Here is a 138,333-nt window from a genome sequence, read left to right on the forward strand (position 1 = left end):
ACCTGTATTAAGAAAGGGCTTTCCCTAATTACTTTCCCTAATATAAGCATATCTGTGCACACTTTCCCCTAATAAATATGCCATGTTTTGGTTAGAGAACTGCATCTCAGAATCTGGAGAAGTTCAATTTTTAAAAATATAAAATATAAATGAATTAAAAATACTTTTTATTTGTGAGAAAAGGGTGTCCGTTCCACTACTGAACACCTTGAACTGTCAGAAATTTCTTCCTGAGGTTTAGTCGGAATCTCCTTGAAGCCATTGGTTTGTGCCCTATCCTTTGGAGCAGGAGATAACAACCTTGCTCCAGCTTTCATGTGACAGCGCTTGAGATATTTGAAGATGGCTATCGTATCTCCTCTCTCTTCCAGGCTAAACAAACCCAACTCCCTCAACTATTCCTCATAAGGCTTGGTTTACAGACCCTTGATCATCTTGGTCACCTTCTTCTGCACGCCTTGAACTCTTGCAACAGCCCCCAACTCACTGCAGCAGTGGCAGCGATTGCTTTGTGGTCGGGAGGGGGAGAAATTTGTTTTGGTTCACATTTCAATGCGAAGCTACCAAAATTTCGCTTCCTGAATCAAAGACAGCTATCCTTTTAAATCTGCACTTCTCTTGAGTTTTGTGGTGCACTGCTCCAACCAACCAACATGTATAAGAATACCGATATCAGAAGAAAGTGTGCATTTAAAAAAAATGCATCAATTAAAATAAGGTACAAAATGCATTCTTATTGGGGGCAAATGCTTGGAGAAATGCGTATATGAGGCAAAATTGCGTACAAGAATGTGTATATCAGGAAAAAGACGGCCGATTTCTGTGTGGCCTTTTTTATATATAAAAAAAGTCACAAACTGATGTGGAATTGTGGAGAACTGAGCTTAGGAATGCGGGGGGAGATGTGAAAGAAAGCGAAATTGACAGATTTGGCCACATCCCTAGTTGTAAGGCATCTCAGCTGCTGCTATTGTGGGGTTTACTGGAGTTCAGCTCCAAGCACTAACACTGGGAAAGGGCGGTGGGGTTATGCCAGAGCTGTGGGGCATTTTGGGGGATGGCCTCCCCACTGCAGAATGATTCCCCAAAATTGTGGCATGCGCTTAAACTAAAAGAGGGAAGACAACAGGATGGAGCCACCTTGCGCCGACCTCGAGGTGTCAGTGCATTTGTTTGGGAGCGCAAATGGCCCCTGTTGACTTTGTGTCATTTCCGGCTCAGGTATGTGTGCGTTTTTCTTTGAAAAGAAAGGAAGAAAGGGAAAATGGCACCAAGGAAAGATGGGTGCTTGCTCACCCCCCTCCATCTATAAGCTGAGGAATTTATAAGCTTGAAGACCTACTGATATCCGACGTGGTAGAAATGGGAGCGTCTTAAGAATCAGAGTCTCTTTAAGACCAAGAGAGAGAGAGAGAGAGAGAGAGAGGGGAACATCAAATGTTTTGAGTCTGCATGGCTTCCTGCGGCCACTGGTAATTATCTATAATGAAGGAGTCGTAGTCAGGGCTGTAGATGAGGGATTTGACAAAGGCTTCTTTGTCTTCCGGTTCCGGGTACCAGGAGGCCAAGTTGTTTTTGTAGGCATAGTCGACAACCTAAAAGCAAGAGAAAGACAAGAAGGAATAGAGTGGCTTCCTCCAATCTGGTGCCTTCAAGATACTTTGGTGCAAAAAGTCTGGGGGCCCCAGGATCGGGAAGGTTGGCATCGGAAGTTGGGTTTGGACCCAGGCGACTGAGCCTCAAATTCCTACTCAATTATCAAGCTCACTCAGCAGCTGAGTAGGGCACCCCAATGGCTGAAGCAGGGATTAAGCAATGTGGGTTAAACCACAGAGCCTAGGGCTTGCCGATCAGAAGGTCAGCGGTTCGAATTCCTACGACGGGGTGAGCTCCCGTTGTTCAGTCCCTGCTCCTGCCAACCTAGCAGTTTGAAAGCACGTCAAGTGCAAATAGATAAATAGGTACCACTCTGGCAGGAAGGTAAACAGCGTTTCCATGTGCTGCCCTAGAAGCTGTACACTGGCTCCCTTGGCCAGTAAAGCAAGATGAGCACTGCAACCCCAGAGTCGTCCACGACTGGACCTAATGGTCAGGGGTCCCTTTACCTTTTAACAGGATCTTACTACTCTGGTTGGACTTGCAGTAGGAATATAAAGTGTTGCTAGCTGCTCAGGTATGAACAGGTTGAGCTTCATCTGGGTAACTTACAAAGGCCACCAAATCAAGCTCTGCATGATGCAGCATTTTTTATATTTTATATCATTCATTTATTTTTTCATATTTTATACCACTCATTCATACATGTGTGTATTTGTGTGTGTGTGTTTGTGTGTGTGTACGTGTGTAAATTTTATTGTTTACTTGTTCATGTCTTAAGTGGTATATAAATTTTGTTAAATAAATATGTGTGCACACAGCACATATATTTATTGTTATAGGTTTCACACAAACACTCAAAGTTACTGTCACAGACTGAGCCAATCTTCTATCCACTAGGCCACACGCTCTGGCCATGGGGATTGTACTGTGCTGGGCATTTATTCATTTTTGAATGGGAGACCCATGCATGCCTATTTTAACCATACCCATTCCATGGACTGGAGAGACATTGAGAGGCAGTGTGGTGCAGTGCTTAGAGTGCCAGACTAGGACCTGGGAGACCAGGATCCGAATCCCCACTCGGACATGAAGCTCGCTGGATGACCTTGAGGGACAGCCACTGCCTCTCAGCCTAGCCTACCTCGCAGGTTTGTTGTGGGGATTAAATGAGGAGGGGGAGAACCATCAGTTTCAAGGAGAAAAAGGTGGAGTATAAATGCAATAAATAAACAAGCAAATAGACCAGAGAACTATCTTTATGCACCCTCTCTCCTAAAACACTGCGAAGCCTTTACTCTGGCATGTTTAAATGTTCTTCCATCAGCAGTTCTGGAGGGGAGATCCCCCAAAATCTCCTCTTGTGAACCGCCCTGAGATCTATCGGTATAGGGCAGTATACAAAGTTAATAATAATAATAATAATAATAATAATAATAATAATAATAATACTACAGTGGTACCTCGACTTACGAATTACTCGACATACAAATTTTTCAACTTACGAATGAAAAAAGTGCCCACATGCCTACGAATTTTTCGACATCCGAAGGACATCTGTTGGCGGTTTTAGATGGGGTTTACTTGACTTACGAATTTTAGATGCGGTTTACTCGACTTGCAAATTTTCTGAATTTTTCGTTTCTAATGCATTCCTATGGGAAAATCGCTTTTTTCGACTTACGAATTTTTCAACCTACGAATGTGCATTCGGAACGGATTAAATTCGTAAGTCGAGGTACCACTGTAATAATATAGTAATAAATGCAGAGACAGAATCAATAACCAGTGCCCTTGCATACTGCTCTTTTTATTGTGCTAGATCTAAGATTTTTATTGAACCCTTTTAATGAAAACTCCCAGGATAATCGGATGGCATTCTATGCTTCTCTAACTCCTTTCAGATCAGAAGGCATCCAACTCTCCCAGGGTGGCTAAACATTCTTCTGCAGCATGTAAAACTCAACAGGGACTGGTTTTAGTAAACTTGTAGTTGTGTTCTTTGTGCCTGGTGTTTTATAGCACAACAGTTTTTGTTTTTTTTAGCAATTTTACTGTTATGGTTTTCTCTTTTGGTGTTATTCTATATATTTTTGTGTGCTGGTCATTGACGAGTTTGATTGATTTTAACCCATATCCCCATTTATGCAACCAGACTGCTGTTCCCAAGGGGCTACGCCCACAAATGCTCAGCAGGGAAACGAGAGGATCTCGTCGAGCCCTAAGCTGATCCCCTCTTACGTGTGTGTAGCGAGTTGGTGGTGCTTAAACTGTGCTGTATATGCTTGTCAGGTAAGCCTGCTGCACCCTAGTATTTAAGCACCATTTTGCAAGGCAGAGGGGCCAGTTTTGTTTTCAAGAGGAAGGCCTCTGACGTACCATTTCAGCCTCGCCAAAACGGAAAAGGCCACGGAACTTACTTTGACAGCGATTTTTAAGGAGACATCTCGAATGGAGCTCAGAGGCGGATACAACCTTCCTTCTGCAAGATTCTCTTCAGTGACCTCTTCTGCGATCGACTAGCAAGGGGAGGGAAGGAGAGAGAGTCGTGCGATTTTCAGCAAGATAAACGCGAAGGCCTTCTGATTGCGAGCTCTTCAGTGGTAGCTGCCTGAGACTATTATCCCACCTAGGTAGCCTTCCCCAGCTGCCTAGGTAGGATAATAGGAAGCTCCCTGCCTACTGATACCAGGCAGGAGGTACCTGATAAAAACATTTTTGTTTAGGCAAGCCTATGCAGACATGTAGAAGGTTGCTGTACACATTTCAATCTGGTTTTTCAGCTTCTTGCTGATGTTATCTCTTGAATGTTTTGCAAAACCACTTCGAGGTTTGTTTGTTTGTTCGTTTGCAATCTTGTTGGCATCCATCTGTCTCAAGGGACAATGGAGTGTGTCTCCGGGGGTGAAGCCAAACTGCTGTGTTAGGAGCACTTAAGTGGCCTCTCCGAGGCACAAGCCTGGGCAGTGTGGATGGAGGTCCTGGGCTGCCCAGACGACAATAATACAGTGGTGTCCCGCTAGACGAAAATAATTCGTTCTACGAATTTTTTCGTCTAGCGGTTTTTTTGTCTAGTGAAGCAGCAATGACAGCCACGCTCCACTAAACGGAAAAAAGACGAAAATTTTTCGTCTTGCGAAGCAGCCCCATTGACTTTTTCATCTTGCGGGGCAGCTTCCGCTAGACGAATGCCTTTCGTCTAGCGAGTTTTTCGTCTAGCGAGGCATTCGTCTAGCGGGGCACCACTGTACCCGCCTCTCAGCCTCACTGATGTGGTCCAAAGGAAAGCATTTGGCACCAGCTTGGCTGCAGGAGTTGCCGGAAAGAGGCGTACAAGGCGCCACCCAACCATCTTAGGGACTCCTCTCCAGATTTGTGAGGGGTGATTTCCAGTCATCGTGGGAAAGGGAGGTTATAAAAGAGGTTCAGTCCTGTGGACTGTCACACCTCTACCTGGAGTCTATGACGTACAATCAAGCTAGAACTGCAATCTCCCGGAGATTGAGCGATATTTCCAGACAAGAGGACACAGCCCAAGTGAAACCAGGGATGTTCCTAGGGGACCAGATACAATGGTGCCCCGCTAGACGAATGCCTCGCTAGACGAATGCCTCGCTAGACGAAGGCATTCGTCTAGCGGAAGGCTGCCCCGCTAGACGAAAAAGTCTATGGGGCTGCCTCGCAAGATGAAAAATTTTCGTCTTTTTTTCCCCGTTTTGTGGAGCGCGGCTGTCATTGCCGCTCCGCAAGACGAAAAACCCGCTAGACGAAAATTTTCGCAGAACGAATTATTTTCGTCTAGCGGGGCACCACTGTATATCAAATGACACCAGCCCCTTATCTCGCGGAAATCCACTACGTGGAATACCAGAGACTCCTTACAGCGGCTAGACTAAACACCCTTGATTCCACGGTATTGTGGGGAAGGTACAAGGGAGTTCCATAAACCCAGAGAACCTGTCATTGTACTATGGGTGTGGTTGAGTCTACCGAACATATTCTTCTGACTTGTCCTCTCTATGTAGAACTCAGGCAAAACCTTATAGCTCCACTTTTACGTCAATTTAGCTTTCTGTCCAGAGAAAGACAGGTTTTATACTTACTGAACAATGCCACTAGAAATACAGCCTTCCAGGTGGCTAAATTTCTTTTTTTAGCTTTTAAGCGTCGTAAGATTTTAATTGATTTTATCGATATGGGGCTATCTGTTTAGCTCCATTCCATTGTGGGTTATGTTTTTTCTTCAAAGTTCCTTCAGAGGTTTTTTAATTCTGTACAAATGTATTTTTTCTGACTGACGGTCGAATAAAAGAATATATGTATGTATGTATGTATGTATGTATGTTTGAAAGAAAAATAAACTAAACAGCTTCCCTCACGGATTAACCTGGGTCTGCTCCTGTGCCTTGTGAGAAAGGGGATTCGGGGGTGGGGGTGGGGTAGGCCTGAGAATAGAGGGTGTATGTGCCCTGGGAAGGAGTTCTGAAAGGACGAGGCAGAAAGGGGTAGTGGGCGCAGTCCTGAGAAATTTGCTGCCGCAATGTTGGCAGAACGAAAGGAAATTCCCAAACCTCTGCCGTCGTGAGAAAGATATCGTCGGAGATATGCCGGACTCCACAGGCGATCACTCCCAGAGCGACTCCCGGGAAAACATAGGCGTTGTTCCCCTGGCCTGGGAAGAAGGTCTGTCCATTTGGCAGGGTCACTTTGGAGAACGGGCTCCCGCTCGCAAATATGCCTCGGCCCTGCAAACAGAGCGAGAAAGATTTGGGCACCTTGAGAGACTTGCGAGAACGCCAGGCAGAACTGGAAACCGAAAGGAAGCTTGCAGCCTTTGTAGCAGCGGCCTTGATTCCTTCAATCACTGGCAGAGGGAGGGGGGCGGGCAGGTGCCCTTTCCGTCGGTGGTAGAGCGTGTGCCCCGCCGCCCCTTGAGCCCACTCAGGCTCAGGCAGTGCCCCCACAGCTGGCATTGCAGGGGATTGGACTACGTGACCCTTGTGGTCCCTTCCAAATCTACAATTCTATGGTTCTGATTCCATGAACTGCTGGGCAGGACAGAACTCTAGGCGGGGGCTGGAGGTAAGAACATCTTGACTGCCAACTGGAGCAAACGGCACCGAGAGACCAAGAGCCACGACTGACTGCTGCTTTTGCTGAAGCGATGAGAGGGGCAACCTGACACACTCTTGGGCTGTAATATTCTGCACCCCCTCCGCTGCAGACTTCCAAGTGTGTACATGTTCTAATAAACCACATATCTTAAAGACACTAGCTAGTAGCTTCCACTGTGTCTCAGTTTTCCCAACGGAAACACAACCTTGGGGAAGCGCCTGGAATTCTGTAATTTCATTCAGCGGCTCAGCGGAGAATGGGGTGGCAAGGTAGCGATATTTTTAAGGCAGCTGTCTTTAACGGTTTGCTTGTTTTTAAAACCAGTAACCTTAATGTGCAGTTATATATATATATATATTTTGTTAAGCCGCTTAGCGGTTTCCTTGCAGTCAAGTGGCATGCAGTTATTAAATTTGATTAATTAATCAAAAATAAAACGAAAGCAGGAGGAAGGGGAATTTTATACCTCGGTCAAGCGGTAACACTGTTCCGCAGTGCATTCTGCTTTGCTTGTAGGGTTGCTAAGGGCGAACACAATCGGCCTCTTGTTGAAAGACCCCATGTCCTTCAGAATCTGATCAGAGAAAGCACCAGCAATGGCAGCCACACCTTCAACAGGTAAAGAAGGAACAACAACAGCATCAGCAAATGGTTTATCTCAGGGGCCGGCAATTTTTTTTAGCTGTGGGCCAGACCATTGTCCCTCAGACCTTGTGGCGGGCTGGAGAAGCAGCATTGGGGGGGGGGGAGCTGGAAGAAGAGGTGAGGGGGGGCAAGTAGTCCTCCCTACCCCCACCCCCACCCGCTGCGCTTACCTTCCCTGGGGCTGCTGCCGCCACCACCACTGCTGCCGCAGCCGCTTCTCATTGGTAGGCAGAGCAAGTTCGTCCGCTCCGCTCTCTGGCCCACAGGAGCACCAGGGTGGCGGAGGGAAGATGAGCGGTGCGAAAGAGCTGGCTCTGGAGACGGGTTGCTTAAAATGGCGCTCAGCCAGCTCAGCCCAGCCCCCTTCCTCCTCTAGGCAGGGCGGGGAGAAGCCAAGAGGGAGGGAGGGAGGGAGGGAGGGAGGAGGCGCCATCACGGTGTGTATGAAGGAGAGGGAGGGAAATGGAATGGCGCGGGGGCGGGAAATGGCGCAGCCCGAATGAGCAGAATCCCCACGCTGAACCACGGACAGTCTGCAGGACGGATCCTGAAGGCAATTGGGCCTGATCTGGCCCATGGCCCTTAGTTTGCCGACCCCTGGTTTATCTCTTAAGGCTGCAGTCTAAAAACTGCTGCCTAAAAGCAGCAATATACAAAACAAAAGCAACGGTTCCAAAGCAGTTGGGAGCCTAACAGTTACCAATGAGGGCTGTTGGTTTTACTGCCTTCACCACTTCCTCCAGCGTCTTCATGTTGGGGTGGTCATGAGCAAACATCTCCTTCTCATGGTTCAAGTGACTTCTGCCCTGGGAGTCAAACGAAGCAAAGGGAAAAGGTGATAGACTTGAAGCAGCCGCCTTTTCCCTAGCGCCAGAGATCTGCTAAGATTATGCCACCTGGGCACCAAGAATTTACGACTTGTTCTTGGTGGGTGCCCCACAAATGCCGGAGAAGCTCCTTTCCTCCGGAGACCCCCCAAAGTCCAACTTTGAGCGCTATCTGAAGCTGGTGCAAGACGGTAATTTCAGACCCTCCAAGTGTCCCTATTTTCCAGGGACGTCCCTGATTTAGAGAAGCCGTCCCGGTTTCTGATTTGATCCCGGAATGTCCCACTTTTCCTTAGGATGTCCCTATTTTCATTGGGGAAATGTTGGAGGGTATGGAGTTATCTGACCTCCCCCCCAAGTTGTCTGAAGGCAATCCTGTATAGAGAAGCTTTTTTAAAAAAATGTTTAGTGTTTTATTATGTTTTAATATATGCTGGAAGCTGCCCAGAGTGGCTGAGGCAACCCAGTAAGATGTATAAATAGTAAAATTATCATTATGGAATGGGATGTCCCTATTTTCATCAGAGAAATGTTGGAGGGTATGTCATTTGCTGCGTTGACTTTTGACTGTCAAAGAAGGGAGATGATGGCATCACTTAAAATTTGACACGCCACTTTTCTATTTAATGGATATCTCATTCTATTTGGTTTTGTCAGTAGGTGTGTGTTAAAACAATTTTTTTTAGCTATCTATCCCAAATGCTTGGAGGGGGGAAGAGGAGTTGAGAAATCCAATTAACTAATATAGTCCTATGTTCAGAGGCCTTGGGGAACTGGACTTGGTTTTCAAAAGGAACAGAGGATGAAAATGGGACCGGATTCCGTGAGTCCTGTGAACTCACCATTGCAAACTGCATTACAGACAAGTATTATACAGCAGTATGCTGGACTGTCAAGTTATATTGGCATACATGTGTTTGTGGCCATGGGTGCTAGCCAATAGGTGCTCTTCACAATAGGCTTCTTTCATTTCTGCACTGAAACATCCCAAACATTTGCAAAGCTGTTCTGCCACCCCGCCTGCCCCCAGACTTGCCCCAGGATGGGGAGCATAGACCTGTTGTTAATACCTTTACAATGAGTCCCTTGGAGTCCACCATCCAGATTTTTTTGATAGCTTCTCCCCTTGAAATTCCTTCCTTCTCCAGGGCCATCACAATCAGGTGAGCTATGCCCATCGCCGCCTGAAAACACAGGCAGACAAGACAACCAATTACGGGCCCAATTCAAAGTGCTGGTGTTGACCTCTAAAGCCTCAGGACCGCAATACCTCAAGGATGACCTCTCCCCATATAAACCGACCCGGACCCTGTGATCATCTTCTGAAGCCCTTCTTTGTGTGCCTCCTCCACAAGAGGGTGGCGATACAAAAACGGGGCCTTTTCTGCAGTGGCTCCCCTTTTGTGGAATGCTCTCCCCAGGGAGGCTCGCCTGGTGCCTTCATTACATACCATTAGACGCCAGGCAAAAACGTTCCTCTTTAACCAGGCCTTGGGTTGATTAATATTCTACAGCCTTTTAATTGTGGGTTTTTTGTGTGTGTGTGTGTGGGGGGGTATTGTTTCTGTTTTAACTATATATTTTTTGCTTTTATCTTGTGAACCGCTCTGAGATCTTTTGATGAAAGGCGATATATAAATCTAATCAACCACCACCACCAATCATTTCCTCTGTGGGGAGGTTTTGGCTGGCTATTGCGAGAAATTGCCTATCAAGTTAGAGTTGTTTGATAGTGACCACAGGAAAACTTGGGAGGTGGTGGACTCTCTTTTGCTGGAGACTCCTAAGCAGATGATGGGTGGCCATCCATTTCTGCACTGTAGAACCTGCATTTACCAAGGGGTTGAATTAGAGGACCTTTGTGGTCTCTTCCAACTGTGCAATTCAGTAATTCTAATTCATTCCCTCAAGGGGGGAAAAAACCAGAAAGAAAAGTCACCTGGGAAGGGAGTTGATTCTGGTTTCTGGCTGGTTTTGGTGTGTGTGTGTGTGTGTGTGTGTGTGTGTGTTATTAAAAAAATCTGAAGCAGGGTTTACTTCATTCACTAGACACAAAGCAGAACCCTGTGAAATATGGGTAGCCGTGGGTCATGTCTCATTCTCTACGAAACACTGCAAGTTCTTTAGGGATTTGGCACAAATGTAGGCTCACATCCCAAGCCATAAACACAAGGGTCGTTCTGGGCCGTCGCCGTCACAGCTGTGTAATCTCTTTCTGCAAAGCTACCATGTGAGGAGAGCTGCAAAGCTCAAAACTAGCCCCGCCTCCCGAGGCTTACGATGACTTCGCTGCTTTCAAATCTCTGTTCAGCTATTTAAAAAGAGCAAAAGGAAAGAGCAAAAGGAAAACAAGGTGACTTGTTTGGCCTTTCCTCAAAGTAACAGAAATCCTACCTCTCCAGCTCCCTGGAAGACGAATTTGTGGTCAGAAAGCTTGTTCTTTGTGATCCTCAAGGCTGCAAGGATGCCGGCTACTGCAACAGAGGCAGTTCCTGGGGGGTGGGGGGTGGGAAGAGAAACAACAACCCCATAGAGTCACATGCAGTTGCTGGAAATGTCCCTGGGAACATAGAGATAACAAGACAGACAAACATTCCTGGGGCTTCAAAATCAGCAGCAGAGGCAACTGTTTTCTGTCCCGTTTACTCATGACATCCGTTGGGCAGTTGAAAAAACAGGGCTTTTTCAGTGGTGGCATCAAAATTATGGAACTCCCTGCTGATTTGAAATGGTTAACAAATATGTTTCTGTCCCTAGCAGCTTCTGAAACATGGTGCAAGCGTATTTTGCCGCCTGTCTTAAACGTGTTCATTGTTATAATGCCTGATTTCGTATTTTGGTAGTATTTTGTGCTGCTGTCGGACTACGACTCCCATCATCCCTGACCGCTGGTTCTGCTAACTAGGGATGATGGGAGTTGTAGTCCAACAACATCTGGGGACCCACGTTTGAGAGACACGAGGTGGCTTGGGCATTGCTCAGGTTCGTTCTGAAATGGAAGATGTGCAGTGCTGAAAATGGATGAAAAAACAAAGGAATGCAAGAAGAGGCCTGCTGGATCAGCCCAAACGCTTCTCGTCTTGCGTTGCATTTCCAAGAGGCGCAACCATATGTCTCCAGGATGCCCATGAGCAGAACTCTGAGCACATTAGCGGTCCTTCAGATCACAGTCTTAGGAAACATTTAACCAGCTAGGTTTAAAAATTAACACAGATTTCCCTTTAATTTCCTTCACCCGCCCCCCTTCCATGCCTGTCTCAATCAGGCACAGAGAAAACTATAATGAATAGTTCAGGAGGGGAGAGATTTCAACATTATCTTGGGCAAGCATGCAATCTAAGCAACATTTAAAACCCAGCAGGTGCTGCTGCTCTGCTTTTAAGTGTTAGGAAACTCCACATCAAAGGGTAAATACAGACAGTTATTTGAAGAGTAACCACAGCAGGTTCCTTGCCCGCAGTGTGAACACAGCTTTACAATTTGCTATGGCATTCATGAAATCCAGTGAGCTGTATGTTGGCTCAGTTGTCAAGCCGCCTCCTTCCGCACACTTCAGGTGAGCTATTCTTTTTTGTTTCCTTTTGAAGAAGTTGCACAGGTAGGATTCTATGCTTAGTCCTTTATTGGTTCCCCCCCCCATCATCTTTTTACCCTTGCTGTGTGTATTTTTAGGACCCACTTTATATTTATTTAGTAAAATATATGTTCACCGCCATGTCTTAAAAATATAGATATCAAAATGGTTTACATCCAACTGTACTGGCTGCCAATTAGTTTCCAGACCCAATTCAAGCATAGCTGTCAACCTTCCCCCCCCTTTTTTTGCAGGAAATTCCCTTATTATAGCATTGGGAAACAGCAGGGAGGGTTGACAGCTATGAATTCAAGGTGCTGGTGTTGACCTATAAAACCTTAAAACGGCTCTGGACCGCAACACCTTAAGAACTGTCTCTCCCCATATGAACAGACCCAGACCCTGAGATCACCATCTGAGGCCCTTCTTCATGTGCCTCCTTCTGGAAGGCAGCAACACAAGAACGGGCCTTTTCTGAAGTGGCTCCCCATTTGTGGAATGCTCTCCTCAGGGAGGCCTTCCTGGCACCTTCATTACATATCTTTAGGCGTTGGGCAAAAAAAATCCTCTTCACCCAGGTCTTTGGCCGATCAACATCCTATATTCTTTTAAATGTGTTTGCGTATTATTGTTTTCTTTTCTTTTTCCTATGTATGTTGTGTTTTTATGCTGTGAACCGCCCTGAGACCTTCGGATGAAGGGAGGTATGCAAATTTAATAAATAAAATAAAACCAATGAATAAAACTGTAAAATTAAAAACCACATACAAAAGTTAAAAACAGACACCTGCGGACCGTTGTGGAAGGATGCATTCTTCGTTGCCTGCGTAGGCCCGGTGGAATCGAAAGGTTTTCAGAAGTCGTTTCAAAGTTGGCCCAGAAGGTTCCTGCTGAATCTCTATTGGCAGGGAGTTCCACAGGACTGATGATACTCAAGGCTCAGTTTTTCACTGTTGCCAAACGAGCCTCACCAACTCAGAGAACTCACCTGCTCATCTGCTCCTGCAGATGATCTCAGTGACCAAGCTGGGCTATAAGGTGACTGTGAATGGTTTTGAACTGTTTTTAATATTGCGTTTCAATGCTGTATCCAGCCCTGGGATCTTGGGGTGAAGGATGGATTTTCATCATCACTATTAATAACTTTATTTAAAAAGCTGCAAACATTTCCAAGAACAGACATCACTTGGGGGGTGGGGGTGGAGGCCTAACTCAGCCTGCAAAAAGGTCCCATATTTAATCCCTGGCATCTCCAGCTGAGAGAGTCTCTTGCAGAACAGCCACTGCCAATCACTTCCAGCAATACTGAGCTAGAAGGACCAAATGCCTGATTTACTTATCATTTATTTATTTTGTCGCATTTCCATGCCATCTTTTCCTCCAAGGAGCTCAAGGTGGCATACATGGCTCCCCGCACTCCTCATTTAATCCCCACAATAACCCTGTGAGGTAGGCTAGGGGGAAAGGCAGTGACTGGCCCAAGGTCACCCAGTGGGGATTTTAAAGGCCGTTTCCTGCGTTCTGGGTATCGACCAACCAGCTCACTGCCCGAAACACACACAGTTGTTTTCCTTCCGGGTTCAAACGAAACCATCCTACAGATGTAATCAAACCACCGTTTCTTAGAAGGCTGCTTGCAAGACCTCTGCTGATGTCTTTGCTGCTTCCTATAATCACTTGAAAAGGCCTTTATGCAAGAATCCATTCTTGCACTATTAAAAAAATTAAAGGGTATCTATCTATCTATCTATCTATCTATCTATCTATCTATCTATCTATCTATCTATCTATCTGAATTACAGGTCTGCCATAGTCAAAACAAAATAAAAAAATTCCTTCCAGTAGCACCTTAGAGACCAACTAAGTTTGTTCTATCTGAATGTTCATCATCTCAAAACTGCTCTGCACTCCTCTATCCACTAGATGGAGCTACGGTTTAATAGTTCTTCTGTACAGCTAACTAGGTGGACACTTTGCCAAATAAGCTCAGGGTGTTTATTTTTTAAAAAATGCTCTCATAAAGATAGAAGAAGTGGGGTGGGTGGGTTGAGGAATCAATGTTGCTGTATGACTCAGCCTGTTCTGTGATGTGGTTTTAAGAAGCCCAATATCCCTGCGAGACAGGGCGTGTCGTTACTCATAATCCTATCCTCCAATTCCAGATAGGATGGAAAGTTTGCAAGGATTTGGTGCAACGACAAGAACCAGTAATAGGGTCCCCCCCTCCTCAAAATGTGTTTCTAATCCTCCATCGTCTCCACATGTTTGTTCTCTTGCTCTCCAATTATTCAAAAGACACAAAAATTAATGCACCCTGGGCACAGAAGAATAATTTATCTTTGGGATTGATTACAGTTTACTGGACTTGAAAAGGGGGGGGGTAAATAAAAAAGAAAAAGCGTTCACAGCTGCTTTGCACAAACCATTGGCTAATCAATGTTTGTTTAATCCCAAAGGGTCACTCTTAAAAAAATAAATCTTGCCACAGATTGCTGAAGGAATTCTTTTGTAAGCTGGTCTCTTTGCTTTCCTCAAACTTGCAAGTTTCTACTTCAAACAGAGTTCCCTAATTAACAAAGGGAAGCTAGACTGGCTAAGGGCCCAGTCCCTCACCATGTTTACTTGCAAGTAAGTGGCTTTCATTTCAATGGGGCTTATTTGAAAGAATGTATGTTTAGGATTCCAGCTTTGGAAAGGGAGAGGAAGGCTGGAATCAAAGCTTTAATTGTCTCTTGGGAGCCTCCCCCCATTTCAGCTAATGCACCATTGTTCACAAGTTATGCTTATTCTGCTTTAAATGTCACCGCAACCCCCCTCTAGCTAGTGTGGGACAAGCCATTCCCCCATCTTCCCAGCCTGGATTCTGGCCATACTGCTCCGAGACTAGGCTGATATTTGGTCCTTCCAGAATGGTGTTTTGTTGTTTTGCAGGAGTATTCTATAAAACGCCATTAATGAGACAATAGTGCATTAGCTGTGGGTTTATAGTGAACCATCCACACACTTCATTTTCCTTTATTAGTTGCTCCATGAGGCTATCCCAAAGGTAGCACATTACTGCCACTGGAGGGGCACCACTGCGCTACAGTGTAACAAAAGCAGGACCCGACCCCGCAATAATAATAATAATAAAAATGAAAATCCTGGAGAATTTGTGGTATAAAAAAATATAGCATTTCAACAGGAAGTTATGTTTGGAAAAGCAGCATGCCCACCCCCGAAACTTTTGAGGGTGCCGTGTTGAAAGTGGAATTGCATGTGCCCACCTTGATACCAGCATGAGCACAAATAATTGTGGATGCAAAACGAGAAGGACATCTGTGTGGGCCCCTAATCCTTCCAGTGGAGTCTACTGATGCAAGAAATGTAACAGCACCGGTATTTTCCAATTATCTTTCTAGTTTCACAGGGGAGCAGAAAGTGGGGTTTGTGGAAGAAAACTGCATCAGTGAAAGGAATAAGACGTGTGTGTGTGTGTGTGTGTGTGTGTGTGTGTGTGTAAGTGTAATACAGAATTCAGTTGACCCCAAAAGGCTGCAATGTGACTGTGAATTTGCAAAACAAAATAAAATAAAAAAATCCTTCCAGTAGCACCTTAGAGACCAACTAAGTTTGTTCTTGGTATGAGCTTTCGTGTGCATGCACACTTCTTCAGATACCAGATGAATTTGCATTCATCAGTAGCCTAATACAAGCATATTTAAAGCCCCCAGCCCCCCCAACAGCAGGAAAGAGGATCAAAAACACTTATCTGTCCATAGAGGCCCTTTTCAGTACTTAAAAAGGAAAAGATCGAGGCGTCGCCAAATGCTAAACAAGCCCCAGAAAACCCAGTTGATGGTAGTTCCATGTCACCCAAAACCTTACCATCTGTTACTGACATCACAGTAGCAGCCAAGAAGAAATGAGTCTTCCTTCTGCCAGATAGTTGCATTAATGGGTGTCATCCGCTGCCAGCAACATTTCTGAAATGCCCCTGCGGACTTTTTCCTCAAGTCTGGGATGAGCTAGTTCAGCACATCCACGTCTAAGACGCCACGCAGCTTCTGTGCTCCTCCTTTGACCAGTTTCCTCAACAGCAGAGAAGGAGCTGCATGCAAAACCCCACAGAACAGGGTACCAAGTCCTGTGTCTCGCCAGCGAACGCTCTGCATCTCTTACCTTGAATGTCATCATTGAACGTGCAATATCTGTCGCGGTATTTGTTGAGAAGCCGGAACGCATTGGCGTTGGCAAAGTCTTCAAACTGAATGAGGCAATTCATCCCATACCTGCAGGTTTCAAAAGGAAGACCAAGATTAACTGAGCTGGAGTCTGGTGTCAGCGCAAGTCTTACCAGGAAGAAATGGAAGATCCGTCTTCGCAAAGCATTATAGAATATTCTAATTTTGCACACATCTGGTCGACCATTAAAAACATTTAAAAAAAACCATTAAAAGATCCTGACAATAGCTTGTATTCAGAGAATCAGAGAATCATAGAGTTGGAAGAGACCACAAGGGCCATCCAGTCCAACGCCCTGACAAGCAGGAAACACCATCAAAGCATTCCTGACAGATGGCTGTCAAGCCTCCGCTTAAAGACCTCCAAAGAAGGAGACTCCACCACACTCCTTGGCAGCAAATTCCACTGCCGAACAGCTCTCACTGTCAGGAAGTTCTTCCTAATGTTTAGGTGGAATCTTCTTTCTTGTAGTTTGAATCCATTGCTCCATGTCCACTTCTCTGGAGCAGCAGAAAACAACCTTTCTCCTTCCTCTATATGACATCCTTTTATATATTTGAACATGGCTATCATATGATCCCTTAACCTTCTCTTCTCCAGGCTAAACATACCCAGCTCCCTAAGCCGTTCCTCATAAGGCATCGTTTCCAGGCCTTTGACCATTTTGGTTGCCCTCCTCTGGACACGTTCCAGCTTGTCAGTATCCTTCTTGAACTGTGGTGCCCAGAACTGGACAGAGTCCTAATCAGAGTAGAACCACTGAAATGAACCTACTCAGAGTAGAACCACTGAAATGAACCTACTCATTCAAAACAAATTCCTTTGCCATCTATATTTTGGAAGCGCAAAACAGATGACTGGAGAGGCAAATTTCTGATTTTGGCATTTCTGTGCTTGTGGGCTACAAGGAGGGCAGGAATCAATAATGTCTTCTCAAATGTACCTGAATAAACAAGAGATAGACATAGAGCTGGCCAGCAAGTCATTAGTATGTTGAATGAATACATACTCCTCCAAATGACATATTTATTGAGCATTCATCCTGAATTTTCTTGCACGCTTACATGTAAGTTAGGAATGTACCTGGTCTTTATTAAGCATTAGTTGTGATTTATTTGCATTGAGGTTATGGGACCTCAAGGCAAATAAATCACAACTAATGCTTAATCCTTGCTTGAGGGGTGCTTATATGTCACCCTGTTAGTGATTTGTTCATTTTACACTTTCCAAAGAACTTCCCTGTCAGCTTCCAAACTCTAGAAAGCCAAGTTTCTCCTTTAAAGGGGATTTGTGTTTTGCACTGGTGTATCAGGGCCCTGTAACCTGCTTTAGCTGTGCAAACCTACACCTCTGGTGTGCACTTGAGTCCCTCGCAAAGAACGGTGACAGTCGGGAGGCATCCCAAGTGACAAAAAAAAAAAAAAGGAAAAGAGACGAGAACTAAATCCTGCAGTGTATGAATAATCATAATCACAATGCTGCTGCCTTTGGGACCTCAAGCATTGCAAGGAAACCCGTTGGCACAGCTCTCCCTGAGAAATCCGGCGTGAACAAGTGGGGCACAACGAGGGCTTGAAACCAGAAACTGAAACCAGACAAATCATGTTTCGCTTCTAGCCAGGCCACTGAGAGCCCCATTCATTGCAGCTTTTAAAAAAGACTCCAGCCTTTGTCAGCCTCTCTCAGACGGGGCCTTTTTGTTGTTGTCGATATTTGTGAACAATTTCCCCTGCTACGGTGCTAAAAAGTGCCTGTCAGCAGGAGGGTCCAATGATGGCCTCTCATTATGGATCCAGACAAATAACTCCCTCCTTTGAAGGTGTGTGTGTGTGTGGGGGGGGAAGCACTCAACTCCTCCAAAGGCACCTCATCCTATTCATTCTACAGGCAGGTGCCTGTTTTTCAGGGACCACTTGTAAAACATGCCATAAAACCTCCTTTATTTTATTTTTTTAAAATAGAAACATATCTCCACTTAGATGCTACTGTCTCATACACCCCCCAACCATTTTGGGAGGAAAATTTGGGGCTCCCCCTCATCCCGTCACTTGCCCCCTCCTTGCTGCCAAACCCTTTCTTGTCTGCCCACTCACTGCCGCAACTCATTCCCTGGCCCCTCTTCTATTTCCGTTTTCTGTCTTCCGCCTCCTGCTCCGCAGCCTCGGGAGAGGCCGCATGGAATGGAGTGTCCTGGGGAAGGTTGCCCCGGCCTGCATAACATTGGGAGACACTGTGCTGTCCAGAGAGGCCCAGGGAAGGTTGCCCCGGCCTCTGCAGCATCACGACCAATTTCCTCCTCCTCCAAACAAAGCAGACGTACTTCCTGAGAGAGCCAGTGTGGTTGAGAGCGGTAGACTTGTAATCTGGTGAACCGGGTTCGCGTCTCCGCTCCTCCACATGCAGCTGCTGGGTGACCTTGGGCTAGTCACACTTCTCTGAAGTCTCTCAGCCTCACTCACCTCACAGAGTGTTTGTTGGGGGGGGGGGAAGGGAAAAGAGAATGTTAGCCGCCTTGAGACTCCTTTGGGTAGTGATAAAGAGTGGGATATCAAATCCAAACTCTTCTTCTCCTTCTTCCAGATGTTCCGTGGCAGAAGGAGGAAGAGGAGAGAGGTGACGCACAGGGTCAAGGTAAGTTTTCCCTCTTTTTTTTGGTGCTGTGCTCTGGAGTCGGCCAAGGGACGCGTGCCACAGTGCAGAACCAAAAAACACCAATGTTTTGGTCACATGCTCTGGCATGGCCATAGCACAGGAGCCAGAACGGGACATCCGGGATTGGGATCAGAACCCATGGCGGCTTCTGTCAATCCGGGATGTGCCAGTTAAATCAGGACACTTGTGGGGTATGCTATTTTATATATATATATATATATATATATATATAGGTTTTTATCTATAATTTTCAAATTTATACATTTTCATTAGTTTTACAATCCATTTAACCTTTCAAAATTTGACTTCCTTCCCCCTCTTTCTGCAGTTCCTTAAATTTATTTTTTAATATCTTCTGCATATCCAAATTCATTTAACTTGCTCATTTAATTTTCTACTGTAAATATATACTCTTATAAAACTACAGGTTATTACAATAATCCTGCTAATGTTTTTATCTGTTTACAATTTATCTGTAAATATTCAATAACCATCTCCATTCTTTTATAAAAAGTTTGTTATCTTGATTTCTTATTCTTCCGGTAAGTTTCACTATTCCCTAAGTTTTTGTATCCATTCTTCCTTTGCTGGGTCTTCTGCTTCTTTCCATTTTGGGGCAAGTAGCATTCTTGCTGCTATAGTAGCATACATAAATAAATAATTTTCTATACAATTTAGGTAGTTCTGTCCCTATAATTCCCAAAAGAAAAGCTTCTGTTGTTTTTTTTTAAATAAAAGTTATTTTGAACATCCTTTTCAATTCATTATATATCATTTCCCAGTAAGCTTTAAACTTACTACAAGACTTTACTAGTAAGGGAGGTATGCCATCTTTGACCCGGTGTTCCACAGAACCTTGCTGACATGATTGGTTCGCAGCTGGAAGTATGTGACCCGCAAGAGGCTGTTGTGATATCAGAACATGCCGAGCTGCGAACGCTGCAGCAGCAAGGTCACAAGACTTAAGAGTCATGTTTCACACTGTGGGAAATCCAACAGCCATTCCACACATGTGATGTCATTGTCATTTACTGCTGTACTTTACTTTCAGTTCTGCATCAGGAGATGCAGATGCTTTACAGACAGCTCTGAAATAATGAGCTGCTACGCAGAGATATAATCTACAATAAAGTAGGTTTTTAGCCTTACTGGCTTGTGCGTGTTGTTTTTCATGATCAAGGTGTCTCCCCTGCTAGGTTCTCAGGCAGGGTGGAGGGTGAGAGGACTTGTCCATGCGATGACCATCAGGTGGAAAGCCTTGTTCATATGGTTTTTCACTGCAAACTTTACGTCGATCTCTGCCAGCAATTCCTGGACCAGCTCTGTATCCCTAGAAGGAGACCAGAGCGGGAAGTCTTGCATTTCCTACTAAAGGGGACTGACCAGGAGCTCACCAAATTGGTAGCTCAATACCTGCATTTGCTCTTTTCTCGTCGTAATATTCTGCAGTCGTCTGAGTTATCCGGAGTCCCAGAGATGTGATCGTGGACAGCGGAGTCCTGTCTCTTTTCTCTTCTAATATAGTTTGCCCCACTGCGAAAGTATTATTTCGCTACTGTTTTGTATGTATGTATGTATGTTTGTTTGATGCCAATAAAAGGTTGATGATGATGATGGTGTTGTTTTTCAAGCTGGGAAACAATCGCATATTACCCTTGTGCCCCTGGACTCCAGAAGCCAGAGGGCACGGAAGCTTCGTCCGCCTTGGGGGTCAGTCTCTCAACTTGCCCCCGCGGGAAGTTTTCATAACAGAGGCCACACCCTTATCCCAAAGTGGATCACAAAAAGGGCTCCAGCGTCTTCTCTTTTTAAGGAAAAGGTGGAGAGGAGGAGGAGAGAGAAGAAGAGTAGAAGAAGAGTTTGGATTTGATATCCCGCTTTATCACTACCAGAAGGAGTCTCAAAGCGGCTAACATTCTCCTTTCCCTTCCTCCCCCACAACAAACACTCTGTGAGGTGAGTGGGGCTGAGAAAAGAAGTGTGACTAGCCCAAGGTCACCCAGCAGCTGCATGTGGAGGAGCGGAGACGCGAACCCGGTTCACCAGATTACGAGTCTACCGCTCTTAACCACTACACCACACTGGCTATACCACAGGAATGCAGAAGAGCTCTTCTGGATCAGCTCAAAGGCCCATTTAATGCAACACAGCGGCCAACAAAGATGCCCAAGGAAAACCTGCAAGTAGAACCTGAACACAAAGGAAGGTGCAAAACAGGGACTGCATATGGCATGGGGAGCATGTGGCATGGGGAGACCCACCCCATAACCACTTCAAAAGACCCAGGGCACCCGTGAACAGTGCCCTGGCCTGAGTCCTGTGGGTCAAACTCTGAAACTGCTGGCTCATCCAGAAGAAAACAACGCTGTGCTCTGCGGGAGCTTCCAATGCAGAACCAAAAACCACGAATGCTTAAAAATATATTGGCCTACTGGCAGCTTATTGCAAGTTTCACACGGATGACCCACTTACAGGCTCTGCCCTCGCAAACTCTTCACAACGCATACCCTGGCATTTACGAGAGCGAGTGTTCGGCATCAAAATTCCTGCCGAAATACTCACTTGGAGAAAGGGAGAGAAGCCTTCCCCAAGTTTAGGCTCTCTTCCCTCGAGCTAGTAAAAGAAGATAGCCAGCCCAGGGTTTGCCCTGATGGGTTTGGCAGATAGAATGAGTAACACGATAAGCATGGAGTGCTTACAAGGGAGAAATAGTATGCATTCTTGGTTAGCGGATGATTCAAAAATCAGAAAGGGCGAAAACTGCATGATTAGGAAAACGAAAGGTCACCTCAGACTCATTGGGCTGAAGAAACCGGTCTATGAAAACGTGCGCAAACATCACATGAAGTCCAGTTACTGCTGGACTGCAAATTGCAAGGGACAGTTCACATGACTCAATGTTTTCTCACAGCCGGGAAAGGATGGCATGATTGGAGGCATAAGCGCAGAAGCAGGGTCTTGGAATAACTGGTCCCAATTAACTACTGGAACCCTCCCAGGTTGCAGAGTAAGGCAGCATTAAGAGGCTGAATCTTGGTTAGAGAGCAGACTTCTCCCTGGAGATGTTTGCACTGGGAGATGTTTGTAGGTAAGAAAAACAACAAAGTAGCTCATTGCAGGAAATAGGTATGTGGATAGAAAATATTATAACCCCCACGCAAGCCTTGTGACATGCAAATCAAGATGAATACTCAGTAAACAGGTCAACTGGAGAGTCCCCCCCCCAACCTCCCAACTTAAAGTGGCTGGATCTGACAGTGGGCACCCAAGACTGAAAAAGTGTAACGATTTTCGGTATTTCTTAAAACCCGTTTTTATATCCCTTCATTCTATTCCAGGTCGCCCAAGGCTACCCATATGAGAGGTAGTGCAACTGGCAGAACAAACAGAAAGGAATAAGAAAATCAATGCAATATAAAAATATTAAGAAATCTCGGGGGGGGGGGGAATTGGAGGTTGCATAAGCTTTATTAAATGCAAACCCCGAAATTTGAAATCCTCTCCAAACTGATAGCAAATCCTAGTTTGATGTAAATTGCTCATTTTTTTGGGGGGGGGGCGGTACAGAACACAGGGCTTGTGGTACAAAACGAGTACAGTGGAACCCCGGATTACGCACGCGATCCGTTCCGGGTCACCGTGTGTAACGCAGGTGTGCGTATCCCGAATGCACAAAAAACCCCGAAAACCCAGAAGTAGCGCGATTTGAGCGCTTCTGCGCATGCGTGAAGTGCACAGAAGTGTCTTGCGCATCCGGGGGTTGCGCATGCTCTGGAAACGCGTCCGGGTTGCGGCCATTCTTAACCTGAACGTACGCAACACGGAGCGTGCGCAACCCGGGGTATGACTGTACAAAACTTTGGCATCAGTTTGGAGAGGGCTCTAAATTCCAGGGTTCGCGTTTAATAAAGCTGGTTGCCTTTGGCCTCACAATCCTGTTAGCAAGAACAGGTACTCTGCCCACCCTTGAGATTTACCACGTCACCACGTATCAGGAATTGGCACTCAGCTGGAGCAAAGGGCACAGCCTCTCAGCGGGGCTCTGCAAACAAATGAATACTTGGCGGAAAATTCCCAGGCGTACTGCCCCAACCCACTTCTCATGAGTGCTTTCAGATGACCCGTGCATTGAGAATCCATTGTGATTTGCCTGCTGGCTATTTAGCGAGCATCTGTCCCGATTTTTTTGTGCGGAGGTTAGACAATGTTGGGTGTCAAGTACGCGTTATCCCACACTTCTTGATGAGGAATTTCGCCTGTCACTTTCCTGGCTGCAGAAAGGACTCGGGGAGGAAGCGGGTTCGTTGTGCAGGAGGCTCAAAAATCTACTTTAATTGTGCAAGTTGAATTTGTCAGCTAAAGGCGATTGAAGCCTACTACCGCCCTTGAGATGCTGTTGGATTCCAACTCAACGACTCAGGTCCCAAATACTTGAAAGACCACTTCCTTCTCTACGGACCCACCTTGGGTTCTAAGATCAGCAAAGGGGGCCTTCTTGGTAGTCCCTTCTCCCTTAGAAGCTTAGGAGTGTTGGTGGTGGACCAGAAGAGGGCGCTCTCTCTGCAGCAGCCCTTAAATTTGTGAAATTCTCTCTCCATACAATTGCACCTGGGACCTTCTGGCCAATGGTGAAGACGTACCTCTTTGCTCTGTCTTTCGTCACTCGAGGTGGATATTTTTCGGACCCACCTTGGTGGCTGCAAGTTGCTGTAAACGATTTTTAATATTGCGTTATAATGGTGAAACCTGCCCTGGGGCGAAGGGCAAAAATAATAACAGCTCCCTACCAGTATGGCCAATGGTCAGAGATGATGGGGAACGCCAACAACATCTGGGGATGGGGAAAGGTGCGGGTCCCCCAACCCTAGGAGCTTTGGGTCAGGGATACTGGCTGAGAAAAGCATCTCTCAACAGTGTTTCCTGCTGTTCCCTCCTCCTCCTCCAGCAAAGTTGCGCCGGTTGTCCCGAGTGTCTGCCTTCTCGGGATTTGCGGCCTGCTGTCAAAACAGGGAAGGAGGGCTGATGAAAGGGAGCAAGCTTCTCCTTTTCACAATCAGCCTGGCAAAATGGGTGTGCGACGTGAAAGGAAATAGGAGAAGGCTGTTGACAGTTTAATGGGACTTCAGCGACAGCGCTCCTGAGAGTGTGGGAGCACATCTGAGCCGCTCGCTCAAACACCCATCATGCCAACACAAAGCAGGCGCTTTGAGGCTGGACCAGAAACCGGCATTTTCCCGATACCTGGAGACCAATGACTGACACGGCTGCGGCACAGTATTGCGGAGAGGGAAGAGGGAAAGGGGAGAAGCTCCATCCTACATGTTCTTCACTTGAAAACAAACGCCACTGAGTTCAGTGGAACCTGCAATTCGGAACAGGGTTTTTCAGCTTAGCCGGTGCAATTGTTTGCATGCCTACTCAGACGTTAGTCCCATTCTGTTCAGTGGGATTTATTTCCAGGTTAGTGTGAATAGGTCTCAAATGAGGTCAAGAGAAATCAGCACAAAGTCAAATTTGTTTTAAGCATTTCACTGGCGAATTTTGGTGTCAGGTTCAATTTCTCTAGAGGCAGCTTGGTGAATCTGTCAATTTCATTTCCTCTCTAGTTTCTTGTCCCCCCCCCTTATGTTTATTTCTCCACATTTCTACACCGAGTTGCGATCGCCCCCTTGAACCCCTCATGAAAACTCGTTGGCATCTTAGTGTGAATTTTTCCTGACATATTTTGTGTGCAATGTCCTGTAATATAATTCATTTGAATGCTTTTTTCATCGATATATGCATTTTTATTCACAGTGTGTGTGTGTGTGTGTGTATTTTGCTACATGTGACTTAACTCAAGAAGGGCATTGCAAAATTCAGAGAAGTGTGAATTTCGAAGGATGGCTGTTTACACACATCATTTCTGAAAGTGCAAAATTAGATAGGTTCACCTGCAAATGTGAACTGAATTGGATTAATCCCCAGGAGTGCCAGCTTGGCCCTTCCCCCCACCAATTTCCCCCTGGAATTTCTGCCTCTGGCCCTTTCTGCTGGAATGGTGAGAATGAGAACCTCACAGAGATGATAAGCTTGCCGTTTAATTGGCAGGTGCATCAAACAAAACTTTAATTTCTTAATTGGAAACCAATTTAATTGCGGAGGGAGAAAAATAAAACCGGTGATGCTGTAAGATAAGGAAACACTTTTAATTTTTATTAACACAGTTTGGATCTAGGTTAGCATTGAAGGAGAAGAAAATATTAAAGATGTTCCTTCTTTGAAACAGAGTGGTAGTTTTGGTTTATTAAACTGAAGCGTGAGATAATTTTGCAATATGCAAATGTATGTATACTTAACTGATTATTTAAAGGCAAGTGATTTAACTAAAAATCATTTTAACCCTTGCTTAATTATCTTCCCAGTCTTTTCACAGGGCATTGGAACTTTTTTAGCACCACCCAAAAATAATGGTTATGTCTCCTGTGCTCACATGCTGTACTGCAGATGGTTAAGGGAACATGAAAGAGGATCTCAATGGATGATCACAAGGGTCAGGCAGATTCATAGACTCTTAGAACTGGAAGGGACCAAAGGGTCATCTAGCCCAACCCCCCGCAATTCATTATGGAGGAAGGTAACTCTTAAGATATTTGGGTCCCATGTTGTTTATGGGAAACCGCTAGCTCATGGGCCTATTCAGGAGGGCCAAGCCTCCCAAATTGAGGACGCACGGGCCATGTCAAGCCACACCCACCTGCCTTACGATGTCAGGTGGGCAGGTAAATCCACAGCTGCCCATAAGTGGATTTGCAAGCACCACCGACCAGCTGATCTGCTTTAGGGGAACGGCTTGCAGATCAACCTAACAACTTTGGTTTGCATTGCTATTCCAAAACCTATTAATTGCTCACGTTTGAAAAATAGCTACATGCCTGAGGCACCATTATCAAGCAGCTAATTACAGGCGCCTCCAGGAATCCTGGAAAATCAGAACAGCTGCTGGATGTTACTAATGAATTGCAACATTCACATTAGAGAAGTGACTCTTCACTTAAGTTTCCTCTCCTGCGTTCCATTAAACTCCCTGTTTCTCTGAGCTGGTAGGAGAGATTCCCAATGGAAGCAGCTCCCTGGTTCTCATGGGAATCTAAATGCTTACGATAGTGCTCCACTTTAAAGGTCCATGTTCAAAGGGCCTGCTAAACCGCTGGTGGAGCCAGTATGGAGAAAGGGCAGAGAGCCTGGGAGACCCCAATTGCCATTACTCTCCACCAATATATGCTTAGGTTTATTTATCAAATTTCTGCTGATATGTTTACAGGGAAGGGCCACAGCTCAGTGGTAGAGAACATGCTCTGTTCCCCAAAAATCCCAAGGGTGATTCCCCAATGGCATCTCTAAACAGAGCTGTCTGAGGTCCTGGTGAATTGCTGCCAGTCAGTATGGACAACGTTGAGCTAAGTGGACCAGTCGCCTGAAGTGGTATAAGGCAGCTTCCAATGTCCCTCTTTATCTGAATTTGCATAGCTATGCAAAGTGCAATATTCTAATCTGCTAAAATAAGCACGGGGGTTATAGAATTTCCCCTGCCGCTCAAGCCCCATCTGCATACTGTCCCAATTCGTTTTTCGGTTTCAGCTGGCTCACGCCAGAGCGCCAGACCAAAAGATGCTCTTATTTTCGGTCTCATGCACTACCTCCTGCAATAGCTTGGGACCAAAAAACCAACATCCCAATTTTGATCAGAGGGGTGTTGGAGGGTATGCATCGGAACTAGACATTTAAAATTATACCACCATTCTAAAAAAGGGACATTAAGCTTTTCCAATACGCAGTGACTGCAGCTAGGATTTTGCTAGCACAAAGGTGGAAACAAGAAGAATTACCGACGAAAGAAGAATGGACAGTGAAACTGATGGAATATGCAGAACTGGATAAAATGACGGGAAGAATCCGGGAACAGCGGGACCAGAAATTCATCAAAGACTGGTTAAAGTTCACGAATTATTTAAAAGACAATTTACAATTGAATACGCTAATAGGACTTCAAGAAGTTTTGTAGTTAATGTGTAGAAATATTATTGTAAGTATGGTAGTTAGAGTAAGTAGGAATTTTATGACAATGCAAGCAATGGTTGCTTAAAGAAGTATAATATTAAGATATAACTTTGAAAGCCATGTGGAAGGTCTGAGGGAAGTCATGGCTATGTCAGCCAAAATTGAAAAATGTATGAGAATGTATGTTGGATTTGTTTTGTTGTAGTATAGCACAAAATAATAAAATTATTGTAAAAAGGAAAAAAAAAAGTATACCACCATTCTTTGAACCTCAAAGAATCCTTGGTGCCTTTAAAAATAAATAAATACAAACATACAAAAATACATTTAACCACCCCCGGTGATAACTGGGCCTCGTTTAACATGTCCGTATGTGAGTCACATCTCTGTCTCTTCTTGAGGGGCCTACGATGACAGCAGGAAATTGTTCCAGATAAACGAGTCTCTCTCCCATCAGATTTCTGTGGACATAAATAACCCTGACTCGAGCACAAAGGGTCATTCTCAGACCACCCGTAGGGGCACATATGCGAGGGTTCCCCTCTGCCTGAGTCTTGCCTTGAAACGGACTGTTTGCGTGGCTAGTTTTAACCTCTCTTAAAGCCAAGCAGCTAATGGGAGAAAACACGTGCACTCGAAATTCCACTCACTTGTTAGCAACTGCTTGCATAAACTCATCAATCAGGCTGTCGTACTGTTTCCCACGAACTCTCTTGTGCTTCAGGCCAATGTAGAGCGGATCGTTCAGGAGGGCCTGAAACGGAGTGTGAGAGAGAGGAAAAAACAACAACGTCTGCCTGCCTGCTGCTTTTTGGCCCAGCAAGGTAGAAACTCAAATTCAATCCATTCAGCAGGATGCCTGATAGTTACCTCCATTTCAGGCAGTTAACCCTAAATAGGACCCAACTCTGCAGGCTGTATGGTTTCTGTGCAATTAAATCAGCCCCCCCCCCCCGAGGGGATAAAGCAAATGCAGATATATTGTGCATTGCGAGGTCTATCATTGTCTTGGCGTTCTAGCACAGGAATGGGATGGGGCTGTTTGGAACTTAAAACCGCCGCTATCATTAATGCAGTTCTGAAGGTCGAAACAGGAAGACTTCTCACTCGGAGACACAATGCCCCTGTGACTCTGGACAAATAGACACAATCGAGCATAGAGACATTTGTATTAGCCTCAGCTCCCCACTACTCCATAAGTACCCAGGGCGCACAGGACAATTTTATACCTCCCTGCTGCGGTCAGATACCAATCCTGCTCCAACATACAACGTTGCCAGATTCTGCACAGCTGCGTTCAAAATTTGTCAGATGGTGACCTGTGCCACAAACTAGATTTAATGAACACTCACATCAGAGTGTTCTCTAAACTGATATTTGTAGTCTTTTACATACTAACCTTTTATGCTCTTCCATATCTGTTTAATGTTCCTAACCCTTCTTTTAGATTCTTATAGTCTTTTACAGATACCTTCTGTTTTAATACTTTTTAAATTTCCAAAACGGTTCTAAATTACTGTACCCCACCTTACTTATGTTGGTCTATGACCGTAATAAAAATCTGATTGATTGATTGATAATGCCGTTCTAAAAAAATATATGGTGCAGTCGCATTTAGAATATCGTGCACCGTTCTGGTCACTTCCTTTCAAAAGGAATATTGTATAGAGATGGAAAAGGTTCGGGAAAGCTCAACCAAAACCGATAAAGGGGATGGAGCAACTTCCCTTTGGAGAAAGGTTATAGAGGAAGCTCAGAATGTTTTCTCAGTTGCTGGGAATCTCAAGCGGGAAGATTCACACTCAGGTCCTAGCTTTGGGGCTTCCCTTAGGTGTCTGGGCTAGATGGGCCTTTGAAATGATCCAGCGAGGGGTTGTTCTTGTAATCTTGTGTCTTACTTTATACAAGATTCCCAACAGGCCAGTGGCAAGGTCAAGGCCTGCATAGCTGCAGGACCACATTGTTGTTTTCCCAAATGATTTTCCATCCCGGCCACCATGCTTGCTCCAGACTGGAACGTCCAACGCAGCCGATGACTCACAGGAAGGCCTGCCTCGGCTTTTAGCCTGGTGGGAAACAGGATCCTGGCTCAAAGCGAAGGAAACAGAAGCAGGTGTGATGACTAACTGGCCTCGGTGACTAAGTGGAACGGGATGCCGTTTGTACCCTGTAAAGAGTTGGTAGCCGTATCAAAGGCAAGGGATGCAGGGGGCATCCCATCAACAGACCCATTGTCCCGTGACTTCCCCGTTGCTCCACGGACGACTGGCCTGCAGGCGCTCCCACCTCATTGTTGCCCTTGTTTTCCAAAGCTGCAGACACACAGCTGTGCTCTATCGGCAGGAAGCGTAAAAGGGGATTCCCTGAGTCGTGACTCAAGTTCCTCTGTGCCATAATGTACTCCGCAGAGGAAAAAGGCAACGTTTTATAGCAGTGTTTTCTTCTGCACAGACAAAGGGTCCTAGGTTAAAGGAACAGCCAGCTGTCTCCTGCTGCTAGAAAAATAGGGAATATATATATAAATAAGAGAAAAGGTACTGCTATCAAGGGCAAGCCCAGGTTTTTCTGGATAGAATCAGGGGCTTTTTTTCCAGCCTGAGCTCAGCTCTGGCACCTCTCAGGTGGGTGCCATTGCCATTCTAAGAGAACACGGAAGAAGTTCATGGTGACCATGCCCTTCCCAGCTGTAATTCCACCTGAAATTAGCCTTGAAAACAGCCTTCTATTGGCTGTTAGAGATGGCTTCCTTCTCCCCTAATTCAGAGGGTGGGGTAAGACCTCAGCCCCCAGCAAAGGCTACTTCTGGGCATATCCAAACCCACGGGGACCACATTATCAACCTGTGTGGTAAGCTGTCAAATGAAAAAGAGAGCGAAAGCAAGCTTTATTTTTAAAAAGAGCATTTTGTTGACAAAACTTGGACACATCAAATAGCCACAAGGTATTTACTGGCTAAAAGAAGAAGAGGGGGGGCAGCATCCCCCCCAAAAAACCCCCTCTTTGCAGATGTCATTTCTGGCACAAGCTAAAACTGCTGGAGTCGCAAAGCAGAAAACTGCTAACAGATGCAACCCTCTCATATTATTATTGCAAGAATTAAGAGTGTGTGATCTGACAAACCGCTGAAATTAATTAGCCTCTAGCCACCCGTGGGGGGATTCTCCGTTTGCTGAAATATAATCTCTTCCAAGCAGCCGTAGGGATGTGTTGGTTTCAGGAAGAGTAAAGGCTGTATCAGGCCTGGGCAGCCAAGGATCTTTTCAACTCCCCATTATCGCGCTGAAAGATGGAGCAGACCTCTTCAACCCCTGCTGGCTGGAAAGCTGTTTTGAGTTTTCGGCCAGCTGGACGGGAGAGCATCCAGCATTTATCTTGGGCTTGCAATACCTGCTGCAATGTTTTAGATTCCAAGAGGTTCCGCAAGAGCTGAAAACTGTGCTACAATAGTCGCTTTGTTCCTGTGTGCCGGTTCAGACAACCATCCAAACCCAAAGTATCTCAGGGACCGTCTTGGATTTCTGCATCCAAAATCTAATATTCTAAAGTGCTCACATGTGTTGCAATGCACATTATTACCAACAAAATTTGGAAGAGGTAAGATGGATCAGGCCAATGGCCCATCTAGTTCAGCATCCTGATCTCACAGCGGCCAACCAGAGACCCATGGGAAGTCCAAAACTAGGATATGAAGGCAACAGACTCACGCCTCCTGCAATCCACAGCAACTGATATTCAGAGGTATACTGTGCAAGGCTAACTGAGGGCAGACTGAATTTCCTGGGGCAGTACCCCATACACTCTAATGGACCAGCCTCCACTGACACACCCATTACCTTGAGATTCCAGGATAGCAGCAAATGAAAACGAGCAAGTCAATCTCACCTCGTTGTCCGTGCCGACATCCAAAAGGACAGGTAGGCAATGTTGGGGATGGACGCCCCCACAAGCCGTGTAGAGAGCGAGTTTCCCGACAGGGATTCCCATGCCGTAGCTTCCCAGATCCCCCAGACCCAGAATCCTCTCTCCGTCTGTCACCACGATGGCCTGTGAGCGAAGAGAGAAGCCCGCTGTTATAAAAAGCGGCATTTGATACGACTTCGCAAGCGATTGTATTCCACAGGGTGAATGAAGGCGGACATCACATTTGCACAGCAGTGAGGCTGTTCTAGAAGCGCCTTTGCCGCCTTCAGAGCAATTTTGTCCTCTCCGGGTCGAGCTCCGAAAGACTGACACTGCAAGTTTGTAAAGGGGTGGGGGGACACTGAGTATTGGTATGGCACTGGTGGGCTAGTGCCTATGCCGTCACCGAGAGAACTTGCCACTGCCACACACACACACACCCCTTGGAGGCTTTGCAACTGCCTTAACGTTTCTTTTCATTTAATAAGATGGCGAGTGAGTATATTGATGAGTAGCAGCATGCCTGGCCCTTAAAAATAAAGAATGAGCGAGTTCTACCTGACTCACAAGCGAAGCAGTGAAACGAATGGTAAAGCTGGAAAATGTGCAGAAAAAGTCAACCAAAATCACTAAGCGGCTTGAGCTACTACCCCCATGAGAAAACTTAGCACATGTGCTGAGTGGTTAGCCCAAGGCAGAGGTTTTCAACATTTCTGAGTCCATGGCTCCCTTGACCAACTACATTCTTTCTGCAGCACCCCTGATGGGCTTTGGAGCTCAGTTATGTCACCCCTTGTCTGCAGAGATGGCAGCCCCTCACCCCTTTTCAAACACCCTCCTTTGTGGCGTGTTCCCTCAGCCCCCTCTCTTCTCCCCTCTCCTTGGGAGTCCTCTAGGCAGCCACAGCTGACGCCTCTGATCTCTGAGCTGCCCCCCACCTGCCCCAAAGAGAAGTGCCTCCTCACACTGCCCCACAGGGGCCTGGGAAGCACCCCCTGGCCAGCCCCAGAGGCACCATTCACCTGTGGAGATTGTAGGCAGGGCTGCTGCTGCAACAACCAGCCAAGCAAGTCTTTGGGAGGCAGAGACGCATGAGGGCATCGGAGGAAGGGAGGGAAAGAAAGAGGGACAGAGGCTAGTCTGCCATCATTCAAGGCACCCTGGTTGGAAATCACTGGCCTAAGGAGATGCAGAATAGTGTGGAGGGCAAGGGATGCTTTGCATCTGGTTTGTGTTGCTGGTCAAACACCTTGTGCTGGTTTTCGAAATGACAAAAACCCGCCATACATGTTCACTAGAGGTCAAAGTGGGATGAGGGAACACAACATCTGTCACCTAGAGAAGAACATAAGAACCTGCTGCTGGATCAGGACAAAGGCCCATCTAGTCCAGCATCCCGTTCTCATGGTGGCCAAGCAGATGCCTGTGGGAAATAAATAAAACCCAGGACCCAAGCACAAGAGCACTATTCCCTCTCCCCAGCATCTCAGCAGAACCTGAAAATGAACATCCTAGTTGGCATTAGACTGGAGGACCTCTGTCTGCAGCCCATTCTTGTTTTTCTAGCTGCATTTTTTTAAAAATCCATCTATCGTATCTGTAGCTTTGTACCAATTTTTGTACACTTAGCTTAAGCATATCCCTCTTGGTTCTTGCAAGAACCTGTTTGAATGTGTATCTGTAACTGCACTACCAGGGAGAGCTCAGTTGGTAGAGCAAGAGGCTCTTAATCTCAGGGTCGTGGGTTCGAGCCCCATGTTAGGCAAAAGATTCCTGCATTACAAGGGGGCTGGACTAGATGACTCTCATGGTCCCTTCCAACTCTACAATTCTATGATAGCTAAGAGTAGAAGAAGAGTTTGGATTTGATATCCCGCTTTATCACTACCCGAAGGAGCCTCAAAGCGGCTAACATTCTCCTTTCCCTTCCTCCCCCACAGCAAACACTCTGTGAGGTGAGTGGGGCTGAGAGACTTCAGAGAAGGGTGACTAGCCCAAGGTCACCCAGCAGCTGCATGTGGAGGAGCGGAGACGCGAACCCGGTTCACCAGATTACGAGACTACCGCTCTTAACCACTACACCACAATGACATCCATTGTCCCGCTCTTCTTTTGCCTCTGATCCTACCCACCATGGACTCCTAGAATATTGTCCACCAGGAAAGGTGGTCTCAGATTGGGCAGGATGCAGAAATAGCCTCTATGTCATCCAAGAAGATCAAGGCTAGAAATAATAAGGCCAGAAGGGAAAGTCTGATTGGGCAGCAGAGCCTGAAAATGAAGATGTAAAAGATGGGAGACATGGCAACTGGATTTTTCCATGAAGCTGTTGGAAAGAGGGAATCGCCATCCTTGGTGTGCTCACTCATTCCGACATTGCCTCTGACCAAACAGGTTTGGCAGGTTTTTTGCAATGTTTCAAAAACCTGCAAGCGCTATTTGACCACCAGAAGGAATGAGACAAAGGAAATAATGTGGGTATGTCATGGGAAGTGATGCCTGTCCCTTGAGTCCGCTTTTAAACACCCTTAAAAACTAAACAAAAACTGACTCCAGTTGCAGACCAGATTAAAAAAAAACCCCTCATAAATAAGGAAATAGGTGGATAGGAAATCTTCAAAGGGCATGAAAAGCACGGGTGCAAATGGGCTGAAAGCCCAGGACCGCCCTGCTTTTGCCCTTTTGCCTTTGAAGGGCAAAAAGGGACAAGAAGCAACTGCGACTTCAGGAAGTAATTTAATTTGCTTATTTTTCATACGTCTAGTTGGCAGGCTTTGAAATGATTTACTGTAGCCTTTATCACCCCCACAGGAAGTACAAAACACAATTTAAAAGAGCTTTAATTCTGTTTTCCTTTTAAGTGGTGTAATTTAGCTCTTCTTATCCTCCAGCCTCTGGGCCAAGTTCCAGTTTACAATTCGGTGCCCGGTGGTGCAGCCCATAGCAGAAAAACAATAAAAGCAAAAACTGAAATCAGAATCCAGGACATAGTTAACAAAAGGAGAATTGTGTGTGTGGGTTTTTTGTGTTTTTTGTTTTTTGTCGAGTCCACTTTCCTTGCTCTGGAACGCCATCAGCTTGTAGTCCTTGCTGCAATTAACCTAGAGCGATTTCCCAGTATTAACCCACACCCCCTGATAGCTGGGTCTAGTTTGGAGCTGGTTCTGCAGATCATGTTCCCCGGGCAAACCACAAGAGCTATCTGAGAACATTTGACTTAAAGCATCTTTTATACTGCTCTTCACCCTGTTTAGAATTTCAGGGCTGGGTACCGCCATGTGCACCACAACAAAAATGCAACGAAAGAAGAAGACCCTTCAAAATTTAAAAATGCACAGGTTAAAATGCCTGGAAGAATACAGGAGTTAGGAGTCCTGCCCAACTTGCTCTGCCGTGGCTTAAGTTCCAGAAGAATAAGATAAACCCCTGTGTTGCAAACTTCAAGCCTGGTCTCTTTTACACATGGCTTGTGGCTTAGCACTGCACCCAAACATGGCAGTGGAGTCCTTCCGAGCTCAGTGCTGTTAAGGTCACAGGTTTGATCCCCATACGGGACAGATACATACTCCTACATTGCAAGGGGTTGGACTAGATCAGGCACAGGCAAACTCAGCCCTCCAGATGTTTTGGGGCTACACCTCCCACCACCCCTAGCTAACAGGACCAGTGGTCAGGGATGATGGGAGTTGTAGTCCCAAAACATCTGGAGGGCCAAGTTTGATGATGGGAGTTGTAGTCCCAAAACATCTGGAGGGCCTGGACTAGATGATGCTTCTATCTGCACAATTCTATGATTCTAATAGGGATCGTGCACACAGGGCGAGAAGGCAGCGAATGCAAGACTAAGAGACTGTCGGATATTTCCTCAGATTTACCTGCTTTAGGGAGTGGGTGGAAGAGGAATGAGAAAAAGCTGTGTTTACTTAGGAACAGAACAACAGACTCCACGAGGACTCCCCCCCCCCTAGTTCAGAAGGAATTCGCTCTAAAATATTCTTAACATATTTCCAATGATTAAAGGGAGAATTCACTGGGGGATTAAAAAACTTCTGCCATATGGCCTGAGGTGTTGTTGTTTTTTTGTTGCTGCCGAGGTCGGAAGATAAATAGGCGTTGCTATCCAGTCGAAAGCAACGAGCGTCACCCAAGGGGACTGACGGCTTCCTTCTTTTCCAGGTCGGCCAGTCGCTTTCAGTTGCAAAAGTTATGCGAAAAGTTATCTACACGGGTAATCACTTCTGACATGGGCGTGGGTGGAGGAAAGCTATTGTCTTTGTACACACACGGAAAATAAAAGCATGTGTGTGTATATTTGTGGGTTACATTTGCTGGCTGAACTCTGCCGCGCATCTGTGTCCCATTGGACTCATTATAAAACACACTGCAGAGCCAACCCTCGTTCATCGGAAGTTTCCTCGTTGCACCTAATCAGGAGTTAGGTCAGGGGACATTCTCGGTGCAGAAACCAATTCAAAGCTAGAAAGCCAGACACAGAATGAGGTTAAGCAGACAGCAGGCCCCACATTCTCCAAGTCCTTTGTAACAGCGAAACCCTGATTAAAAGGGAATGATATACATTGGCTCTGCAATAGATGCATGCATTCAAATGGCTCTGGGGTCTCCCAGCCCCATTGTCACTGTAAACTTGAAACGAATATTACTTTGAGAAAAGTAAGGTCGATGTGGCTATCTGCTGATTAAAGGCATTTGAGCTGATTAACCATATGCTGCTTAGCCAACTCAAGAGCTGAACATAATTAAGTGTGCAGATTAGATTAAAAGAAATTCAAACCGCTATCAAATTAAGTAAATGTGCATATAACCAAAAACACAAATGCAGGTGCCTTTTTGACGTAGTGCAGAGATGACTTATAACTGAATATACCAAATGAGCTGCATGGGAAATCCACTTACTGTTACAGCATTACAGCAACACAAAAGAATCAGGACAGGATAAAACTCTAAAAGTAACTCGGCCTCGCATCACCCCCCCCCCCCAATTGAAGCTGAGCCCTGGCAGCTTGTGAACTCACAGCTTTGGCCGAGTAATCCACGGTTTAAAACTTGAAATCCTAATTTAGTGAGTTGTTGCTTTCCATCTCACCCCATCTTGCTTTTAGCATTTATCCACTGCCAGGATGTGGGAACGCGATGGTTTGCGGGAGTCTCCCAACACCATTCTGGCACTAGAACCAAAGTTTCAAAGCGTTGCTCAAACCTGGATGGCTTTAAAAGCCTCTGGGCTTGGCTGGGGCCCAGATCCATTAGGAGCTCCTGAATTGTGCCAACTGGTCATTATAGGAACAACTGTTCAGAAACTTGGTGCCTGATTTTCCTCTTCTCTCCCTGTCCCATTCCCCTTGCATGCTGTGTTTCTTTTAAGATTGTAAGTCTGGGGGGGGGGGCTGTCTTGCTTTGATTTCATGTAAGCCCTTTTGGGAGTCTTGCTAGAGAAACCCATGGACATTAACTCGTCACGGTGGCTACGTACCACACCTGCACTGTCTCAGGCAGTATGACCTCCTTGAAAATATTCCTGCATTGCAGTGGGTTGTCCCTTCCAACTCTACAGTTCTATGATTCTATTAATATCGCAAGTGGAAATTGCAAGTGAGGAGAGCGCTGTTGCGCTCAGCTGCTGCTTGTGGGCTTCCCATAGGAATCTAGCTGGCCACGATGAAGACACAATGTTGAAGCTAGATGGGCTTGGCTGATCCATAGAAATCATAGAGTTGGAAGGGACCCCAAGGGTCATGTGGTCCAACCCCCTTGCAATGCAGGAGTCTCAGCTAAAGCATCCATGACACATGGCCACCCAACCTCTGCTTTAAAACCTCCAAGAGTCCACAACCTCTTGAGGGAGACCGTTCCACAGTCAAACAGCTCTTACTGTCAGAAAGTTGTTCCTGATGTTTACTTGGAATCTTCTTTCTTGTAACTTGAAGCCATTGGTTTGGGTCCTCCAGAACTGAAAACAACAAGCTTGCTCCATCTTCCATGTGACAGCCCTTGAGATATTTGAAGATGGCTATCATATCTCTTCTCAGTCTCCTCTTTTCCAGGCTAAACATACCCCACTCCCTCAAGCGTTGCTCATAAGGCTTGGTTCCCAGAATATCTTGGTTGCCCTCCAGCAGGGCTCTTGTTTATTTTCTTGGAAGGATACTGGAGAAATCCAACAGAAACCCACAGTGGCCAACCAGATGCTTGCGAGAAACCCACAAGCAGGACCCAAGCGCAACAGCACTCTCTCCACTCTTGATTCCCAGCATTCAGGCACACAGTGCCTGTAACACAGGGTTTCTCAACCTTGGGTCCCCAGATGTTTTTGGCCTACAACTCCCATCATCCCTGACCACTGGTCCTGCTACCTAAGGATGATGGGAGTTGTAGGCCAAAAAAACAGAATGGCAACCACAGAGTTCTCCAGGTAAGATTGGGAATATCCCCTGCTTGAAATGCTGAGGAGCTGCTGTCAGTCAGTGCAGACAATACTGAAGCTTGATGGGACTCTATGGTCTGACTTGGGAAAATGCCGTTTCTTGAATCCTGGATATACTCTGGTTTCCTGATTTCTAACCCGGTTTGCCTCCGTGCACTTTTGAACCAGGCTTCAGTCCCTGACAACAATCCCATGCCAGACGGTAACTGTAAATGATGTGGGAATTTAGCAAGCGTGGGACTGCAGTAAACAAAGGACCTCGCACTTTGGTGGTAAATTTTGACGAAACCAGAGCAAATGCAATTGGGCATGCGCAACTCTACCACCCATGAGACTCAGTGTTTTAACAAAAACCAAACCGCAAATTAGCCACATGACTGCTCCGAGCTTGATCTGCTTACACTCCTGAAAGTTCTCGTTCAGCTGTGCAAACTTGTAACTTGTAAATGTTAAATGGGGTCGTTTCTTGCAAAGCAGCCCCACAAGTGATCCTGGGGAATATTGCTGGTGACTTGGCAAGGCTTCCCTAGAAAGCTATGGACAGGTAGCATTTGCAAAAATGCTTTGTTTTTAATGGGGGAAAGGGTCTGGGAGTAATTTTGTCTGCAAGGCACCCTCCCATAATAGTAGATGCAAGTGAGTTGCAATTATTCAGTGATAAAGGAACGACGCGTGCTCAGAAGCAGTCACTTCATTATCAGTTCATGTTCATTGCTGCAATAGGTGGGAGGAGCAGAAAGCACCATTGTACCTACTTGAAGAGTCAATTTGCTTGCCCGGTGTAGTCTCTGAATATTGCAAGGTTCACCAGATGGGAGTGTAGCATCTCAGAACATCCAGGGCCATCTGGAATGCTTGAGAAACTCAGCCTATCTGCCTATGCCCACCCTGGATTTCCATTCTTGGTCACACTTCTGTGTGACAAAGAGACAGAAACCAGGAGCTGGCTTTTCAGTGTTATATATGGGTCACCTAGAGCTCTTGGGAACCTTTTTCCATGTGCCTGCTCTGAATTGCCCTTCTTTTGTCACACTGCTGTGTGACAAAGAGATAGAACCCAGGAACTTGCTTTTAGATATGTAATGGCTGAGCCTTGACACTGAAGCTAATTTCTGGGACAAAGCCCTCATAGGCACAACCCCAAATTCCTGTAGCTTTCTGCAGCTGGAATACATCACACACAAACATGAAATCTGCTCCAGCAGCTCAAGATTTTCATAATCAGTTTCTATTCAGCTAAAAATGAGTCAAGATACCCATTACATTACATACCCCACAAGTGTCTAAAAAAAGGGACACACACTTTTGGGGTGCAGCCATTTGAGTCACTGTGATCTCACAGTGCCAAGATCTCGCCCTGAAAAAAAAGCACATATTTGGGGCTTTGTGATCTCGAGCGGATCACATGACTCCCATGGGAACACAGACGGGAAGACGTGCATCTTGGTTTTGGGAGACCACATGTGGGAGGATATTCCATTACCTTTATGTTTTCTTCAGGCCATGAGTCCAGCATCGTTGCAATATGTCCTTTATCGTGAATGGTAATGAAAAGCCCCCTAGAGGAGAGGAAAAAAGAACAGAGCGATCACAGTCTAAGAAAAGTTGCGATGCTTAGAAGTTGCAGTACTGTTTAGCGGGGAGAAAGGATACATTGGTGTGCAAAAACAAGAAACTGGAGCCTCTTTTATGCAATTGTTGAAACAGGAGTGGGGAATCCCATTCTCTTTCCCCTCCGGCAGCTGATATTTGCATCAACATGGAAGTCTCCACTGGTGCCAATGAAGGATGCCCTACCAATGCAGCAAATAGTAGATTTGGGGGTGGGGGTGGGGGGCGTTGCAGAGACCACAGGAGGGATGGAGGAACAGCTAAACTCTCTCCCTCTTCTCACACCCAATGGTTCCACTACTGCTCAGGTTCTTCCTGCTTCAGCTGCTTGTTTTGTTTTGGGTTTTTTGTAAAACAACAACAACAATGCTGTCAGGGAACCGCCCTCGGCAGGGCGGGAGGTCTTGTCGATGTACCGAGAGCTCCGACACCTCCTCAGTAGTGAAACCTCTTCCAGCGGGAAACGGGGCACCTCCTCCAGCAGGGAGGGGCAGGCTGGAAACAGCCAGGTGAGGCAAGAGCTTGGAGATGCTGCTGAGAGCCCCAGCACGCCTCATGAGTTTCGCTCTGAGGGGAGCACGCCACTTCCATCGCCCCAGGTGTGCAGGGGTCAAAAGGAGACCGGGGAGGCGGCGCTTTGGGGTGCCGAAATTCTTATGTTGGGGTCACAGCCGGAAACTGGCACTCCCGGATTCTGCGAGTGACTAGGACGGTCATGTTTGTTTCCACGTTCTCTGCACTGTAAATAGTCTGCACCAATAAACTGTTAAAAGACAGTTGAGGCTCATGTCTGATTACTCGTGAGCAACCCTAACGCAGACCTGACAAATGCACTTTACATGCATCCACGCAATTAACATCTTACCTGTTTTGGCTCTAACTCCTAGAAAAGTTTTGCTGGCTCTGGCATTTTGCAATTATCTATTTCTATATCTATATCTACAGGTGAAACTCGAAAAATTAGAATATTGTGGAAAAGTCCATTTATGTAAGCCATTGCTTTCATTAGCTACTGGAGTTTAATAGATGAGATAGACTCATGACATGCAAAGCGAGAGATGTCAAGCCTTTATTTGTTATAATTGTGATGATTATGGCGTACAGCTGATGAGAACCCCAAATTAACAATCTCAACTTTGGGGTTTTCATCAGCTGGATGCCATAATCATCACAATTATAACAAATAAAGGCTTGACATCTCTGGCTTTGCATGTCATGAGTCTATCTCATATATTAGTTTCACCTTTTAAGTTGAATTACTGAAAGATATGAACCTTTCCACAATATTCTAATTTTTCGAGTTTCACCTGTATATCTGTATCTAGTTACCATTCTTCACTCCTGCTTCCCTTGTTTTCGTTAAATCTGCAAATTCCTGTCTGCTCTGTGTAATGCAACGCACGATTTAATGATGCATCCACTCAGCAATACATTTTTAAAAGCACAACTTTGGATAAGGGATTCATGGTTTAGTTTCCAGTAATGAAAACTCCCCAAAAATGTATGCAATGAAGCACGGGTCTCCAGGGAGCCTTTCCAAGGAGCCACTCCCATCATTCTCTATGTTTGCAGATATTCTTTCTGAGATCGCCAAGGCCCTGAAATTTGAAAACCAAACATTCGTAATTGTTTAGCTCTTTTGGGGAAGGCTTAAGCTAACAAGCACTCCTCCTGACAAAGGGCCAGCAATGGCAGAGGACTCTTGCCTGAGCCTGCACTTCATTTCTCCAAGCACAGATCATAATTAACCATCCGAGGGGTTGAAGTAATGGCAGTGACTAATTGCCGCTTTTTATGGGTTGCCTCTCGCATGTACGTGCAAAGGCTCGGCTAATTGTTACAGGGTTTTGCTTCTGTTCTTTAAATAAACCAAATAGCCAATAATTTCTTTCCTCCTGGAAGTACCCTTAATGTGAAGTGGAGGAAGAAGAGGAGAATGGGGAACTAGACGAGAGTCAGGATGGATTTGTCTTGAAATAATTTGAAAGCAGAAGATAATAAGCCGCCTCCCTTTGCTGAGTAACCACCTTAAGCTGCCATCGCATGTTTTAAGCCAGACCTTCATATGAGAGCCAAAAGGTGCCGTTTCCAAGGCATCTTTATGAATCCACTGCAAAAACACACACCCTTAAACCATGAGGATCTCGAGGGATCGGAAGAAGGCGATCCAAGTGCCTCCAAGTGCCCCTATTTCTCAGGGACAATCCTGGGTTTACAGAAGCCTTCCTGGTTTCTGATGTGACCCCAGAATGTCCCGCTTTTCCTTTGGACATCCCTATTTTCATTGGAGAATTGTCGGAGGGTATGGAGTCATCCGGTCCCCGAACCATCTGTTTAATGTTTTGTTAAGTTTTTATATATGTTGGAAGCTGTCCAGAGTGTCAGATGGGCAGGGTATAAATATTATTGTTGTTGTTGTTGTTGAATTGGACGTCCCTATTGGAGGGTATGGTTGTAAAGAATTAATAATAATAATAATAATAATAATAATAATAATAATAATACAGTGGTACCTCTGGTTATGAACTTAATTCGTTCCAGAGGTCTGTTCTTAACCTGAAACCATTTTTAATCTGAGGTACCACTTTAGCTAATGGGGCCTCCCGCTGCCGTCGCGCCACTGGCACGCGATTTCTATTCTCATCCTGACGTAAAGTTCTTAACCCAAGGTACTACTTCCGGGTTAGCAGAGTCTGTAACCTGAAGTGTTTGTAACCCGAGGTGTTTGTAACCCGAAGTACCACTGTAATAGTAATAATACTAATAATGATAATAATTTTTATTTATTTATACCCTGCCCACTCTGGGTGGCTTCCAACGAAATATTAAAAATACATTAAAATCAGTCATTAAAACCTTCCCTAAACAGGGCTGCCTTCAGATGTCTTCGAGAGGTTATATTGTTACTCTCACCTCCTTAACATCTGATGGGAGGGCGTTCCACAGGGCAGGCGCCACTACCGAGAAGGCCCTGTGCCTGGTTCCCTGTAAACTCACTTCTCGCAGTGAGGGAACTGCCAGAAGGCCCTCGGAGCTGGACCTCATAAACTAGCATTTATGGAATATGCAGTGCTACTTCTATGCAGTCTTTCTCCCTTTTCACCATATAAAACATTAAAAGGAGCCTGTTGGATCAGGCCAGCGGTCCATCTACAGGCAGTCCAGCATCTTGTTCTCACAGTGGCCAGCCAGATATCTGGGAGAAACCCACAAACTGGTCCTGAACTCTCCCCATTTGTGATTCCTAGTAACTGGCATCTAGGGGCATGTTGTGTTTGACAGTGGAGGGACAGCATAGCGACTTGGGCTAGTAGATGTTGGTTGGGAATGATGGGAACTGGAGTTCAAGCATCCAGAAGACATCAGGTTGGAGAAGGCAGCTGTAGCCATGGTTTAAGGTTGGCTAGAGATCCTGGTTTGTTAGGGAGCAACAAACCACGATCCTGGGTTCAAACATTAATGGGAAACTAGGCTTTAATTGTGGCTTCCTGGCTTATTTCTTTTCTTCACATTGTGTAAGAGCAAAGCAGGAGCGACCGGGGAGCGTGCATCAGAAACCGCGATAAGCGAGAAAGCCAGATTTATTGTGCCATGCGAATGCGGCCAATGAAGACAAAAGTTTTTTTTTGCAAGTTGGCTAGAGGTGACGGGTCATATGGGGTGTAGTCTTTGGCAGAAATCATTCAGCTTCTTGAGAGAAATAACTGCTTCAGTGGCTGGAAGCGTACAGAAAGCAGATGTATCTGAAGAAAGGAAGCCTTTTTTATGAAAGGAAACTAAAGAAGCGGGGAAAGGAATTTTGGCTCCCTTTTCCATAAACATGAAACCCACATATCTCAGGAATGGCTCCCTCCTGTTGCAACAACCCTTTTCTCATAGCAGTAAAAAAAAAGGGGGAAAAAGATGATATTTGAATCCAGCTAGAATTTTATTGCCAATGAAGAAAATTGCTAGTCGTAGCATTGTGCTCTCTGTCTGTTCTTGAAATCAGCTTAATGAATGTATTGGGATAACTAGCTAAGTGTCTCCAGTATATAAACAATGCTGTCTTTGTAAAGGTCCAGCGTGGATCTAACTTGCCTGATTATACTTAGGAGACTATGATCAGGAGGAGACAGGGGGTTTATGAGTTCCCTCCCTGCTTCATGGATCTTTCAAAATCAGATTATATGGCAGGACGGGAGGAACACAGACAGGGTTTTTTGTGTGTGTGGGTATATTCTGCAACATGTCACTGATGCAGTAATAGGGCGCTAGAAATGGATTTATACTGGACCGTCCACATATCATGCTGCTTTATTTGTTGTTCTACAACGTTCCTCCGGGAACATCTGCATGCAGAAACAGATGCTCTGTCACTGAGCTCCAGCCCATTACCATGGAGAATGGGGTTAACAAACTCTTTCCCTGTGCCTCAATTCAAACTGGAGTGGGTCGGTGCCGCTGTTCCTTCAGGCTTTGCAGAACTGGGGGGGAAAGACACAGAACGTCCCTGGTTCAGTCCCAGGCATCTCGTGGTAGAGCTGGGAGAGGCTTCTTTCTGAAACTAATCGGTTCTGATTTTCTTTGTGGTTTTTCCCTAACCCGCTCTGATTTTGTGAACTGCAGCGATCAGAGAGCCAGTATTATATCCTCACCCAGCCAAAATCTGACTGGACAAGAACTTTTCTAAGGAAGGAAGAAAAATGCTTAACATAAACAAGAAGAGCATTATTTCTCAAGTGAAAACCACCCCTTTTAATCGTGATAAAAGAGGAAGTTTCTAGGGGGTCGAGAAACAGATAATTGGAAAAAGATGTCTCGAGAAGGCAGCTTCCAAAAGAGCAGGAACTGAATCATTGACAGAACCTTTGCAGAGGAAGTATTGCCTTCTTTGTGAATTAGGAAAACAACTGCACTTTGAGGAGCTAGTAGCAGGTGAGGGGAACCTGTGCCTCCCTCCCAGACCTCGTGGGACTCCCACCCACCATGGCCAACAACCAGGGAACCCCCCAAGTAAGAAGGCTCAGAGCCCAGGAAGCGGTGGTGGGACAATGATGAGTGGTCAGAGGAAGGAAACTGGGAAGAAGAGGAGTCAGAACCTGAAGAGGTAACAGGGCTTAGTGAGCTGGGAGAGTCTGTGGCAGAGAGAAGTCCAGAATCAGAGGCAGAAGCTGAAGCAGTGGAGAGGGATGAAGGGGGACAAAAGGCAACGATGAGTCAGGCTGGTGCAGAGTCACAGATGTCTCCCCCTCCTGCAGCAACAATCTTCCCTCCCCCTCCCCCTGGTCTCCCAGAACCAGAAGAGGCATGAAGAAGGAAGAGCAGAGACAGACACAGGCGCAAGTCTCAGACTGCTTCGGAAGGACCCAGGAGAGAAGGAGACTTAGGCAGCTGTGGGGAGGTGGGGACCTTCAGTCTCCACAACTGCCTCACAGGGGCAAAACCTACTCAGAAGAGTTGCTGTGCTCATTAGGCCTGGCACTCCTGAGCAGACCTTGTTTCTTCTAATAAAGAGCTAACTTTACTTACTCAGTGTGATTTATTGCTGGCTCACTCCTGAGAAGCGAGGACGTATTCAATGACGTAGCAAAAGCCACAGTTACATTTGTGTACTGAAAGCAACAGCAGTGAATACCAAGTGTATTCACTGAATTGACTTCTGTTCCGGGTATGGGACAAAATAGGCGAACACCAGCAATTTCTGCTCTTGTTTCTTTGAATTCTCTGACACTCCTACTTCTGAGATTACAAAATGGCTCATAATCTATTGATAGAGCAAACTGGGAATATATATTTAAGGATCTGGTGACTTCTGTTTCAGTGTATCTGAAGAAGTGTGCATGCACACGAAAGCTCATACCAGGAACAAACTCAGTTGGTCTCTAAGGTGCTACTAGAAAGAATTTTCGATTTTGTTTTGACTATGGCAGACCAACACGGCTACCCACCTGTAACTGGGAATATAATGGCAGGCCACCCCCCCCCCCCAAGCCTGGTCCCATCCAGATTTTTTCCATTACAGTTCCCATCAGCCCCAGCTGGCCTGATGGGAGTTGTAGTCCAAAACATCTGGAGGGCACCAGGTTTGGAAAGGCTGACCATAGGAAGAAAGCCTGAAATGGACACAGCAGGGTGGAATTTGATTCTGATTTATAAACCGGCCATTGCTAATGGGATCCAAGTGAGAATTGGTTACCTGATATACAACATTGGAAAGTTTTGTTTTTTTTTTTTTTTTAAACCCAGCTGGTTATACTTCTGCATTCTCCACAACAGGCACAATTATTCTGTATTATTAATTAAACAGTGTTCTACTAAGAGCTGTACTAAGAATAAAACTGGCAGGTCTCTAACAGAATGGCTGATAATCTCCACAAAGCAAGCCAAGAGGGTGTACCCATTGTTATATTGAATATATTCATTCCATGTTTTTCCTATTAATTGCCTAAGGCTGCTTACATTAGCAACGTAAAACCCATAAACCAACCATAAAGCAATAGAGACGCCATCCAATAAAAACAAGGGTTAAGGCCAACAGCAGGAAGACAAAAACAACAAAAGCATTAGAACCAGCAGCAAGCTCAACGGCAGGAGAATAAAATGAGCTTTACCTGAAAAGTGAGCATTATAGTCACCAGGAACACTTGCGTTGGGAGAGTTTTTCAAAATTGGGGTGCCACCACTGAAAAGGCCCTGTCTTCAACAAACACCTGCCTAACCTCTGATGGAAGGGTCACCGGAAGCAGGGCCTCTGAGGATGATCTCAGAGAAAAGGCAGGTTCATATAAGAGATGATCCTTCAGGTACTAGCTATTATGGTCAGTCTCCAGTTCTGGAAGTGTTACGCTTCTGAATACTGAAGCAGAAGTGGGCAGAGTGCTGTGGCACTCAGGTCCTTCTTCCAGGCTTCCCACAGGCATCTGGTGAAAAGAGGTTGCTGGGGTCATTTGGCCTGATCCAGCAGGACTCTTCTCCAGTCAATGTTCACAAAGCAATGTGGGGTTAGTTTAAGAAGAATGTGTAACAAATCCAGTACATATCAATGGAGTTCCCTCTTCCTCAGGGGTTATTTTTAAAAACACGGAGAATCTATACCAAGGATTAGTAACCTGTGGTTTTCCAAAAGTTGATGCCCGCATAAGAACAGCCTGCTGGAGCAGTTGGAATCATAGAGTTGGAAGGGACCACGACGGTCATCTAGTCCAACCCCCTGCAATGTTGGGATCTTTTGCCCAGCGTGGGGCTTGGACTCAAAAACTTGAGATTAAGGGTTTCGTGCTCTGCCAACGGAGAGTTGCCCATCTCGCCCAGCACTTTCTTCTCCTGGAAAGCTTGCCACTCCTGGAAAGCTTGCAAGCTGAATCCGAGTGCAACAGTGCTCTTCCTAGCTGTGATTCCCAGCAACTGGAATCTGACAGCAATGTCCTTTCTCAACCGGGACACTGTTCCACAGAACAGGGGCAGCCACAGTGAAGGCCCCGCTACAATGGAAGGGGCTTCTGATATTTTAAGCAGCTGGAGGGTAAATCCACAGAATGCAGTGACCTAGTGCCTTGAAAAGTTAGTGTGCTGGCCCCAAGGGTTTGTCCATGAAGCGAGGTCCAAGTCCAGTCCTGGGTCTAGGGGTCCAAAGGAGGTCAGTCCGGCAGGGAGCGAGGCAGGAAGCAGGTCAAGGTCCAAGGCAGGTTCAGGCACAAGGTTGCAGGTTGAGCACACGCTTGCAACTAAGTTGCTCACGCAACTTGGGCTGCGTCTGGCTGGCTTTTATCTGGCCCTATGCTTAGGGCGGTCCCGATCCTCCGGAGACTCGCCTCTCCTCCGGGCCTGGAGGCGAGCACTCCTCCTGCAGACACTTAACTCCCTTCGCCTCTCTGCCCTGAGCCTCTGTAACTCAGGAGAGGATGGTGGGATACAGGACCCAGGGGAAGCCTCAGCTTCCTCTGAAGAGGCTGGGAGTGGAGCACCTGCAGGCAATGGGTCCTCCCTCCCATCAGGAGCCAGAGCAGACTCTGCTGATGCCTGCACCTGGGGATCCAGCACAGGTGGGGATCCTTCAGGCTCAAGCCCTGGCCCCGGCTCAGCTGGTTCTGGAGGCGGGGAATCCTGTGCAGGCTGGGATCCCTCAGGTTCAGCATCAGAGTCTGACTCCCAGGCCATCACACCATCCCCCCTCCCAGGCCTCCCCCTCAACCGAGGGGCTGGACCAGGCTTGCTGGGGTAAGCTGCATGGAAATCACGGAGGCAGGCAGGTGCGTGGACGTTTTCCGCTGGTTCCCATGAACGATCCTCAGGCCCATACCCCTTCCAGTCGATGAGGTATTGGAGCTTCCCCCTGCGGTATCGTGAGTCGAGAATGCGCTCCACCTCGAACTCAGGCTCCCCCTCAACCAAAACTGGCTGCGGTCGTGGATTGTCTGGGTGGAACTCGTCGGGCGGGGCGACTGGACTAAGTAGGGACCGGTGGAATACTGGGTGAACCTTGAGCGATGGAGGTAACTGGAGGCGAAACGCCACCGGCGACACCTGCGCAGTGATGGTGAATGGGCCGGCAAACCGTGCATCCAGCTTTCGTGAGGGCCGAGAAGGATGCAGGTGACGGGTAGAGAGCCACACCCGATCGCCAACATGGAGTTCTGGCCCCTCCTGACGATGTCGGTCAGCCTGGGCCTTGTAAGCGTCCTTGGCCTGGCGCAGTTGCTCCATCAATAATTGTTGCTGGGACTGAAGCTCCTGAAGCCAGTCTGTCACTGCGGGGACCGCGGAAGCTGGCAGCACGTCTGGGAACAAACGTGGATGGTAGCCGTAGGAGGCCTGGAACGGGGTCTGCTGGGTGGAGGCGTTCACTGCATTGTTGTAGGCGAACTCCGCCAATGGCAAGTGATCAACCCAGTCATCCTGCTGGAAGCTGCAGTAACACCGGAGGTACTGCTCCAGCACCGCATTTGCCCGTTCCGTCTGGCCATCGGTCTGCGGGTGGTGGGCCGAAGATAGACAGACCTCCGTCCCAAGGGTCTGGTGCAGGGCTCGCCAGAAGTGGGATGTGAACTGGACGCCGCGGTCAGAAACCACACGCTCGGGAAGGCCATGCAGGCGGAAGATGTGCTGCAAGTACAGTTGAGCCGTTTCCTTAGCTGTGGGTATGGACGGGCAGGGGGCACAGTGCACCATCTTAGTGAAATGGTCCGTGAAAACCAGGAGGCAGGTACAGTGACGAGATGGGGGCAAGTCCACCACAAAGTCCAGCGAGACCGTGTGCCAGGGACGCGGTGGGACTGGTAATGGCTGGAGCAGACCGGGAGGTCGCCCGGTAGGACCCTTGGCCCGCCGGCAGACATCGCAACCAGCAACATAGCGTGCCACATCAGCCTTCAGGCGGGGCCACCAGAACTCCCGGCTTACCAGATGGGTGGTCCGGTACCGCCCAAAGTGCCCTGCTGCTGGGGCATCGTGGGACAACTGGAGAACCTCAGCCCGCAATGGTCCTGGTGGGATGTATAGACGACCCTGGTGCAGCAGTAGGCCCTGGTGCAGGGCTAGCCCCGGATATCGAGGGCATGACCCGTCAGACAGTTCCCGGAGCCGTTCCTGAGCCCAAGCGTCGACCCTTTGCTGTTCTCGCACCCGAGCCTGCAGCGGCTTGGCCTCCTGAGTGGCCAGGAATGCGGCCGGTGGTAAGATAGTCGTCGGTACTGCCTGCTGTACAGTGTCCGCGACGTCTTCGGGTTTCCGGGACAGGGCATCCGCTTTCCGGTTTTGGGAGCTAGGGATGTAGCGGATCCGGAACTGGAACCGGGAGAAAAACAGCGCCCACCGGATCTGCCTTTGGTTCAACTTGCGGGTGGTCTGGAGGTACTCCAGATTCCGGTGGTCCGTTCTCACTTCCACCGGGTGTTGTGCCCCCTCAAGATGATGGCGCCAGACCTCAAAGGCCACCTTGATGGCCAGTAGTTCCCGCTCCCACACGGTATAGTTACGCTCCGCCGGAAGGAGCTGCCGGGAGTAGTAAGCGCAGGGTAACAGTGGCGCATCGGGTCCGTGTTGCTGAGACAGGATGGCACCGAGAGCCGTACTGGAGGCATCAGTCTCCACCACGAAGGGACGAGAGGGATCAGGATGCTGTAAAATCGGCGCCCTCTGGAAACAGGCTTTCAACCCCTGAAATGCCACTTCAGCCTCCTCATCCCAGGAGAAGGGCGTCTTGGGGCGCAGCAGTCGGGTTAATGGGGTGGTGCGATGAGCATAATCTGCAATGAAGGTCCGGTAATAGTTGGCGAACCCTAGGAACCGCTGTAAGTCCTTGCGGTTCCGGGGCGCTGCCCACTCTCGAACCGCAGCCACCTTCCCAGGGTCCATCTGCACCCCGTCAGGGGAGAGTCGGTGTCCAAGGAAGTCCACTGACCGCTGGTGGAACTCGCACTTGCTGAGCTTGGCGTACAGGCGGTGCTCCCGCAAGCGCTGCAACACGGACCGAACATGACTCTCGTGACGGGCTGGGTCACGGGAATAAACCAGAATATCATCTAGGTACACCACCACGTATTTGTCTAGCAAGTCCTGGAACACGTGGTTGATGTACCGTTGAAACACGGCGGGCGCGTTGCATAATCCGAACGGCATAACCAGGTATTCAAACTGCCCATACCGGGTCCCGAATGCAGTCTTCCACTCGTCCCCGGCACGGATCCGAATCAGGTTGTAGGCCCCTCGGAGGTCCAGTTTGGTGAACATCTGCGCCCCCTGCACCCGCTCCAGCAATTCTGCAATAAGGGGCAAGGGGTACCGGTCTGGGATGGTGATCTTATTCAGGGCCCGGTAGTCATGGCAGAGGCGAAGCTCCCCACACTTCTTCTTAACGAAGAGTACAGGAGCGGCAGTGGGTGAGGTAGAGGGTCTAATGAACCCACGTTCCAGGTTCTTGCGAAGGAAGTCCTGCAAGGCTTCACGCTCTGGCTCCGAAAGAGAATATAAGCGGCTCACAGGCAGGGGCGCCCCAGGCTGTAGGTCTATGCCGCAGTCGAAGGACCGATGAGGCGGCAGCTTGTCTGCTCCCTGTTCCTCGAACACGTCTAAATAGTCCTGGTACACAGCAGGGAGCGTTGACAAAGCCTGACCCATGGGGGCAGCTGCTACTAACTCGGACTGAGCATGGGAACCCGGGTCTGGGAAGCGTACAGTCCGATTGACCCAGTCGATCTGAACATTGTGCGACTCCAGCCAGTCCATCCCAAGCACCAGGGGAAACCGGGGCATGGTGGCAATGTCCAGGGTTCGCACCTCCCGGTGCTGCTGGTAGCACAGGACCAAGGGCTGGGTCTCCCGAGTAACAGCGCCCGAGCGTAGGAGCCGTCCGTCAATTGCCTCCACCTGTACTGGTTCCGGCTTGTTCTGAAGCGGCACCTGATGCTGAGTGGCGAAGGCAGAGTCCATATAGGAGCAGGTTGCCCCCGAATCCACCAGAGCGTGGGTGAGAATCCAGGGCCCACCGGGGGGGTATAGACGCACCGGTATCATGAGGTGTTGCAATTCCACTGGTGAGGGCCCATCATGCGATGCTTGGGACCCCAGGTAGCCTGGGCCATCGGCTACTGGGGTTGGCCGTTTTCCCTGCGGCTGGCGTTTCTCAGGGCAGGTTCGGGCGTAGTGTCCACTCCCACCGCAGTAGAGACACAGGTTCCCCTCTCGACGCCGAGTCTTTTCCGAGGGGGAGAGGCGAGGCCGCGCTGCCCCGAGCTGCATCGGCTCCTCCAATGACTCAGCTCTGGCCACGGAACTGCAGGGAAGCACCGGCGCCGGGAGCCCGGAGTGCTGGCGGCCCCGGGCCTGGCGACGGTCCTCCAACCGATCGTCTATCTGCAGACTCCGTTGGATGAGGGCATCCAGTGTGGCAGGGCGATCCAACGTGGCCAGCTGATCCAGTATCTCGTCTGAAAGTCCCTCGAGATACTGGTCCCGCAGTGCAGAGTCGTTCCAGGTCAAGTCCTGCGCCAGCAGCCGAAATTCCGTGGCGTAGGTGGCCACTGTGGACTTGCCCTGTTTCAACCGCCGAATTGCCCGATTGGCTTGACTCCCCTTCTGAGGGTTGGCGAACGTGGTTTCCAGAAGATTGCAAAACCCCGTATAGTCTGTCAGCAAGGGGGAGTCTTGCCGGAGCAGCGGCAACGCCCACTTGGCCGCCTGGTCCTTCAGCAAGCTGATCAGGAAGTGCACCTTGGTGCGGTCGTCGGGGAAATCCCGAGCTCGCCCCTGAATATACAGCTTGGCCTGGGCGAGAAACATGGGAAAGCTGGCTGGGGACCCATCAAATTTCTCTGGCAGGGCCACTGGGTACTTGCCAGGAGCTGGGGCGGCGGCCCCAGGAGCCGGTAAGGCATCCAAACGCTGCTGAAGCGCCGTAACCGCATTGCTTAGCTGCTGCACGATGTGGGTCAAGGCCTGGTTCTCCTGGGCCAATGCCACCAGCGCAGCCGCCTGGTCGGCCATGGCTACTAGTTCCTCCCGAACGCACCCCAGCGAAGGGGGAGTGCGGGTGTGGCGTGAGCAAACTGTGCTGGCCCCAAGGGTTTGTCCATGAAGCGAGGTCCAAGTCCAGTCCTGGGTCTAGGGGTCCAAAGGAGGTCAGTCCGGCAGGGAGCGAGGCAGGAAGCAGGTCAAGGTCCAAGGCAGGTTCAGGCACAAGGTTGCAGGTTGAGCACACGCTTGCAACTAAGTTGCTCACGCAACTTGGGCTGCGTCTGGCTGGCTTTTATCTGGCCCTATGCTTAGGGCGGTCCCGATCCTCCGGAGACTCGCCTCTCCTCCGGGCCTGGAGGCGAGCACTCCTCCTGCAGACACTTAACTCCCTTCGCCTCTCTGCCCTGAGCCTCTGTAACTCAGGAGAGGATGGTGGGATACAGGACCCAGGGGAAGCCTCAGCTTCCTCTGAAGAGGCTGGGAGTGGAGCACCTGCAGGCAATGGGTCCTCCCTCCCATCAGGAGCCAGAGCAGACTCTGCTGATGCCTGCACCTGGGGATCCAGCACAGGTGGGGATCCTTCAGGCTCAAGCCCTGGCCCCGGCTCAGCTGGTTCTGGAGGCGGGGAATCCTGTGCAGGCTGGGATCCCTCAGGTTCAGCATCAGAGTCTGACTCCCAGGCCATCACAGTTAGCTCCCCTGGCCCTGCTTGACCTTTCCTTATCAAAGGAAGCAGGAAGAAGCTGCCGGCAGGCTGATTGACAGCTCCACTTGAGGGCTCTTTGGCTGTCCTAAACCTGCCAATCTAGGTCACCTTTGCCTTGCTCCGCCCTGACTCTTGCTAAGTTTGCCACCCAGGTGCTGGCAAGTCCCCTGCCCATGGTCTGCAGGCAGGGTTCACATGCGCAGCGATTTCTGGCTCCTGATGCAGCAAAAAGGCATTTGCTGAACCTCGTGGCAAACCACACAGCAAATGCTGTTTACCCCCAAGGGTTGAACAGCAAGACAACAAGAATCTTAAAGGTTATGGAACTGATGGAGGAGGGCTAAAGTGAGAATGTTTTTGCAGTTAAATTTAGCTAGAGTGCACTTGGACAAAACTACTCTTGTTTTTGCAGGAATTCTCCCCAGCATGCCATTAAGCAAACACATGCAAACTGTTTTTGATAGCTGCGACATTTGATCAAGAGTCGCGAAGGGTGTTTCTTTTTTTTCTCGAGGGCCACCCACATTAAGAGGCGTACCAATGACAAAAGGAGCATTCGTTTTCAATTAAGCATGGGGTGGGAAGGCACAATGATGGGGTAAGAGAGATAAAAATAGTCCTGTCTACTCACCGGGGCCTTCTGAAAGCCAGCCCATACTGCTGACAGGCCAATCCGACGGTGGGAGTGTACACTATAGGCATGAATCTTTCTATGTCCGACGTGAGGACCCGGTAGAACAGCTTCTCATTTCGGTCTTGGAGCGTCATAAGGACGATATACCTGGCAGGGGGCAGCGGGAAGGGGAAAGAGGTGGAAGAAAAGCATGAGGAAAGGAGAGGCATTGTTGATACTAAGCAGAAGCAACGGAGCCAGTTCTCTGCCAGATTTGAAACAAACCAACTTCCCCCATCTCAACCCATGCTTCTTATAACTGCTATTAGACAAGAGGTCCAGTGTTCAATCTCTGGTACCCCCAGGTAGGGCTAAGAGAGCCTTACTCCCAGGTAAGTGAGCACAGGACTGCAGCCTAAGATTCCAAGCAGGCAGAGCTCTTTGCCCCTCCCCAGTCCTCCGAAAACCAAAACAAATTACAGAGGGAGATGTAAAGATGGTAGGATAAATTATGTAAAGCAAGAGAAGCCGTAGCTTCTGTGCAATTTTGTTTTAAAGGTAAAGGGACCTCTGACCATTAGGTCCAGTCGCAGACGACTCTGGGGTTGCGGTGCTCATCTCGCTTTACTGACCGAGGGAGCCAGCGTACAGCTTCCGGGTCATGTGGCCAGCATGACTTAAGCCGGTTCTGGCAAAACCAGAGCAGCGCACGGAAACGCCGTTTACCTTCCCGCTGGAGCGGTACCTATTTATCTACTTGCACTCTGATGTGCTTTCAAACTGCTAGGTTGGCAGGAGCTGGGACTGAGCAATGGGAGCTCACCCCTAGGCTCTGTGGTTTAACCCACAGCGCCACCCATGTCCCTTGCAATTTTGTTTATTTATTATTAACTCCTCGGTGAGTTGGGGCCAGGTGAGTTGGGGGGGTGAACATCCCTCCATCCTCTAACCAGAGAAAGGCTACCTGCCAGTTTTATTACGTGGTGAGGAATACAGAGCTATTGGTGTCGGAGAAGGGGTTGCAAGAGTATCATGCATGAGGCCATGTGAGATCAAGGTGAATTGAAAGAGGGAAAGCGATGGCAACTCCGCAAGCAATAGTGAGGATATGGTAGGGGGATCGTCCCCATTTCATTTCAGGCTGGAAGCAGAAACAATGGCTGCATTGAAAGCAACCACCCTATCCTACTCTACTTCCTCCGCAATAAACTAATGTATAAAGCCCTAAATCACTTAGGCCCCAAATATCCGTGAGACCACCTCCTTCCCTAGAGACTGCCTCCTTCCTTTTGGGTGTTGCGATCAGCAGAGGAGGTCCTCTTGGCAGTTCCGACACCCTTAGAAGCCTGGGGTGGTGTTGGCCCAGGAGAGGGCCTTCTCTGTGGTAGCCCCTAAGTTGGGGAACTCTCTCCTCAAAGAGGTGCACCTGGGACCTTCATTGCACAACTTTCATAGTATGCAGAAGACGCACCCTTTCATCCTGATCATTGAGATATATTTGTTCCCTGAGATATATATGTTTCAACCCACTCTAGTTGCATTTGCAATTTCTTTTAAACTGTTTTTAATGGTGACCCGTCCTGGGACCTTCTAACCACTGTCAACCATCTGCTATTGCAATAATAATAATAATAATAATAATAATAATAATAATAATAATAATAATAATGTAAGGCATGCTGTCATATTGCAAGTTTCTTTGCCACCCGCAGAGTTCTTCAGGGTGAGCAACCCTATCTTACGTGCTTCCTTCCTAACGTTTAGCTCCGGCCACAGCCCCTTGTCCAGCGCTCTCTCCTCACATCTTGCTTACTTGTCTAGATCGCTGGATTTGGTCTCGTAGCTTTTGAGGACGCGGAGAACTTGAACGTCTTGGCTCAGGAAGCAAGGAGGGAGCAGGCCATGGATTCCCAGCTGCAGCCTCTCTTCGAGGGTAAAGGCCATTCCCTAGGAAGGAAGAGAGGACGTGTTGAAGCAGTTATGGAATGGATAGGCTCTCTTAACAGAAAGGAAGTATTATTAGATTTCCACTTTGGTGGACTCTCTTTGGGATACGCCACAAAGAAGAACTTCTGGGGAGGCATCTTGAGTCCTCCACCCCTCTTGTGAGGTGAGTGAAGTCGAGGCTGAGGCCAGCAGGTGGGTTTCAGGGCTCTGCAGAGAACTGAGCCAGCCTAAACTCTATGTCAGGGATGGAGCAACTCTAGACTACAACTCCCATCATCCCTGACCACTGGCCGTGCCACCTGGGGGCTGATGGGAGTTGGACTGTAACAACACCTGGGGGATGGTCACAGGTTCCTCACTCTTGACACAGGGTGCTTCCAAACAATTTGTTTATTGAGCGTTTGCTCTGATTTGTCTGAAGGGAGATGAGAGAACATTGGACTCAGCTATATGGCTAAGAAGAAGAAGACGAGGAGGAGGAGTTTGGATTTGATATCCCGCCTTTCACTTCCCTTAAGGAGTCTCAAAGTGGCTAACAATCTCCTTTCCCCTCCTCTCCCACAACAAACGCTCTGTGGAGTGAGTGAGGCTGATAGACTTCAGAGAAGTGTGACTAGCCCAAGGTCACCCAGCAGCTGCATGTGGAGGAGCAGGGAAGCGAACCCAGTTCACCAGATTATGAGTCCACCGCTCTTAACTACTACACCATGCTGGCTCTCGTTTTAAGCGTGTTTTAAGTGCAAGGTACAATGTGAAACTAGATGGCGATGGTGAGCCTTATGGAAAATTCAATGTATTTTTTAAAAACACTTTTAAAAAAGCATTTTCAAAGTGGTTTTTATATGTGTCTAGATTCCACCAATGGCTACTGAACGAATGCACATTCTGATTGATTTCCAATGCATTGCCCCACACCACACTTTCTAATGCATTTCCCCATTACTTCCTTACAGCAGAAAGTCTGACCTTTCGGGAAAGGAAATTTGTTGCCAATGAGCCCCCAATGATCAATGGTTGTACAACTGACCGGGGATAGCTCAGTTGGTAGAGCATGAGCCTTTTAATCTCAGGGTCGTGGGTTCGAGCCCCACGCTGGGGAAAGGATTCCTGCATTACAGGGGGTTGGACCACATGACCTTTGTGGTACTACCGAGAAGGCCCTTTGCCTGGTTCCCTGTAACCTGGCTTCTCGTAGCGAGGGAACCGGCAGAAGGCCCTCGGCACTGGACCTCAGTGTCCGGGCAGAACAATGGGGGTGGAGACACTCCTTCAGGTATACTGGACCGAGACCGATTATCATTGTATTTGAACGACTTTGTATGATTTTACTCTTTGAACTTATGCCAATAAAGGCTGGTAGTAGCGGCATAAATCAGGTTGTCAATCAGCTCTGCAGTGGCTTAACATCTCTGATCTGCTCAGTCCTTTTTTTCTTTTTCATTTTCCTACTCGTATTGAAATACTGCCCCTCAAGGCGGTCAAACTTAGATTCACAAAAGGTTCAGGGGTATGCATACACCTGCGTCCCCCCAGAAAAAAGCACAGGACCTGCTAATATAAGCAAGAGAGAGAGAGAGAGCGCACTTCTTCAGGCTCAGGGAAGGGGTGGGATTCTTCCTGCTCAAGCCACTTGAGGGCCGGACACCCCTCAACCATGACATCACCCCCTTCACTGACACCTTGGCCAGGGAGAGTCCAGCTTCCCAGGCCAAATACCGGTAATCCTCACAGGGCTGAAGAGGCAGGTTAGGCCAGAAGCCTCGGTGATAAACCACAGAATCCTCTAGGGGCATTTTTTCTTTCAGGGCCAAGAGGAATTTCAGCCAGCTGGAAGGGAATCCCGAGAACAAAAATGGCCAATAACTCCCTCACGCATGCATCCCGGTGCTGGAGCGGAGAGAGATCCCGGAAGCCTCTGCATCATCCAAGATGCCTTTGTGTACATTAGAGAGAGCCATTCCCTGTTTATTCCATGAGAGCACGGCTGCCATTTTTCGTGCCACGATTCCCCCCCCCAAAGTGTTTTTGGGGGGCTGCGATCTTGCGTAGCATTCCAAAAAACACATTTTGGAGCACCGTACCCAAAAAACTCGCTTTTGGGGAGGGATTGCGGCATGACATCGTGTGAGATCACGATGCCCAAAATGGCCGCCGTGCCCTCATGCGAAAAAGCGGGAAGATGGCATCTTGGAAAAATGGCGTCCTGGTTTTTCCCTTAGATGTGTTGGAGGGTATGACACACCTCTCTCTATCCTCCATGCAGGCAAACACGAGGCATTATCAGAGTTCAAGGGAACATTTCGGCTAGGCCAAAACACTCCAAGATGGTTGAAAACACAGCCAGCAAAGGAGGGGAGGACATGGGACCTGGACAGAGTCCCAAGGGAGGCACTAATATATAGAGGATAAGGCGATCAATTGCTACTAGCCACGATGGCTGTGCTTTGCCTTCAGTCAAAGGCAGCAATGCTTCTGAATACCAGTTGCTGGAAACCACAGGAGAGGGGAGAGTGCTTTGCTAGCAGATTCGGCAGCACACAACCTTCCTCTGAGCCAGAACGCGCTACAGGGATGACTAAACAGATCGGGATGGGCGTGCCAAAAATAATATTGTTTTCATTTAAGTTATTGCATCGGAATATTGAAAAATGAAACATACACTTTTTTTTTAAAAGAACTCATTTGAAAAGGATTCCAGGAGGTGGCGTGACTCATGGCTTCCACATAACAACAAACAATTCGAGTGTCTTGAGCAGCACGTGGTAACCTATCAGGCTGAACCCGAGAAAAATATTTTTATTCAAGTATTGGCTTTGATTTATGTTCCATGGCAACCATCGCAGATGATTTGCAACACTGATTTTTTTTTTTTTTAAAAACAACAACTCAGAACCTGTGTGTCTTCCCTGAAGAAACCCTTATTTGAAACTCTGGTGAGCCGCTGCCATTCAGTGCAGACAATATTGAGATAGGCAGACCAATGTTCCGAATTTGTATAGGGCAGATTCCTATGTGAATTTCAGTGCCTCACTTTCTAACTGGAGGCTGTGCCACGCAGCTCCCAGCACCTGCCAGCGGAGCTGTGGCAGTTCACATGCCACAAGTGGCCCAGCTACTGCTAGATTTGGGTTGACAAGCAGCGTGAAAGGCGCCACTTCTAAGCAGGCCAGCCATACCTCAGGCATCCAGCCATAAAGAAGAACCTTGAGAGGCCAATGGGAGCTAGTGCCATATGCTTCCTCCACTGTTGCGAGGCCATTTGACTCTGAATACCAGTTGCTGGGAATCGCAAGTGCAGAGAGCAGTGGCGTGTGGTCAGTGGACTGTGCTATTCCCCTAAATGTTTCCAGTAAATTAGGGTATTAAAGTATTAAAGCCTGGCACCTCTTTCCCAAAGCGCAGGAAGCTTCTGCCCGACTTAGTGAGGGAAGCATGATGCTCCAACGAGGTCCAAGAGTCCTTTCATCAATTTCCCAAAGCCTGTCAGACTGGGAGAGACCCTAGTCTGAAACCATGGAGAGCTGCTGCCAGCCAAGTTATCTGCCATATTTTTTGCTCCATAAGACGCACAGGGGAAGGCAGTGGAGATGTTGCTGGATCCTCCCCACACCTCCGTTCACAGAAACACGCTTGTTTCTGCGAACGGAGGCTGCGGGGAGGATCCAGAGGTTCCTCCTCCACGCCGCCCGTGGGGTGGTGGAGGAAGTGGCAGCAGGCTTTTGGGATCAGTGCCGGGCGCGGGATGGTGGAGAAAGCAGCAGTCACCCCTTGTCTGAAGGGCCCTTCAGAGTGGCTCATCCCCGCTTGCTTTAAAGGGGGCTGGGGACGAGGGGTGAACGGGAGCGTTCACCCCTTCTCCCCAGCTGTCTTTAAATCTTTAAACCTCCCCCGACACCAGCGAAAGTGGGGTGGGGTGGGGAGAAACAGGAAGCCCTACAGCATTGCTACCGGGCTTCCCCTTTCTCCCCCCACTTTCGCCAGTGTTGGCAGGGCGGGGGAGGCCCGTAGCATGTGCCTCTCCCAGCCCCTCTGCCGCTGCTGCCTCCTTCGCTCCCCCTCCCAGCCTTTTAGAGGAGGAAAACCAGAAAAACATTTTCCCCTTGTTTTCCCCCTTTAAAAAATAGGTGCGTCTTATGGACCGAAATATGCGGTAGCTTGATGAGCTGATGGTCTGACTTGGTTGGAGGCAGCTTTGCGTGTTCCTGTGCCAACCACTCAGCAACCAAAAGTCCTCGCACCTCAAGCAGAGTATTTCCTGGCCCTGCCGCTTGAGATTCCTCGGCTGGAGATTGTTTCATTCCCAACAGGCAAATCCTGTTAACGCCTATGATCTACGAATCCGAGACCCTGGAGCCAGGACGACTGCCGGTGCCAAAGGGAAATATCATAAATGGCACGGTGGCCAAAAGGAGTCGGTTTTCCTGTGGCGATTTCCTGACGAAGCTTTTTTTAAATTCCGCAAATGCCGACACAAAAGTGTTCTGTGCGTCAGAAGAGGAGCAGAGCCAAGCCTGAGAGACCTTGCGCTCCAAACAAATAACTCAGCGAGAGTCCAGATAAGGTGCCTCAACCAACTACGGGTGATGCCAACTGCGCGAAGGAAGGGGGGAAAATGGTCCAAAACCTATTAAAAATCAATCACGTGGTTCCTGACTAGCTATCCACTCTGGTCAACGTCAGAAGCACATGTTGGAGGCTGCTGGGCAGTCAGCAAGCACAAGTGCATAAGGGTAAGAATCACTCAGCTGCAAAAGAAGAAGATAGAGAGACGTTTATCTTCCTCTCTCATAATAAAGGAAAAAAGTTTTCTACTAGGCCAGGCCCATTGGCCCATCTACCTCAGTATTGTCTACACTGACTGAAAGCAGCTCTCCGGGGTTTTCGGCAGCCCATGCAAAGCAGGTGCTCTAACCACGGAGTTATGGCCCTTCCCAAAGTCAGGAACCCAGGGCCTGTCAACGAAGCTGAATTTTGGAGGGTTTCGGACAGGAGATAGGGACACTGCTTCACACAGCGCACAGCCAAATTGGCTTTACGGAGGGGCTCGGACGAACTCACGGAGAATAAAGCAATGCTCTATGGGGCTAATTCAGGGGTAGGCAACCTAAGGCCCATGGGCCACAGGCAGCCCACGGGGGTTGTTTAACCGGCTACAAGCCGCCCCTGAACTGAGCCGCCCGCTCGGCGAGTCCCCGCGCGCTGCGCTAAACTGGCGCAGCGCAGGGACTCACTTCTGCAGCACCAGAAATCATGTCTGCGCCTTCCGGCAGCTGACGCCATTATGGGTGGTCGTGGGATGCTTCGGCTGCGAAGCACCCAGTTCATTCCGGGGGTTAGGAGCCCTGCAGCCGCATAGCGGGGCTCCGGTTGGGGTGCGGGAAGAGCGTCCCGCACCCTGGGCTCCCCGGCGGTGCCCGTTGTGGCTCCGAACCCTTCCCCCGCACCCCCTGTAAAGGGGGAGTGGGGGTGAAGGGACGACGGAGCCGGGCTATAGGGGACATGCCCCAACCGGGATGGAAATGCGGCGGCTAAGCCTGTGATGAGCGTCTAAGTTCTACCTGTCATTAAGGAGCTGATAAGAACCCAGAGGCTGTGAGTAATTGATTGACTCTTTGTTTTCCTGGAATGCTCTGGGGGAAAGAAGAAAGGCAGCCCGCCTCCCTCCCTTCGGCTGGGGAAAGAAATTAACTCTTTAAGTGACTGCTGCCACAACAATCAATAGAAAGTACTTGGAATTTGAAAACTGAGTCTGTTGAGATCTCCCTTCGGGGGTTAACTGGGGGAAAAATATCTCCGCTTGAAGTTTTGGTCTTTATACTCCGGCTTCGGAGAAATGGCGGCGACTTGGTGTGTCGTGGGAAAAATTTGAAACAAAGGAAGGAAGAGACAGGAACTGAAATCTGACACTCACCCTCTCTCTTAAAATGCTGGACTTCGCGCTCACACTGGCATCGAACTCAGATTTAAAGGATGAGGAAAAGCTCACTATCTTGCAGATGGAATTGCTTAATCGGAAACTACAAGTCTTGAGTGGAATTATTCATAAAAAAGATCTACTTTCCACAGAGGAGGCTTTTCAAAAGTTCTACACAATGGAATCATGCCTTGGCAAAGAGCTGGGAGGGGCGTTTGAAAGATGGTCTGAGATGGCTGGGCAAATCCGGGAAAAGCAACTGGAAATGGGAAAACTTACAATATCCAGACCCCGAGGTGGCAGCTCGGGGGCAAGGGACATGGAATTAGAATTTTTACAAGAAGAAGAAGCAAAAGAAACGGAGGAGCCCAGAATGCAGATGAGAAACGCCCTGAGGCTCGATGCGGGGTTTGCTGTGGATGCTGCCTGGATCTGTGGACACTTGGAGGAAGACAATGGGAGATTTGGCGCTGAAGAAAGACAGAAAAAGACAATGGATAGAGGGGGAGTGGGTTGAAGTATTAAATGTATAATCTAAATGGTCTGCCATGGTATCCGAAGTCGGAGTGTGAAGTCTGTTAATGATAAGTTTATTTTAAATAAGTAAGGAGATATTGAATTTTAAGTTAAAAGCAGCATGATAAAGGACAGAAGAAATAAGTTTAGCTATAAGAATATTTGGTTATGATTTAAGGTATAATGCAAAGATTGAGATAAGTATGTTTTCTTTTTTTTTAAGTAAAGTTAAATTTTTTACAGAGAAAAGTTGTTAAGGAAATAGTTATTGAATTAAAACCGAAGGTGAAAAGGCGGGGGAAGTCAAGCGTCAAGATTCAGAATTAGAATTTTTTTTTTTTGTAAGGTTACAAATAAGAAGAAGAATCCTGACTTTATGTGTATTTGTATTTGTTTTTGTATTTGTAGGTGTGGGGTTGGGTTTGTGTTATATTATGAAAATGCTAATAAATTCTGTTTAAAAAAAAAAAAAAAGAAATCATGTCTGCGCCGACGCCGGAAATCGTGGGTGTGCACGCAATCCGGCCCATGGAGGGATCTGGCCCAGGCGAGGTAAACCTTGCCGACCCCTGAGCTAATTCAAAGCATGTTGGAAGTAGAGTAGTAGCGAGACAGTGTGGTGTAGTGGTTAAGAGCGGTAGACTCGTAATCTGGGGAACTGGGTTCGTGTCTCCACTCCTCCACATGCAGCTGCTGGGTGACCTTGGGCTAGTCACACTTCTCTGAAGTCTCTCAGCCCCACTCACCTCACAGAGTGTTTGTTGTGGGGGAGGAAGGGGAAGGAGAATGTTAGCCGCTTTGAGACTCCTTCGGGTAGTGAAAAACGGGATATCAAATCCAAACTCTTCTTCTGCTGCTGATAACCTTTTTTCCCTTTTCTTTCAAAACAGATTTTTATTGGTTTTTGAACAAATACAAGAAACATTAAACACTTATCGAGCAGTACATCTAATGATGTTTGTTACATCCATTGACTCTAGACATAAGCTTACACGTTCAACGTTCAATCATATTACCTAACATAACCTCCCCGCTGCAAATATTGAGCGGTTGTTGTATCATGGTCCTGATTTTTCTTACGAGTTGAGCTATCTCAAATCGCCTCAGCTGGTGAGCTTTATATTTCTGAGGCTTAAGTAACAAGACGACAGGGCAGCTTTCCTCAGCCCATGTGAAAACATCTCCTTAGAGATGGGGGGCACCCACTGATTATTGCGCCTCCTCCCTCAACCTGCCCCAAATCTTCACTTTGGGCTTTCTCAAAGGCTGACAAAAGGCCCAGTGTCCTCCTGCCTGTTTAAAGAGAGCAGGCAAATGTATTCCAGGTCGGTCTCACCGACAAAGAGAGATCCTTCTGTGTTTCTCCCGATGCCTGCCAAATTACATGAAAAGTTAGTTGCGGGAAACAATTCCCTTTTTAAAAAATATACAATGTGATTCTTTCAGTGACGTTCTTATTGAGGACTCCCTTTCTTCTTCTTCTTCTTCTTCTTCTTCTTCTTCTTCCTCAAGGCTCTTCGTTTCCAGTTAAGCCACCAAAGAAATGGAGGGATAATGACCTTTCTAGAGGCCTTTTGCCTGTGTCTCGGATATAAATTAAGGCACGTTGTTCATTTGGCGCCTCAGAAACGACAACCGGCTTTTCTCTCCGTTTAACCAGGCCTCTGCACATAGGCGAAACATATGGTACCAAAGCCTGATCTTAATCACACATGGGAGCGGTGAACCCTTTTGTGTTCACTTGGACCACGAAATGGCCACACTCCAAAGCAGGCCATTTGCTAAGGACCCCGCTGCTTGATTCATTCCGTAAACCGAGACTTCTGCTTTATAAAGGAGGCTCAAAGGAGAGAGAGAGAGAGAGAGAGAGAGAGAGAGAGAGAGAGAGAGCGCCAAAAACAGCTAATGGCATCTTCTCCTACATCATACAAAATATTAAGGGCTGAAAGGTAGCTCTGTTCTGGGAAAATCCTCAATATTTGCAGATAATACTAGAACCCAGAACGGCAAGGATAATTCCATTGCTGAGTTAAGGGTTATCTCTGTTATTAGCAAGTCAGTTAAACCAGGGTGGTGGAGGTGTTGCTCAGCAACCAGGCAGAGTGTCATGATCTTCTCTGAGGTAACTCGTGTTCTGACAGGCTATGCAGTTCTGAGGGAGTTTTCCTCTGTACGTTTGGTTGGCTGCCCCCCTCCAATGTAGAAGGCCTGACCCATGCAAAAGACAAAAACTCTCTGCTTCTTTCTCCTCAAATTATGCATGGTTTTTATTCAGTTTGCTCAGGAAAGTGCAAATAAGTGGCTCTGCTAGTAGAAACCTGGCATCCACTAGCACAATGGGGCTTTTGCCCTTCTTTCTCCCCTCATGCCTCTTCTAGACTGGCTCTGGGGTAGGGTGGGGTTCAAGAGAAGCCTCTAAACAACATGAGTGGGGAAGAGAGGGGAGCTGGTTCCATCAAGAAAGCCGAAATGCTTGTGCTGATCGCAACATTTAACTCTTCCCAGTGTTATCAGGACTTTCCTCTCTGTACTCTGCATTATTTAATTGACTTTGTTGACAAGCCAATGAATCTCAGTCGTGGGAGAATCGGGATGGCCCGGCCCCAAAATAAGGACCGTTTCACGCAGTGCATAGTTAAACTACGCTATTTGTTACCACAAGATGTGATGATGGCTGCCACCTTAGACTGCTATAAAAGGAGACACAAAAAATTCATGGAGGAAAGAGCTATCCACAGCTGCTACCCACCATGGTTATATACTGTCTCCAGGATCAGAGGTTGTACGTCTCTGAATACTATTTCTCTGAATACTATTTCTCGGTGACGACGGAGTTTCAGAACATAGGGGCCACCACAGAGAATGCCCTTTTCTGGGGCCACTGCCACCCTAGCTTCTGGGGGTGGTGGAAAATAGCCAACAGGGTCCTCTCTGCTGAACTTAACACCCAAGGGGGTCTTGTAGGAAGTGGTTTTTCGGGTATTAGGGACGTGAATTGTTCAGGACATGAAACGTGAGCCCCTTGAATTTGGCCCGGAAACAAACTGGCAGCTAATCTCTGGGGAGCAATAGTGGAAGAGGGCTAGTGGCATAAGCCCTGCCTCCCATAAGCCTCTGCTTCGGCACTGTGGGGGAAGAGGAAGCTGAACAAGACTAGCTCTCAGTCTGATCCAACAGCGTGTGGACCATCCTTGATGACTAGCTGTCAGGGATTTGCCTTCTCACGAGGAAAGCCCAGGGGGGAGGTCCTACTCGTGAGGAGAGCCCGGGCAGGAGTACTCCTCGCGGGGAGAGCGGGGAAGGTGATCCTGCTAGTGGGGAGGATCAGAGTAGGGAACCTCCTCGAGAGGAGGTCTTGCTCAGGTACAGGGAGCCCCAGCCACTGCTGTCATCTGACTCCTCTCAAAGCCCATTGCCAGAGCTCTCTCCCACGGAAGAGGAAGAGGAGTCGAAGGTGAGGGATGCTGGGCAGAGACCCAGCAACACCAGCCGGAGATGATCAGAGGGGGAGTTGCAGCTTCTGGCGCCAGCACAGAATCGGGGGGTCAGGGGACACAGGGTGCCGAGGCTTTGTTGCTGGGCAGGAAACAGGAGAGGGGCACTTCCGGATTCTGCAAGGGACTGAGTGGTCACGTTTTTAGCTAGCTCTGCACTGTGAATAGTTATGCACAATAAAGTAATCTTTAGTGTAAGAGGACTCTGTCGTTACTCGTGAGCAACACCGCGGTGTACCCTGACACTAGCAAAGGCCTTTCTTACTTCTGCAGAGAGATGCTTCTAAAGCCAAATGCTGGACTGCTCAGGGATAGCCCAGTTGGAAGAGCATGAGATTCTTAATCTCAGGGTCGTGAGTTTGAAACCCACACTGGGCAAAAGATTCCTGTATTGCAGGGGGTTGGACTAGATGACCCCCGTGATCCCTTCCAACCCTACAGTTATTTGATTCTTGTGCTCCATAAATTGGCCTAAAGAAAAGAAGCTCTGGTACAAAAACACACACACACACACTTAGGAGTGGTGAGCCTATTGAACAAACAAATGAAAACCACAGCTGGAAAGGGTGGGGAAGGCGTGTCGGGGGGGGCATACAAAAGCAGTACAACGTGTTGATCATCACAAAAATGTTCCCGTATACCAAGCGGGGAAAGACGATTAAAAATAAAATTGGCATGCAAAAGGGATGGGCTACCAACTGTGAGCTCACATCATAGAAAGCATTGTTAGGCAGCAGTTCACAGGTCTGCAAACATGAGGCATCTGCATCCTGGAAAGCGTTGCCCAAACATCTGCAAATAAAGCAGTCTTGAGGGTTACATGAGGATTTTGAAATCAGGATCAGCTGCGGCCCCAACTCCTCAACCACCAGATCTCATCCCATGGCCTGCAGCTAGTCTGGCCCCATCAAGAGGACTGGAACCTTTAAAATAGGAAACAGACATCATATTGGTTTCCCTGGCTTATATTGTGCTTGCATCCTTATCGACGCAGCGCTGATAGAAACTTTGGGGATATGGGTGACAAAGAAGATTGGGGCGATGGAATGGGAGGGAAAGGTTAAACACACCCTCCCCAAGAGATAGAGCTCAAATCAGAACCAGAGCACCCCCCTACGACAGAGGTGTGCTACTTTTAGAGTTAACAACAAGATAAGAGGACGTAAGATGTGACTACAGACCACAGTCTATTCCAGACCTCAGCAAGCCTAGTGTGTCAAACCTGAGTTATCCAATTGGGCTAGCTAGCTAATCAGTGCAGATCTTTCAAGTTGGGCTCATTTCCTTAACTTAGATGAGATTTTACATCTTTCCCTACCATTTCTAGTCTCTGCTTCACTTAACCCTCTTCCCCACCCGCACCCCGTGCAATCTGGAAAACAACGCATTTGATTTCCTTTTATATTTCACCAGGAAGGAAAGAAAAGAAACATCGTTCATTTTATTCCCTGTACTGTATATCTGGCATGTCTGCTGCATGACTCAGGCATGGAAGCGCTCTATAAATGAACTCCTCCTCTGTTCAAAATGTTAATATTTTCCGACATCTTTATTCATTACGCTGCTCCCTTTCGCCCTCCTCCACACACACACAGGACTTTCCATTTTCATCCCAACACTGAACAGTTTGTCTTGCCACCTGGGAAACAGACCACAACAACCCACAATGCCCTAGTCATTCAGCTTTCGTTCCATACCGTTGTCAGGTTACAGGACAAATAATCCCTTACTGGCACTGTTTTTGCAACACTGGGCAGTGAGAGGAAGCCACCTCAGGCAGCAGATGCCTGTAAATTGTTGCTGCTGTGTGTGTGGCATGCAACCTGCCTTGTCCTCGTCCCCCCCCCCCACCACCTTATAAGCTAGCCTGCTGCCCTCAGGTGTGGTAGAGGGATCTTCTCTTTGGCCAGGGTTCAAGGAAGATGCCATCGCCAATCTGGTCAGCTTCTGCACATGGGCTAGGGGGCGGCTGGCTGCCTTCTTTTCCTTTGCCTCAGGCTGTCAGGCAGCAAAGCATATTGGACCAACCCTGTCCCAGTCAGGGCTCATCTCAAGGGCTGTTGCGTGGAAGAGGGAGCAACCTTGTTTTCTCCTGCTCCTGACTGTAGGACTCGAACCAGTGTCTTCAAATTACAAGGAAGGAGATTCCAACTAAACATATGGAAGAACTTTCTGACATTAAGAGCTGTTCAACATTGGAAAGGAGATTGTAGACTCTCCTTCCTTGGAGATTTTTAAGCAGAGGTTGAGTGGTCCTGGATGCTTTCGTTGAGATTCCTGCATTGCAGGGGGTTGGACTAGATGACTCTTGGGGTCCCTTCCAACTGTACAATTCTACAGTATGATTGCACGAGTCTGAGTCTTTACATGTAAAGCTATATACACCAGGGGTGGGTGACTTTATGCCCTTCAGACGCTGTTGGCACTCCAGCTTCCATCCACCAGTATGGCCAATGGTGATGGGAGTTGTGGTCCTGTAATAGCTGCAAGGCCACAGGTTTGCCGCCCCAGGTAGACATGAAGGCTGGCAACGTCAACCCTGCAGTGTGGGAATCCCTTGCAGACAACCACAGTGCCTGAAGACAGTTAGTCAGGTCATGTATCCACATGCCTTCATCTTCCCCAGCTGCAACAAAACATGTCTCTCCCACATCAGTCTCTACAGCCACAGCACGTGCTGAAACTCTCCAATGGTTTGACTTCACCTCCAAAGGCGCTCTTCTCCATTGTCTCCCAAAACAGACGGATGCCAACCATTCACTAATGTACAAAGCTGTCTTATACTGTCAGTTCACATTGGGATCTGACTTCTTCTGAGTCTGATCATTAGTGCACTGAGCTCGGTACTGTCTACACGGACTGACAGAGGCTCTCTAAGGTTTCAGGTTGCCCTAGCTGGAGATCCCAGGGATTAAACCCGGGACTTGCTCAAAAGTCCCCTGTGCTATAAAGCTAAAGGAGGAAAACTTCAGGGCACAGAAAGATTTGGCACATGTAGACCTGGAGCTTGCATCCTGCGCGTTGAAAACCCAAGTCAGAGGATAAACATTGGCTGTAATTAGGAAGTCAAACCAGATCCTGATCGTTAATGGACTTGCTGGCTGTCCGGGTTAATTTCAAAGCATTCCTGCTTTGCTTCTCCCAAGGGATGTCTGGGTTTGGATCTAACACAGCTGATGAAAAATGACAGGAAATGTTTCCTTGGGGTGTATCTACTCGTAGGAAATATGTTAATAGTGCAGTCTGCCACCCATCACCACTGGAAAACACAAAACTAGGCCCCCGAGGCTCCCAGCGCTACAATAAAAATCATTCACGTGCAGCTTCATCCATGAAAAAGCAGTGAATTATCTGGGTGTTGTTCATCTTGTTCGCAGATTTTGACAAGGGAATCAAACATGTTCAGGCGTCACCTGCCACAATAAAAGAGGGCTGGTACTGGAAGCACAGCTGGCATCTTTAATAGGGAGCCAAGGCAAAGAATACTAATTTAGGGAAGGTGAAAACAATGCTGTTTTAACACTGTCTAGGAAGTTAAAAATGCATTTGAGTCAGTGCATAACGACCTCATCGCCAATCAGTAACCCTATATTACAAGCAGGGGTGGGTGTGTATTCAACATCCTGGAAACACACAAGATTCTAGCACTTCTGACACGGATGTGGTGTACATTTTTCTCCCTCTCTTCCCCTGCACACTTGAAAAGATGCAAGTACACACAAGACTGATGTTCCATTGGCATTAACCCAATATGGACCTTCCAGGAGGCTGTTTTCCATTTGTGGAAATTCTTCCTTCTTTGGCGATCATTCGTAGCCGAGTAAAATTGTCTTCTATAAACACGGTTTTAACAATGAGTCCGTAAGTGACTGTGGAGGCCGATTCTGGATCCACACATCCTTCCACGGTGGGGACATTGGTTCCCGGATGGGAGTTGACCCCGGAGAGGGTTTGCCAAGCGTGCCTTCCTCTTAGCACGTTTCTCCCTTGCGTCCTGAGTTCGAGTGTCTTCAAAGTCCATGACACTTTTGGTAAAGGCTGTTCTCCAAATGGAGCGCTCATAGGCCATTTGTGGAACACCACCCCTCGTGAGGTGTTTCTGTCTCCCTTGTTATTGGCTTTCAGGAGAATTCTATTTTTTTTTTTTTCAAAATTCTGTTTACTCAGGTATTTTGATAGATACTGGCCACATCAGCCAGGAAATTAATAACTGTGAGGGTATGTGGTTGCTTTTAAACATTTTTTTAAAGATGTTCTAAAGTGTTAGAAATGTTTTTTTTTTTTTAAAAAAATTGTTCTGTAATAACGTTTTGATGTTTGCCACCCTGGGCTCCTTTGGGAAGAATGCTAGGCTTGGTCTTACAGGAAAAAGCAAGGGGTGAGATGGCTAAAAATAGCTTTGTCATGTATAATGAGATAAGAATCCAATGTCTCTATTCAGACCAGGTCTCCCCATGGTTTTAAGTTTGGTAATTAGTTGCAATTCAGCAACTTCTCTTTCCAGTCTATTTTTGAAATTCCTTTACTATGGAATTTGCAGTCTACGGACCAATTGCAGTCGTTAACAGTCATCAACAGGTTTTCCACACCTATCAGCTGATCACCCATTCCCACCACCCTTCTGAGTAATACCCCTCCCTACCCTCTCACTATATATAAGGGTCTGGTGACTTCTGTTTCAGTGTATCTGAAGAAGTGTGCATGCACATGAAAGCTCATACCAAGAACAAACTTAGTTGGTCTCTAAGGTGCTACTGGAAGGATTTTTTTTTTGTTTCGACTACAGCAGACCAACAAGGCTACCTACCTGTAACTGTTTCTTTTTAAAGAACATCCAACTGTGTATGTGTGTGTAAAAAAAAACCTAGCATGTCAGGCATTAAACTTCACCATCGTTCTGATATGGTAGCTTTGTTTAAGAATAAATTTTATTTTATTTGTTTCAGTGAAGGCTCATCCATACACCCTCCAATTGCAGCTTCAAGTGGGACAGTTAAAAAGAAAGACTGTATCATGTGAGAGCAATTTGGTTCTATAAAAAGGGCCTATACAAAAACACAAGACTCCATAGAAAAAACAACAACTTGCGAACTGCAATTATACTGAATGGATAAACCAGATGACAAATACTGAGTCAATTAAAAAAAAAACCTGCTCAGATGTTCTTAATCACAGGAAGAGGGGGAAAGTTGCATCATGTACGTGGCACATGCAATGTGTTCATTTACACAGGAACATTCAATTACGTTTACAACTTCTTTTTTTAAATGGATTGCTTTTAATACTGTTAATTCATTTGTACTCTAATTATTTTAAGCTGTAAGCCGCCCAGAGCACACAGTTTTAATTTGGCACACACAAAAAAGCTTAAGCAAAACAAAACGCAGTGACTGTAAATTTGAAAAGGCGTGAGAAAATGTATTAGGATATCCTATGCAGCATAAAAGCTTAGAAATGAAACCGAGGCTTCTTTTTGCCTTTATAAGATGCTTCATAAAATAAATTCTCCAAACGTTGTATTAACAGGGTTCTTTGATTTAAACCCCCCCCCCACACACACAATATTTACATAAATGTAAACAGCATAAAAGCTACATAGCCGACGAAAACCAGGGAACATCTCAAACAAATTCAGATCAATTCTAGTTTAAGAAGGATATTGACAAGATGGTATGTGTACAGAGGAGACACACATGATCAAGGGTCTGGAACCCAAGCCTTATGAGGAACGGTTGAAGCAGCCAGGTATGCTTAGCCTAGAAAAGAGGAGACTGAGAGTCGAAGTGATAGCTATCTTCAAATACCTGAAGGGATGTCTTACTTCCCTGAACAACTTATATATATATATATATATATATATATATATAGAATGCTCTCTTGCTTTACAGCAAGAGAGGGCTCTCAAACTGGCTTACAGCTAAAATCCACACAAAAGTACAATATAATTAAGGCTAGGGTGAGAAGGGGGCAAGTCTCTTCTGGGTATTTGTAGGGTAAGACTGCCACAGGAGAAAAGCAATGACAAACCTAGACAGCATCTTAAAAAGCAAAGACATCACCTTGCCGACAAAGGTCCGTATAGTTAAAGCTATGGTTTTCCCAGTAGTAATGTACGGAAGTGAGAGCTGGACCATCAAGAAGGCTGATCGCCGAAGAATTGATGCTTTTGAATTATGGTGCTGGAGGAGACTCTTGAGAGTCCCATGGACTGCAAGAAGATCAAACCTATCCATTCTCAAGGAAATCGGCCCTGAGTGCTCACTAGAAGGACAGATCCTGAAGTTGAGGCTCCAGTACTTTGGCCACCTCATGAGAAGAGAAGACTCCCTGGAAAAGACCCTGATGTTGGGAAAGATGGAGGGCACAAGGAGAAGGGGACGACAGAGGATGATATGGTTGGACAGTGTTCTCGAAGCTACTAACATGAGTTTGGCCAAACTGCGAGAGGCAGTGAAGGATAGGCGTGCCTGGCGTGCTCTGGTCCATGGGGTCACAAAGAGTCGGACACGACTGAACGACTGAACAACAACAACTGCCACAGGGTTTTTAAAAAAATATCATTTCAAAATGCTTTCAAAATCTCAATTTCTGCCTAAGAAACAAATGAAGAAGTGTGGTTTGATCTTCTCATACTCTGAAGAGTGGCATGGACAGTATTAGTCAGAACAGCCCACTAGCCTCGCTGGAAACAATTTGGAAAAGGTTACAGTGATGACACCATGGGAAAAGAATTACAAACTTCTTTCAAAAGGAATACATCAAACCAGAATGGAGCTGTTTCAGGATCACTAAATGATCCAGTCAGCTGTAATCTTTCTTGGGCATATCACTGAACATCCATGACTGCAAATGGTTATTTAGGAAATGCAATACTTTATGGAGAGATCCTTCTATTAGCAATGTCTAGGGGTAAGGGCTGATTCCTATGTAGCCCAACTGATACCATCTGTACACAAGTGATATATATCAGCTTAAAGAAAACCTAGTTTGTAGAAAGACTACTATTACTACTACTACTACTACTACTACTACTACTGATGATGATGATGATGATACAGTAATAATAAATCTGAATTAAGAGCCTCTTCTCCCTTTAACTGGCAGCTCACCTAATGAGGACTGAGCATGTTTAGTTGTTGGAGAAAAGCAAATACATTTCCTTTTCTTGAGTTTGTAGTTGATGCACATGTTACTTTAAACTACACAAAAGCACTGTTTGTGTAGCTCCACCTCTAAAAGCTAAGCTAGTTTGTTTGCTGTTCACACCAGATAAGTCGTCTACTGCTTTCTCTCTCTCATCTCCGCTCATCTTGTAAATAGTTCCTGCATGAATAAAACCTTCGAACTCCAGAAACTGTAAGTGATTATTCCAATTTAATTTACCCAAGCTGTGACCTGGAGCATCTGGTGGTGGGGTTCCAAATGGAGTATCCTGGAAAAGGGTGTGGCTGGAGCACTGAACAGAAGCACTGAACAGGAACAGTCCACACTGCAACATTTTGTTATGGGTCTGACTTGAGAACACAAGAAGAGCCCAGCTCCTCAATCAGGCCAAGGGCCCATCTAGTCCAGCATCCTGTTGTCACAGGGGCCAACCAGATGCCCCAATAGGAAGCTCGCAAGCAGAACCTGACAGCAGCATTCCCTGCAACATTTCCTGTTGTTCTCAACAACTGGTATTCAGAAGCCTGTGACAGTGATGGTGCCACTTTTAAAACCAGCTCTCAGTTCTAAAGCACTATAATATCACATTGTTCTAGGATGATGCTCCTTTCCCCAAATTTCTCGATTTATCAAAAGATTCTGTAAAACAGACGGTCCCTTCTTTTGTTACCGCACGCAATAAATTCTTGCAGAGGACAGTGAATCCATCAAGTTCCAGTCCATCAATTTTTATTTTGCGTCTGTCTTTCTTTTCTTCCTGTTGAATTTCCGTGTTCAGGCACGAACCAGCAATTTGCTCCTGATACCTACAATTTGCAAGACGCCTTCGATATCTGCTCAAGCGGCTTACCCATAAAGGCTCAATTGTATCAATTAGGTACTTCTGCTGAGCTGCACAAGAAAGAGAGAATGCACATGGCAGGGAATGGTCCAAAGGCACATGAGACAGTTCTGTCGCTACCTGAGCAGGACTGGCGCTGTAAATTGACAGGATGGGAGAAGCTAGTTTGGGGGCCAGTCTCAAGCAGCCTGCACCTCTGGTGACGGATAAATTAATATTCCTCTGAATAAACATCCAAAACCGGTGATAAATATTTCTGAAAGTGAAGAATTAGGGTCCCTCCAGGCTGATGTATTCTGCAACATGACAGGGGCCTCCAGCCATTCTTTTTATTCTGCATTTGTGACTATTTGTGTTTCATGATGGGGAGGTCATAAATGATCCAGCCGTCAAGGCTAATTGCACCTGCAAAGATTTCAGGGCAGTCACACTGCTTCATTTCCAGTCAGTGCATATCCTGAAATCCCATAACTTTTCATGCAAAAAATAAAATAAAAATCCTGGTTATTTTTTTGTCCCATTTTTGTTCTTTTATAGCCCCTCTGGATAGTACAGTAATAATGAAGTGGCATCAGTGAAGCATCGTAGAACAACTTGCTGGCATTTGTCTGTCTCAGGAGACAATGGAGTGCACCTTCAAGGGTGAAGTCAAACCACTGTGTTAGCAGCACCAAAGTGACCTCCCTGGGGCGCAAGCCTGGGCAGTGTGTATAGAGGTCCTATACAAATACACAGATGACAAACCGCGGCTCTTGGCCTCGCTGATGTGGTCCAAAGGAAAGCAGAGCAATACATTTTGCAGGAGTTGCCAGAAGGAGGTGCCATCCAACTGCCTCAGTGGTCAGGGGGAGAAGAGGGAGAAGACTAGGAGGAGGAGGAGGTGTCAGAAACTAAAGAGGTAACAGGGCTTAGTGAGAGGGGAGCAGGAGCAGAGACTGTGGCAGAATCAGAAGGAAACCAAGAGGCAGAGATGAGTCAGGCTGCTGAAGAGGCATGGTCCACCAACTGCTAAAAGCTCCCTGCCCCTTGTCTCCCAGAAACAGAAAAGGCATGAAAAGGGCGGAGGAGAGATTGGTGACACAAAGGCACAGTCTGGAGAGGAGGGTATGTAGACGGCTGAGACTCAGTCTTGGCAACCGATTCACGGGGCAAGACCTACCGGGGATGATAAACTGCACTCATCAGGCCTGACATTCCTCCAAGTCTGTGCAGATTGTGTTCTTGCTAATAAGAGTTAACTCCCAACTTGCACGGTGTGATTTACTGCAGGCTCACTCCTGACAAAAATAAAATAAGGTTGACCCAATTGGCTGGCTGGGGGCAGGCTAAGGTTGATGGAGCAGTTCCCATATGGCCTAATGGACCAGGCCTTCACTGCCAACTGGAAGCAAGTGGGGAAACTAAGTGAGGAAAAAGGACAAGGCTTTCTCCTCCCTTCTTTCCTTCAAAAGTCTGGGCTAATTAAGAGTGAAACTACTCCACCCATCAGTTTCCTGAGCTCAACTAATGAAAGTGTTTTCTTTTCAAATCCAGACCACAGAGGTGTGGCAAGCTGGTCAGGGCCACCGGCTGCCGCAGGAAAGCTCATGAACTCCTTCCATTGCAAATACCTCCCAGGGAGCGACGAGAGGAAGAGGAGAGACACGTGAAGTTCGAGAGCATGGATCCGAAGCTCACACGCCTGCATCTTACAGATGGAACTCCCCGCATATGAGGGTAGAGAAACAGCATCTGCAGAAGAAGACAGGTCTGCAAAAATGCTACCCATGCTTCAGAAGAACATTGCACTCAAGTTGCAACGCCCCTTTATGAAACGGATTTGCAAAATAGGGCAGTGCTGCCAGGCAGAGCCATAACATGATCTCACTCCCACAAGATGGAGCGATAAGTCACCAACTTGGGTGGCTTTTTTAAAGAAAACACGATTAGGCAAATTTCTGAATAGTAAGGCTATCGGTGGCTATGAACCAGGTTGGTTGTGCTCTGTCTTCACTGTCAGGGACTGTACACCTTTGAATACCACTTACTGGGAATCACAGATAGGGAGAGTGCTGTTGCACTTGGGTCCTACTTGCCGGGTATCCCATGGACATCTAGTCCCTGTGAGAAAGGGATGCTGAACTAGATGGATTGTTGGCCTGATTCAGCATGGCTTTTCTTAACCATACATCATGCACCAAAGGAAAAGAAAAAACATACTGGGTTTTTGGTTTTTGTTTTTTAAAAAGCAATTTCATCTTTTAAAAATGTCAAGGTTTAACTTTGCTTTTCAGGTGAAGGGGCTCCTTGCTGGTACAGTCATACCTCGGGTTACATATGCTTCGGGTTGTGTACTTTTCAGGTTATGAACTCCGCTAACCTGGAAGCGCACCCCGACGTGCGTGCAATTTGCGCATGCGCAGATAATTTTTCGCGGGTTTTTCGGGGGTTTTTCGGTCTGCGCATGTGCAGAACGAATTGTTCGGGTTACGTCCTTTTTGGGTTATGTAACGTAACCCGGAACGGATTAAGTACGTAATCCGGGGTACCACTGTACACTCCTTCCTCCAGCTCCCATCCCACCCCTCACATTTGAGTTTTCACAGGATATAGTTTGTCACAACTGTGCAGTTTATGGTTTGTGCAAACCACAGTTTCCCACAAACCACAACTAGGAAACTACTTCAAGCCACGGTTTCCAATACCCTTGTTGCAATTTCCATGCATTAAAATTTGGTTGTGACAACCACTCCTTCTCGCAAATGACGTGTTGTGTAAAAGGTAAATACAGGACTATTTCCTTCTATTCCAAGCTTGAGAAAATAATATATATGTATCAGATCTATGAGACACACACACACACAAAATCTAGTATAAAAATGAACACACACTCCAATTATTAATGCATTATGCAGCAAACTCTCATTTCTTTTCCCCAAAATAACTGGTCCCGTCCCCCGTCCCCCGCAAGGCACCACACATTCCTTGAAATACCAATCCAGTGGGGAACCACTAAAATCCCTTGCAGGCTACAGCGCAGTAATTTGGAATTCAACTTCTACCAAAACTCTGGCCTGCAGGATGATCACCTAATAAGGCTGAAGTATGTCCTGGTTCTTTGACACACAAAAATAGCACAGTCTTTGAAAAGGTTTCAAGCACAACTCTGCACTGCAGGACTCCATGATGGGAGCAAACCTTTCCTCAGTAAATCAAAAGTTTGTTCTCAAAAAAATAAAATCTAAGCTCTACATTACACTCGCTTGTTGCCGTTAATCCAAGGGAGGTATTGAGTTCCTAATGGTGGAGGAGTGAGATTGACTTGTCAGGTTTTTATAGGGGTTTCTTCCATTTTGAAAAACCGTCCCAAGTCTGAGAAATTGGGGAGAATCCTTCAGAGACTGGGTGGCTTCAATGTACAGCAGAGTCAGTTTGGATCGCCAAAGCACCAATGATGAAACCCAACTTTTATAGACCTTGTTCGTAGAATCATTTCTCCACCTTGCTTAAAATACTTTGATGCATATTGGAATGGCATACAAAGGATGAAGAAGTTAAGGCAGTGATGATACACTGGGCTGGTGATTTTGGGTATAATATCCAACTTTCATCTTGGGAAAAGTTGTGGAGAGAAGAAATAAAATTTACAGCATGCTGTGCGTTGAAAGAAAATTACATGAAAATGATGTACCATTGGTATCTAACACCAAGTAAGATTGCAAAAATGTATAAAAACTAAATCAAATATGTGTTGGAAATGTAAAGAGAAAGAAGGTACTTTTTCCATATGTGGTGGTCATGTTGTAAGGTAAAAAGCTTCTGGGAAATGATTTACGATGAACTAAAGAAGATGTTTAAAAATACATTCGTTAAAAAACCAGAAGCCTTTCTTTTAGGTTTAATAGGGGAAGAAGTACCAAGAGAAGATAAAAGACTTTTTATGTATGCAATGACGGCAGCGAGAATGCTACTAGCCCCAAAATGGAAAGAAGCAGCATTACCAACAAAGCAAGAATGGCAGACAAAATTGATGGATTATGCAGAAATGGCGAAACTGACAGGGAAGATCAGAAACCAAGAAGATCAAGTATTTGCTAGAGACTGGAGTAAATTCATAGTTTACTTGAAAAACCACTGTAAGCAGTTAAAAACACTGGTAGCGTTGTAATGAGATTTGTAATATGAAATTGACTGTGATAAAACAGAGATACATAATAGTTGGAAAAATTATAACATGCAAAAAAAATAATTTTTAATTTAAGAGCCCATGGGAGGGAGGGGAGGGAGTCGGAGGGTTCAGGAAACCTTGTAATTGGATATATGTGAAGTATAATATGTATAAAAATGTGAAAACAAGTAAAAATAATTATTATTAAAAATACTTTTATGCGAGCAGAAAAGGTTGGGTTTTGGGGTGGCTGGTCAACATTTGGCCACATTGTGCCTCCACTGTTGGACACAGCATGCCTCTGAAAACCAGCCACTGGGAATCACAAGTGTGCTGATGCACCCAGATCCTGCTCGTGGGCCTCTCACAGGCATCTGGTTGGCCATAGTGAGAACAGGATGTGAGACCCGATGAGCCATTGGCCTGATGCAGATACCCTTTTCATGTCCTCATATTCTTATTAAAGGATAAAGGGGACCCCTGACCATTAGGTCCAGTCGCGGATGACTCTGGGGTTGCAGTGCTCACCTCACTTTACTGGCCGAAGGAGCTGGCGTGCAGCTTCCGGGTCATGTGGCCAGCATGACTAAGCCGGTTCTGGCAAAGCAGAGCAGCGCACGGAAACGCCGTTTACTTTCCCGCCGAAGCGGTACCTATTTATCTACTTGCACTTTGACGTGCTTTCAAACTGCTAGGTGGGCAGGAGCAGGGACCGAACAACAGGAGCTCACCCCGTCGCGGGGATTCGAAACGCCAACCTTCTGATCGGCAAGCCCTAGGCTCTGTGGTTTAACCCACAGTGCCACCCACGTCCCATATTCTTATTACTTGGAGTTTAACCCAGAGGCTGATTTCTAAGCCACTACACCACAACGGACACCATGGAGGAAGGCTCCATCGAACATGGCTTCTCACCGGGCAAGAGGTTGCTTGACGCATGTACGCAATCACCCACACCCTTTATTGCAGTCGCCACGTGGGACTTCTGTGGAGAAATCTGGTTACCTTCTAAACCAGCCCTAAATGGTGCCAGGAATGTCTGCAGAAGGGGAAATGGTGGTAGATCTGCCAGTTACCCAACACCATTTAAAAGGGGGCAGAGTATCAGGTCACATGGTGGGGGAAGAGAACAGGATTTTCTTAATAAATGTATTCCTCCTACTTGACAGAGATGCTGTGTCGAGGGAGTGGGGGACAGACGGACGATGCTTCTCAAGAGATCTGCAAGGAGGAGGATGGCAAAGAGGGGGTTACTGCGCTCGAAAGATGTGCCAAAAATGAAAAAGAACAGCGTCTTGTGTGTGCTGCTATGGACTGCAGTCTTGCTCCAGAAATAGCTCTGGGGAAAGGTGCCAGCTATTATTAGCATGTGAGCTACTTGCCACTTCTTTCAAACTTATTAAGACTCAAGAAATGAAAAAAAGAATGCTAAATACAGAAGCAAGAGAAATAATAATGATGGTGATTTTATTCTTTATATCACGCCATAGCTGTCAACCTTCCCTTTTTCTTGCAGTGGGAAACGGCGCTGGAATAAGGGAATTTTCTGCAAAAAAATGGAAAGTTGACAGCTATGTATCACGCCCATCTGGCTGGGTCCCTCCCCCCCCCGGCCAAATAAATGAGGAGGGGAAGTCCTAATGGTTTCTCATTGCCCCACATGAGTGCAGCTTCCTCTATCTTCATAACCAGGGATGGGAAACCTCAGGCCCCGAATGCAGCCCCCCAAAAAACTTCTCTATCTGGTCCTTGGGGCTATCTCCAGGGCCACCCGCACTCCTGAGTCACATCTGTTACCAGCCCTGCTTTTGCACTGCCCTGAGTGTTTTTGCCTAGCTGGAAAGCCCTCGAACTCTTCATCACTCTGTATGCTTGCCTGGAGGGAGCCTAGAGAGAGAAAGTAGCCTACTGGACACGGGTGGAAGTCACATTTATGGCTCCACACACTTTCCCCTGCGGCTCTGCTCACCACCTCACCACTGGTATGCGGCCCTCCAGAAAAAGTTTCTCAGAAAAGGAATATGGCCCACTCCTGTGCATGATCACTGTATGTACCAAAGAAGTGAATGCTGGCTCAGCCATCAGCCTCACTCTTCCTCCCCTGCTCTAGGTGGGGTGTCCACTCCTTCCCATCCAAACTGGACCAGAATGATCCAGCACATGCATCACCAGAGGTTGCCAACAGGCTGCAGAGTTCATTTAACCACAGAAGAGCAAGGGAAGGGTTGTAGCTCACTCGTAGAGCACTTGCTTTGGCATGAGACTCTTGATCTTAGGGTCGTGGGTTCAAGCCCCACGTTGGGCAAAAGATTCCTGCATTGCATGGGGTTGGACGAGATGACCCTCGCGGTCCTTCCAGATCTACAAATCTATGAAAAAGGTCCCCACTTCAGTCCTTAGCATCTCCACGTAGGGTTTTGGAGAGACCGCTGCCATCGCCCTATGAAAGCCTTTCTGGCAACATAAGAAGCAAGGAATCTGCCTTATACAGAGTCAGACCATTGGTCCAACTAGCTTCTCTACTGTCTGCACTGACGGACAGATTTCAGATGAGAATCTAACTGGAGATGCCACAGACTTGAACCCAGGGCTTTCTCCATGCGATGCAAACACTCTGCCACTGAGCTGTGGTGCTTCTCTCAGGAATATCAGAGGCTAGCAAGAGGTCCTTTGGATAATGTTTATGTTGCAGCTGCATTTAAGTACAAAACGTCTCCCATCAGGAGGGCACAATAAACAAACTCATTTGGAAAGACTTACAGGATTACATGGGTTCCTTGGTTTAGAATCCAGGAAGATTGCGGGAGTCTGGTTAGGCCTGAATGTTTATCAGTTTATGGGAAGCGATTTGAGACGTATTTTATTGCCGCTTCTGTGCTTTGCATTGTCTGCTCTTTCGTGCTTTTTAACAGTTTCTAGGTGGCGCAGAAAGGAAGTTTACGGCTTCTCATTTTTTATTTGCCGGCAGATGTGCAAAGAGCTCTTTGAAGCTAGGCTGGCAAGGCAGAAATGAATTAGTAAAAGTATCCGGGCACTATATAATTATTCAGTTCAAGCTTCTATGTTGTATACCGCCCTGCGATCTTCAAATGAACGGCTGTATATAAATTTAGTAAATAATAATATCAGTAATGTCCTTTGCACGTGGGGTGATCCTAGGTCAGCCGTTGTCCACCTGGTGTCCACCAGACATTCTGGACTACAGCTCTCATAAACCCCTGCTTCCCAGGTTGGAGAAAGCCACCCTAGATACATGGAATCCGTTGCATTATATCTGCAATGCAGGAACTCCAAGAAATGAGCTCTGCCCCTCAACATCAGGGCTTGCTCTGAGCTCTCGGGTGCCAACAGGATTTTTCTGGGCTCGGTACGCTGAATGTGGATTGGGGCCCACACAAATTAAGATGGTCTCACTGGTGCTGCAATCTGCAGGATGCTCAGCTGCCCCATAAGCAAAGTAAAGGAAATTTGAGAGGTTTCTTTTAAAAAGAAAGTTTTTTAAAGGCAAGACATTGGGGTCCAGTGCACAGGACTTGCGTCTTGAGTGTTCTGGGCTGTCTTTTAACAACGACCCTGGGTAAAGGTAAAAACTAAAGGACCCCTGGGTGGTTAAGTGCCATCAAATTTGACCATGGGATGGGACACTCATCTCCGCTTTCAGGCCGAGGGAGCCGGTGTTTGTCCACAGACAGCTTTCTGGGTCATGTGGCCAGCATGACTAAACCGCTTCTGGCGCAACGGGACACTGTGATGAGTGCCAGAGCACATGGAAATGCTGTTTACTTTCCCACTGCAGTGGTACCTATTTATTTACTTGCGCTGGTATGCTTTAGAACTGCTAGGTTTGCAGGAGCTGGGTCAAAGCAACGGGGGCTCACCCTGTTACACAGATTCGATCTGCTGACCCAGGCTTCCTCAACCTCGGCCCTCCAGATGTTTTGAGACTACAATTCCCATCATCCCTTACCACTGGTCCTGCTAGCTAGGGTTCATGGGAGTTGTAGGCCAAAAACATCTGGAGGGCTGAGGTTGAGGAAGCCTGTGCTGACCCTTTGACTGGCAACCCCAAGAGGCTCGGTAGTTTAGACCACAGCGCCACCCACATCCCTGATTAACAGTTAGGTCACAACCTCCATTTAAAGCACTTATACCACTTTAACAGTTATGGTTCCCCCCAAGGAATCATGGGAACTGTAGTTTGTTAAGGGTGATGGAAACTGCAGCTCTGCTAGGGGTAAACTGCAGTTCCCATGAGTCTTTGGGGGAACGGTTAATGTGGTGTAGATGTACTTTAAAGCTAGGGTGTGGATTTGACCTGAAACTATGGGGGCAGGGAGGAAGGAGCTGAAAGAGAGGAGGGCAACCAGCCTCTTAGGAATATGGGCCAAGTGACATGAGGATTTCTAGAATTAAAAACACACACCCAGCTTAACACACCAATCTGATTCTTCATGGGAGCCGTCTGGATTCCTGCCAAAGGAACAAAATGCTCCATGCAGCAACTGCTGTTGCATGTGACTCTGGTTTGAGCTAAACAGGAATGCAGCGACAGAGTTTTGCAAATAAAGGTCTAAATGATTGTCTCGTCCGCAAGTACCCTTGATATCAATCATGCCGCAGCTTAGGCAGCAGGATCCGATGAGGCAACTCATAGGATTTCTGGCAATGCCTGAGAAATAATCTGATACAGTTTATTGCCTCTTTCCACGGGGCTGCAAGTATTCCCCTTCTCCGCCTCCCCCCTTTCCCCAATCCTTTTCAGCTGTGACACAGCAAAGAGCAGAAATCTCAAGACCCTAATTAACCCAGAACAAAAACACCCACCATGAGTCCCATGTCATTCTCCATAATCCTCTGCTCTGCAACTAATTTTCAACAGGTCCGGAGAACTGCAGCACTGACTCCCTCAGATAAGTTACACCCACACCACACACAAAGGGGTCTTTAATCACCTCTCCCCCCAACGCAGGCTCTTTCAAGACCCCACCCCCACCCTCAGGCACCCTCAGGTGCTCACTCCTAGGGACTCTGGGCTCACACAGTGATAGAGCCTCTGTAGTTACAGTGGTACATTGGGTTACAGATGCTTCAGGTTAGACTCCACTAACCCGGAAGTAGTACCTCGGGTTAAGAACTTTACCTCAGGATGAGAACAGAAATTGCGCGGCGGTGGCCCCATTAGCTAAAGTGGTACCTCAGGTTAAGAACAGTTTCGGGTTAAGAATGGATCTCCAGAACGAATTAAGTTCTTAACCCGAGGTACCACTGTATTTGCAGCACGAAAGAGGGAATTAAAGGCTATTTTGCCTGTGTCCAGGCTCAGAAAAAACTGGAATTGACAAGAACACAAGGAATTCACTGGAATTCTAGGAGACATCCATACTCTACATTTAAAGCACTATGATACCACAGCCATGGCTTCCCCTCAAAGAATCCCGGGAGCTAGAGAGACATGGCTCAAGAAAGCCCCAAGGGCCAGACCAGGGCCAGATTTAGGTCTGATGAGGCCCTAAGCTACTGAAGCTAATGGGTTCCCTTTATATGTCCAGCTGTCCTTTGTCAACAACAAACTGTCGCTGTTTTTTGTGTTGAATATATGCTATATGGTAATTTATGGACCTAATAAGTATCTATTAGGTATCCCATGGACTGCAAGAAGATCAAACCTATCCATTCTGAAGGAAATCAGCCCTGAGTGCTCACTGGAAGGACAGATCCTGAAGCTGAGGCTCCAATACTTTGGCCACCTCATGAGAAGAGAAGACTCCCTGGAAAAGACCCTGATGTTGCGAAAGATGGAGGGGAGAAGGGGACAACAGAGGATGAGATGGTTGGACAGTGTTCTCGAAGCTACCAATATGAGTCTGACCAAACTGCGGTAGGCAGTGGAAGACAGGAGTGCCTGGCGTGGTCTGGTCCATGGGGTCATGAAGAGTCGGACAAGACTAAACGACTAAACAGCAACAACAAAATGGTATCTAAAGCCATTTGCACATAACAGTCCATGCAGAATGTAGGCACCCTATATACAGAAATGAGCAAACCAGTGATATTTTAGGGAGCAGGCTAGCAGGCGGGACCCATTACTTACGGTACATCACGGGAGCCTACACAACACAAAACACTGTTGCTGTATGTAGGTTTTATTTTATTTGTTTTTTATCTTATATTTTGGAAGTGTAAATCCAATTTTTTTCCCCTTTAATTTTTTTGGGGGGCCCTAAGCTACAGCTTATTTAGCGTATACATAAATCCGGTGCTGGGCCAGAGCGGCCCCCAATCGGCCTCAGGTTCCCCAACATGACTCTAACAAACATATATCTCTGCATATCTCACCTATAATTGTATTGGGATGTGCCTTCTAATTGTGAGCTGCTGTTGGAGCCAATCTAGGCTGAAAAGGACAGCATGTCTAATAAATAACCCCCACTTACTTCCTCAGCAATTAACATCCAATTAACAATTGCCATCGCCATGCTGTTAACAGCTTCGCCGTTTCTGCAACGCTGTGCAGTTTCCCGTGCATAAGGGGTTTTCTGCTGCTAAATTAAACACATCTGGCAAAGCCCTCCTCCCGTTGAGCAGATCTCTTCTGAGAAGCCATCCCAGGACCAGTTCCTCAGCAGTGGCTATGAAATCAGCCAGAGCGGCTTCTAAGAAAGACGGGCCATAGAAAAGGATGCATTTGGCCCTGGGAAAGTTTGCAGGGTGCAAATCTGGCCCTCAGGCTGAAAGAGGATCCCTACCCATGATACAGGCCTGTTGCACATACTCTGTTAATTGGAATGCTTGGCGGCGGCGTTTAATCATTCCAACCAAGTGCTGAGTCAGCACCACCACCACCGGGGGGGGGGGGGGCGGGGGCAGAGGAGCCCCAGGGCTGGTTCGCACTTGCAGCCCTGCCACCCTGCAAGGAGCTGAGTCATCGCTCAGATCTCAGAGGATGTAAACACAGCTGCATGGGCCTCATCCACGCCAAGATCTCCTAGAGGTTTTTGCATTGCGCAAGACTTAACTCCTTTCTTGCAGAGATTCCGGATGAATTGCGGTGCCCTGGAATCCTGTGTCCAGTTCTGGGCGCCACGATTTAAGAAGGATATTGTGTGTTTCTGTGAACCGCCCCGAAACCCCCGGGTTATAGGACGATATATAAATTCAATAAATAAATAAGCTGGAACGTGTGCAGACGAGGGCGACCAGGATGATCAAGGGTCTCAAAACCAAGCCTTATGAGGAATGGTTGAAGGAGTTGGGTATGTTTAGCTTGGGAAAGAGGAGACGAAAGACGGAGAGAAGATATGAAAGCCATCTTCAAATATCTCAAGGGCTGCCATGTGGAAGAGGGAACAAGCTTGTTTTCTCCTGCTCCGGAGTGTAGGACCTGAACCAATGGCTTCAAGTTACAAGAAAGGAGATTCTGGCTATGAACATCAGGCAGAATTTTCTGAAGTAAGAACTGTTAGACAGTGGAACGGACTCCCTCAGGAGCTGGTGGACTCTCCTTTGGAGGTTTTTAAGCAGAGGTCAGATAGCCACCTGTCATGGATGCTTTGGTTGAGATTCCTGCATTGCAGGGGGTTGGACTGGAGAACCTTTGGAGTCCCTTCCAACTGATTCGATATAGGGAGTTCAGTCCTGCTTGGTCACTCTCTCTCACCATCTACCCTTGCAGACCAACTATGACATGAGTGTGATCCAAAATTGGCCCATGGGGCGGGGTTAAAGGTAAAGGGACCCCTGACCATCAAGTCCAGTCGTGTCCAACTCTGGGGTTGCAGTGCTCATCTCGCTCTATAGGCCGAGGGAGCCGGCGTTTGTCTGCAGACAGCTTCCAGGTCATGTGGCCAGCATGACAAAGCCGCTTCTGGTGAACCAGAGCAATGCATGGAAACACCGTTTATCTTCCCGCTGGAGCAGTCCCTATTTATCTACTTGCACTTTGACGTGCTTTCAAACTGCTATGTGGGCAGGAGCTGGAACCGAGCAATGGGAGCTCACCCTGTGGCAGGGATTCGAACCGCTGACCTTCTGATCAGCAAGCCCTACACTCTGTGGTTTAACCCACAGTGCCACGTGGGTCCCATGGGGTGGGGTTAGGGAGATCAAAATCTAGACTAGATGGCCCTCAGGGTCCCTTCCAACTCTACGATTCTATGATTCCATGAGACATATTCACTTCTGGAGCCTTTATGATGGGCTGGTTGATACATACTATCTGTTCCCCAATCTGGACTACAACTCCTATCATAATAGCCAGCAACTGCCTACATGTGGGGATTCTTCGCTGGAGCTTCCCGCGTGCAGGACAGGGTCAACTGCACACGGGATACCAGTTGCTGGGGGATCTGCGGCCAGCGTCTCACGGGCGTCCTTGCACGGGCACCGGCCAAGCCTGCGGCCGGGACGGCCAGTAATTCCGGAGCTTAACTCAAACCGCGCCGTGAAGAAGGTTGTCCGCCAGGCTGAATCTGAAGGGTGCGTGAGTAGTTCGGAGGAATGAGTGCCTCGTAGATGTACCTGCAAGCACTTGCGACCTCCTAAGTTGTTCCCTAAGCAAAGTACCCAAATAAAAGGTGGCCAAAACTGCGGCCAAACAAAAGCACTAATAAACTGCAAAAAATTAAACTAAGACGAAATGAAGACAGACAACCATGGTTTCTTTTGATGGCTTTGGCTAACCCGCATGGGCTTTTACTTCTCTCTAAACCTTGTCCTTTCTAAGCCTATTTAAGCTAGCTGACCCTTTTCCGCCAATTCTTCCGCAATCTATCGCTTACTTAAGCTAGCTAAACCTTTACCGCCAATTCTTCCGCGATCTAACCTCTCTACCTCCTGCACGTTCTTCCAACCCAACCAACCCCCCAAATAACCCACGGTCTAAAACCGTCTATCTCTCCCGACTTAACCTAACTATCTACATGCCCAAAACGGGGAGCCGCAGCCTTTTATTGACAACGAACAGACAACGTCATGATCAATACTTTTACCAATCAGAACACTGTTGCTGCCCTTGAAAAGGGCGGGAAGCAGATTAACTAACCATTAACAAGTTTAAACCTTTGGAGCCAAAAAGTCTAAGCGGAGGGATCTCAGTGGCAAGACGCCTACTGAGTCCTGCTGTCACTTTCGCTTTTACTCGGAAGTATACATTAAATAGTGCCCATAGGAACATTCAAACAGGTACAAATAATTGCAAGTGCAAGGGCACCCACGGAGTGTATTCCCACACCTACAATCACCACCACTTGTGGTAGCATCAGGGGGATGCATTGCTGCCCCCATGCTCATGACCTGGCTGTGATCACACAGAGGGACCCATTTTAACAGCTCATATTTCCGCACAGTGCAGGAGTGGAGGGACTTTTTTTTTAAGCCCGAGGGCCACATCCCATCATAAACAACATTCTGGGGGGTCGCATGGCAGGTGCAATAATGGGCAGCTCAATAAGCTAAAACGAAAAGGTAAAAACGAAACGAAGACTCATACTAACAATCTACACATCTGGATGGAAATGCCTAAACAAAAGCCTTAGCGGGTGTCGAAAAGAGCAGCGTGAAGGTGCCTGCCTGGTGTCAATAGGCAGGGAGTTCCAAAGTTTAGGTGCTGCTATGCTAAAGGGTCAAATACAGAAGGTGTATTATGTGGCACACCTGAAACAGTGCCCATTCTGCAGATACATACAGTATAAGGTAAAGTGTTCTTATCAAGGTTGAAACAAAATAGAAAATTCTTTCCAGTAGCACCTTAGAATTTTCTATTTTGTTTCGACTATGGCAGACCAGCACGGCTACCCACCTGTAACTTATCAAGGTTATGTAAGAAGTATTAGCATTCACAGCCTGAACTTCAAAAACAGAGGGAACAGATTCCACTGAGGACAGGAGCTGGCCTTTGGCCCCTCTGCTGAAACATTTTCCTCCTTCCTTTCTTTTTTTTTTAACCACCCAATGAACCCTTCCAGCAGCAAGAACAGCTCTCTTTTGTGCTCCATCTATGACAACTCAACCCTCAAAGATTTTCTCTTGGCCACCACGGACTTGACCCGCCCTGGCAATGGCCTTCTATGAAATGCCAATATTCATGCATCATGAGCATTGCCAGCAGCTTGGAAAGGAAAGGACTCTATGGTTCGTTTAGCCCAATTTTCCAAATTGCACGCTGACATCATTTTTAATTTATTTTCATTTTTCATAAACTGAGATGATAAAAATGTTCAGTGCAGCAGTGGAATTTTATTTTGTTTTGTTTTTGAAAAAAATATGAATATTGCAGGCATGTGGTAATTCGTCCATGAATTGAACTGGTCTTTCAATTTTCCCTAGGGTCCATAGAATAATAATTGCTTGGAGATCCTAAACTAAGTTAGGTAGTATGTGTGCCTGTGTGTGTACATACCATCTGTTCCCCAATCTGGACTACAACTCCCATCATCCTTTGCCATCGGCCATCCTGGCCAGGGCTAATGGGAGTCCAACAACTTCTGGAAGGTATCAGGTTGGAGAAACCTGATCTATAGCTATGGCAGGGATGGTGCAAACTTTTGCAACCCAAGGGCCGCACTCCCTTCTGGCCTGTCCCCAAGTTAACCTCTTCCAGAGCAGAGGGAGAAGGCATTCAGGTGAGAGCCAGGGTGGTGAGCTCAAAGTTTTGACAGTTGCACTGGTAACATGTCACTGAATAGGAAACGAAAGCAGGGAGTCGCCATGCAAAACATTGCAGTTACCGGTAATTCAGCCTTATCCAGCCTTGATTTTGCTTAGACAAGGAAGGCCCCTCTTCCTGAAGCCGCAGATTTGTTAAAACAACTTCTAAATCCTTTTGCTCACAGCTCCACCATTGCACAACAGAGGTTGATCCTGCCACCCAAGAACAACAGCACAGGCCCCTAGCAAGAAAGCCCAACTGTGGGCTGCATCCAATGCTAGTCATTTTCAAGAGCAAACCCTCTGGGTTGAAGCCAATGCATTATTTATCTATTTATTGCATTTGTACCCCACTTTTCCCCCCTCCACGGAGCTCGAGGGAGTTTACATGGTTCTCCCCTTGCTCAACGAATACCCACAACGACCCTGTGAGGTAGGGTTAGGCTGAAACCAACCAGCTTCACGGCCGACTGTCATAGTCTGACAACTCAAACCACTACAATGCACTGCAGCGCTAAGGACAACATTCCATCGGCGCAAATATTTCCGCTTGTGCAACAGAACTGTCTCCTCACCCTGTGCACCTCCTAAATCTGTTGTAGGGGTTCCCCCGACACTGTGAAGCAAATCTGGGGAGGGCATGGGGCACAAAAAGCAGGGGCAAGGAGGGGAATGCTGTTGTATTAAGTGGAAATCCTTGTGCTGACGAGACACAACAGATTTTCACCCATCTAAAATATAACTGACTTAGGTCCATTAATTTCAATAAGCCCGCTCTGATTTTGAATAATGTTCTTTATAGAGTAGTGGGCATTAGGGATGCGTTTATGGAACCAAGGAGTCAGCAGTCTGAAACAGTTTGGGAACCACTGATCTAGGGATGAATGGCAGTACAGTGGTACCTCGGTTCCCGAACGCCTCTGTTGTCAAACATTTCAGTTCTCGGATGCTGAAAACCCAGAAGTAAATGCTTCTGTTTTCGAACATTTTTCGGAATTCGAACGTGCGACATGGCTTCTGCTGAGTGCAAGAACCTCTTGCAACCAATGGGAAGCCGTGCCTCGGTTTTTGAACGTTTCGGAAGCTGAATGGTCTTCCAGAACTGATTACATTTGAGAACCGAGGTACCACTGTATACACATTTAATATATAATAACAACACATAATCTAAATGTTTGGCTCTGCATTGATTTCCTGCTGCAACACTTTGGATGGCTGCAACAGAGCAGACCTATTTGCAAAAAAACAAACAAACCACAGTTGGCAAGTCGCTATCATATCGATATCCTGTCACGTTCTTTAAAATAAATAAAAAAGGAAGGGAAAACTGCTGACTGCTGAACTATGTGTCTGCAAAGCCAGCAGTGGCACTTCTCCAAAAGATAGGGAAAGCTTTGCTCCGAAGTACATAAATTACACCTTCTGCAGAAAGAGCTGAAAGGTGTTTAGCTGGGTAAATGAGATGACTTAAGGCACAGCTCCCACAAAAAGTCAACAGAGGAGCAATCCTGTTTCAGGTCCTAGTGGGGGAACCACATGATAAAATGCTGGACTAGGTCCTGGGAGACCAGGGTTCAAATCCCCACCTGCTACTCAGCCAGGACTCTCACAATGTGGCCTTGGACCAGTCTCTCAACCTTAGCTTACAGGGTTGTTGTGAGGATAAAATTGGGAAGGAGAACCGTGTCTTTGAGCTCCTTGAAGGAGAAGGGGGTTATAAATGCGATGAATAAATAAAAAATGCAGCTATCTTCCCATAGAAAAATGAATGCAGAGAAGAAGAATTTGGGACCTCCTTTCTCATTCCTATGGTTGTCTAGCATCCACAGGTGTCATGGTCTCATCATCAATAACTTGCTTCAGGGTGGGTGTTCAAACTCTTAAAACCTTAATTCCAAGGAGGCAGGGCAGGATTAACAGTTTAACAGATTTTATTCTGCACCTGGCTATTGGCTACTTGTGACCAAATGAAGATGCCCAGGTGCCAGGATGGCACCAGACGTCTACACCATCTGAAAGCACATATGGTTTTCACATACAGCTGTACCTTGGAGGTCGAATGGATTCCATTGCGGAAGTCCATTCAACTTCCAAAACGTTCGGAAACCAAGGCTTGGCTTCTGATTGGCTGCAGGAAGCTCCTGCAGCCAATCGGAAGCCGCGGAACCCCCGTCAGATGTTTGGCTTCCAAAAGAATGTTCGAAAACTGGAACACTCACTTCCAGGTTTTGATTGTTTGGGAGTTGATTTGATCAGGAGCCAAGGTGTCTGAGATCCAAGGTACGACTGTACTAGCAACAGATCCTGTAGAGTTCTATCAGTTATGTTTTATCTGCACAATCAGAATGAATTTCAGGAACCAAAAAGTTCCTGCCTTGTCCAAAAATGGCAACTACACATTCTGTTTTGGAGATGGTAACCCTGCCTTAAGGAACCATTTGGCGCCTAGCTTATATATCCGAGTTGCTAACACTGCTTCCAATCTTGAAGCATCCTACATTTGTCTGATGCTAGTGGCCGCAGGACACTCCATAATTCATGGTCCAGTAGTAAACTCCAAATGGTGAGAAGACATTTTGGCATAGTGAAGTGGTTTTCAACCAGTGTGCCGTGGCACCCTGGGGTGCCTTGAATGATAGTCAGGGGTGTGGTGGGGGCAACACTGGCCTCTGTCCCTCTTTCCTTCCCTCCCTCCCTCCTGAGATGCCCTCTCGCATCGCAGCTTTTGCTGCAGCAGCCCTGGCTACAAGCTCCCCAGGCAAATGGTGCCTCTGGGGCTGGCCAGGGGGTGCTTCCCAGGCTCCTGTGGGCCAGTGTGAGGAGACACCTCTCTTTGGGGCAGGTGGGGGGGGGCAGCTCAGAGATCAGGCTCCTGTGGGCCAGTGTGAGGAGACACCTCTCTTTGGGGCAGGTGGGGGGGCAGCTCAGAGATCAGAGGCAGCAGTTGCGGCTGCCCAGAGGACTCCCAAGGAAAGGGGAGAAGAGAGGAGGCTGAGGGAACACTCCACAAAGGAGGGTGTTCGAAAAGGGGTGAGGGGCTGCTGGCCCTGCAGGTAAGGGGTGACATAACAGGGCTCCTGAGCCCCACAGGGGTGCCGCAGAAAGAATGTAGTTGGTCAAGGGAGCCGTGGACCCCCAAAGGTTGAAAACCTCTGGCACAGTGGGATTAGTTCTTTAGCTTATTAATGTTGTGTTTTTACAGTCAGGGAGATCTGCTGCTACAGATGTCTCTGAAGAGACCTTGACTTTACTTAATACTGTGAACTTTGGGGGCATGGGGAGGGGAGGGGAGGGGAGGGCAGGAGACAACACCACCAGCTCAATGTCTTGGGCCAATCCTAGTCCAAGCCTGCTACTTGCTTTCCAGGAACAATGCTCAGCACTGCAGCTATGAGTGTGTGTTTATTTCCAAAACAAGCCCAAAATGTTTTCAGTCTTATTTGGCCAACAGATATCCACCCTAGGAATAACGTGAACCCAACGAAAACCAATTATCTGAAACATTCATCTATTAATAGGTAACTAGCAGAAAACTGGTGGTGGAGGTGTATTGTGGGGTGGGTACAGAGAGACAGAATTATATGCACTTTATTATCTGATTCTAAAGCCAATGCAGGTTATCATAAGTGCAGTTAGACTATTGGGGGGCTGGAAAATAGTGGGTAATAGGGAGGAACATGATAGAGGTGAATATAAATGTCTGTGTGGCATGGAGAAATGGGACGGAATGAGGTTTCTCCTCCCTCTCTCATATTACCAGAACCTGGGTTTGTCCCCAAAAGCTGAATGTTGAAATATTCATGGCTTATTCACACATCACATAGTTAAAACGGTAGAATTCTCTGCCACAGCCTGGATGGAGAACAAGACCATCAATGGCTACTAGTCAAGATGGTTTTCTACTACATCCAGTATCAAAGGAGATGGGCCCATAAATACTAGGTCACTGGGAATCACGTTGTTGCACTCAGGCCCTTTTGGACTTTCCAGAGGCATCTGTTTGGCGATATTGAGAACAGGATGCTGGCCTAGACAGGCCTTTGGCCTGATCCAGAGGGCGTCTCCTCATTTTCTTGCATAATGCCAAGACCACGAAGACCTGAAAAAGATTTGCTGATCCACAATCCCGCGCCATGAGCTACAGCAATGAGAGCAGGACCCACGTTATTGGTATGAATGGGTATCATAACCAGGAAGCTGTTTGGGGGCACAAAATCGAAACCTAGGGCAGTTTTGCAGGAAAAGTTGCACAGCGTTTAGGCTTCCTTCCTTCTTCCAGACTTCAATAAAAGTTTGCAGCAGCGACTGTGACACGCAGCACAGGAAACATACCTGGGAAGAGCTAGGCAAGGTGGACTCCAAAGCAGCGACAAAATAAGAATTTTATTAAAAGAGGATATACACACATGCAAACTCTCTCTCTAAGCAAAATAAATAAGTGCAAAAATGAAGAAAAGCTTCCAAGCAAGAACAGAGAGGTTTAGTCTAACCTTGTTGAGATGGGGGTTCCTGGTGATGTCATAGCCCCTCTTCTTCACCCCCGTGGCTTTAGTGGGGGAAGGGTAGGCGTCTCCAGAGTAGCAGCATCTGTTCTGGGGTGAGCTGAACACCTGGAGCCGCAGCGTGGCCCCCGCCAGCCGAAGGACGCTTCTGCTAAAAGTGGGCGTCATCAGCATCGTTGCACAAAGCAGCCGGTGTTGGTCCTGAGCTGTTTTCAAGACAAAGGCACACACACATGCAAAAGGTAGCACTGAGCAAAGGCGGGTCCTGCCAGCGCCACCAATAGATGGGATGGGATTTGGGGGGGGGCGGGGCTGGGGGCTCTCTTTGCATGGAAGGTTAACTGCTCCCTCCCCAAAAAGCCCACCACCCCAAACTCTGTCCTCCTCTCCCCGGACGAGAAATGGAAAAGAATAAAAATCACAAAGAGCCATCGCTGCTTACTTTCGCCTCTCTTTCTCTGTCCGGATCAGGGCCCTGTCAGTCACATCACCAGCCGGCAAGTGCATCCAAGCAGCCTTGGAGGAGGCGACCCTGCAAATCGAAAGCAAACACCAGGAAGCAGATCAAGTAACCAAATTTGCAACCCGGGGACTGGCTGCTGCGGAACGGAGCCCCGCGGCGCCTCCGCCTCCCAGTTTCCGTCCTCGACCCCCATCTGGGTTGAGACACTGATGCTCCAGGACGTAGGGCGAGGGAAGAGAAAAGGTTGTTCTTTAGCAGAGAGAGAGAGAGAGATCTTATGAGCGTGTAGAGAGACGGGGGAACAGAGCAAGGAAAGGAGAAGGCGGGGCTGATGTTTGCAGGCGCCGTGCGTTCTGCGTAAACTTCAAGGTTGCACCTGAAATCGAAGGAATTTGGGTGCAGCTGGGGCTAGGATGTGTTGGCAGTGATGCAGAACCACATAACTGTAGAGTTGGAAGAGACGCTGAGGGTCATCTAGTCCATCCAACCCCCCCCCCCCAAATGCAGGAATCTCAACATGTCAGATGGCCAGCCAACCTCTGCTTGAAAACCTCCAAGCTAGCAGAGTCTTACCACCTCTTGTAGGAGTCTGTTCCACTGTCCAACAGCTTTTAGTGTCAGAAAGTTTTTCCTGATGTCTAGTCAGAATCCCCTTTCATCATGTAACTTGAAGCCATTGGTTCGGGTCCTACCCTCCAGAGCCGGAGGAAACATGCTTGCTCCATCCTGCATGTGACAGGTATTTGATATTTGAAGATGGCTATTGCATCTCCCCTCAGTCTCCTCTTTACCTGGCTAAACATACCCATTTCCCTGGGAAAGGCTTGTCATTTCCTGTTTAGTTAAATAATCCATAGGAACATAGAAAGCTGTCTTATACAGAGTCAGACCATCTTCCCTCTAGCTCAGTATTGCCTGCACTGACTGGCAGCAGCAAACCAGGGTTTTAGACTCCAGCAGAATTCACATGACAGTTCGTTTCTTTTTACTGATTCTTTTCCCATCTGGGGAAAAGAACAGAACTCGTGATATGACAGCCATTTTCAAATATCTGAAGGGCTGTGACATGGAGCAAGCTTGTTCTCTCCTGCTCTGGAGGGTAGGACTCGAACCAATGGCTTCAAGTTACAAGAAAGGAGATTCCGACTAAACATAAGGAAGAACTGTTCCGCAGTGGAATAAGCTACTTCCTTCACTGGGAGTTTTTCAACAGAGAATAATGGCCACCTGTCAGGGAACCTTTAGCTGCGATTCCTGCATTGCAGGGGGTTGGACTAGATGACCCCTGGAGGATCCCTTCCAACTCTATGATTCTGTGATTACACACTTGCTGAAGTGTGGGAGGTATTTGTAAACTGGTATTTGCATTTCATGATTGTAAGCAATAAAAAGAAAATTAAGAAAGAAAGGACCGGCTTATATATACACAGAAAATAGATTGGGAGTTTTGGAGAAGACTTCCTCACAATGACACGTGTGTGTGTGTGTGTGTGTGTGTGTGCACCCAGACATGAATGACTTTCATTCCACAGAGGGTGGTAGGAGAAAGGTTTGGCTGTTCACTTCACTGCTTGGTCACTGGTCAGTCCTCATCAATATACTTTCCTCTGAGCCTGCTAATTAGTTTTAATTGGGCCAGTCTGTGTTTTGGATTGTCCGGAGTTGTAATTGTGTAAGAAGTGTGGCAAGAAGTTGATGCTGCCTTGGCTTTAATCCCATGCCTCTGGGCGCACGGAGGGGGGTCTTGGAGGAGCCAGACTGGCAGTAGCATTCTACAAAACACATTTCTTTGCCTGCATCAACAAGACAGTGAATCCAATTCAGGGCAGTTTGGTACATGTGTTAGTAAATCCCACTCAGAGGAAAAAATCCACTTGGGCACTTCGTTACAATGAAAGGGAGATGAGGTGTGCAAGAGCTCAGGTGAGTGCAACTGATCTCTTGCACAGCTCCCTCTCAGCTCACCAGGGCTGGAGAACCTGAAGGAATGCGCCCCATGGGCCAGATCTTCTTGTATCCTACTAATACCACCCTAAATGGTTCCCTTAGTTTAGCACTGAAGCACCTTACCTCTTACTTAGCCAGTTTAAGAAAAATCTCTAAATACAGTAATAGAAAAACTAAAGAGTAAAAGTTAAGAAATGGCACATAAAGGAATAAAAATAGCAACACCAAGTGAGAGAAGGCCTTCGAAGGCTGACATTGAGGGAGAGGGGGATATGGCTAAAATATTGACAGAAATAAGAGAGATAAGGAGGGAAATGAAAGAAAGTGAGATGAATATCAGGGAAAAGTTGACTGAAATTGTAACAGAATTTACTGGTCAAATGAAAGAATTGAATACTAAGATACACACAGTTGAAGAGCAGACTAAGAAAGCTCAAAAAGAAGTAAGAGAATATAAGAAGGAGGGGGAGAAGCTGAAAGGAAAAATGGATGAGCTTGAAAAAGTACAGGAGCTGACACTGGATAATTTGGCATTGTTAGAAATGAACCAAAAAGCACAGAATGTGAAAATAAGGGGGTTAATAGAAGAGGAAGGAGAAGATTTGAGAGCAAAAATAAGTAAAGAAATAGCAAATTTGTTGGGTTGGAAAACAGAAGAAATTGAAGAGCAGATAATAAATGTTTTCAGAATAAGGGCCAATCCACCTCAAGGTAGAACAAAAAAATATCCAGGAGATTGTTTGGTAACATTGGGCTCTGTGGTACTTAGAAATGAAATCTTGAGGAAAAGTAGGGAGTCAAAATGGATTATTAATGGCAAACAAATAATAGCCTTCAGAGACATTCCGAAAAGAATTTTGCATAAAAGAAATGTTTATAAGGGATTGACAAAGACATTGGAGATAAACAAGATAAGGTTCAGATGGGAATACCCCCAAGGTGTATCATTCTATTATAAAGATAAGAAGTTCAAAATTGATTCAGTTCAAGAAATGGGGAAGTTTGGAAGGAGATACAAAGAGCTAGGCAAGATAGAAGGAGTGGAGGTAGAAGAATCGGGGGATGAAAAAGATATACAAGAGCAAGAAACTAAGGAGAATGACATTTAAACACTTTTCCTTACATATAATAAAATTATTTAAATAAATAAGCAAAATGAGTGTCAAAATAATTTCGTGGAACGTGAACGGAATGAACGATAAAAACCGAAGGAACCGTATAGGGCATATTTTGGAAAGAGAAAAAGCAGACATAATATGTCTGCAGGAAACACATGTGATAAAAAGACATAATAGAGTGTTAAAAAATAAGAAACTGGGAAATGAGTTTACCTCCTCAGATACACAAAAGAAGAGAGGGGTGGTCATTTATGTTAAAAATAAATATGATGCAAAACAAATATTTAAAGACAAAGAAGGTAGAATCTTGGGACTGCAGGTTCAATTAGAGGGAGAAAAAATAATTGCAGTGGGAATTTACGCGCCAAATGACAACAAAAGTGAATTCTTTAAAAAATTAGGAGAAATTCTCAGTGACTATATGGAATATAAAGTCATTTTGATGGGTGACTTCAATGGAGTCACATCTTTAGAAAAAGATAGATCGGAAAAGATAAAAAAAAGAACAAATCAGGGGAAACTACCAATCTCATTTGAAGCATTAATAGAGAATAATGAGTTAACAGATATATGGAGATGGAAAAACCCAACAGTGAGAGAATTTTCTTTCTATTCTGAGCCAAATAAAAGTTGGAGCAGGATAGACCAAATATGGATATCAAAAGATTTAACTACTAAGGTGTCTAAATCTGAAATTTTACCAAAAACTCTATCAGACCACAGGGCAATCCTAATGGAATTGAAAATAAAAGAACGTAAAGTGTTCAGATGGAGGATGAACGAAACCATACTGGATGACCGTAATATTTTAGAAAAGGCAAAAGATCAACTAAATACCTATTTTGAAACTAACCTAAACAAAGGAACAGATATAAATATGGTATGGGACGCTGGGAAGGCGGTTATGAGGGGGTTCCTAATCCAACAGAGCTCAATAAGAAAAAGAGAGAGAGAGAAGTTAAAAGAAGACATATTGAGGAAAATAAAAGATGCAGAAAAACAACTGGTAGCAAAACCTGAAGACCAGGAAATAAAGCAGAAGTATAAGCTCCTACAAATACAGATAGAAGGAATAGTAAGCCAAGAAGTTGAGTGGAAAATAAATCTATTAAAGCTAAAAAACTTCGAATCTGCTAATAAAACAGGAAAATGGCTTGCATGGCAGCTGAAGAAGCGAAAGAATGCAATTATAATAAACAAAATTATACAGAATGAAAAGATATTAGACAATCAGGAAAAAATAAAAAATGCATTCCTAGAATTCTACAAAAATTTATATAAAGCACCAAAAGAAGACAAGAAGAAGATTGATAACTACCTCGGAAAACATACATTGGAAGGTATTACAAAAGATCAAACAGAGTTATTAGAAAAACAGATAACAGAGGAGGAAATTACAAGTGTAATCAAAAAAGGGAAAAACGGGAAAGCTCCAGGTCCAGATGGGCTACCCATAAAATATTACAAATTGCTATATCAACAACTGATGGTTCCGTTTAAAGAAGTAATTAATAACATAATGAAAACAGGCCAAATACCCAAAACTTGGGAGGATGCACACATCACTGTGATCCATAAACAAGGTTCTGACGCAACAAATGTTAAAAATTACAGGCCAATATCGTTATTAAATAACGATTATAAAATCTTTACAAATATATTGGCAAATAGACTTAAGTTGGTTTTACCATCACAAATTCATTCCGACCAGAAAGGTTTTCTACCAGGACGACAACTAAGAGAGAATATGCGAAATATATTGAATGTGATAGAATTCTTGGATATTAAAATAAATAAGCAAGCAGCCTTAATTTTTATCGACGCTGAAAAAGCCTTCGATAATGTATCATGGCATTTTATGAGGAGGAACTTAGAAATGTTGGGAATTGGGAAAAACTTTATGAAATGTGTGGACGCAATATATAAAAATCAAAAGGCAAGAATTATTATAAACAACGATCTTACACAGAGCTTAAGTATTTCAAAAGGAACAAGACAGGGCTGCCCACTCTCGCCTTTGTTATTTATAATAACATTGGAAGTGCTATTACAAGAGATAAGAAGATCAGAAAACATCATAGGAATAAAACAGGGGCTCAGAGAACACAAGGTAAAAGCTTTTGCGGACGACATAGTTCTCACATTGCAAGACCCGCATAAATCAATGACAGAAGCACTAAAGGTGATTGAAGAATTTGGAGAACTGGCAGGTCTAAAATTAAATAGGACCAAGACTAAAATGATGGTAAAAAACTTGAGTGTGGAACAGAAACAACAGTTAGAGCAGGAAACAGGGATTGAAGCTGTGAAAAAAGTGAAATATTTGGGTATATGGCTTACATCTAAAAACTCCGACTTATACAAAAACAACTATATACCTATGTGGAAGGAGGTTAAACAAAGTCTAGACATATGGGATAAATTAAAGCTGTCTTGGTGGGGGAGAATAGCCACGGTAAAAATGATGGTGTTACCTAAGATGCTCTTTCTTTTCCAAACGATTCCAATTGTGATGGGACAAAGCCAATTTAAAGAATGGCAGAGGACAATATCCAGGTTTATATGGCAAAGAAAGAAGCCTAGAATCAAATTTAAGATCTTAACAGACAAGAAAGAAAGAGGGGGTTTTGGTGTACCTGACCTACAGATTTATTACGAGTCGGCCTGTGTAGTATGGTTAAGGGAGTGGTTCAAATTAGAAAATGTAGAACTTCTGGACTTAGAAGGATTTACAAACAGATACGGCTGGCATGCGTACCTGTGGTACGACAAGGTCAAAGTCAACAAGGCCTTTTTGAACCATTCAATAAGGAAATCATTATATTTGGTGTGGGCTAAATATAAAGAATGGTTTGAAAGGAAAACTCCAGGTTGGATATCCCCTCAAGAAGCACTCTCTGTCAAAAAACAAAACTCGGAACAACAGTGGCTTTCCTATAGAGACATTCTAGTAGAGAAAGACAATGAATATGTAATGAAACCTTATGAGGACATAAAAGATAGATTGCAAGGATGGCTAGAATATCGACAGATTCATAGTTTGTTCTTGAAAGATAAAAAAGAGAAAGGGTTTGAACAAACAAAAACAATACTGGAGAAAACAGTCATATGTGATAACACTAAAAATCTATCGAATATCTACAATTTTCTACTAGAATGGCATACCAAAGACGAGGAAATTAAGAGCTCTATGATCAAGTGGGCAATCGACTTAGGGTATAATATTGATTATGAAAAGTGGTATAAGCTATGGAATGTAACAATCAAGTTCACGGCATGTGTACAGCTCAAGGAAAATCTATATAAAATGATGTACAGGTGGTACCTCACACCAACAAAACTGTTTAAAATGTATAAGTCTGGGGATAAGAAATGTTGGAAATGCGGAGCCAAAGAAGGTGGTGGCTCTGTGACAAAATAAAACAATACTGGGAAAAAGTATACAATGAACTAAAAAAGATCTACAAATATAACTTTAAAAAAATACCTGAAGCATTCCTGTTAGGAATGGTAGGAGAAGACATCGAGAAAAATGATGTGAGAACATTTCTTTATGCAACAACAGGAGCGAGAATTTTGCTGGCCCAAGTTTGGAGACAGCAACAGATTCCTACCATAGAGGAATGGAGGCAAAAGATGGTCGAATACATGGATATAGCAAAATTAACATCAAAGATTAGGCAACAAGGAGGTGAAACTTTTGGAAAAGAATGGGACAAATTTAGGGTGTATTTGAATAAGTTATATGGAATATAGAAAATGAAAGGGAAATGCAAGTCTCATAGTTATTCAAAAAAATTCTTTATTGGGAAATCAAAGAAGTTATAAAACAATATTAAGAGAGAAAAGATACAAATGGAATATGAATACATGATTTAGTTCTTTTATATTTATAACAAAGCTGTTTTTTTCTGGACAATATAAGTTAATGTTTTATTAATAATATAAGATAAATTTGAAGGAGTGGCTTTACAATATGGGAACAGATTGAAAATATGTGACAGATGATAATCATAATAAAGAAGCATATATCCGTGGATACAGGTGGCAAAGGAAAACAGAAGAAGAACAGGGGGAAGCAGAAGGGGGGAAGGGTTTTTTTTTTTCCTTTTTTCTTTTCTTTCTTTCTTTTTCTATATAACAAATTGTACAAGTTTTCTACAGGATAATAGCATAAGAGTATTATTTATGTGTGTGAGATATAATCTCTGTATATATATGTAATTTATAAATGCTGTACAATTTTTGTTTAAAGAAGAATTACGAGAAAACTTAATAAAAATTATTAAGGAAAGAAGCACCTTACCTCAAGGGTTATAGGTTGCGCCATCTTGTACACTGTGAGGAAGAGGGAGGAGTGGATGAAGAAACCCGCCAGGCGATTACTTGGAAGCTGTGGTGTATAGCTTTTGAAAGAGGCATAGCTGCTATCCAGGTTTGATAAGGTAAAGGTAAAGGGACCCCTGACCATTAGGTCCAGTCGCGGACGACTCTGGAGTTGCGGCACTCATTTCACTCTATAGGCTGAGGGAGCCGGCGTACAGCTTCCGGGTCATGTGGCCAGCATGACTAAGCCACTTCTGGCGAACCAGAGCAGCACATGGAAACACCGTTTACCTTCCCGCCGGAGCGGTGCCTATTTATCTACTTGCACTTTTGACGTGCTTTCAAAGTGCTAGGTGGGCAGGAGCTGGGACCGAGCAACGGGAGCTCACCCCGTTGCAGGGATTTGAACCCCCGACCTTCTGATCGGCAAGCCCTAGGCTCTGTGGTTTAACCCACAGCGCCACCCACGTCCCTCCAGGTTTGATTAGTTACTCACAAAAGATGTGATATTTCAAAATGTGTATGGTATGCGGGCAACCTGTGGCCCTCTGTCCGATTCCATTCAGATGACACGCGAATTTTTTTCCTTTACAACTCAAACAAGTGTGGCTCTGGATGCCCGGCCTCAGTTATGGATGCTGAGAATGGATAAACTGACACTCCTTGGGGTAGTTGACTCCTTGCTCACTTTACTCTCTAAAACTGATTTCACTTAGGTGGTAAGAAGGGGGAAACACAGGAGAAGAGGGTAACAGAAAGAGAGAAAGGAGAATGGAAAGTGAGAGCAGGGAAAGAAAGAAAGAAAGAAAGAAAGAAAGAAAGAAAGAAAGAAAGAAAGAAAGAAAGAAAGAAAGAAAGAAATTGGCTAGTATATGCTCCTGACAATTACTCCTGAGGTAATATGGACCTAGTCAGAAAATAGGTTGTCCATGCCCATCCATATTAAGGCTTTGCTTTCAAGTACAGTCGTACCTTGGAATTCGAACGGCTTACTTGCTGAACATTTTGGCTCCCGAATGATCGAAGTGATTTTTCCGGTTTTCAAATGTTCTTTGGAACCCGAATGTCCAGCACGACCTCCGTGCCTTCCAATTGGCTGCAGGAGCTTCCCGCAGCCAATCGGAAGCCGCACCTTGGTTCCCGAATGTTTTGGAGGTCGGATGGACTTCCAGAACGGATTCCGTTCGACTTCCAAGGTACGTCTGTAATCAGTGCACATTATTTGTTCGATGGTGTTTTCTGCAAACACTCCGGTTTTGCATGCCCATGTCCTTAGTGGCTGGAAATGTTGGAAACAAACGTGCTGTTTTACCACAGCATTGCTATTTTATTTCCATTTTTGTAGGCTATGTTTACAACAGATCATAGGTTGCTTTGCAGCAAAGCGGGCTAATCATCACCTCTCTCTCTCTTTTTAATAGACCCCCTGTTTCTGTGCCTTAAACTTGATCTGCAGATAATCAGCAAGAATTACTGCTTATCTCCGGGCCATGAGAAAGTTCACTTGCTGCTTTATACATGTTAGGGTTCACCTACTAGTTTCTATTGACCTTGTCCGCAGTTAAAGTGGCAGAAACTGGCCAGGCAGAGTTTTATTTTTACAGCCAGTTGGCAACGCTGAATGTAACATGGCAAACAGCCATTTTTAATGCAAGATAGAATTGTAAACTCAGAGAGGGGGGCATTTAGACCCCATAATCCTGCCCCCTGTTTAACAGCAGGAAACTCAAAGCTAGAACCCAAACGTCCAATGAAGCCAAATGCTGGAACATTCAAGACAAACTATGCAACTAAACTATGGAATTTGCTCCTTACGGTATCCAGGGAGCTGTAGTTTACTCCCCTTAAAGCTACAATTCCCAGTACCCTTAAAGAAATACAGCTCCCAGGATTCCTTGGGGGAAGTTGTTGTTGTTGTTGTTCAGTCGTTCAGTCGTGTCCGACTCTTCGTGACCCCATGGACCAGAGCACGCCAGGCACGCCTATCCTTCACTGCCTCCCGCAGTTTGGCCAAACTCATGCCAGTCACTTTGAGAACACTGTCCAACCATCTCATCCTCTGTCGTCCCCTTCTCCTTGTGGCCTCCATCTTTCCCAACATCAGGGTCTTTTCCAGGGAGTCTTCTCTTCTCATGAGGTGGCCAAAGTACTGGAGCCTCAGCTTCAGGATCTGTCCTTCCAGTGAGCACTCAGGGCTGATTTCTTTAAGGATGGATAGGTTTGATCTTTTTGCAGTCCATGGGACTCTCAAGAGTCTCCTCCAGCACCATAATTCAAAAGCATCAATTCTTCGGCGAATTTACATGCTTTAAAAGGTATGAGGAGTGAATTGGACTCCTCCCTGTGGCTCTGCGCTAACAGTATAATAAAACTTCCCTACTTAGGGAAGTATATGGGCGCTAGGCTTATGGGATTACTTCTCAGTTTTATGCTGTGGGATACTTTGGGCTGTGTGGTGCAGTGGTGAGAGTGCCGGACTAGACTCCAGTCAGCTGTGAAACTCAATGGGTGGACTTTGGGCCAGTCACTGCCACTCAGCTTAATTTACCTCACAGGGTTGTTGTGGGGGGTAAAATGGAAAAGAACCATGTACGCCATCTTGGGCTTCTTGGAAGAAACATTGGTTACAACTGTTAACAGAGAGAGAGAGAAAGAGAGAGAGGTGATCATGTATTGTTTTTGTGTTTGATTTTAAATGCTGGTTGTAATCTTCATTGAGCTCTTTTGGAAAAGCAGGGGGGTTTCATGGGGGGGTTTCAAATGGAAATAGTGCAAATATATGTCTTGCCTTCACACATTAGAAGGGTCCAGACACCCCACTTTTAGAAGACAAAATAGCTGTTGACTACAAAGAATCCTAAGCTGGAACCCAGAAAACTCCCTCAGGAAGAGGAAGGCTGATGTAACGATGAGCAAATTTGTTTTTGTTATTGTTATTAATACATTTATTTATACACCGTCTTTTTGCCTTACTCAAGGTGGCATGCAGATAAAATAAGAACAGCCAAAAATATAGGAAAAAAACACAAATAGTAAAAAAAAACCAATTAAACATTAATACTGTAGAATTAATACTACACACACACACACACACACACACACAAACACACCACAGATATAGATGATTTTTAAAACCATACAGATCGCTGCCTCAGGAGAGCGAGGAAAATTCTCAGGGATGACTCACACCCGGCCAGCACCTCTTTAATATAGAAGTATAGTCAGCCGCACCAACAGGTTAAAAAACAGTTTTTATCCATGGGCTGTTGGGCCGCTGAATGGCAGAAATAGCAGTGCAATTGACTTCCGATAAGCACACAGAGTGCGAACAAGACTGAGTGTATGTGGGGGGGGGGCTGTTTAATTTCACTGCACACAGGTGGTGTAGTGGCAAGGTTGTTTATTATTATTATTATTATTATTATTATTATTATTATTATTATTATTATTATTATTATATACAACAAAACAGCATGACACCAGCCCCCTCATTAAAGCAGTCAGTTCCCAAAAGCCTGTTGGATGATCAAGAGTGTCATTGCCGGATAGCAAGGAGGGAGGCAGTTTAGCTTCTCTAGGGAGGGAGTTTCAAAGTCTGGGAGCAGCCACCGAGAAAGCCCTCTCTCCCACATCCCACCCAAGGGTGATGAGACCGAGAGAAGGGCCTCCCTGAAGACTCCAGAACCCAGGCAGGTTCATGTGAAGGAAGAGGGTATTTCAGAGAGCTTGGACCTAAGCCATATAGGGCTTTATAGGGTTTTGAATTGTGCCTGGAAACAGATCAGTAGCCAGTGGAGCTGTCATAACAAGGAAATTTTACGTTCCCTATAACCAGATCCGCTCAACAGTTTGGCTGCAGCTGTTTTGTTTTGTTTACTTGCTAGGTGGAGGAGACAAGGGATTGCTTTGTAATGTGCATTTTCCAGATCAGGATCAAAGAGACCTGCATTGATTTCAGTTACGGGTTGGTTCTTCATATTAGGCTTGCAAACTGAGAACGGCGTGTGAGGGGGAATCTAGCACGCTCTGGTGCCATTGACAGCAGCTTAACCTGCTATCAACAGGTTGATCTGCTTATCACCAGGTGCTTGCAAATCAAGCTGCAAAGAAGATTGAATTTGATTTGCTCTCTTTTTTTTATTAAAGGCAGCTCTATGCCAGGTGTACTTTTCTCTGGGCTAAACCTTTACGTTATGTTTGTTTATTGCACACGGGTCTATTCCGACTGTGCAACTGAAAGGAACGGGGCTTGTGTCCCCCCCCCCCTTCTGCAAATCTAGGGAGTGCACCTTGCCCGCTCCAGTTGCAAGCCGATGAATTAACGCCATGTCAACTACCAAGTTCAACAACCTCCCACAAAGCAAACCAGCGTTTGGCCCTGCTGTCAACCCTCAAGAACAAACATGACAAACTGGTCAGAAGGAGTCCTAAGGCAAGCTGGTCGTTTGTTGGCGCAGCTGGGTAAGTGCTTCGTTTCTGCCTTCCACTGAATAAATGTGCAAAAGAGAACTAAGTTCCAATACTATTAGTACATGTTTACAGGAGAGTTCACAGCGCGAGGAACATTGTAGCTTATGTTTTCGAATCCGACGGAAGCTGGTTTGAGGGGAAGTGTACCCAACAGCAGCATTTCTCAAGGAATTACAGTATACGTATGGATTGTGGCTAAAGTCATATGTCCTCAGCTTCAAATACCAGTGGTCGGAGCGCACTGGGACCAGAGCAAGCAGTAGTTTGTCTACATTAGTGGGAGGACTGCCCTTGAAGTCTGTTTAGAGCAGCCTCCCCACTTTCGTTGCCCTTCAGGTGTTTAGACAGCAACTTCCACCAGTCCCAGATAGACTGGCCAATGTCCAAAACTAATTTTAGTCCAAAATATATGGAGGGCACCCAGTTGGTGTAGGGTGTTTTATTATTATTATTATTATTATTATTATTATTATTATTAGAATTTATATACCGTCCTATACCCGGAGGTCTCAGGGCAGTTCACATAAAAAGATCACAGTATATAAGATAAAAATAAAAGCAATAAACCAATAATACCGCCCCCCCCCAAAGAGCCACATTTTAAAAGGGTATGGGATGTTGATCTGGTTAAAAAGGAATGTTTTTGCCTGGCGCCTAAAAGTGTATAATGAAGGCACCAGGCAAACTTCCCTGGGGAGAGCATTCCACAGACAGGGAGCCACTGCAGAGAAGGCCCTGTTCTCATATTGCCACCCTCTGGACTTCTCAAGGAGGGGGCACACGAAGGAGGGCCTCAGAAGATGATCTCAGGGTCCGGGTAGGTTCATATGGAAAGAGGAAAGTTTCATCTGAGCAGAAAGCCATAGTTTGTCTCCTTTTGTTGGAAGGATAATAAAGAACATGGTACTCGACTAATCTCTTACCAACATGCTGAGATTTCCTCTTCTAGTTTTATTTATTTTTTTAAATTAAAAGAATGCAATTCAACTCACTTTAACACAGACAGCCATTGGGGGAAGCAGGGATGTAAACACATCAGAGGGAGACATGAGAAGAAATATGGTGGATCGGAGTAAAGTTTTGTCTAGACCAGTGTTCTTCAACTTTGGGTCCCCAGATGTTGGGCTGCAATGCCCATTATCCCCAGCCAGCTTAGCCACGGATGATGGGACTTGTATTCTGGCAGCATCTAAGGACCAAAGGTTGAAGAACACCGGTCAAATCTAGCATCCTTTCTTCCCAACTGTGGCCAGCCAGATATTTCTCAGATTACCACAAGATAGGTGTTTAAGGAATAGGCCTTCACATATTTTGACCCAGAGAAACTGGCATTCAGGAGGCCTTTGTCAGCCTGGTGCCTTCCAGATGTTTCAGACTTCAACTCCATCAGCTCCAGCTAGTACAGCTGTTGCTCTCCTCCTCTCTTAGATGACTACACCAGCTTTCTCCAACCTGCCTCCAGCTGTTTGGGGCTATAGCTCCTACCAGTTTACTCCTAGCAAAACAGGCATAGGATTGCAAACTAAAATTGCTGTGTTGTGTACTGAGTTGAATAGTTTCCAAAATGCAGCAGTCTGATTGGTCCTAGAACAATAGGATTCAGAATGCAGCAGTCTGATTGGTCCTAGAACAATAGGATCCAGAATGCAGCAGTCTGATTGGTCCGCAGGAGCCACCCAATCCAGCTCCAGGTGGAAGTGAATCCGCAACCTGATTGGCATACAGGAGTATCCTGGAATTAGCCAATCATGTGGGGCCCATTGTGTAAATAGTGTATATAAAGCAGACATTTTGGGGAAACTTCCATTTCCTCGCTACTATGAGCTGAATAAAGAGCATGAAATCCACACTTGATTCTGAGTATATTTCATGCTGGTTGCAATCCTACCTGCTGAACCTCTGCATTTTAATAGTAAGCAAATTATAAGATTCCAAAAACCTCTGGCGATTTCCCTCCTTCCAAATAAATCTTAGCCTTTAAAGCCTGTTCTGAGCATCCAGTTGTTTGAAGGAAATTGGAATTCAGCGTGATATGAAGAAGCATCGTTCCATTGGGAAATACACAAGGCATGACGTGACACAGAGAGATTAAGGGACGTGTCCAAGGTCATAAATGAGCATCCAAGCCAGGAATAGAGCCTATATCAATTTTCCACCCCGTTTCCATTGAACTCCCTCATCCGCAGTTGACTTCTTGGATATCTTTGCTGGATAAGTTGTTGACTTAGTGGTTGCCAATGTATCCATCATGCAGACAGAAAACATCTGTAAGTATTAAGCTAAGTGGTTTGGCTCGACTCAGAGGCCAATTCCTGGCTCCATTTAGTAATCATCATTATCATTATTATTATCTTAAGGATACGTTGTACTTTTCTTCTCTTTGAGCTGAAGAATGGTCAAATAAGAGCACCCCCCCCTTTTCTTATAATTTTAAAACTTCAATAAAAATTATGTGGATAATGGCCCAATGGGCAGTCTGAAATGCTACTGTCCAGGACCATTTTTCCTAAGTGATTTGCCCTTTGTCTGGACTTACACCAATTTGTGCTGGAGAAGCCCTGGTGGTGGAATTAAAAATACTAGCCACTTGGACACAATTTCAACATATGCCCTACTACATGCTACATTTCTTCATTCATATTTTTTATCATTGTCATACGGGACATCAGCATTGTTATGCTTCAGCCCAACAAAACAATCTTTTGTCTTTCTGCTGATGCTGAACTTGTGTCTCAATAAAGTCTGTATTCCTGGCTCCAGTCCATAGCTAAATTGTACCGTCTGTGATTCAGAGTTGGACTAGATGGCCCTTGGGATCCCTCCCTCCCGACTCTACAATTCTGTGAGTCTATGATGACTTATGGATACCAGTGGCTTCTGAATCTTAAGCTCTCTTCAGCCAAAATTTGCCAAACCTCTGCTTATTTCCCCCCTTTTTTGGCTCAGACATTTTCATAGCCATGCGCAAAAATAGCTACCTATTTATAAAACATCTGCATCCTTCTCACTGTCAGATTATTTGTGAGTCATAGGGTGGGGCTGGGTATTCAGTGTCAAATAATGAGATTCTTCCAATATGCAAAACGGGAAGGGGGGAATTTGCAAGGCAGAAACAGTAGGGAGGTATCCTGGAAACACTTCTCCTACCTGCCCACCCTGCTGCTCCTCCATCATGGATCAAGACTGATCAAGTTACTGCAAATAGCTGGGGAGAGGAATTGCTGGGGGGAAAGTTGCCGGACAGAGGATGGGGCCAGCACCTTTGGTGACTGCATTGATACAGAGTGAAGTGGTCCACTTAGTAAAGGGTCTTCTTGTCCCTCCATCTTTGATACCCGCAGCGATTGAACTGGTGTCTCCCACATGTGTGCAAGTTACGTTAACTGGCATGCAACCAAAAGATTAAGATCGCAAACCAAAAGATCAATATTGGGTATTAGCTCCTCATCTATCAGAGTTGCCATAATACAAGACACCTCACTTAGCATGAAACTTCAGATGTTCAGAAGCCAAAGAACATACGAAGATCATAAAAAGAACTCAGTTGGTTAGAGCATGGTGTTGATAATGCCAAGGTCACAGGTTTGATCTCCAGTTGGGACAGCTGCATATTGTCTGCATTGCAGGGTGTCAGATTAGATGATCTGCAGCCCCCCCTTCCAACTCTTTCATTCTATGATTCTATGAACCGAGTCCAGCATCCTCTTCTCAGTGGTCAATCACATATCTGTGGGAAGCCTGGTGTCAGGAACATGGCACCCCAGAGTGCAGTGGAAGAGTCAGACTCAGATATTGAACTAAATGAATGAGGGACTGACTCTGCAGATGAGAGTTGGCTGACAGTCAAGAAAGGGCAGTTCGACCCCCTCTTCCCCGGGGGAGATTCTGTTAACTCTCAAGAAGAGGAAGAGTTGGAAGGCAGCCAGAGCGTTGCTAGGCAATCAGGAGATAAGGAGAGGTCTGCGTCTGGGTCAAGTGAGAGTGGGGAGGGCAGAGGTCAGCTTCTCAGTCCCCATTCTTGGAGACTAAGATAAGATCAGATGGCAACGGAAGGGCAAGAGGGGAAAGGCGGGAGTTTGGCATCCTTCCTTCTGTGGGAGGGGTGAAGATTCAGACTGAACAACTATTGTAAATGCGAGCAGGTGAGAAGCCATGTTCTGGATTCTTTTATTTTTTTATTGTAAATAAACATTCATAAAACTGCCAGAGAGTCATTACTTCTTATCGGGGCTTGCTTGCCTGCCATAGATCATTACACCTGGAAGCTGGACACGAGCACAAGAGCCCTCTCCACACTGGGGGTTCCCACCAACTGGTGTTTAGTAACAGCCGATAGCCTTATCCTCCATGAAAATGTTGGGCTCCAAATCCCGTTTTGACTCAAGTTAAGGCAGACTGGAGTGCAAGACCCATCGCTTGCCCTGCCACCCTTCCTTGGCATCCCCTCTGACTGGCTACTCATTCTCACTTGGTTGCTGATTTAGACTTGGGGGGAAGCAGCGTGCACAGGAAGGGAAGGGCTTAGTGAGTGTGCACACATGCACCAGAAAACAAGATGGAACTGCTGGATCATGACCATTTAGTCCAGGATCCTGCTCTTACAGCAGCCAGCCAGATGCCTGTGGGAATCCCATGAGCACAAGAGTACAGTTTTCAGCAACTGGTATTCAGAAGTGTTAATGCACACAGCTGAAGCTTCTCCCTCACAAGCAGGAATGTCACTAGGCTGAGCCCTGGCTCTGTCACGCCAGGCTCCAGACCTTCCGCCCTTTCTTCCTCCCCTTTTTAATCTTAATTTTTTTTTTTTACTTCATTTTCAGGAAGTTTCCCCCCAGAGTTTTGTTTTATTTTTCTGAGCAGGATCTTGAGGGAACTGAGTTCCCTTATCTCTTTTAAAATTGAATAATAATTCTTTTTGTCCGGGGGGCTGGAACAGATATAGACCCAATGCCTGAGTCGAAAAGGTGCAACCATTTCTAATCCAGATCGTTGTCTGCTTAAGTTTATTAATCACATCTTACGTTTAGCCCGCAATAAACAGACAAACAAATAAAGCCAGCTTTAATATTCTGAGATGGAATATTGCATCAACTCCACACCTGTCCAGAAAGCTCCTTTTCTGCTGGAATAAACTTTTAAAAAGTGCCGTCTACAGTAACAGTCTTATATAAATCAGCAATTATGGTGCTGGAGGAGACTCTTGAGAGTCCCATGGACTGCAAGAAGATCAAACCTATCCATTTGGAAGGAAATCAGCCCTGAGTGCTCACTGGAAGGACAGATCCTGAAGTTGAGGCTCCAATACTTGGCCACCTCATGAGAAGAGAAGACTCCCTGGAAAAGACCCTGATGTTGGGAAAGATGGAGGGCCCAAGGAGAAGGGGACAACAGAGGACGAGATGGTTGGACGGTGTTCTCGAGGCTACCAACATGAGTCTGACCAAACTTCGGGAGGCAGTGAAAGACAGGCGTGCCTGGCGTGCTCTGGTCCATGGGGTCACGAAGAGTCGGACATGACTGAATGACTGAACAACAACAACATAAATCAGCAATACAGAATCCCCCCTCTGCTCCCACCCCCCTTTTTTTTCAGGATGATGCTGCCAGCCAGTTTGCCTACTGAACGCTCAGGTGCATGCTGCAGTAAAGGTAAGTTGCCATCTGTCCACCCATAATTTGTTAGTGGAACAGATCTCACGTGTGTTTTATCGTGGGCTTCTATGCCACTTTCGCTTCCTGGCACCTGAGCAACCCACACAGCAAGCTGCTCAGAGGAAGGCAGGCATGATAAGCAACTGATAAAAAGAACGAACAATCATGAAGGAAAGTGTGAAGTTGCTTCAGAGGTCAAACAGGTGAAAAAGCTGGAAGTTTTCACTTGTTATCATGCTATCTCTCCTGGCACACACCTGGTTGGACTGGTCATTGCCCTTTGAAGAGCTCCGAGTAGATCATTACACAGAGAGACCTCATATTACGTATGTTTGCAAAGCGGTTAGCCTGGAAGAGAAAGACAAAGGCAAAAGAGGTCACACACAATCCTGCATTGCAGGGGGCTGGACTAGATGACCCTTGGAGTGCCTTCCAACCCTACGATTCTATGATTCTTCATATGTATATGCCCTTCTTATTCCTACAAGCTTTGGGGAATGGACTGTTTTTAATGAAAGGGTTGGGACTGTGCTGTTTTTATTGCAATTATCTGTATGTTTTAAATAGATCTTTTAGGAGTCTTGGTAGACCACAAACTTGACATGAGTCAACAGTGTGATGCAGCAGCTAAAAAAGCCAATGCAATTCTGGGCTGCATCAATAGGAGTATAGCATCTAGATCAAGGGAAGTAATAGTACCACCGTATTCCGCTCTGGTCAGACCTCACCTGGAATACTGTGTCCAGTTCTGGGCACCACAGTTCAAGAAGGATACGGACAAGCTGGAACGTGTCCAGAGGAGGGCAACCAAAATGGTCAAAGGTCTGGAAACGATGCCTTATGAGGAACGGCTTTGGGAGCTGGGTATGTTTAGCCTGGAGAAGAGAAGGTTAAGGGGTGATATGATACCCATGTTCAAATATATAAAAGGATGTCATATAGAGGAGGGAGAAAGGTGGTTTTCTGCTGCTCCAGAGAAGCGGACACAGGGCAATGGATTCAAACTACAAGAAAGAAGATTCCACCTAAACATTAGGAAGAACTTCCTGACAGTGAGAGCTGTTTGACATTGGAATTTGCTGCCAAAGAGTGTGGTGGAGTCTCCTTCTTTGGAGGTCTTTAAGCGGAGGCTTGACAGCCATCTGTCAGGAATGCTTTGATGGTGTTTCCTGCTTGGCAGGGGGTTGGACTGGATGACCCTTGTGGTCTCTTCCAACTCTATGATTCTATGATCTATACATAGTTTTAATTCTAGAAATGTTTTATTTTGTTTTTTTAATTATTGTTTTCTCCACCTATGTTTTTAGCTATTCTCATCTATAAGCCACCCTGAGTCCCTGTTAGGGGGAAAGACGGCCTATCAATAAGTACAGTCGTACCTCGGCTCCTGAACGCCTTGGGAGTCAAACGTTCTGGTTCCCAAACGATCAAAAACCGGAAGTGAGTGTTCTGGTTTTCAGATGTTCTTTTGGAAGCCGAACATCTGACGGGGCTTCTGTGGCTTCCGATTGGCTGCAGGAGCTTCCTTGGTTTCCAAATGTTTCGGAAGTTCAATGAACTTCCAGAACAGATTCCGTTTGACTTCTGAGGTACAACTGTATATAATGATGATAATTATATCACCATCGACGGACATCCCTGCCACCAGGAAAAAAGTTTTTTTTTATATGCAACTGCTGCGGCCAGATGAGTATAGCAAAAAATTGGAAGGGAGAGGAAACTCCCTCAATAAGGGAATGGCAAATAAAATTATGCGAATACATAGAGCTAGCAAGACTTACAGCAGTAGTGAGGGGTCAATCTGATCAAAAATTGATAGGGGTGTGTGTTAAGGAATACTGTACATGAAAAAACATTATAAAAAAAATCATTCCAGTAGGACCTTAGAGAACAACTAAGTTTGTTCTTGGTATCAGCTTTCATGTGCATATATAGTGAGAGAGTGGGGAGGTGTATTACTCAGAAGGGTGGTGGGAATGGGTGATTGGCTGATAGGTGTGGAAAACCTGTTGACGACTGTTAATGACTGCAATTGTTCTTACAGTTTTTTCCCCTTTAAACTTTTTTGGGGGCCCCAAGAGAGTGGGGCCCTAAACTATAGCTAGTTTAGCTTATACGTAAATTATGTGAGCCAGAGAAGCTAGAAGCTGAAAGCAAAGCATCACGCTGGGAAGCCAGGGAGACAGAGCCATGCCTGATTTCTGTTGGAATCCTACGCTGTGGCAATGGGAGATGCAAGATCCTCTTTGGGGTGCTAATGCTGTGAACCCCTCCATTGCAGGCTCAGGTTTACACACATTAACCATATATCCTAAAGACACCACGGTCTCCGCTGTCCCTCATTCCAAAGAAACAGAGCCCTGCGTTAAGTGTCTGGAATCTTGCACCGCTCAGAGATTGGGGTGGCGTGCATCAATATGTGTTTTTATGCACACTAGTATGTGCATTTTTGTACAGACCGCTTGGCAGGATAACTGCATTTCCAAGATGGCTGTGTTTCATGTTCTCGTATTTTCAAGGAGAGTGGATGAGGTAGATGATTCAAATCGGATTTCTCCCCCACCCTTTGTGGTGTGACACCCACCCTGTGTGCATTTTTAATCCCGTGTGAACCATTCTGCAAGTTATAAGTCCTTGCTGAGTCATAACAGAAGGAGCTGGGAAGTTGACCAGGGAATTTCTGTGTAGGTGGTGGTAGTCAACGAACATCCCGTCATAAAATCTGTGGTAATACCAAATGCTCCATCACTGCAAGCTCATCTTGGTTCAAGGGAGAGGGTGAACTCTCTCCTTTTATTAGGGGATAATCTTTGACCCTTTGGCAAATGGACAGAGAAACACAAGCAGCTTGCTCGCTCTCTTCCTGAAATGGCAGGTTTCTTTTCACCCATTGTGCGAAATACCGAGGCTGCTAACATGAGTGAGAGAAACAAAAAAGAGATTATTATTTTTTTGAAGGGGGAAAAAAGTAACTGTATCCCACATACAGTACTCTCTGCGTGATGCATCAGAGATTCATGTGGAGATAATAATTAAAAAAATGTTGACGAAAAGAAAGGGCTTGGTTTTCAAATGCTGTTTCCTCAGGAGATGGCTAAGTCTTGATAGTCTGAAATAAACACAGAGAGAAAAGAAATCCTTTGCCCACTCTCTGAGGTGACACAATCAAATGCTGCCTCAGCAATTCCTTTATTTCCTCTTATAAAAAAAAAGGTTTCCCAGAACCTGTGGAAAGCAAAAGGAATTTCTCTGGGTATAGATTTTAGTTTGCCTCGTGATTTTTCAGCACTTGGTTGTGGTGGCAGTAGGGGGCTTTTTTTACCAGAAGAACTCCCAAGTTTTTTTTGTTTTTGTTTTTTTTCTAAGAGGCCTTCTCAAGAAAACCACTTTGGGCAAAATGCATATTTTATCAAAGCCATTTGGAAAGTATGTGAGGCCCTGGAGTGTTTATCGTCTTACCCTCAGCCAGCCCTCAGGACTTGGGTCTACTATCAAATTTTTGAGGGCAAGATAACTTTACAATGTAGGGGGGGCCACTTACACATTGCTGGAAAGAGAGAGATGGAAAGCATTGCCAAAAAAGGAGAAACAATTAAATCATATTCCTTCGTGTATTTAAAGTACTTACACACCGCTTTCTCACAAAACATCAGGCTGGTGTACAACAACACTGAAGCCTTAAAAAGCAATACAGATAATCATTAAAAGAGATAGGGTTTCCATGGAAATTTTGCCAGTTTTCACCCGGACACTGCTTCCGACAAGAGTATTCCGGGTATGTCCGGGAAATTCCGGATGATTGGCAACCCTAAAAGAGAAAGTGTCTGACCATTTGGCCAAGATAAATAACTAAATAAGTTGGAGTTCTTGATTGAAGCTCACACGAAAATGGTAGAAGGGCAAGAACTCAGGCCAGAGAAGTAAAATAATAGTTCAAATGATACAATTGTTTCAAATAATCTCTTCTGTAGATGGATTTATTTATAGAAGTTTATACGTCAGATGACGTACATACACCAGGACAGGGCCCTGTTTCATCTGAACCCTAAAAGAGAGGCATTGTGGTATAGTGGTTAGAGTGTCGGACTGGGACCTGAGAGATGAGAATTTGAATCCCCATTTGGACATGAAGTTCACTGGGTGGCCTTGGGCCAGTCATTGCCCCTTACCTCACAGGGTTGTTGTGAGGATATTGTGGGGAGGAGGAGAACCATGTACACCATCTTGAGCAACTTGAAGAAAAAGGTGGGATATAAATGCAATCTATCAATCAAATGACTCAATAATATATATATTTTTAAGCTTCAACGGCATGGTTGCATAAAATAGCCTTCGAGAGATGTAGTGTACCTTGATTTCAGTAAGGCTTCTGACGAAGTCCCCCATGATATTCTTGCAGACAAGATGGTAAAATGTGGGCCGGATGAGGTAAATGTTTGGTGGATTTGTAGCTGGTTGACTGACAAAACCCAAAGAGAGCCCATTAATGATTCCTCCTCATCCTGGAAAAAAGTGACAAGTGGGGTGCCGCAGGGTTCTGTCCTGGGTCCATTGTTGTTCAACATACGGTGGTACCTTGGTTCTCGAACTTAAGCCGTTCTGGGAGTCCATTCGACTCCCGAAACCGTTCAGAAACCAAGTCGCGGCTTCTGATTGGCTGCAGAAGCTTCCTGCACTCAATCAGAAGCAGCGGAAGCCATGCCAGACATTTGGCTTCCAAAAAACGTTCGCAAACTGGAACACTTACTTTCGGGTTTGCGGCGTTGGGGAGCTGATCTGTTCGACAACTAAGCCGTTTGGGAACCAAGGTCCCACTGTATTATAAATGACTTGGATAAAGGAATTGATGAGATCCTCATCAAATGTCCTGGGAAGCCAGGGGAAAAAAATGCTAATAAGCAGGGGCTGGGTGAGACACATCTCCCCCCCCTAACACCCCCCCCCCCCCGGGATTTAGCCTGTCTAGCTGGACCAATGGCCTGACTCATTATAGAACAGCCACCTGTGTTCATAGGATGGCTAAGTTGGGAAACAGTAAAATGGCTACATTTATTTTTAAAAGAGCCTGATAGATTTAAAACGGCTTATTTTGAACGATGCTTGGCTACTCTCTCCTTCCTAATCAGTGAATGTTTGTGCCTCTCATTGCTCAAATAGCCTCCGAGACCTGCATTAGTCACACATCACAAAAGGAAAGTGTTGCCGTAGTTGAGTTTGTCTAGACGCTGTGGGTGGGGGAGGCGTTTTTTATGTGCATTTGTGTATGGGAGCTCATCACACATTGACATGTTCGCCCTGCGATATTGTGCAAAGTGTCGTTCTGCCAACTTCTCCCACTCCCCATTAGAAAGGCACTCAGCCTTCGAATGAGCTCTGCTTGATGGTTTGCTGTAGGAATGAAACACACTTTTCAGCAGTAATTGGCTGGCTCCCCAAATGGCTTGCAACATTAGAATCCAGCACAAAGGCACAGAATCTATTAGAGATGTGTTTGTGTGTGTTGTATGGCACATCGATTTCTTCTAGCCCCTGGAAGCTGAATCCATTTCTATATCAAAAACCCTTCCTCGACCTTGTACCCTCCAGTTGTTTGGACTAGGGAGCCAGTGTAGTGTAGTGGTTGAGAGTGGTAGACTCGTAATCTGGTGAACCGGGCTCGCGTCTCCGCTCCTCCATATGCAGCTGCTGGGTGACCTTGGGCTAGTCACACTTCTCTGAAGTCTCTCAACCCCACTCACCTCACAGAGTGTTTGTTGTGGGGGAAGAAGGGAAAGGAGATTGTTATCCACTTTGAGACTCCTTCAGCCATCTGTCAGGAATGCTTTGGCGGTGTTTCCTGCTTGGCAGGGGGTTGGACTGGATGGCCCTGGTGGTCTCTTCCAACTCTATGATTCTATGATTCCTTCGGGTAGTGATAAAGTGGGATATCAAATCCAAACTCTTCAAACTCCCATCAACCGAAATCCTTCCCTTAATCTCTAGAAGGAACAGCAACAAGGAGACCAGGGGCACTCTAAAGACCACCACATACCTGTATATTGTGACAGGAACAGGCATTTAAGGAGGCGTGTGTTACATGTCTGTAGGCTACGAGCCATGATGACTATTCTCTGCCATGGAGGCAGCGGTTCTTTTTCTGGTTCATCATCCCTGTTGGATATGGGAAAGTGGTGAGCGTTACCATCCCTTTTCGTCCCAGGTCAGAGGTGCCTGTGGATCAGGAGAACGATCACTCGCATGAATCATTTGGGGTCAGAAACTTCTCTCCTTGCGTTTCCCATGAGCAGGCGGCTGGGCTGTCCTCCTTGCGAGAGGAAATGGGAACAAGTTCAGCAGCTCACCAACGCTGGCTTCCCCTGGTGTTTTTCTTTCTGATCCCCATGTCCCACATTAGCAACCGATACGACTATTATAAAATCTCCTTGGGAACACGAGAGAGACTGCATTGCATTTCTTGGCTATGGCTGCGTTTGATAATTTAATCCACACCGAGACCACAGGGCTTCCCACAAGCTCCATAAAACGTGCCATGGAATAAGTTGTACTTGATTTGGAATCCCATTTTCATTTTCCTCTCCCCCATTTTGCCACAATAAATCAGATTCTGATTAAAGATACCTTGAGTGAGCATACACACACCCGGTCAGCCTTGAGCCACATGAACTCTCACACAAGTTTAATTGCTTGGCAAAATTTCAATACAAAGGCAGGAACTGAACATCAGGGTTGCCTCTAGCAGACCCTTCAAGTGTCCTTATTTCCCAGAGACATTTCCAGATTTATAGAAGCCATCCCAGTTTTCTGATTTGATCCTGGATTTGATTCCACTTTTCCTTAGGGTGTCTCAATTTTCATCAGAGAAATGTTGGAGGGTATGGAGTCATCCAACCCCCGAGCCATCTGAAGGCAGCTCTGTATAGGGAAGTTTTAAAATGTTTAGTGATTTATTAGGTTTTTATATAGGTATATTGGAAGACGGCCAGATTGGCTGGAGCAACCCAGTCATGTGGGCAGGGTATAAATAGAACAACAACAACAACAACAACAACAACAACAACAACAATTATTATTATTTTATATTATTTTATTAAATAATGATTCATAGAATCATAGAATCGTTGGGTTGGAAGGGACTCCAAGAGTAATCTAGTCCAACCCCTGGCAATCTTGGAAGTTTTTAGGCAGAGGTTGGATGGCCATCTGTCATGCACTTTAGTTGGGATTCCTGCATTGCCAGGGGTGACTCTTGGGGTCCCTTCCAACCCTATGAATGAGAAGGTGTATAAGTACCTCGTAAGCAAATCAGAATGAGTGCTCTAGTACTGTAACAACCCCACAAACAATTCAGAATTAAAGCTCAATGAAGACTGAGCATATAGTCTAACCTCGTGACCTGGCTCCAAACCACTCAAAAGCTGGCAGTAGACAGTGCTAAATCTGGCTCCACTGTTGCTGATATGACCAGGAACCTTGGAAGACCCAATAATTATTATGCAAATTACTGTAATTAATCATCATTGTCACAACAGTGCAATTAATCTCCATGGCGTTTTCTGGAAAAATAAAAGCAAAAAAATTGCTTGCAGTTTAAATTTAGATCAGGGGTGAGGAATCTCCAGAACTCCTGGTTTTGTTGGACTGCAACACCAACTCATCAACCCCAGTTTTAGACACCATTGGCGATGGGGGAGACTAAGGAGCTAAGCCAAATACTTCCCAGAAAGAGGAATTTTGAATTGGAGATTGAAGAAAGGAGAAGTGGCATGCCTATCCAGGCAGGTGGGAGCTGTTGTGTGTGTCACCCCTGCTCTAAAACCTAACAGAACTGAACAATTTTGGTAGCAAAGTTCTGAAAAGTGGGGATAAACAGGAGCATACTGGGAAGGGCCAGGTGACAGTGAGATCAGCACAGTGCAAGCACACCGACATGAACTCTTTTCTCTTTTTAAAGAAAAACCACAAACTCCTGCAGAAATGCGAAAGACACGATCTAAGACTGGAAAACTGGAAAACCTCTGGGATAAGCAACCTCATACAACCAACATGCTTAAATCTAGTTAATGAAGGGGTTAAGACCATAGAGTAAGCTGTCCTGCCAGACTTACAGTAGCTAGGTCGCTCACCCTCACATTGGGAGGAAGGGTCTATCAAGCCTTAGTTCTTCCCATATTCCACCATGCGAACCCTACAAGTAAGGAGGTCTAGACCAGTGACTCGTAAATGCTGCCATCCACGTTGTTTTTGCTGCATTGGCAACACTGAAGTGACCTCCCCGGGGGAACAAGTCTGGGCAGTGTTTATGGAGGTCCTGGGCTGCCCAGATGACAAGACCCCCCCCCCTCTCAGCCTCGCTGATGTGGTTCAAAGGAAAGCAGAGCAAGATGTTTGGCACCAGCTTGGCTGCAGGAGTTGCCAGAAGGAGGCGTACAAGGTGAAATCCAACCGCCTTAGGAACTTCACCCCAGATTTCTACATGGTTTATTTCTTAGTCTTTTCTTTTCCCGAAGATATCCCGCAAGGCGGTGGAGGTGTAGTGTGGGAATACGTTTTAAGGTGCTCCTGCACCTGTTTGCTTTATGTTTTATTTAAGGTAACCTTCCACGCATCGCGAGGAAGGCAAAGGATCCAGCAGAGGTTTGCTGCATGGATCCCTCCGCGCTGAGGGCAAAGCGCGCCAATTTAGCCAATGTAATGGTCAGTTGAAAGTTTCCCGCCCAGAAACTAGCTTAGAGACAACGTTGTGATTGGTTCTTGTTAATGTTGTGACGATGTTTAACTTCCTAATAAATAGCCTCTGCTCTCTGTAGCGTGTGTGGAGAACGCGCGAGACAAGCCAGAGAGAACATCAGTGCGAGACAAGCCAGAGAGAAACCAAAAGAGAAACCAAGCCGCACAGAGCAGTTAAGAGCTTCTTCCCCATTGACTGCAGTCTCTTAGTCTTTATTTCTTTTATTTCAAAAACATTTATTTGGCCTTCTAAGTTTTGGCCACTACTTAGCTTCGCCTATCTTTCCTATCCGGAAACCTCCGGAATCTCCGGAACCTTCAGAACTCACGACAACTAACTTTCGGAAACCTTCAGAAACCTCCAGAACTCACGACAACTACCTTCAGATCATAGCCAGTGGACCCTTTCACGGCCAGTGGGAGCAGGAACTCCGGGAATTACTGGTCGTCCCATCTGCTGGCTATCCCCACAGTGTAGGACTAGAATTTCCCTTCTCTGAAATGGGCTGGCTACCTTCCCAGGTTAACGACCCCATCTTCCCATCACTTCCCTCTACAACGTGGGTAGGAAAACTAAGGCCCGGGGGCCGGATCCGGCCCAATCGCCTTCTAAATCCAGCCCACGGACAGTCCGGGAATCAGCGTGCTTTTACATGAGTAGAATGTGTCCTTTTATTTAAAATGCATATCTGGGTTATTTGTGGGGCATAGGAATTCGTTCATTTCCCCCCACCTCCAAAATATAGTCCGGCCCCCCACAAGGTCTGAGGGACAGTTGGACTGGTGCCCTGCTGAAAAAGTTTGCTGACCCCTGCTCTACAACATGTGCAGAAACTGCCTTCTTCACCATTGGATCCACTATTGATCTCGTCTGCTCAATCCACTGGAGCCTGTCTTTGCATGCAGGGCTGGTCCCTAACTCACCGAGGGTTTGTGACCCATCAACTAACCTCACTTGGTTTAGCTGGCCAGTTGAAGCCGTTCCCGAGGTGTGGCGGCTGTTGCATCCTGACAGCTTCTAGGAGCCTCAGGGTGAAGAAGAAGAAGAAGAAGAGTTTGGATTTGATATCCCGCTTTTCACTACCCGAAGGAGTCTCAAAGCGGCTAACATTCTCCTTCCCCTTCCTCCCCCACAACAAACACTCTGTGAGGTGAGTGGGGCTGAGAGACTTCAGAGAAGTGTGACTAGCCCAAGGTCACCCAGCAGCTGCATGTGGAGAAGCGAGGAATCGAACCCGGTTCCCCAGATTACGAGTCTACCGCTCTTAACCACTACACCGCACTGGCGGTGCTTCGTTCATTCACTGGCATCCCTGACATTACGCTTCATGAGGCTTATTTGCACTGGATTGTGGCCAAGATGCCTAAATTATGAATCACATCATCCTGAAGTTCAGAGGGTATTAAACAGTAGAACAATTTGTCTGTCCCACACTGGGTCACACTGGGTTATTTTTTAAATAAAAACGACTTGTACTTATGATTTTCTTCCCATACAAATATTTTAATAAATTAAGCCTTTGGTGATCAAGAGGCATATTTTAGATGTTTGTAACATATGTAAGGATGTGAAATTGATGGGGGGGTGGGTGGGACGGAAAACTTTCAGGCCTAGATTCGCCATCGTTTCCTTTCAAAGGGGAATATAAGAAGTTGATCTCAGAGGCCTTAACTCTTAACTTTCATCCACCCAGCTGAACCATTTTGCTCAGCACTTGGCTGTAGTGGTCCTGGTCAAAAACAAAGTAGACCCCTTCCCTAACCCTAAATCTTCCCAGCCTCTGTGGCATGACCCGTGCATGTTTATCTAGACTCCCTGGATGTACAGCTGTGCAGCAGGAAACTCATTCTGTGTGACAGGGACAGTGGAGATGTTCTGCCTCCACTATCCAAGGATTTATGGCCCCTGTATACCAGTTACAGGCTGGCGCTGTGGTCTAAACCACTGAGCCTAGGGTTTGCCGATCAGAAGGTCAGCGGTTCAAATCCCCGTGACGGGGTGAGCTCCTGTTGCTCAGTCCCTGCTCCTGCCAACCTAGCAGTTCGAAAGCACATCAAAGTGCAAGTAGATAAATAGGTACCGCTCCAGCGGGAAGGTAAACGGCATTTCCGTACGCTGCTCTGGTTCGCCAGAAGCTGCTTAGTCATGCTGGCCAAATGACCCGGAAGCTGTACACCGGCTCCCTCGGCCTATAGAGTGAGATGAGCGCCGCTGCCCCAGAGTCGTCTGCAACTGGACCTTATGGTCCAGGGTCCCTTTACCAGTTACAAGGGATCGCAAGTGTAGAGATTGCTAAGGCACTCAAGTCCTGTTTGCAGGTTTCCCACAGCCACGGTGAAAACAGGATGTGAGACTAGATGGGCCTTTGGCCTGATCCAGCAGGCTTGTCTTACAGTATGTTGTTAAGGCTCCTTCCTCCAATATCTCAAATAGGTACAGATGCACCCCTCAGCTGTCCCGGTAAGAAACCCCATTATTTCCTGTGACAGCATGACAGCCACTTGGGGTGCTGCAATCTCACACAATTTCACGCTGTGATTTCGCCCTGAAAAACAACAACCCTTTTTCGGGGCAGAGATTTAGCAAAGTGCCCCAAAACGCACCAAAAGCACTTTTCCGCAGGGCCGCAATCTCGCGTGGGCCACGTGACTCGTGCGGGAGTGCGACCCTCGGAAGATGGCGTCTGGGCGTTTTGTCGCGGCGTGTTGGAGGGTATGAAACTACCCACTCCTTTACTTGTGACGTTTGCTTCAGAACACATGAAAACTGAACCAGATGGACCTTAGTCACATTTTCAGAAAAGAATGCGTGTTCCTATCTCTTACATCAGAAGCCACAAAGAGCTTGACTTTGGTACGTTGGTTCTCAGGACTGGGGTTTTTCAACTTTACTCTCAGTATGCTATATAGATGTGTTTCAAAACTGCTTACATTTGTGGACAATTATCTGGCCTGCCAAGGGAGTCCTCTTTCCAAGGCATGCTGGCAAGAATTAGCCTCAGAGCAAGAGTTTGTTCCAGGGACAGCACCCAAAACATCCATATATACTGCAGTTTCCACCCAAAGCTAGCCATTTTTACAGCAGGATATCCCAGGAACTCCAAGAAAAGCAATCCAAGGTCAAGTTGCCTGAAGGGATTCGTGGGTAGGTCAGCTTTGAGACCCAAGTCAGCACTCCTAAAAGGATAGGGCTTCAGGTGCAAAGCCTGCTTGGATTTCCCAGAAGACTTTGCAAGTTGCTGTTGCTGGTAGCTAAGAACAAACAAGTAAGGGCTAGCCATCGTGTCATACATCCCTGCATATTTTAATACATGTATAACCATTCAGTTCAGTTTTCCACTTTTGCATCCATCAAAAATTCTTTACTCTGTTGAATTTATCTTAATGCTGCCAGCGTTTCCATCTGTATACAATTATTTTCCATATATTCAATAAATGTTATCCAGTCTTCTTTAAACACATGCTTTTCTTGCTTCTCTTATTCTGTATGTTAAATCTGCAAGTTGTACGTATTCTGTCAACTTAAGTTGCCAATCCTCTTTAGTTGGGACCTCGCTCACTTTCCATTTACGTTGTGTACATAAATAACCTTTTCTGACACCTGGGCATTGCAGTCTGGGTTATTCACAACAAAAAGGACTCTGGGTTTTTTCGGGGGGAGGTAGTTTTGAACATTTTTTTCAATTCATTATTAATCATTTCCCAGTGTCTTACTGCTGATTTTTGTTTCTCTGGCAGCATTTTTGGTGAAAGGACAGGGTGCAATGATAGGGCCCTTAAAAAAAGCACACATTAATATAGAGTCAATAAACAACAAAAGAGAAAACAAGCTAGCTGGGCAAATGTTGAACATTAAAGTAAGTAAAGAGCAGCTGTTCTACATTTAAAAAAATAAAGAGCTAAACACACCACTGGCAGGGCTCTTCATACAGGCCTGCAGCAGGGCTTTTATTAGTCTATGGAGGGAAACAGGGAGTGATACTAGGCTGTATTTAAAGGGAAGGCACACAGTTAAGTCAGTGTGCCTCACTTCAGGAAAGAGAGCAGGAGGCTGACACCTGCCCCGGCAGCTACGGAACTGAAAAGGAAATGCTTGACTTGTTTTCTTAATAGCCTTGTTGTTCCCTTTCTCCTTTTACAGAAGATATTATCAGCTCCAGTGGCTTGGCTCTGTAGCTCCAGGTCGCCCTCTCTCAGAGTCTCTTGTTCTCTTGACTCTTGGATCAACTCTTCCGCTGGCTGCACTCGGAAAGTCCCATCGCGAGCCTGCTTGTTAACATTTAACCGAAACAAGCCTTAAATCATAAGTGGAAGCTGTCCAGCCCTCATTCCAAGCGCTGCCTCCATGCCAGGTCTGAGGAACGCTTCAAGGTGGGGTTGACTTGCTGGGAGTGATTTGTGTGTTTGCAGTGACATGTTCCTGGGGACGGTTCTGCATTAACTGGGGCATTTAGCACAGGCCTGTGTTTCCGACCCAGCAAAAATGAATTCACCCCACTAGCCATCAAGTGAGGTCCACCAGAGTCTTGACAACTCTCTCCCTCTGAACCCCAAGAGCAAAATGGAAGGTTTGTTGATGAGGGACTGTGCCTTCTCATGAGAAGAGGGTGCCACAAGTTCTAGAACAGTGTTTCCCAAACATGGGTCTCTGGCTGTTTTTTGGACTACAGCTCCCATCATCCCTAGCTAGCAAGAAGACCAGCAGTCAGGGATGATGGGAACTGGAGTCTGAAAACAACTGGAGACCCAAGTTTGGGAAGCAATGTTTTAGGTCATTTAGGATATTGCTTTACAGTGGAGCAGGGGAGGGCTAGTCTGTGGCCCTCCAGATGTTATTGGACTACACCTCCCAGAATCCCTGGCCACTGGCTATGCTGACTGCGACTAATGGGAGTTGGAGTCTAGCAGCATCTAGAGAGCCACAGGTTAGCTCCCCCTGTTTTACAGAAATCCTGTCATGAAGAACATAAAAGTGCCTCCTGTCGGTATTTTGCAGGAATAATTGAAGCACAAACTGGGAAATTTAGGTTTGCACAAATAAAGTCTTATTAAAGCACTCTGTGCTTTGCAACAAATTCACTTTTTTAAAAAGAAAATGACTTTTTGCTGTTAGGAAAGTGATGAGGAAAGGTGTAGGAATGTACAACTGACCAACTGTAAGATGAATAGCAAATCAAGATGAATATATATTGTTATATAACCTCCCTGCAAACAAAACACTGAATTCTCAATAAGGACCTGATATACAGTAATCTGGCCTCCATGGGAGCTCTGTACAAGCAAAGCTGGTTGAATGCTCAATAAATAGGTTGTCAAGAGAAGCCCATGGTTGACGTGAGGGCAAAGATTTACTGTATTTGGCTGAATGCCTCCCTTGGGAACGCTGGTAGTGCTGTGGGTTAAACCACAGAGCCTAGGGCTTGCCGATCAGAAGGTCGGTGGTTTGAATCTCCGCGACGGGGTGAGCTCCTGTTGCTCAGTCCCAGCTCCTGCCCAGCTAGCAGTTCGAAAGCACGTCAAAGTACAAGTAGATAAATAGGTACTGCTCTGGCGGGAAGGTAAATGGCGTTTCCGTGCACTGCTCTGGTTTGCCGGAAGCGGCTTAGTCATGCTGGCCACATGACCCGGAGGCTGTACGCCAGCTCCCTCAGCCAGTAACGTGAGTTGAGCGCCGCAACCCCAGAGTCGGACACGACTGGACCTAATGGTCAGGGGTCCCTTTACCTTTACCTTTACCTCCCTTGAGCAGTGCCTGCAGGTTTTATCACTGCAAGGGAAACTCTGTTTGCTCTACTTTCACTCTGCTACATGGATGTGAGAGAATTCTGTCAAAATGGGAAAGTACCAGTATTGAACTATGGTGCTGGAGGAGACTCTTGAGAGTCCCATGGACTGCAAGAAGATCAAACCTATCCATTCTTAAAGAAATCAGCCCTGAGTGCTCACTGAAAGAACAGATCCTGAAGCTGAGGCTCCAATACTTTGGCCACCTCATGAGAAGAGAAGACTCCCTGGAAAAGACCCTGATGCTGGGAAAGATTGAGGGCACAAGGAGAAGGGGACGACAGAAGACAAGATGGTGTTCTCGAGGCTACCAACATGAGTCTGACCAAACTTCGGGAGGCAGTGAAAGACAGGCGTGCCTGGCGTGCTCTGGTCCATGGGGTCAAGAAGAGTTGGACACGACTGAATGACTGAACAACAATAACAACCAGTAATTGCTTCAATTCACGTGTCCTTCTGCAAACAGGAATGGAAATGAGGCAGGCAAATGTGATTGGCATTTGCTGTCAAAACGCCCCCTCCCCAGTATGCTATTGATGGCATTTCTACTCACCCAGTTAGCATGGCCAATGGTCAGGGATGGTGGGAGTTGTAGCCTAGCAACATCTGCACGACCACAGGTTCCCCATCCCGTATTTACACATTTGGTAAGACAACAACAGGCATCTCCACCAGCTATAGATGGCCATGGTAGAAGGGGGCAGAAGCCCTTGAAGATCATAGATCATGGATGATTACATCTAATTCCCTACATCTGCAGTTGTAGGAAGCAAATTCAGAACTATTACATGGCACCGTCCTTCAGAATGAAGGAGGGTGTGTGTGTTGCATGCTGGGATGTTCCTCCATGGTAAAACTAATTCCCTGCGTGTAGTAAAGTAGCTGGTCAGTGAGAAGCTAAGGCTAGAACCCTAAATATAGCAATGTGAGCGATGTGTTTAGAATACATTTAGGGGAAAGGTATGGCTGGATGCAAATGCGAAAATATCCTCTTTTGGGCGTTTTAGGAACTTTGCACTGATGGGGTCCAAGTGACTGAATGTTTCCACTTGCCCTTTCTTCCCTCAGGGTATCTCCCCTCCCTCCAACAGCTCTCTTGGCTGTTCAGCAATAGCTTTAGGCCAGCACAGAATTTGACATGCTTTACGCCATTAATTTCAATGGGTGTTTGCAATCATAACTCTGTATTGGATTTAGGCATTAGTGCTTGCATTGTGATTATAGTTTTCCTGCCATATAGTGTTGCCAGGAACTAGGCTGGAGACATGCAACGATAAAGTCTAAGTAGATCAGGAAGTTGGGGGAAGAAAAGATAAAACTGTCACGGCAACCACCAGCTGTCTCTTCTTGAAACAGCACTGCAGTGCATAGCCCAAAAATGAAGCTCTGGGACTATTGTCCCATGCGTCTAATAGTCTGGCCGTGCCATATTATTATACCAAATTGAGCAGGAGGCATGGTTGGAAATGAACGTGTGCCATAATTGTTTTGATGCCATGGCCTATTGTGAAATTATTCTCAACAGTTTTTGCTCTCTTTTGACAAATGGGTATAGAAATTCTGCCATACTCATTGGCACCAGGCTAGGAAATCTGGGTGAGTGATTCACCTGGATTCTCTCAGCTCAGGCTTCCCCAAGCTGGCACCCTCCTATCAGCCCCTGTGCTGACTGAATCATAGAATTGTAGAGCTAGAAGGGACCCTGAGGATCATCTTGGTCCAACCCTCTGCAGTGCAGCTGTCCCATATGGGGATCGAACCTGCAACCTTGGCATTATCAGCACCACGCTCTAACCAACTGAGCTATGCAGGCCGAGTTGTAGTCCAAAACATCTGGAGGGCACCAGTTTGGGAAAAGCTGTCTCCCTGGCAGCAAGCGAAGCATTCTGGCTCGTTTGTCGAGTGCCAGCTAAATAATGTGTTTAATCATAATGATGAGTTATTTACATTTGACGGCGTTTTGGTGCCTGCAGAGTTTTATTGGTCATAAAATTATTTGAGAATAAACTGTGATGTGCTTTTGATTTCCCAGTGAATAAACATTTGGGTTGAATTCGTCCCCACCCCTCTCAGCCCTGATCTTAATGTGGGAAAGAACGGCCGTGGTGATGCTGACCTGGGGCATTTCATGGAGGTAAGTATTCGAGGAATTTATGTCGCTAATCAGAACAACGTGTCTTGCAGTACCATAAAGACAAACAGATTTATTGAGGCATTAACTTGCTTAGATGCACAAAGTTCTGGTCTAGGACAGCTTATGCCACAGTATGTGCTGTTTTTACCACTGCGGTCAAACACAACTCCTCCCTCTTGCAATATTTCACTAAGTTAACCTTTCACATAACAAGCAAACTTTGCAAGCTGCTCTCTTTCTTTGTTATGTCCAAGTTCTCCCCACCCCTGCCCCACCTGCCAGAAGGATTCTCAACTGATTGACTCATGTTTAAAAGCTCCTAGGCCACCTTTAAGGTGATGCCCCCCAGAATGGATGCCTTTGTTTGGACTACAGTGGTACCTCAGGTTACAGACGCTTCAGGTTACAGACTCCGCTAACCCAGAAATAGTACCTCGGGTTAAGAACTTTGCTTCAGGATGATGAGAACAGAAATCGGGTGGCAGTGGTGTGGCGGCAGCGGAAGGCCCCATTAGCTAAAGTGGTGCTTCAGGTTAAGAACAGTTTCAGGTTAAGAACGGACCTCCGGAACGAATTACCATAAGTTCTTAACCCAAGGTACCACTGTATTTAAAGAAATATTGTAGTACGGTGAACTTGCGAGCAGGATTTGAGTTATGACCAACAGGAGTAATTAGATTATAATTACTGTGGTTATGATTTAATAGATAGAAGGTAGGGTGTGGCAGAAGGGGAGAAACAACAACTCCATGGAAAACGGGATAAAAATAAGAGAAACGGTGAAATTGTGTTTCGATTGTATATGTTAAAGAGGCAGCAATGCTTCTGAAGATCAGTTGCTGGAAACCACAGGGGATGAAAGTGTTCCTGTGCTTGAATCCTGCTTCTGGGTTTCTCACAGGCATCTGGTTGCCCACTGTGAGAACAGGATGCTGGACTAGATGAGCAACTGATGTAATGTCAGTAGCTGGACTCAGGAGTAGGTCAGCCCTACTCCTGACTCCAGCTCATGATCCATCATGCCTCTTCTTATGTTCTTCTCTAAGGGCAAAAATCATTCAAAAATACTTAAAATCAATTTCTCGCCATCATGCTTCTGCAGCACCTCGGACAGCTCCAGAGACAGCACAGACTTTGCTCTGGCAGCGCTAACTCTCACCTGAGCCCTTGCATTTCTCAGTGCTTAAATGCCACCCCTCCCTTGACACCGCTGGGGATTTGAACAGTGAGTTCTCTGCCTCGGAATCTGTATTGCTATGCTTTCGAATGGCTTCAAAAGCTGTCCCCCTTTCTGCCTCCTCAACAAGTGAGCAAGTAGTTCTTAACTGTTAATGCACTAACAAATCCCTAGCAGCATCAAGGGAGGAGTTTGGGCTCCATGGAAGATGATGTTCTAAGGTTTGGTGGTGGCCTACCTGTCATGGATGAGCTATAGGGAGAATTGAGTGGAAGCCAGGAGCCAAACTTGAAAGCCCCATCAAAGTTTTCAGTCAAAATTCTCCACATTCTTGTCCTATTGAATTCAGTGGGGCTCACTCCCAAGTATATGGGGTTAGGATTGCACCCTTAGTAATTTTTTGTGGGGGGGACGTTTGCTAGTGTTATTGATGGCTTTTATTCATGACTTTATGGTTGTGTTGTTGTTGTTGTTTAGTCGTTCATTCGTGTCCGGCTCTTCATGACCCCATGGACCAGAGCACGCCAGGCACTCCTGTCTCCCACTGCCTCTCGCAGTTTGGTCAAACTCATGTTAGTAGTTTCGAGAACACTGTCCAACCATCTCGTCCTCTGTCGTCCCCTTCTCCTTGTGCCCTCAATCTTTCCCAACAGCAGGGTCTTTTCCAGGGAGTCTTCTCTTCTCATGAGGTGGCCAAAGTACTGGAGCCTCAGTTTCGGGATCTGTCCTTCCAGTGAGCACTCAGGGCTGATTTCCTTCAGAATAGATAGGTTTGATCTTCTTGCAGTCCATGGGACTCTCAAAAGTCTCCTCCAGCACCATAATTCAAAAGCATCGATTCTTCGGCGATCAGCCTTCTGTATGGCCCAGCTTGTACTTGTATTTATTAAATTATATGACTCGGTCCCAGGCTATCTGAAAGATCGTATCTCCCTATACAAAGCTGCCCGTGTGCTAAGATCTTTGGGCGAGCACCTTCTCTCAGTCCTGTTAACATCAGAAGCATGGCTGGTGATGACATAATTAAAAACATTCAAAAATACTTAAAACCAATGCTAAGCTTAGAAACAGATTAAACCACTTCAACATTCTACATATCTGGACAAGTTTGTCTTTAAAAAAATTGCTTTTAGCAGGTGCTACAAACCATTCACTCCCCCTTTCTGCAGGATGTGGGTGAGCTAGCAAGGTCCCTGCAGGTAACTATAGTATAGTATATCTGTTTTATTATGGTCAATGACCAGTATCAAGATAAAATTTAAATACAACATGTAATGACTAGCACCTAGGAGTAGTATAATATATCAACAGATGGTCATCTCTAGGTCAGAAGGGTTTCCTTCTGACAGATAAATGACCACCTAGAACTTCTTTTTTATGTATATGTGATTTCATACTGTTTTATTTGGTTCTGAGCTTTGAAATTTTGTATTTGGTGTTTTTATCTTGATCCTGGTCATTGAGCATAATAAAACGACTTAAAGAAGGATGTTGACATATTGGAATGCATGCAGTAGAGGGCAACCAAGATGATCAAGGGTCTGGAAACCAAGCCTTATGAGGAATGGTTGAAGGAGTCGGGTATGTTTAGCCTGGGAAAGAGGAGACTGAGAGAAGATATGATAGCCATCTTCAAATATCTCAAGGGCTGTCATATGGAAGGTGGAGCGATGTTGTTTTCTCCTGCTCCGGAGGAAAGGACTCAAACCAATGTCTTCAAGTTACAAGAAAGGAGAGTCTGGCTAAAAACATCAGGCAGAGCTTTCTGAAGGTAAGAACTGTTAGTGGAACGGACTTCCTCAGGAGCTGGTGGACTCTCCTTCTTTGGAGGTTTTTAAGCAAAGGTTGGATAGGCATCTGCCATGGATGCTTTAGTTGAGATTCCTGCTTTGCAGGGGGCTGGACTGAACAACCCTTGGGGTCCCTTCCAACTCAACAATTCTATAGGGAGTTCAGTCCTGCTTGGTCACTCTCTCTCACCCCCTACCCTTGCAGACCAACTTTGACAGGTGGGTGGTCCAAAATTGGCCCATGGGGTGGGGTTGGGGAGATTAAAATCTGGCCTGCCGGGCTGAACAGGTTCCCCACCTCCATACAAATGGGCCGGTCAGCTTTACTGCATTATCAGAATGAGTAGTCATGCCTCATGATCAGAATAACATGCTGTAATTCTCTGTGTCAATATACAATGCTTATCAGTACTAAGGCTGGTCCTTGTTGACGCCTTATAACACATGATGGTTTCTTGCGCTGCTCCTGTTTCCTTCCCGTGGGTAAACAGTGTTCATATCAGTCATCTGATATGGCGAGATGACATTGGATGTAGTCAAGTCGCACTTGCAGACAAGTGGTCATGGAGGTGGCCTTTTGCTAGCTGTGTCTGCTGTGACTGCAGCCCATGCATGGGTAAACTACTGCAATGCGCTCCCTTTGGGGCTGGCCTTGGGCCTGCTCCGGAAGTTCTAGCAGGTGCTGAATGCTGCGCCTTGACTGTGGAAGTAGGCAGACAGCTGACATCATGGGATGTCTCTGCTGAAACATCTGCCCCGCCTAACCGGCCAGGTTCAAGGAATCTGAAGAACTTGGGACTGAGACACAAAGATTGCACAAGCCCTTATGTATCCCTGCTTGATCGCTGAGATCTTACAGAGAAGCACTGTTAACTGTTGCCCTTGTTACAGAGGCCAAGCTGGCCTCATCCAAAAGTCAGATATTTAGCGTTGCCAACTCCACGCTGTAGAACTCTCCTCTTCCAGAGATTCAGCAGGCACCTTCCCTTTTGACTTCCAGGTATCACTTGAGAAACTTTCTAAAATGCCAAAAGGCCTTTGTAGCTCTTTATTTTATTTCTTTGGTTAGCCAGTGACTTTAATTATTATCCCTACTGTTTTAATGGTATTTTACATTTTTTTAATGTTGTGCACTGCCCTGATATTTTTACAATATGGGAATACTTTTATTTATAAACAATTAATTGCTCTATAAATGATCTAGCATGGCCTAATCTCACATAGTTTCATGAGGGAAGGAGCACACATTTTTGAGTGCTATCGAGGCACGCCACATTTAGACGGGCCCAGGGAGCAGAAGTCCTGCTCCTTGCCTCCCTGCCCATTTTTATGTCTCTTTCTCTCTCTCTCCTTGTTGTTGTTGTTGTTTTTTAAAATAAACCTGCCAGAAACTAGAGGCATGCTGAAACCTCCCTCTTGTTCCTTAGCAGCCTTGTTTGGGCTGCAAAACCATCCATGCTCATTGCCTGTGTTTGCTATGATGAGAAGAAGAAGAAGAAGAAGAAGAAGAAGAAGAAGAAGAAGAAGAAGAGAAGAGTTTGGATTTGATATACCGCTTTATCAGTACCTTAAGGAGTCTCAAAGCGGCTAACATTCTCCTTTCCCTTCCTCCCCCACAACAAACACTCTGTGAGGTGAGTGGGGCTGAGAGACTTCAGAGAAGTGTGACTAGCCCAAGGTCACCCAGCAGCTGCATGTGGAGGAGTGGAGACACGAACCCTGTTCACCAGATTACTAGTCCATCGCTCTTAACCACTACACCACACTGGCTGTGAGAGAGGGAGAGGGAGAGGGAGAGAGATTGGATAGGTTTCCTAAATGTCACCCATGAGATAACAAGACCATCAAATCCTGCCGAACTCTTAAAAATACACTTCTTTGTTAATTCAGAGATGTGACTGAACTGACTTGGAGCTAACAGTTGACTTAATAACAGCAGCAGAAGACAACTGTTGCCCTTTTTAAAAAAACAAAAATGACTTCCAATTACTGGCTGGTTTTGAAAAAACCTGTGCTAAAAATTAATTTGACATACTTCTCCACAGACAAGTTCTTTGAGTGAGAAATAACAGTAATTTCTATGCATTGTTCACAGTGTCATCATGGGTGGAATTCAACACCACACTAAGAGGAACATGCCTTATACTCAGTCAGAACATAGATCCATCTAGCTCCAGGGTTTGAGGCAGGGCTCTCTCCCGGCCAGCCCTACCCGGAGATGCCAGGAATTGAACCTGGGACCATCTGCAAGCAAGGTACATGCTCTGAGCTGCAGCGCAGCCACGTCACCATTCCACCCATGCAAGCATTTCTGTTTGCAAGGAGAAACACCCGCCCCTCTCCTTCCCCACATGCCATTCTGGGGGTCCTCCAGAGTGAATTTGGGGGAGGTTGGGAGCACATTGAGGGCATCAGGGGAATGAAAATCCCATGGCATCCGCAGGAGCCCTTGCACTGGTTTCGGCTGGTTGAATGCAGCACAATGTGTGTGTTTTTTGTTCATTTTTTCTTAATTAGCAATCTATTGGAAACAGATTCAAAACAAATGAACCCCAGCTGAAATCCCCGGAGACATTTATTGAAGGGAAATGTCACTTACCCAGGGTTTCGATTCAATCTGAGCATCTTTGAAGCTTTTTCCATTCCCCTTTGTGTTGCTTTCGGCGGCATTTTAATCCGGCAATTACGTGCATTTTATGATGTTTGGCTTTTGCTGGTGGTTCTGTTGTCCCCGAGTATATTGACTTTGTGCAAATAATTCAACAGGTAGGTTGGAAACAAATTTCCTTCTCAAGGGTGCCATCATTGCGGGCTTGATCCCAAATAGAGAAAGGGAGCCCTTTAACTTATAAAGTAGGGGGTGAGAAACCTTCCTAATCTTGAAGGCCACTTTCCTTGATTAGCAACCTTCTGGGATCTACATGCATAATTGTGATGATTATGGCGTACAGCTGATTAAAATCCCAAAGTTGAAATTGTTAATTTGGGGTTCTCACCAGCTGTATGCCATAATCATTACAATTATAACAAATAAAGGCCTGACATATCTCGCTTTGCATGTCATGAGTCTATCTCATATATTAGTTTCACCTTTTAAGTTGAATTACTGAAAGAAACGAACCTTTCCACGATATTCAAATTTTTCGAGTTTCACCTGTATAACACACAATACACATTCATTCTAAGCGAGCAGCACAGATTATTACAGTCCAAGGAGACATTCCAGCCCCCACAAAAATAATAGAGAGGGGAACAGAGCAGGGCCCAGGTTGGGTGTGGCCTGGAGAGGGGTGTGTGTGAGATCAAAGGAAGGGTGTGGCTTTAGGGAGTCCCAGTGGCTGGAGAGAGGAGCCTGATTGGCTGCCTACAGCTCCTCCAGGGCTTGAGAGTCCCCACCCCCTGCTATAAAGGTTGAAAAGACCACCATGGAATGATAGGGGATCATTTAGGTGACCAAAGGTCACCAAAGGCTACTTTGGATGGCTTTAAAAGAGGGTTGGACAAATTTGTGGAGGATACAGCCAGTGCTTGTGTGTGTGTGTTTAGGCGTACTCTCATTTTCCTACTTTGGCCACCTCATGAGAAGAGAAGACTCCCTGGAAAAGACCCTGCTGTTGGGAACGATTGAGGGCACAAGGAGAAGGGGACGACAGAGGATGAGATGGTTGGACAGTATTCTCGAAGCTACCAACATGAGTCTGACCAACAACAACAACATTTTCCTACTCATATTGAAATACTGCCCATCAATGAGACCAAACTTAGATTCACAAAATGTTTAGGGGTATGCGTACCCCCGTGTATCCCCAGAAAAAAGCACTGGATACAGCTGTCAGCAGCTAGCAGCCAGGATAGTTATGGGTCACAGGTTATGGGTGCCCTGCAAGTGACATCATGAGGTCACATTGCGACCTGACTTCCAGTGCCACTGGAAGTTGGGTTACGAGGTCTCGCACGGCCTTGGACAGCATCTCTGAGGCCTTGGGCATGACTTCCAGTGCTTCCTGAGGTACCAGAAGCTGTATCAGGGACCCTGTGGTGTGGGTGCTGAGCACTCACAACAATTTTTTTGTGGGTGCTCAGGCACCCAGAGCCCCCTATAGTTGGCACCTCTGATGCTTCTGAGTAGCACTCCATAGGAGTGGAGTTGTGCTTGGTGTGCTTGGGTCCTACTTAGCCTACTGGAGTCGATGGGCCATTGGCTGGATCCACCAGGCTGTTACATTCTTATGATGTGGCAAAAGAAGGGGGATCGTGGCCCAGCAATCCAATTCTCCATAATCAAGACATCTTCTCCGCCACTATACATCCAAATAGTGTTCGTTTTTTGGTCTCCTGCTTTGATTAGCTTTGTTGCCAAGTCCCTGTAAGCTGCAGGACTTTATATCAGGGGTGCATGTCTTGAGATGCTGGTGGTTTCAGCCAGGGCTTGTAGCTGCTCATTCTTGAGATGGGACACAGCACTTTGTTGATGTCTAGGATGAGTCGGTGATTCATATGCCGTCGGTACCACCATGACAAAACCCAACTTGTTAGCCCCAGTGGAAGAGATTAGCTGGCTATTGATACTTTAGGGATTTGTGAATATTTGTCAGTCTGCACTGGCAGATTCTTTCCATGCTAGCAAAGATGGCAGCTTAGAACAATGCCATTTACCTGTTTACTTTTCAGCGCTTGCCAGAACATTAATCTGACCAGCTTCCTGCTTAAGTTCCTAGCTTGGCTTAGATCTTTGGGAGAGAGAGAGAAACCCACTCAATTTTGTCTACTGCCAAATATACAAGTATGCTGCTTCCTGAATCAGGAATGACAGACAGCGATGACTCGCATATAGTGGTAAAATGTGACATATAGCCAGTGTTATTTGAAAGCTAAACCACTTTGGTGAACTCAGATAAACCCAGAGTTGTCTGGTTTTTACAGTTTTGCTTTCCAGACAAGTATTTTATAGCATGATACATGACCCTTTATACTCAGTTGTTGCAGAAACTCCATGTGTCCATTTATAGATCTGTTGCTGGGGGCAAGGAGACAATATTTTCTTAGTACTAAATTGCATTGTATATATTATTATTATTTTAATTTTTGATGGAGCAATGCAATTATCACCTTTCTCTCAGTTAGCATATCTGTTGTAGTTTGAACCATTAACACACTGGAGTTGCACAGATGTCAGGCACCTATTGGCCAGTGTCCATGACAACATTGACAATGAATTGTGCATTTCTCCTTTTCCATGTTGAAACTATACTGAGAACATGTTCTGGGTGCCACATTTTAGGAATGACATTAAAAACTGGGAAGTGGCCAGGATGGTGTATTGTCTGGAAACCAAATCCTTTGAGGAACAATTAAAAGAGTTTGGTATGGTTAGCCTAGACAAAGAAGATCAGAGGTTTTCAAATATCTGAAGGGCAGGCAAAGAGAAGATGGAGCAGGCTGTTTTCTTCATTGATTTACAGGACATGATGCATAGAAATTGCAAGGAAACGTTGTTGTTGTTGTTGTTCAGTCGTTCAGTCATGTCCGACTCTTCATGACCCCATGGACCAGAGCACGCCAGGCATGCCTATCCTTCACTGCCTCTCGCAGTTTGGCCAAACTCATGTTAGTAGCTTCGAGAACACTGTCCAACCATCTCATCCTCTGTCGTCCCCTTCTCTTTCCCAACATCAGGGTCTTTTCCAGGGAGTCTTCTCTTCTCATGAGGTGGCCAAAGTACTGGAGCCTCAACTTCAGGATCTGTCCTTCTAGTGAGCACTCAGGGCTGATTTCTTTGAGAATGGATAGGTTTGATCTTCTTGCAGTCCATGGGACTCTCAAGAGTCTCCTCCAGCACCATAATTCAAAAGCATCAATTCTTCGGCGATCAGCCTTCTTCATGGTCCAGTTCTCACTTCCGTACATTACTACTGGAAACATATTTCAATTAAATACCGGGAGAAACTGCCCTAAGGAGCTGTTTGACTTCAGACCCCCTCCAGACCCCCTGTTTATTGAGCATTCACTCTGGTTTGTTTGCACAAAGCTTACATGGAGGTTAGATTATATCCGGGACTTTATTGAGCATTTATTCTGATTTGCTTGTGGCGCCGTTATACAGCTCTGAGCCTTCGTCCTGCTTCCCTCCTAATTTGCTTGCACACCTTCCTGTTAGTCATTCCTTCATCACACACTTTTCAACGCATTTCCCCAGCAATTTCCTAACTGCAAGAAAGTCTGATTCCCTTTAAAAAGTGGATTTGTTGCACCTGGGCAACCAAGCCCTTTAATCCACTTAAACTGCACAAACCTAAAATTCTGCTGCGTGCTTGAATTCCTTATGCAAAATAGTGACGGCCTGGAGGCACCCTGTCTCGGCTCTCCTTTCCTGCAGGCATCAAAGCACAAGGTGAACTCGATAGCTGTCCATCAGAGGTGCTGCCTCAAATCTGTTCCAATTCTATCATTCATCTATCATATTTTCTGGAAAGTTGCTAATACAGAAGATAGAATGGTTGGATCTTAATGAGTGAATACTATATTTAGCTGCAGGACAGAGAAACCAGAAGTCTTTAAATATTTTTTTTCCTTTATTATCCTTCCTTCCTTCCTTCCTTCCTTCCTTCCTTCCTTCCTTCCTTCTTGCCTCTTTTCTTTTTTAAGATTAAGTTATCTTATTTCAATGTTTTATAAACAGTTACTCAGTAATAGGTATGAACTTTTTTGTATCTTTGAATAAGTATCAATAAATGCTTTTTTTTAAAAGGAAAGTTATTCGTACACTATGCATTTGGACACTTCTTAGGCCACTGTAACAAAATTTTGCATGATAGTTGTTTGTTTGTTTTTGTCCATGTCTGAATGCAAAATTGAATGCCTTTCGGTATCAAGATGGCAAACTGAACCTTTTAAAGTGACACTGATTTTAACCAAATGTTACTGAGATCAAGAAGCAGTTTTCCACTTATGTTTGGAAGCCATTTGGAATCAGAACGGCAGACAGAACCTTTCAGAACTGGGCTGACTTTAACCCCTTATTTCAAAACTGCAACAATGTTTGGGTTTCTTAGAATGGCCTGCTAGCTATGCATGCCTACACATGATCCAAAGTTAAAATGCTTTCAGGTCCTATTGATTTCCAAGCAAAGGAATGAAGTGCAGGCCTGTTTCTGTGAGTGTGCTCAGCTAGACTTTGCAATGATTAATTTTGTGTGTGTGCTCTTATTATTATTATTATTATTATTATTATTATTATTATTTAAAAAAAACACTTTCCAAGGCTGACAGCTTGCCACTGCACCACTCCCAGCAGGATTATTGTGCCCTGAAAACAAAAAACCTTGGTGAGCACCAGCAAAACTGTTCCCTTCCTCTTGAACCGGTGTCTGAATGCTGTTGAAGGAATGGCATCTCAACAGCACTTCAGATGGAACCAGTGACATCAGCCTTTGGCCCTGCAGCCAGCAGTTGAACTTGCCCAGACAGAACACCATTGAGAACTAAATTCCCCAGTGAGGGGGGAGGGAGTGGGTGGAAGCCGCCCAGTGTGGCTGGGGAAACTCAGCCAGATGGGCGGGGTACAAATAAATTATTGTTATTATTATTATTACTACTATTATTATTATTATTAGCAGCCAAGAGCAATAACTGCATTCGTAAGGACCAAAACTACACCATTCCATGGAAACATGGGGAAGTGTAGAGACCTATGATGTCCTTGTGACTGAGAAAAGACAGTTTCGGGGGGTGGGGGAAGAAGATGCTTAATCAGTGGAGGCTGGTGCTGTGGGTTAGGGCAAATGGGGTACTGCTCCACCCCTTGGAATGTGATGGATCACAGAATGGTGAGAGGAACCAGTTGGGGAACCCCCAAGGAAAGAAGGCTCCGAGCCAGAGGATTGGTGGTGGGATGACGATGAGTGGTCAGAGGGAGATGAGGGAGAAGATTGGGAAGAGGAGGTGTCGGAAGCTGAGGAAGTCACAGGACTTTGTGAGCTGGGAGAGTCTGTGACAGAAGCTGAAGGAGGCAAGTGGGAGGGAAGAAGAAGAAGAAGAAGAAGAAGAAGAAGAAGAAGAAGAAGAAGAAGAAGAAGTAGAGTTTGGATTTGATATCCCGCTTTATCACTACCCAAAGGAGTCTCAAAGCGGCTAACACTCTCCTTTCCCTTCCTGCCCCACAACAAACACTCTGTGAGGTGAGTGGGGCTGAGAGACTTCAAAGAAGTGTGACTAGCCCAAGGTCACCCAGCAGCTGCAAGTGGAGGAGGGGAGACGCAAACCCGGCTCACCAGATTACGAGTCTACCGCTCTTAACCACTACACCACACTGGCTCTCCAAGGGAGGTCGAGAGGCAAAGATGAGTCAGGCTGGTGAAGAGTCATGGGTGTCTCCCCCTCTTGCGGCGACCAGCTCCCCCTCCTGCCCCCATCTCCCAGAACCAGAAGAGGCATGAAGAGGACAGAGGAGGTGACATGCAGGCACATCCTTAATAAGCTACAGTTCCCAGGATTCTTTGGGAAAAGCCATGACTGTTAGTCTCCCATGTCCTAGTCCAAAGAAACATCCTGGAAGTTTCAGATATTCATCCCCAGCCATGAGGGTCTTGTTACTAAACTACTGCTTGGCTAACAGTGCAACCCTCTGCGGGTCTGCTCAGAACACAGCCCCATTGAGCTCCTAGGTAATGCTCCCCTGACCAGGCACCCTCCAGAAGTTTCAGAATGCAACTCCCATCAGCACCAGTTAATACACACAATGGTCATGGATGATTGTAGCTGTAGTCCAAAACATATGGAGGGTGCCAGGTTGCGGAAGGCAGCATCATAGCCTAGATAAATAAATATAAAACCAAATACTGTGCCTTTGCAAGAATTATGATGATGCTTGTAACTCAGCACATGAGGCGCTTAATCTCAGGATCGCAGGTTCGAGTCCCACTATGGGCAAAAGATTCCTGCGTTGCAGGGAGCTGGACTAGATGACCCTTGGGGTCCTTTCCAGCTCTATGAATCTGCCTGCCTACCTCAGGGTCCTCCAGTGTGAAGGGAGGCACTTCAGTGGCAGTGCGTCTGCTTTGCACGCAGAAATGTCCCAGGCTCATTCCCCGGCATCTCCAGGCAGGGCGGGAATGTCTGGAATTCTGGTGAGCAGCTGCCAGTCAGCGCCGTCAATATGGAGAGAGATGGAGGAATGGTCCGCCTCGGTTCATGGCGACGC

At 46.2% G+C, this 138,333-nt stretch overlaps 1 protein-coding gene and 1 non-coding gene across 3 annotated transcripts; one reads left to right on the plus strand and one right to left on the minus strand.

The window, feature by feature from the left end:
- Positions 1-927: 927 nt before the first annotated feature.
- On the minus strand, positions 928-91,752 carry ME3 (malic enzyme 3). Of its 2 annotated transcripts, XM_033146089.1 has the most exons (14): positions 91,535-91,752; positions 54,191-54,324; positions 52,396-52,545; positions 38,499-38,574; positions 30,556-30,717; positions 27,324-27,427; positions 15,919-16,028; positions 10,578-10,675; positions 9,254-9,367; positions 8,057-8,162; positions 7,178-7,320; positions 6,168-6,341; positions 4,017-4,115; positions 942-1,595 (listed from the first exon to the last, which is right to left on the minus strand). In XM_033146089.1, the coding sequence occupies exons 1-14, from the start codon at positions 91,718-91,720 to the stop codon at positions 1,434-1,436; spliced, it is 1,818 nt and encodes a 605-aa protein (XP_033001980.1). In that variant the 5' UTR covers positions 91,721-91,752; the 3' UTR covers positions 942-1,433. The 2 variants fall into 2 exon arrangements, with proteins under 2 accessions (XP_033001981.1, XP_033001980.1); XM_033146090.1 differs by lacking the exon at positions 30,556-30,717 and having other exon boundaries at positions 928-1,595.
- On the plus strand, positions 55,351-55,423 carry TRNAK-UUU. The gene has a single exon. It is a non-coding gene; the product is annotated as a tRNA-Lys (tRNA).
- Positions 91,753-138,333: the final 46,581 nt, after the last annotated feature.

Source organism: Lacerta agilis, chromosome 4 (assembly GCF_009819535.1).
Source record: "Lacerta agilis isolate rLacAgi1 chromosome 4, rLacAgi1.pri, whole genome shotgun sequence".
NCBI lineage: Eukaryota > Metazoa > Chordata > Lepidosauria > Squamata > Lacertidae > Lacerta > Lacerta agilis.

What these genes read in the sequence shown, in the direction of transcription:
- ME3 (XM_033146089.1), bottom strand. Translation starts at nt 91,720, where the DNA reads ATGCTGATGACGCCCACTTTTAGCAGAAGCGTCCTTCGGCTGGCGGGG. An exon ending in TCTTCCAGGGAGCTGGAGAG is followed by an intron (nt 9,368 to 10,577) that starts GTAGGATTTCTG and finishes CTGTGTTTTCAG; the next exon opens with GCGGCGATGGGCATAGCTCA. An exon ending in TCTTTCTCACGACGGCAGAG is followed by an intron (nt 4,116 to 6,167) that starts GTTTGGGAATTT and finishes TCCCCTTGCTAG; the next exon opens with TCGATCGCAGAAGAGGTCAC.